At 48.7% G+C, this 139,786-nt stretch overlaps 2 long non-coding RNA genes, 1 other non-coding gene and 4 pseudogenes across 5 annotated transcripts in view, besides 17 other annotated features; 4 read left to right on the forward strand and 3 right to left on the reverse strand.

The window, feature by feature from the left end:
- The window catches only part of LOC105373178 (uncharacterized), a 5,266-nt gene extending 2,631 nt beyond the window's left edge, over positions 1 to 2,635 (forward strand). Inside the window, exons 2-3 of the long non-coding RNA XR_949026.2 lie at positions 1,926 to 2,068; positions 2,335 to 2,635. This is a non-coding gene — a long non-coding RNA (uncharacterized LOC105373178). The remainder of the gene's footprint in view (positions 1 to 1,925; positions 2,069 to 2,334) is intronic.
- Positions 9,900 to 10,532: an enhancer, noted in NCBI's record as "OCT4-NANOG-H3K27ac hESC enhancer chrX:39631621-39632253 (GRCh37/hg19 assembly coordinates)". NCBI's record gives its function as "activates a minimal SCP1, AML or CMV promoter by ChIP-STARR-seq in naive H9 embryonic stem cells {active_cell/tissue: H9 hESC(naive)}" and the evidence as "EXISTENCE:reporter gene assay evidence [ECO:0000049][PMID:30033119]".
- Positions 11,664 to 45,966, forward strand: LOC105373177 (uncharacterized). Of its 3 annotated transcripts, XR_001755829.2 has the most exons (3): positions 11,664 to 11,986; positions 45,409 to 45,638; positions 45,741 to 45,966. It is a non-coding gene; the product is annotated as an uncharacterized LOC105373177 (long non-coding RNA). The 3 variants fall into 3 exon arrangements; XR_949024.3 differs by having other exon boundaries at positions 45,409 to 45,966; XR_949025.1 differs by lacking the exon at positions 11,664 to 11,986 and adding an exon at positions 38,922 to 38,960 and having other exon boundaries at positions 45,409 to 45,966.
- Positions 15,480 to 15,981: an enhancer, noted in NCBI's record as "H3K4me1 hESC enhancer chrX:39637201-39637702 (GRCh37/hg19 assembly coordinates)". NCBI's record gives its function as "activates a minimal SCP1, AML or CMV promoter by ChIP-STARR-seq in primed H9 embryonic stem cells {active_cell/tissue: H9 hESC(primed)}" and the evidence as "EXISTENCE:reporter gene assay evidence [ECO:0000049][PMID:30033119]".
- On the reverse strand, positions 24,057 to 24,346 carry RN7SL732P (RNA, 7SL, cytoplasmic 732, pseudogene; annotated as a pseudogene).
- Positions 24,464 to 25,361, reverse strand: GAPDHP1 (glyceraldehyde-3-phosphate dehydrogenase pseudogene 1; annotated as a pseudogene).
- On the reverse strand, positions 28,887 to 29,441 carry OOEPP1 (OOEP pseudogene 1; annotated as a pseudogene).
- Positions 52,189 to 52,248: an enhancer, noted in NCBI's record as "active region_29528". NCBI's record gives its function as "activates an Ori minimal core promoter by ATAC-STARR-seq in GM12878 lymphoblastoid cells {active_cell/tissue: GM12878}" and the evidence as "EXISTENCE:reporter gene assay evidence [ECO:0000049][PMID:35858748]".
- Positions 54,214 to 55,129: an enhancer, noted in NCBI's record as "OCT4-NANOG-H3K27ac-H3K4me1 hESC enhancer chrX:39675935-39676850 (GRCh37/hg19 assembly coordinates)". NCBI's record gives its function as "activates a minimal SCP1, AML or CMV promoter by ChIP-STARR-seq in naive and primed H9 embryonic stem cells {active_cell/tissue: H9 hESC(naive and primed)}" and the evidence as "EXISTENCE:reporter gene assay evidence [ECO:0000049][PMID:30033119]".
- Positions 55,130 to 56,047: an enhancer, noted in NCBI's record as "NANOG-H3K27ac-H3K4me1 hESC enhancer chrX:39676851-39677768 (GRCh37/hg19 assembly coordinates)". NCBI's record gives its function as "activates a minimal SCP1, AML or CMV promoter by ChIP-STARR-seq in naive and primed H9 embryonic stem cells {active_cell/tissue: H9 hESC(naive and primed)}" and the evidence as "EXISTENCE:reporter gene assay evidence [ECO:0000049][PMID:30033119]".
- Positions 65,144 to 65,645: an enhancer, noted in NCBI's record as "H3K4me1 hESC enhancer chrX:39686865-39687366 (GRCh37/hg19 assembly coordinates)". NCBI's record gives its function as "activates a minimal SCP1, AML or CMV promoter by ChIP-STARR-seq in naive H9 embryonic stem cells {active_cell/tissue: H9 hESC(naive)}" and the evidence as "EXISTENCE:reporter gene assay evidence [ECO:0000049][PMID:30033119]".
- Positions 65,646 to 66,145: an enhancer, noted in NCBI's record as "H3K4me1 hESC enhancer chrX:39687367-39687866 (GRCh37/hg19 assembly coordinates)". NCBI's record gives its function as "activates a minimal SCP1, AML or CMV promoter by ChIP-STARR-seq in naive H9 embryonic stem cells {active_cell/tissue: H9 hESC(naive)}" and the evidence as "EXISTENCE:reporter gene assay evidence [ECO:0000049][PMID:30033119]".
- Positions 75,094 to 75,146, forward strand: MIR1587 (microRNA 1587). The gene has a single exon (NR_039763.1). It is a non-coding gene; the product is annotated as a microRNA 1587 (primary transcript).
- Positions 77,343 to 77,531: a silencer, noted in NCBI's record as "fragment chrX:39699064-39699252 (GRCh37/hg19 assembly coordinates)". NCBI's record gives its function as "represses an EF-1alpha promoter that drives an FKBP-Casp9 reporter gene in an ReSE screen in phorbol 12-myristate 13-acetate-treated (for megakaryocytic differentiation) K562 erythroleukemia cells {active_cell/tissue: K562(+PMA)}" and the evidence as "EXISTENCE:reporter gene assay evidence [ECO:0000049][PMID:32094911]".
- Positions 90,848 to 91,142: an enhancer, noted in NCBI's record as "tiled region #12649; HepG2 Activating non-DNase unmatched - State 24:Quies, and K562 Activating DNase matched - State 6:EnhF". NCBI's record gives its function as "activates a minimal TATA promoter and a strong SV40 promoter by Sharpr-MPRA in HepG2 and K562 cells {active_cell/tissue: HepG2 | K562}" and the evidence as "EXISTENCE:reporter gene assay evidence [ECO:0000049][PMID:27701403]".
- Positions 92,891 to 93,010: an enhancer, noted in NCBI's record as "active region_29529". NCBI's record gives its function as "activates an Ori minimal core promoter by ATAC-STARR-seq in GM12878 lymphoblastoid cells {active_cell/tissue: GM12878}" and the evidence as "EXISTENCE:reporter gene assay evidence [ECO:0000049][PMID:35858748]".
- Positions 93,281 to 93,360: an enhancer, noted in NCBI's record as "active region_29530". NCBI's record gives its function as "activates an Ori minimal core promoter by ATAC-STARR-seq in GM12878 lymphoblastoid cells {active_cell/tissue: GM12878}" and the evidence as "EXISTENCE:reporter gene assay evidence [ECO:0000049][PMID:35858748]".
- Positions 95,462 to 95,962: an enhancer, noted in NCBI's record as "H3K4me1 hESC enhancer chrX:39717183-39717683 (GRCh37/hg19 assembly coordinates)". NCBI's record gives its function as "activates a minimal SCP1, AML or CMV promoter by ChIP-STARR-seq in primed H9 embryonic stem cells {active_cell/tissue: H9 hESC(primed)}" and the evidence as "EXISTENCE:reporter gene assay evidence [ECO:0000049][PMID:30033119]".
- On the forward strand, positions 102,963 to 103,474 carry RPS11P7 (ribosomal protein S11 pseudogene 7; annotated as a pseudogene).
- Positions 112,045 to 112,344: an enhancer, noted in NCBI's record as "active region_29531". NCBI's record gives its function as "activates an Ori minimal core promoter by ATAC-STARR-seq in GM12878 lymphoblastoid cells {active_cell/tissue: GM12878}" and the evidence as "EXISTENCE:reporter gene assay evidence [ECO:0000049][PMID:35858748]".
- Positions 112,816 to 113,317: an enhancer, noted in NCBI's record as "H3K4me1 hESC enhancer chrX:39734537-39735038 (GRCh37/hg19 assembly coordinates)". NCBI's record gives its function as "activates a minimal SCP1, AML or CMV promoter by ChIP-STARR-seq in naive H9 embryonic stem cells {active_cell/tissue: H9 hESC(naive)}" and the evidence as "EXISTENCE:reporter gene assay evidence [ECO:0000049][PMID:30033119]".
- Positions 113,318 to 113,817: an enhancer, noted in NCBI's record as "H3K4me1 hESC enhancer chrX:39735039-39735538 (GRCh37/hg19 assembly coordinates)". NCBI's record gives its function as "activates a minimal SCP1, AML or CMV promoter by ChIP-STARR-seq in primed H9 embryonic stem cells {active_cell/tissue: H9 hESC(primed)}" and the evidence as "EXISTENCE:reporter gene assay evidence [ECO:0000049][PMID:30033119]".
- Positions 129,398 to 129,677: an enhancer, noted in NCBI's record as "active region_29532". NCBI's record gives its function as "activates an Ori minimal core promoter by ATAC-STARR-seq in GM12878 lymphoblastoid cells {active_cell/tissue: GM12878}" and the evidence as "EXISTENCE:reporter gene assay evidence [ECO:0000049][PMID:35858748]".
- Positions 134,974 to 135,955: an enhancer, noted in NCBI's record as "H3K27ac-H3K4me1 hESC enhancer chrX:39756695-39757676 (GRCh37/hg19 assembly coordinates)". NCBI's record gives its function as "activates a minimal SCP1, AML or CMV promoter by ChIP-STARR-seq in naive and primed H9 embryonic stem cells {active_cell/tissue: H9 hESC(naive and primed)}" and the evidence as "EXISTENCE:reporter gene assay evidence [ECO:0000049][PMID:30033119]".

Consider the following 139,786-nt stretch of genomic DNA (forward strand, 5'->3'; position numbering starts at 1 on the left):
GCCTGGCTTCTTTCACTCAGCATGATGTTTTCCAGTTCATCTGCGTGGTAGCATGTGTCAGTACCTCATTCCCTCTTATGGCTGAATCATATTCCATTGTATGGATAGGCCACATTTTGCTTAGCATTGATGGACATTAGTTTCCACGTTTTGGCTATTATGAATAGTGCTGCTATGTGTGTTTGTATAAAGTTTTGTTTGGACATATGTTTTCTTTTCTTTTCTTTTCTTTTTTTTTTTTTTTGAGACAGGGCCTCACTCTGTCGCCCAGGCAGGAGTGCAGTGGCATGGTCATGGCTCACTGCAGCCTCGACATCCTGGGCTCAAGTGATCCTCTCACCTCAGCCTCCCAAGTAGCTGTGACTACAGGTGTGTGCCACCACGCCTGGCTATATATATATATATAGCATATATAAAATATATACATAATATATATTAATATCTAATATAATATGTAATATATAACATACATAAATAAATATATAATATATAAATCTATAATATACATAGATATATAAATATATAACATAATATGCGATATATAACATACATACATAAATATAACATATAAACACATAATACACATAAATAAAACATACATAAATATTGTATATAATATACATAAATATATATATACACATATATATTTTTTTTTTAGACGGAGTTTTGCTCTTGTTGCCCAGGTTGGAGTGCTATGGCACAATCTCAGTTCACTGCAACCTCCACCTCCCGGGTTCAAGCGATACTCTTGCCTCAGCCTCCCGAGTAGCTGGGATTACAGGCATGTGCCACCACACCCGGCTAATTTTTTATATTTAGTAGAGACGGATTTCACCATGTTGATCAAGCTGGTCTTGAACTCCTGACCTCAGGTGATCCGCCCACCTCAGCCTCCCAAAGTGCTGGGATTACAGGTGTGAGCCACTGCACCCAGACCAATGTACATAAATATGTATTTTATAATATATATACATACATATATATACATATACATATATATACATATACATATATACATATATATATATATACACATACATATATACATATATATATATACCCATATTCATATATATACACATATACATATATATATATATATACATATACATATACATATATATATTTTAGACAGGGTCTCACTCTGTTGCCCAGGCTGGAGTGCAGTGGCATGATCTCGGCTCACTGCAGCCTCAGCCTCCTGGGCTCAAGCGATGCTCCCTCATCAGCCTCCTGAGTAGCTGGAACTACAGGCGTGCACCACCATGCCTGACTAATTTTTGTATTTTTAGCAGAGACGGGGTTTCCCATGTTGTCCAGGCTGGTCTCGATCTCCAGGCCTCAGGCAACCTGCCTGCCTCAGCCTCCCAAAATGCTGGGATTACAGTTGTGAGCCACCGCGCCTGGCCCCCAACCACATTGTTGTCCTCAGTCTGGTTCTCTTTATAATTTGGTTGGCGTGTGGTTCGATTTTTTTTCCTTTGTATTAGGCATTTTTTATTATCTGTACGGTTAACCTTTATTTTCTATTTTCTGATTCCTTTCATCACGACCAAACTTTACAAGTCCTTCCCTGGGGGCAGAACATGGATTTAAGATGCAATTCTTCAGAGGAAAATATTCCAGCTCCTAAGAAATCACAGAATCCCTCTGATGGGTTAGGAGAGAGGTCGTTTAGTGTCACTGTTAAGAACACGGGCTCTGGAGCCAGACTCTTAGGTTTCTATCCCAGCTCTGTCACATGGGCAAGTCATTTAATTCTCTGTCTCAACTTCCTCACCTGTAAAATGGAGATAATAATAGTCCCCACTTGGTCGGGTTGTTGAGAAGGTTAAATGGTCGCCTAAGTATATCTGAGTTTATCTAAGCTCTTATAGTGAAGCAGGAAGATGAGATGGGTATCTCTCTGCTCTTGCCCAAAGCAGGCTACAGACGGGTTGGTTACTGGTTCTGCTCTAAGGACTGGCCTGCTGGACTCGCTGCGCTTCTCTGCCAGCTGTTCCCTCTTCCGCCTTCTGTTTGCTTTGATCTGAGGTTGACAGACCACCTGGCCTGCTAAACTGGGAAGGTAAGCTCATCCCATCTGCCCGTTCACCTGCCAAGAGTCCATCATTGTGGTCTTTGTGTTTATACGCCGAAGGGGGCAGCTGGGGGTGAAAACAGCCCAGCTTGTTTTGTCACTTGGTCTCCCCTGCCATGACTGTTGCCCTGTAATCCCCCTCCCCCAGGGCGGCTCAGACCCAGGAATTTTAATCAACCTGGAATTAGAAACTTTGTTAACACCAGTGGCTGGAGAAAGGCCTGAGGGGGGATTCAAATGCCTGTGACTTTCAGGTGGGGGAGTCGAGCCCTCAGGAAGCCAGTCTGTGGGGGGTGATGACATCATCTCAGCCACGCAAGCCCTGCAGAGAGAAGAGGGAGTCTCCCAGCTGTGGAGACGAGAAAACAATGATCTCCACGCGCCCCGCAGCCAGAGTGGAGTTCAAGTCCCTCAGCTTAAAATCAAATCTCCCCTTTGTTCCTAACTCTCCCCCACCACCCACAAATGTCCTGCAACTGTCATGGAGCGGCTACTACTAATAATAATCACTGGCCTTGTGTTGGGCTTTGCAAACTGTTCTCACATTCACTGCACCAGTGAATCAAGCAATCCTCTGTGAGGCCAGGGAGACAGGCATTATCGCTCCCATTTTACAGAGGAAGTGACTGAGGCTGCAAAAGATGAACAGATGGGTACAAGCGTGGTCAAGTTGAGTCTCAAGCCAAGGGTTCTATGTCTTAGCCTAAAGTGGTGGTTCTCGAGCTTTAGCACACTGGAATCCCCTGGAGGGCTTGGTTAAAAGAATTTGCTTTTCTAACAAATGTCCAAGTGATGCTGATGCTGTGGGGTGGGGGTCCACGCTCTCAGAATCTGTGGCCTAAAACTTTTGCCACTACATCGTACCTCCTCATTGTGTTAATAAAGAAGCGTTTCCAGCAGCTATGGATGGACAGATTTGGGTCTTTTCCAAAGAATCTGTTAATAGCAGCATATATCTGAAACATAAGGCAGGAGCAGCAGCCTCCAGCTGCTGGGTATTTCCCACAGAAGGGAAGGAGCCTGGACGAGAGAGGCTGGGGTAACCCAGGGTTTTGGCTTGAGCGCATGGGGTTAATTCTGAATCCCTTCCGGGCAGCCCACGTGACTGGGAAGGAGGAAGGTGGAATGATTGCTTATATACAGAACCATCAAGGTCTTGACTGTGTTAAAACCCAATCATTACTTCCAGGTAGTGATGCATTTTAGGCAATGTCTTCTGCTTATGCTCAGCAATGCATGAGTCTCAGAGCGGTGGCCAGAGAAATGGCGAATCGTCGTATATTGAGCGAGTGATAATGGAATCCAGGAGGTGGAAATTACAAGTTGAAAAGTAAAATCAATGCCCTGACTGTGAAATGACTGAATGCCTGGTGAGGAACTGTGTCGAGGTGCACCCCCACTCCCCTTACTCCACACCGACCTTTAAGACGCTCACCAGTTCAGAAGTTCCTTGAGGGCAGGAAGCATATTTTAATCACGGGTAATCATAGCATATCAGGGCAGAAATGGGCCTTAGAGAGCTTCCAGCCCTGGAGTGGCAAATCGGTTTCATTTTGGTGCCAGCTACAATCATTTAGTGGTGGCTGCCTGAAGCGCTGGGCCGAGAAGTGTTCTGCGGGTCTCTGGGCTCCTTGAGGAGTCGGCCATGATCAATTAGCGATGTTTACCATGGCCAGGGGAGTGGCAAGGAGGCAGCACTTTGCTCAGATTACCCAACCCCTATCTAGTCCAACCTGTCCCGCTGACAGATGAGGAAAGAACTGCTAAGCAGCTCTGTGTCCCCACCCACACCCCAGCACATTCTTGTCCCCTAGCAGCCATCCACTTCCAGGGGTCTGTGCATAGTATTCAAGGGTCTATGAACTTGAGTGGGAGAGACATTTACATCTTTGTTTCACTAAACTCTGAGATCAAGCACTTCCTTCCATGATGAATGTAGGCAACAAACTGTGGTAGCAACAGCAGCACCTGTGACTGTCACCAATAGAAACCACAGCTATCTTCCTAGCACATCAGAGCTGCTGCTGCTGTCTCTAAAGATCACTTACACCCCTCGCTAGTCACTGTGGTCTTTGTATGAAAGGATCGTAGTTATTAGACCCAACACTAAATCTTGTTACTTAATGCATTAATAAAGAAACACACATATTACTGATCCCGAAGTTGCTTCTTAATATTTGCATAACTGCATTTCAATAGAGAATTGGTTTCCTCTGTCATACTATTTTATGCAATTAAATTCATCATCCTGAGAAGGGGTCCATAGGCTTCACCAGATGCCAGAGGGGTGCACAGCCCAGAAATGGTTAAAAACCCCTGCCAAGGTTTGCTGATAGCAGTGCAGTGTGCCAGGGCCCCTCCTGGCCTTGGCTTCAGTCAGAGAAGCGGCAGTGGGCAATATGGGCGGTCTTTGGTACCTTGTATTCTTTGCTGTGATTTGGCAGCAGCTGGCAGCTGAGGCAGTAAGAATTGGCTGCTCTCCACTCTGGGGAGACAGCTGACCTCGGGGGCTCCCTGGGCTCAGATGCCCAGACGGTGACAGCTCTGGCCCTGCACCAGGCCTCCCCGGTTTGGCCTTCCACAGCGATGGTCAGTCCAGGTCACAGACACAGCAGCTCCATGCTTGGCTCTCGCCTTCTTCCCTCTCTTATGGCAACCCTTCCCTTCCAGTGTGCTGGGCGTCCCCCAGGAACCTGCAAGACAGACTTGACGGATACTTACTGCTGTGTCTGGGTGGCTGCTTTCAGCTCTGGGGTGGGGGTGGGGGCGGGATGGGGAGGAGAAGAGAGACAACCCAGAGATTTCAGTCCCGGAGCACAGGCCACATGAGCTCCGTTTCCACTTCATTTTAAAAATGCATCTACCCTCCTTCTTTCAGGCATGCAGATACTGAATTATAGGCTATTAGCCCTGGAAGGCACCTTAAAAATTATCTGTTCCACACATTTCCCCTTGCCCCCTGCACACACACACACACCCACCACACCACGCTGTTCACTTTATAAACCAAGGAACAGGCTGAGAGAGAGAACAGGACCTGCCCGTGTGGCACAGACCTGGAACTAGAATTCACGGCTCCAAACCACGAGGCCAGTCCTTTCTCCGACATTGCACAGCCTCATAAATGACGTAAGATTTTGGCATCGTAACCATCTGTCTCAGGGTAAGGACCGGTGAAAAATAAAATTGCAAATTCTTTTCTATTCCAAACCATCACTTGATTAAGTGAGGGGATTGAGGCCACCGCAGCTGCCCACTTCCAGGGGGCTTGGTTCACACTGGTTTCCCTGGAACTGGCACAACCCGACGATCTGTGGCAGAATTCTTGTTTGTTTTTGTTTTCAAAGACTCCTTGAGAAATCCTAGAAGTAGTGTGGGGTAAAGAGTGGAAGCCTCCCATTTTCCATCAGCATCACAGACAATTCCTCAAAGATGCTCCCTGGATTGAGGCTGCTCCTTTGCCCAAGGAATCTCTCCCGCTGCTTTTCACGACAACAAACTGCTTGGGATACAAGGTCCTTCAGTTACTTGGGACAGACAAGGAGCTGGAACAAACATCCCCTACATCTCCATGGCTTAATGGAATGTGCAAAAGGCTTATTTCTTGCCCACTTCACATCCCAACCAGGCATTCCAGCAACAACCTTCCATGGGGTGATTCAGGGACCCAGGCTTCAGGCTTCTTCCATCCCGTGGCAAAGAGCACTACCAACTTCAATATGTGTCTTCCAAAGTCAAAGTAGAACAGAAACAGAAAATGGAGGATCCTGAGTGGAAGATTTTTGGTTCAGGCACATCACTTCTACCTACTTTCCATAAGCTAGAACTCAGTCACATGGCCCTCACCTAACTTCAAGGAAGGTTGGGAAATGCAGTCTAGCAGGGAACCTAGGAAGCTGGAAAAATGGGTGTGGCAGGAACAGAGTAACCCTACCAGTCTTCAGTGTCTTACTATTGTCTTATTAAAAGTTCTTTTGGGCCGGGCACGGTGGCTCACACCTGTAATCCCAGCACTTTGGGAGGCCGAGGCAGGTGGATCACAAGGTCAGTAGTTCGAGACCAGCCTGGCCAACATGGTGAAACCCCATCTCTGCTAAAAATACAAAGAAAAAAAAATTAGCCAGGCATAATGGTGGATGCCTGTAATCCCAGCTACTCGGGAGGCTGAGGCAGGAGAATTGCTTGAACCCGGGAGGCAGAGGTTACAGTGAGCCAAGATCACGCCACTGCACTCCAGCCTGGGCGACAGAGCAAGACTCTGTCTCAAAAAAAGTAAATAAATAAATAAATAAAAATAAGTTCTTTTGGTTGCATGAGACAAACTAGCTTATGTGGGGCAGGAAAATATTGGATGGAGATGACCAAAAAGATGCTGGATACCTCACAGAATCCAAAGGAAAGCTGACCAAGCAGATTCAGGAGGGCCACATGAGGGAGTGGAGACCATCAATCACTTCTCATTCTATAGGACCCCATGGTTTTTGACTGTTTTCCTTTGCCTTCTTCATTCATTCAACAAATATTATTGAGCACCTACCATATGCTAGGCCTGGCTTCACAGCAGTGAACCAAACAGACCAACTCCCAGTGCTCCTGGAGCTGACATTACGCTCAATTCTCTCCCTGCAAACTGTTTTATTTCTTCTTTGTGCCCATGGTCCTGAGGATCGCTTTGTCATTGTGCTGGATATAATGGTGCTGGCACTTCCAGTCCTCCTCTTGCAGGGCTGTGGAGGGGCCATGTTGTCCTGTGGCTTCTCCAATTGCTATTTCTGCCCCTCTCCCCAGCTGGTGACCCCATCTTCTACCTACAGGATGCCTGGACAACTGGTTTATGCAGTCACTTGTGAGAGAGGGGATTCCTGTCCATCATTCAGACCAAGTGCCTTACTTTGGGTTCCCCTAAAAGCAGACCCAGAGACAGGATTTGGGTGTCAGTGGTTTATTTGGAAGTGAGCCCAGGAAGCACCAGTAAGGAAATGAGAAAGTGAGATGGGGAGAGGAGAAAGGCCAATAAAGGGTGAGTGTTTGAGCTGGTTACTACTGTGGGCAACTGGAGCACAATGCTACCGCACACTTCTGAGAGACAGCATGGAACATATTTCTGAATTGACCCACCAAGGGCAAAGAAGCTCACTATTTCTCCATCAACTCTTTGATGGTCATTGCTTGAGGGAGGTTAACTCCCCTACAGCTCCAGGCCTGCCCCACAGGCAGCCAATCACAGAATGCCCTCAAGCAGAAAGACTTAGGAAGCTAAGAGTGGGGCAACTAACAGTTACCGATACCCAGAGACCAAAGCTCAGTTCCTCCAAGTGTGGTCCAGGACCCTCCACTCAGAAATCACTAGTGCATAATGCATGCATAAAGTGCATAATGCAACTCATTATGTACTTCCCCAGCTCCACAGACCTTCGGGTTCAGAGTATCTGAGGAGGGACTGTAGCAGACACTTATTACACACTCTCTACGTGAGTGATGCCCATCAAAGATTGTGACTCAAGAAAAACATCCAGGCTGGGCGCGGTGTCTCATGCCTGTAATCACAGCACTTTAGGAAGCCGAAGCAAGTGGATTGCTTGAGCCTAGGAGTTCGAGACCAACCTGGGCAACATGGTGAAACCCGACCTCTACAAAAAATACAAAAATTCTCTGGGCATGGTGGTGTGTGCCTGTAGTCCCAGCTACTTGGGAGTCAGAGGCAAGAGAATCACGTGAGCCCGGGAAGCGGAGGTTGCAGTGAGCCGAGATCACGCCATTGAGCTCCAGTCAGGGGGACAGGAGTGAAACCCTGTTTCAAACAAAAACAAAAACAAAAACATCCAAATTCCCCACCATGGCCCACAAGACCTTCCTGACCTGGCCCTGCCTATCAATTAGACCCTGTATCCACCTCTTCCTCTCTCCATATTTGGCACCCTCTGATCCAGCCACATTGGCCTTTTTGCTGAGCCCTCCAAGCATGGTCCAGCCTCAAGGCCCTGGCATTGGCTTTTCCCACCATCCTATGCGCCTCTCTCTTCCCCATCTGCCTCACCTTGTCTGGTTCTCTACTCAAAAGCCCTTCCCTGACTACCTTGTCTTAAATGGCCTCCCACACACTCTCCTTGTTCAATTTGACATCTCTCTATGCAAGCTATAGGAGACATTCATTCACTTATTTGTTTGTTGCCTGGCTTCCCCACTAGAGTGGAAGCATCCTGAGGACAGGGACCTTTGCTGCTTTGCTCACCACTCAATCATCTTGCCCAGAACTGAGCTTGGTACATTGTAAGATGCCCAGGAAATATCGGGGGAACAAACAGATTTCTATTAATTCTATGTGGGTGGAATATCTGAGTACCTCCACCAGCTTCACGATTTAACTTTAGGAGTAGTCACCTCCTCATACATGAGGAGGAAATTGGACACAAGGGGCAAGGGTGGTTTTTCCAAGGCAGCAGCCTCAGACTCTAAAAAAGAAAGCCTTTAAAACTACTTCCAACCTCACCTCACACACCCCATCAGCCCCCCAAGAACCCACACCTAACTATCCACTGACCTCTGGGACTCTCAGGTCAGGCCTACGAAGAGAGACAACGTGAAAACCAGGAACCTAGGATCTTGAGCTGGGAAATTGGGCGTGGCGGGGGAGAAGGGGTGGAAGAAGCACACTGATTTAACTCTGTATCCCCAGTCCAAAGCACCCGCAATCAGGAGTCCATAAATTAGAATGAACCCATTCTAAGCCCAGCTCAGCCTCTGTTTCCTCATCTGTAAAATGGGTACAGTACTTACCTGTGAACATTGTTGCAAGAAGTAAGGGAGTTCATTAAATTCACATGGAAATACTTAGCATAGTACTTGGTGCATGGTAAGTGCTCAATAAATGCTATCTTAGGATATCTTAGGATTCTTTTTCCTCTTACTATAGTGCACATGGCACAGGGCCTGGCACAGAGGAAGCCCCGGAAAAGGAAAGGTGGTTTTGACCTGGTCCCTGGGGTCTCTCAGGTTTGGAAGAACCCAACAGTGAAGTGGTAGTTACCACCTAAGATGAGCACAGCGAGAGGGGTGGGGAGACCCTGCCCCAGAACCCCAAGGAAAGAATCGGTGCTAACTTTACTGCTCGGGCCTTTGGGAGGATGAATGCAAGTTGGCCGAGCCACTATTCTGGTATGCTCGCACTGCAGTTCCCAAGGAGAAGGCTTGGAAAGGCTCTTACACAATTGCCATCACCCAGCAGGGCGATTTCTTATATGTACTTCACCAAGTCCCCACTTAGAAACTCTATGGAAAAGGAAGACAATTCTCACAACCTCCATCATTTCCATCTGCAACCTTAGAACTTCATACTCACTCATTTTTATGAACATTGCTCTTTGATCCAGACCCCTCAACAGGAAATTTGGGGCCAAGACATGGCCCAACTTTGTCTTTTATTTGCCCCTTTTCTGGGACCTGCCACTTTGTCGTGGTGGTCAGCTAAAAGTGGGATTTGGCAAGATCTCACAGGGGAAAGATTATGAGATTTCAGTTGCTTCTTGTGTTTCAACCTCCTTTCTGATCTGGGAGGGGGAGAAAAAACCAGCCCACGTGGGCGACTCAGAAAACAAGCCGAGATAAGAGCTTATTGACAGGCTGGGCTAGCAGGCCCTTCATTCACACCGCTTCAAAGACAAACACTTTCCGTTTGTCGATTTGTTTTAGGCCTTGCAGAATCTGCAACTCTGTGGCCTTGACTCTAAAAATAAATCTCCTGCTATAATGACGAGGCTGTTGCAAAGAGGAAGGCATGCAGAGAAGGGAAGACGGAGGGAGGCAAAGCTGAGAGCAGGCGGGAGAGAAACCGAATACCCAAACAGGAAGAAGGGACATAGGGAAATGGCCCTGGCTGCTTCCTCCCAACCAACAGCCGGCCCCGTTGCAAAAGCCAGCAGCACCGGGAGGATGCAGCCACCAGGGCCTGGGGTTTATTAGAACCCAACCCTGCAGGAGGACTGCAGGCCTATCTAGCCATTTTGCCCTCTGTGACCCTGCTACTAACTGTGGTCTACAGACTGGGCTGATCAGCTGCCTCAGTGTCACCTGGGGGCTTGTTAGAAATGCAAATTCTCCAGCCCCACCCTCGACCTGCGGAACCCGAATCTGCATCTTAACAAAATCCCTGGGTGATTCATATGCGCATTAGTTCGAGAAGCCGGGGCCGGGTCCCTGGTGTTTCACCGAATGCAGCATAGATGAGTCAAACAGCCTCTTAATACTTCTCTCTGCAAACAAGAGGTGAGCTCCTCCCCCACTGAGGGCCTTACTTCGAGAACTTTGGATAGAGGAAGATAGAGGCATCAGTTAGGTCTCTTGTGGAGCGCAGTTCATTTTGTGAGAATATTGCATTCCCCACCCACCCCCAGGATCATTAGGAATTTCTGACCCATTTTATGATCATCCAACATTCACACGGATGCAGGGTGCAAACTCATTAAAGGACTCGTTACTCCAAGGGGTCTCTCTTGGAATTGTCCTTTGGGTTCTTCCCTCCCACCCTCATTGCTTTGTTTCTCCTTTTCTGTCTGAAATGTTTCCCATCTCCTCATCTTTTTGAAACTCCATTTCATGGCCCTGATGCTGAGATTTTGATACATGCTGACACCCCCTCCCTCTTCATTCTCCCCTCCCCTTATGTCTCACTGACATATTTCAACTCCCTCCTACTGTTCTCATCAGTTCTCTGAAGAGACCATCTTTTCCTCCTCTCTGCCTTGGTGGTCATAAACTCGGTTATTTAGTGTGGATTCTGGTTCCCCTCGCTCCTGCCGAGGCCAGGCAGGTGAACAATCAGGCCATTGTTTAGATGTGGAGCAGGTGACAAATAGTTATGGTTGCTCTTTGTTGTAATTCTAAATAGTGGCTGTCACTCATCATTGACTATAAAATGTACAAATGTGAATGATAAGAAAGAACATAACTGTGCCCCATCTTATCAAATTTATTTTAGCTGTGCTTTAAAATCAATTTAATTTGTAAATTATTCATGGCATGTAGCAACTATTACAGACTTGCACTACCAAAACCTATGCTTTAAAGATTGTACTAACTTTTTCAAGGCATTCTGTAAATGCTTTTTATTATTTTTTATTATGGAAGTAATGCGTATCTATTTTAGAAAATGTGGATACTACAGATGAGCAAAAATAATTATTTTATTATTGTCACCTTTAATCCTATGACCAAGAAAATCACTGTTAACATTTTAGTATATATCATTTCAGTCTTTTTTCATTCTATACATATACACACTTACATGGACAGCTCTCTCTCTTTTTTAGTGTCGTTGTATGTGCCAGGTTGTCACCCAAAGTGGCCGCCATCAATTCCTTCCCCCCTTGTACTGGAGGCCTTCCCACCCACCGCGTTCTGGAGCAGCATCAGGTCTGCCCTCCAGAGCCAACTGTATGCATTCTTTCCGACTCTGCATTTGGTGACATCCTGTTGATAGCTTGAGATCAGCCATGCTAGAAAATGCTACCAATCAGGGTTTTGTTTTTGCTTCGTTTTTTTTCCAAGTCATGCGGTTGTTAAACATTTACCAGCATACTGCTTTGTCGTTAGATGCCCAAGGCCACCTTCGTGGGCACACGACCCGAGCAGTCACACAGGACCCTGTGATCAGAATGGCCTCACTTGGGTTTAATACTCTGCTGTCTTCATCTTAAAATTCTTAATAATTTAATGTTTGAGCCCGTGCTTTGTAAGTGAAGTCTGATGGAACAACGGAGCATGCGCGTGAGTAGAGGAGATACAGACGATACGTGTGTCTGAGTTTTTTGTGGCTCCATTAGCATATGGTGTTGATGATGCCCCCTGAGCACAGAATTCTGGTGAGCCCACAATGCATGGGAGTTCAGCGAGATTCAATGCCAGTACAAGGTAAGCATTTTATATCTATGGAGGAAGTGGGGAGCTGACAGCCCTGAGAGGCCACACTTTCCATTTGAAACAGTACTTGATTGAGACGCAAAAAAAACAGAAGGCGATGATGGCATTTGAAAAAAACACAAATGACCAAGGCACCCTCTCATATTTTTTCTTGTGTTACTTCCATGTCTTAGCCAACCACTTACACTAAAAAGAGTGACATGGAAGGAAAGGGAAAGATAAAGCAGCCCATAATCTCTTTTCCTTCCAGTCCTTTCTGACTCATCGGTAAGCTGAAGGCACAGTCTTGGTAGAATGCAAGCATAGCAAGAAGTCAAATAAAACAGTTTCCACTGTTCGGGTAAGAACAAAATACATATGCATGTATGAGCTCCGAAACACAAATTGTGTAATTTCAGTGATTCTGCATACTAGTTAAATGCTCTTATATTTGCATTTAAAACTGACATTGCACAATATATAGATAAATGGTACATTCATGTTAATAATTTACAATTTTAATTTTTCTTTACTTAGAAGCACATTAAATAGTAAATAAACACCATAAGTCAAGAGAGAGCACATGGGAGAAAGAAAAAAGCTTTATATTCCAGTGCCTGCTGTGGTTCAAATGTTTTTGTCTCCTCCAAAATTCATGTTGAAACTTAACCCCCAATGCAACAGTATTGGGGGGTGGGGCCTTTGGGAGGTGATTGAGTCATGAGGGCTCTGCCCTCATGAATGGGATCAAGTGCCCTTATAAAAGGGCTTGCGGATCACATGAGGCCAGGAGTTTGAGACCAGCCTGGCCAACCTGGTGAAATCCTGTTTCTACTAAAAATACAAAAAATAGCCGGGTGTGTGCCTGTAATCCCAGCTACTCGGGAGGCTGAGGCATGAGAATCCCCTGTACCCAGGAGGCGGGGGTTGCAGTGAGCGGAGATCCCGCCATTGCACTCCAGCCTGGGTGACAGAGCAAGACTCCATCTCAAAAAAAAGCCAGGGGGGTTGGGGGTGGGCCTTGATGGAGGGAGTTTGTCCCTTTTCACCCCTTCTGTCCCTTCTACCATGTGAGGACACAGCGTGAGGATGCAGCAATAAGGCATCATTTTGGAAGAAGAGACAGGGCTGTCACCAAACATCAAACTTGCCAGCACCTTGATCTTTAACTTCTCAGCCTCCAGAATTGTGAGAAATAAATTTCTGTTCTTTTTTTTTTTTTTTTTTTTTTTCTGAGGCGGAGTCTTGCTCTGTCACCCAGGCTGGAGTGCAGTGGCATGATCTCGGATCTCAGCTCACTGCAACCTCCGTCTCCCGGGTTCAAGTGACCCTCATGCCTCAGCCTCCCTAGTAGCTGGGACTACAGGCGTACACCACCACATCTGGCTAATTTTTGTATTTTTAATAGAGTTGTTGGCCAGGCCGGTCTCGAACTCCAGACTTAAGGTGATCCACCAACCTCAGCCTCCCAAAGTGCTGGGATTACAGGCATAAGCCACCGCGCCTGGCCAAATTTCTGTTCTTTAAAAATGACCCAATCTCAGATATTTTGTTACAGCAGCAAAAACAAAGATGGAAACTTGAATGGCATTTATTCTTGTTTAGTTTTGGTTTTGTTTTTATCATGGGACCCTTCATTTTTATTTTGCAGTGGGCCTCTCAAGTTGTGAAGCCAGCTGTGACCATGCCACTTCCCCCACTGAGGGATGGAGTCTATTCCTCTGCCTCTTGAATCTAGTCTGGCCTATGACTACTTTAACCAGTAGAATTCCATAGAAAAGGACTATGTCAGTTGCACACTTCACCTTGAAGAGGACTGGAGGTTTTCACTTCCTGCCTCTTGGAGCCCTGAGCCAGCATGAATAAAGTCTAGGCTACTCTGCTGGAGAGAGGGACATAAGGGTGTCAGACGTGTAAGGGAAGAAGCCACCTCACACACCTCAGCCCTAGCTGCCTTCTAACTGCAACCACCTGAGAGACCCCAGGCAAAAACCACCCAGCCAAGCTCTGTTGACCAACAGAATCATGAGAGATAATAAGAAATAACAATTATGTAATGCCACTAAGCTTCAAGATGACTTGTTCAGCAGTAAGAGATAACTAGAACAGTGTCCCTCCCCTTTTATAACCTGTGTTTTTAGATTTCAAAAAGAAAATTCTAGATTTATTTCTTCCAGGAAATCATAATGCTAAGTAGCAAATACTATGACGTAGTAAGAGATAACTAGAACAGTGTCCCTCCCCTTTTATAACCTGTGTTTTTAGATTTCAAAAAGAAAATTCTAGATTTATTTCTTCCAGGAAATCATAATGCTAAGTAGCAAATACTATGACGTAGTAAGAGATAAGTAGAACAGTGTCCCTCCCCTTTTATAACCTGTGTTTTTAGATTTCAAAAAGAAAATTCTAGATTTATTTCTTCCAGGAAATCATAATGCTAAGTAGCAAATACTATGACGTAGTAAGAGTAGATCTCAAAGTGTTGTGTGCCTGAGATTTATTGGGCTGGGGCGGGGGGATGGGGGGATGCATTAAAAGTGCAGCTCCAGCCGGGCTAAGTGGTTCATGCCTATAATCCCAGCATTTTGGGAGGCCTAGGCGGGCAGATCATTTGAGGTTAGGAGTTCAAGACCAGCCTGGCCAACATGGTGAAACCCCATCTCTACTCATAATACAAAAATTAGCCGGGCTTGGTGGTGGGCACCTGTAGTCCCAGCTACTCAGGAGGCTGAGGCAAGAGAATTGCTTGAACCCAGGAGGCGGAGGTTGCAGTGAGCCGAGATCACACCACAGCACTCCAGCCTGGATGACAGAGAGAGACCCCGTCTCAAAAAAAAAAAAAAGTGCACCTCCTCTGACTTCAGACCCCCAGATTCAGAGTCAGTAAATCTGGGGTTATGGCCAAGGAATCTGTATGTTTACAAGCCCCCACATGATCCTAAGGCAGGCCTTTGGTGAACCATAGTTTTCAGAACACTGTTTCAGGGAGTACCAGTCCATGGTGGCAATGGGATATTGTTTTCAGTGTCAGAAGATTCCTATAGCTGCCCCACATCGAATTTTAGTATTTGATGATGGCCTGGGTGGGTTAACTGAAATAAAGATGGCCTGCCCATCACAGAACTTTCCTCATCAGACATTTGAAAAACAACAGAGAAAGCAAAAGACAGACTACTGTTCTTACATGTTGAACAGAAACTTATTCGGTCAGAGTAAGTGTACTACTCATAGAAGCATACATGGGAGTTGAGAGAGAGACTACCAGTTTTCCGCCTGCACCAGTCTCTTCCTTTCTGTCATCATTGCCAAAAGAGACATGGGTGGCCCCAAAATGTCACTGGGTTTCAGTTCTTCAGAGGGAAATGCTTCTCCTGGCAATGACAGAAGTGCAAAAGGGCAAGCCCAACCACGCAACCACATTTCAAGCTAGAAGGACAAAAGGAGGAGATGGTAGAAATACAACCCAGAAGCTGAGGCCACCTGGCAAAAGCTGGCACCACAGAGGAGCCCCAGCTGCTGCACGGATGCCACTCAGTGCAGAGAATGGGGAAGAGTTACCCTGGCGTCCTCCTGCATCTGGCCCCACTGACTTCCATCAGTGTCTCCCATTGGCCAGGCATACCAGGAAAGCAGAGGACATGGGTGCTGGGGAAATGGAGTTCTCTGTTGAGACAAAGCAGGGTGCGAAAGGGCAGGCATGGATCTGGGAGCAAACAGGTGACTGCAACAGCATTCACTTGGCCCACATCTGTCTGCACATCCAGGCAAGGCACTGCCCAAGCACTTTAGCGGTCACTGTCATTGCCCCACCCCTATCCCCTTGGCACTGACTGAGCCCAGGAAGAAGCATCTTACTGGAGACGCTTGCAGCTCTGCCTGAGGTCGTTTCCTGGCCACAGGAGCCTGCTCGGGCTGCCCACTGGGCAGGCTGAAGGCTTGGGGAGTTGGCGTTCTGGGAGTAACCCTTCATCAACAGTGTACAGGAGTTGGTGGCTACTTACTGCAGCTTTCTCACCCCTCCAGGTCCTCAGTGGGACTGGGTCCCAGCTGCTCACAGTTCTATCTGCTCATTAGTCAACATTCTGCGTTGACTTCCTCTCCTTCCTTTTCATACCCACTCCCATTCCAAACGAACTCCTTGCATGGGTTTGTCCAGGACCTAACCCTAGGAGAAGCCAGTCTAAGACAAACACCCCAACTCAACTCACAGCCAGCATTCGTGCCTTGTTGCCAGCATGCCCCGCAGCAGCCCAGAACCAGAGTGGTGGCAGTAAACCAGCCCCCAAGGCCAGAGAAGGCAGGCCAGGGCTGGGCCTCCCTGTATCCCTCCCTGGGATTTACAACCCTCCAGCCCTATTTGGCTCCTCCCACCCACGACAGAACATCTTCCCTTTCTTTCCTTCCAAGACAGGAAGAGCAGGATGAGAGAGGCTCAGGGACCCCCAACAGTAGAAGTCAAGGGCAGACTTGGGCGTGGAACATTCTCCCACAATCTCTATCCCATTCCCACTGCCACGCCCCATGATCTGCCCCCAGCACCCCACGAGAGGCCGCTCCTCCTCAGAGGGGAGTGAGTTAAGTGTCGCATTACCAAGGAACTGCCACAGTAGCCACCAAAGTGACTGCTCGTTATTTGAACACTTTCTTCTATTTGACTGAATACAGGAAAAATGTCACAAATAGAATATTCATCATCCCCCTCGCGCGCCTTTTCTTCCCGGCTTATCTCCCTGCTGTCATGTATGAATCCCGGCTTCAGGTTCATTTGGTATGTTGAGTGCATGCCCGGGGAGAGGATGCGCTGAAAGGCTTGCGCACATGCTCCGTGCCGCGCGACAGCCCTCCCTCCCCACTGGTGACACCCCACCAGACAAACGCCACTCACAGTGACCCTCAAGGGTAGGACACCGTCTGCCTAAGTGGAGGGGCCTTCTGCTCCATGCAGAGGGAACATAAAGGACCTGAGGAGCCTTCACAGCCATTTAGTGATTCTCGGCATGTCACTTTTACAGACACCTCAGCTTCCAGAGCTTTTATCCTCAGGTGCTTCTTAGAAGACGCAGGATGGCATCCCCACCCCACTTCAAACACCGTCTGTTTCAAGATCCTCAGAGGGGCTAACGCCGCCTGCCAATTTCTCAGCTAGAGTCATCAGCGTGCAGCGTCTCTCTCTGCCTCCTTTCCATCAGTGCCAGAGACTCCCCCAGCCCGCTCCTCCTCCAGCCAGGCCCCATCCTGCAGATTGCCATGTCAGGCTGCAGGGAACACGTTTCTAGGACTGGAAAATCAAAGTACTTATTGCCCTGACAATTAGATATTATGTTCAACTGCAGTAACACAAACCTGAAAACCAATGGCTTAAACAAGGGAGGGTTTTTTTTTCTTCTTTTTCTCCAGTAATATCATTCCAGAAGTGGGCCAGCAAGGGCTGATATGGCCAATCTACGAGGCCACCAAAGACCCAGCCTTTTTCTCCTTCATTCTTAGGATATGACCATCACCCCATGCTCTTATTAATAAGACGGCCACTGAAACTCCAGCCATCACATCCAAATTCCTCACAGGATAAAAAAAGAAGGGCAGAATGGAAGTCCCAAGCTGAATGAGCCTCTCTTATAAAGAGCTTTCCCAGAAATCCCACCCAAGAACTCCAGCCATACCTTGTTGGCAGGTCTGTGTCACATGACCATCCCTAGCTGCAAGGGAGGCTGGGAAATCTAAGCTTTTAGCTGAGCACGCTGCCATCATGCATGCAATTTCAGTTCTGTTAGTGTTATGGGCTAAGTTGCTTTCCCTCCAAATTCATACGCTAAACTCTTAACCACCCACACCTCAAAATGTGACTGTATTTGGAGATAGGGCCTTTACAGAGGTGATTAAGGTAAAATGAGGTCATTAGGTTGGGCTCGAATTCACTATGAGTGGTGTCGTTATGAAAAGAGGAAATTAGGACACAGACATGTGCATACAGGAAATACCATGTGAAGACACAGCGAGAAGACGGCCATGTGCAAGCCAAGGAGAGAGGCCTCAGAAGGAATCAACCCTGCCGAGACCTTGATCTCAGATTTCCAGCCTCCAGACTGTGCGAAAATCCATCTCTGTTGTTTAAGCCCCCCGGTGTGTGGTCCTTTGTTATGGCAGCCAGAGCAGACTAATCCAGATAGTAAGGAAGGAGAGAAGACCGGCTGTGGGTGGGCAATTAGCAAGACCTGGTGCATTTGGGGAGGCCAGGTCTTTATTACCTGGCCTTTTAAAGATATCTTTAAAGAACCTCGGCATACTTTTTCAAAGATCTCTTTTAAGATATTGTTTATCAGGTGGTGTCCTGAGGGCCTGCACCATCCCCACCCTTCCCGGCTCTCCCCAGCATTTCTCTTCCCTAGAAATGCTTGTGTAAAAACTGCGGCCTCTCTGGAATGATTTGAGAAGTACTGAAATAGCCATCCCTCCCTTCCATTGGCCATAAATAGCCTGAAAGTCTAAAGTTAGTGCTTCATTCCTTTGGTTAATCCATTATCCGTATGAAAGTGCAAATTAACTGGCAAATGATCCAGGTCTCATGAGCCCAGAGCAGGTTTGGATGGAGGGAGAGAGCACAGGACAGGGTCAGGGGTGGGAAGGGAGAACCAAAAAGCCAGAGGCCAGGAGGGCACAGAAGTCCCAGGTGGGGCTGCTACCAGCAGAGGAGTCTCTCAAACACTCTGGGCCTGTCCTACTTTGCTAAAAGGGAACATAGGAAGGTGCTGGGGTCAGGATCCAAATTTTCCCAGGGAAGACCCTGTACCTCTGCCCCATCCTAATGAAACTACATTTAGACACCACCTTTCTATACCTTCACTCCCCTGCGTTCCCTCACTTGCCCTCCAAGCTTCTCTATGGGAAAGCCCTAGAGAGTTGGATTGGGATGTCCTGCCTCCCCTTAGGTGCCCATGACACTGGTTCCCTCATGTGGGATGTCACAGACATGAGCCTCTGCCTTTGCTGAGTATGACAGAATATCTTGAAGAATTCTTTCAGAAAATGTTAAATTTCCCAAGTCTTTTTTTTTTTAATATAGAGATGGGGTCTCACTATGTTGCCCAGTTTGGTCTCTAACTCCTGGGCTCAAGCGATCCTCTGGGATTGCAGGCATGAGCCACCACACCCGGCCCCAAGTCTTTTATTTACTCATTTATTTATTTTCTCTTTTGAAACAGGCTCTATCACCCAGGCTGAAGTGCAGTGGCACTATCACTTCTCACTTGCAACATCAACCTCCCATGCTCAGGTGATCCTTCCACCTCAGCTCCCACCTCACCTCCCACCTCAGCTCCCACCTCACTTTCTACCTCCCACATGAGTAGCTGGGACTACAAACACACACAACCACGCCCGGCTAATTTTTGTATTTTTTTGTAGAGACAGGGTCTCTCTATGTTGCCCAGGCTGCTCTTGAACTCCTGGCCTCAAGGGATCCATCTGCCTCAGCCTCCCAAAGTGCTGGGATTATAGGTGTGAGCCACTGTGCCTGGCTCCAAGTCTTGTCTTTTCTTTTTTTTTTTTTTTTTTTTAGATGGAGTCTTGCTCTGTCGCCCAGGCTGGAGTGCAATGGCATGATCTCGGCTCACCACAACCCCTGCCTCCCGGGTGCAAGCGATTCTCCTGCCTCAGCCTCCCATGTAGCTGGGATTACAGGTGTGCACCACCAAGCCCAGCTAATGTTTTTTGGGGTTTTTTTGTTTTTTTGTTTTTTTTTTTTGTATTTTTAGTAGAGACAGGGTTTTGCCATGTTGTCCAGGCTGGTCTCATACTCCCGACCTTCTTGGCCTCCCAAAGTGCTGAGATTACAGGCATGTGCCACCATGCCTGGCCCCAAGTCTTTTCATGTCCAAAAATATATTTAATTTGCCCTCCCACTTGAATATTAATTGGCCAGTGTGCTGGCATTTACTTGTTATCACTCCACACTATACCTGCCCTTTTAAACTCAGCTCCATAGCGCTGGGGCTAGGAGCCTGCAAACTACATTTCCCAGCTGCCTTCCTGTTAGAGTCAGCCAAGAGGGGGCACTGGGAGGAGATGGAAAAGCAGGAGGAATGGAAAAGCTTCCAGCTTCTGGTTCCAACAGGGTGTCGTTGCTCAAATCTCAAGACGATTGTCCTCAGAAGTTTGAAGACCTCACGCCATTGTCTTCTAGCATTCCCACTGAGGTCTTTAACACCCAGTTACTACATTTCCACCCAGTTACTACATTTCATCTTTCTGGAGGATTTAGACTTTTTTTTTTTTCATTACCCTTGGAGTTCAGAAATCTTGATGCCTTTAGGGATGGGCCTTTTATAATTCTTCTTGTTTGGCATTTGGTCTGTTCTTTAAATCTCAAGATGGAAGTTTTTCCCCAGCTCAGGGAAATTGTTTGTTCTGTCACTACTTAGATTATCTCCTCTCTTACAGACTCTCTGTTCTTGGCTTCTGAGAATTCCTATTAGATAGAGAGTTAAATTTCAGGTCCTGCCCCATGTCTCTTAATTTTTCTCTTACACTTAAAAAAAAATCTTTTTATCTGTTTTGCATTCTTTGAGAGAATCTCTCAACCCTGTCATCTGTTCAGTCTTCAGCCATGGTCACTTGGCTACTCAGTCTTTCCAATGAGCTTATTATGTTAGCAATTGCACTTTTTGTAATTTCAAGAACTCTGACATATTCTTTTGACAGCAGTCAGCTCTCTATTTATGGATAGTACTTCTATTTCATTTAAATATCTCTCTAGATCCTGGGAGAATTCTGTAGGGATTAGTTCTTTTGTTTGTTTAGTTTGGTGCCTCTCTTTCACGATGTTGGTTTTCCTCAAATATGTTTGATAACTCTTTACTCTCTGTTCCTGTTATAGATGAAGGTCCAGGCTTATCTATAGTGGAGGCTGCTGTGTATTTTCTACACTCCAGTGAAAAATGCCTGTTCTCATGACAGCAAAAGCAAGCGATGGTTATGAAAGCCCAAACTCATTGCTGTTTTGGTGAAGAAGGGCTTGGATCAAGCCACTTTTCCTTTTAAAATGTTTAGGTACTATCTTATTTTGAGCTGCTATGACAAAATACTATAGACTAGGTGGCTTATTAAATAATAGCAACTTTCTTAAATAATTGATTAAATAATAAAAAATAAATTATAAATAAAAAATAAGGCCAGGCACGGTGGCTCATGCCTGTAATCCCAGTGCTTTAGGAAGCTAAGAGGAGAGGATCACTTAAGATTAAGAGTTCCAGACCAGCCTGGACAACACAGCGAGACCCTGTCTCTACAAAAAATTTAAAAATTAGCTGGGTGTGGGGGTAGACACCTATGGTCTCAGCTACTCAGGAGGCTGAGGTGGGAGGATCACCTGAGCCCAGGAGGTCGAGGCTGTAGTGAGCTGTGACTATGCCATTGTACTCCAGCCTGGGCAAAAGAGCGAGACCCTGTCTCTAAAAAGAAAAGAAAAGAAAGTGGATAAACTGTGGTACATTCACACAACAGAATACTACTTAGCAAATAAACTAAATGAACTACTGGCTGCACACACAACCTAAATGAATCTCACCAATGCAGTGTTGCACACGAGAAGCCAGATTTGAGAGTCCGTACTGTATGATTCCATTTAGAGAAAGGTCAAAAACAGGCAAAATTCATCTGTGATGTTAGAAGTCTGTGTAGTGGTCACCCTTGGGGGAGGGGGAGAATAGTAACTGGGAAGGGGCATGAGGTGGGGTTCTGGGGACTTGATTATATTCAATTCCTTGTCCTGAGTGCTGGTTACACAGGTGTGCCCAATGTGTAAAAATATACTCACTGTCTGCTTATATGTATGCATTTATGTATGTATATTTTGCTTTGATTTAAAAATTAAGCTGGGTGCAGTGGCTCACACCTGTAATCCCAGCACTTTGGGAGCCCGGGAGTTTAAGACCAATCTGGGCAATAGAGTGAGACCTTGTCTCTACAATTTTCTTTTTTTTTTAAGTTAGCCAGGTGTGGTGGTGCCTGCCTGTAGTCACAGCTACTCGAGAGGGTGAAGTAGGACCATCACTTGAGCCCAGGAGGCAGAGGTTGCAGTGAGCCCTGATCATGCCACTGCACTCCAGCCTGGGCGACAGAGCGATACATTGTCACAAAAAAAAAAAAAATGACAATATATAGACAAGATTGGCTGTGGGTTCACGGTTACTAGGGCTGGATGAAGGGTACATGGGGGCTTATTACAGTGTTTAGTCTACTTTCAGGTGTTTTAAAAACTCTCCATAATAAAAGAAATTTTCTTAGGTGACCTTATTTTAAAAATACATATTTTCCCCATGGGGGTGGGGGAGGATTGTGATTATTGTTTTTAGTTGGATGATGGGGGGATAATATCCAAATGCATTGCCCTATACTTTTTTCTATACTAGCAAGGGTAGATTCCCTAGCTAGGCCCACTTCTCCATTTAAAGACCCTTCAATCTTTCTGTCACCTCTCTCCTCAGTTGCCCTCCACATCCCCAGGAAACTGGCCTATACATTCAGGGACAATTGTTTTCACAAGAAGAAAGCTGTCCAGAGCTTCCATTAGCTCCTATGTGTTTTTATTGATTTATACCTGCCTTGTTCCAAAGATGTATTTAAGGTTTACAAAGATGCATACAATAAAACAGCATAAAATAAATTAGCAGTAAATTAGAGCAAATGACGTAAAGGGAAAACAAGGAGAGGAAAATAAGATGGAGCCAAGAGTGAGGTGATTACACAAAACACCTGCCATGAAACCTACTGCACTCACTGGAGACAGAACACAAGTTTGAGGCTGAGTTCCCCAGCAGCCCAGGGGAAAAAGGAAGCCGGGTTGCACTGTGACTTATATCACTGAGCCGAGTCAGTGATATAAAAACAAAGCACAGTTGGGAGAAGCACAGTTATTCCTAACATGGAGATCAGGGAGGCAAGTTTTTGCCATAGATTATCATAAATATAGTATCACAAACAACATTCTCACATTACACAGGGCAAAAGAACACACAAGACTGTCTTAACCTCACACCACCGTATTAGTATACTGCAACAAAAGCAATGATGCTGTTCAGGGAAAACTATGCCGCAGTGACTAACAGGGGTCTTACACTAAGGTGGCTTCACAAGGGACAGACTCTGGAATATCTCATGCAAAATTTCTTAGCCTGGAAACCATGCACCAGGATTCAGGGGTTCAGGAATCCTTGGCACAGTAAGCAAAAGTGTGTGCATCTGTGCACTTTTTCCAGGACTGGGTCCATAGGTTTCATTGCATTCTCAAAGGTGTCAGTGAGTCCAAGAAAAGTGAAGAATTACCCACATGGAGGAAAAGCAGCAGCACACACTTCCAAACTTCTCCATAAACTGCTTCTCCCTCACTGATGGCACATGACTTCTTAGAGTTACCAGTGAGGTGTGGAAACGAAGGTTTGACATTCAATGAAGCTGGGGTAGGAGTCTCCTCCTATGAGGATGAGCTGATTCAGAGCCAGTCTCCAACTAGAAGGCCCCCTACCCCTGCTCAGAGAGTTGCCGGGGAGCCCCCAGGGGCTGGGTAACTTTGTGGCAATGGAGTGATGGAGGTGCCCCCGTGGTTCCAAGCCATCAAGCAGGGTTACAATAATCTCTACTGGGGAATTTTTCTTCTAATTTGAGACAATGATAACTAAACACCCACCTAAATCATTTTTTAAAAGTCATTAATCTCTGATCGTGTGACTTCCTAATGAATTCTCCAAGCTCAACTAGTATAAAATGTGTTCCAAGGTGACCCAGGTGATTAGCTGCTGGGGTTATAAGCCAAGCACCAGGTATAAATGGGGAATCTCTACCACCAACAATGGCTTCCAATCCAAAACAACTAAACGGTAGTTCTCCTTTCTGCCAATAATTAGATGGAAGTTGTTTATTAAAGCCATTGCTGGATGTCATTACTGATAATAACAATGGCTAGTATTTATTAAGCATGTATTACATGCCAGGCACTATATTTTCTTATGTGATCTTCAGAACAGTGCTCTGACTGGGCAGCTGACTAGCCCATCATTCCCATTTTTTTTTATCTTTTTTTTTCTTTTTAAGAGATCAGGGTCTCACTGTGTTGCCCAGGCTGGAGCACAGTGAGTATTCACAGGCAAGATCCCACTACTGATCAGCACGGGAGTTTTGACCTGCTCCGTTTCCAACCTGGGCCAGTTCACCCTTTCTTAGGCAACCTCGTGGTCCCCCGCCCCTGGGAGGTCACCATATAGATGCTGAACTTAGTGTGGACACTTGATCAGCATAGCGTGCTACAGCCCAGAAGTCCTTGGCTCAAGTGATCCTCCCACCTCAGCCTCCGGAGTAGCCAGGACCACAGGCATGCACCACTATGCCTGACCCATCATTGCCATTTTACAGATGGGCAATTCTAGGTTTAGAGAGGTAAAGTAATTTTCACAAAGTCAAAATGTAAGCCAAGATTTTTCTCTCTCTTTTTTTTTTTTTTGGCTGAGCACAGGGTACTTTATTGATGGTATATGACAAGGTGGGGCTCCCTAGGCCCCTCCCCTCTTCAAGGGGTCTACATGGAAACTGTGAGGAGGGGAGATTCAGTGTGGTGGGGGACTGAGTGTGGCAGGGACTCCCCAGCAGTGAGGGTCTCTCTCTTCCTCTTGTGCTCTTACTGGGGCTGGTGGTCCAGGGGTCTTACTCCTTGGAGGCCATGTGGGCCATGAGGTCCACCATCCTGTTGCTGTAGCCAAATTCATTGTCATACCAGGAAATGAGCTTGAAAAAGTGGTTGTTGAGGGCAATGACAGCCCCAGCATTGAAGGTGGAAGAGTGGGTGTTGCTGTTGAAGTCGGAGGAGACCACCTGGTGCTCAGTGTAGCCCAGGATGCCCTTGAGGGGGCCCTCCGATGCCTGCTTCACCACCTTCTTGGTGTCATCATATTTGGCAGGTTTTTCCAGACGGCAGGTCAGGTCCACCACTGACACGGCAGTGGGGACACAGAAGGCCATGCCAGTGAGCTTCCCGTTCAGCTCAGGGATGACCTTGCCCATAGCCTTCGCAGTGCCAGTAGAGGCAGGGATGATGTTCTGGAGAGCCCCGTGGCCATCACGCCACAGTTTCCCGGAGGGGCCATCCACAGTCTTCTGGGTGGCAGTGATGGCGTGGACTATGGTCATGAGTCCTTCCACGATACCAAAGTTGTCATGGATGACCTTGGCCAGGGGTGCTAAGCAGTTGGTGGTGCAGAAGGCACTGCCGACAATCTTGAGGTTGTTGTCATACTTCTCATGGTTCACACCCATGACAAACATTGGGGCATCAGCAGAGGGGGCAGAGATGATGACCCTTTTGGCTCCCCCCTGCAAATGAGGCCCAGCCTTCTACATGGTGGTGAAGACGCCAGTGGACTCCATGACGTACTCAGCGCCAGCATCGCCCCACTTGATTTTGGAGGGATCTCGCTCCTGGAAGATGGTGATGGGATTTCCATTGATGACAAGCTTCCCATTCTCAGCCTTGACGGTGCCATGGAATTTGCTATGGGTGGAGTCATATTGGAACATGTAAACCATGTAGTTCAGGTCAATGAAGGGGTCATTGATGGCAACAATATCCACTTTACCAGAGTTAAAAGCAGCCCTGGTGACCAGGCGCCCAGTACGACCAAATCTGTTGACTCCGACCTTCACCTTCCCCATGGTGTCTCAGGGATGTGGTTTGGCTGACGATGCAAAAGAAGATGCGGCTGACTGTAGAACAGGAGGAGCAGAGAGCCGAGCCAAGATTTTTCTGACTTACCTGTCTTTGGCCTTAACCACTACACTGTGACATTTATGAATATGAAACTTTCAGCTCACCAGCAGTGGTATCAAAAGGTTAAGAAATGAGTTTAAAAGGTGGGGAGAGGCAGTGGTAAGGGAGAAGAAAGTATTGCTTTATGCCCCTGAAAATACTTCTCATATCCATTAGAAGGCCGTTCTCCCTGTTTCAATGGTCTATTGCTGTATAGCAAACCACCCTAAAACGTGGAGGCATATGTAGGGGAGAAAAGATTTCTTTTCTCATTCATCACTGGGTTCATGGATGAGGCACCTAAAACAAGATCGATTAACAAGAGAAAAGCATACAAATGTATTTCATATACGTTTTACGTGACATGAGAGTACTCAGAAATGAAAACCCAAAGAAATGGGTAAACTTGCAAATTTTTATGCTTAGGTTTGATGACGAGGTGGCTGGTCATGGAGAAGTATGATTGCACAAAGAATGTATGATCCAATGGTAGTAAACTGGGGTGGGGAGAGGAACTTCGCAAGCCTGTTTATTCAGGTTCCTCTCTGCGTCCCTGTGTCTTCAGACATAAAGAAGTTCCTTTCTGTTGGCTATTGAAAGGGTACCACCTCTCACATGAGGGTCTTATGACCTGCTTCATGGAAAAGTCAAAAAAGTATTTTCCAGGTTTTATGGCCTGCTTCAGGGGAAAAGGTTGGGAGAAGATCAGAAAGTCCTACCTGCTTCTGTAGTTTTCTCAAATGCCAAGGTGCCATATTTTGGAGTAGTGGGTCCTGAACCCCATCCCATAAAACAACAATTTATGATAGCCTCTCATAGTTCTGTGGATTGACTGGGCTCAGGTGGGTGGCTCTTGCTTGGGGTCTCTCATGCAGTTGCAGTCAGGAACTGGCCAGGGCTGGATTCCTCTGGAGATTCAACTGGGCTGGACATCCAAGATGGTGCCTGCACAGGCGCTGGCAGTTGACAACAGCTGTCATCTGGGAAGTCAGCTGTCTACCAGAGTGCCAACACCTGGACTTTCCATGTGACTTGGGCTGTGAAATTTGAATTTCAGATAAACAATTAATAATTTTTTTAGTATAAGTTTGTCCCGGCCATGCACAGTGGCTCACACCTGCAATCACAGCACTGTAGGAGGCTGAGATGGGCGGATTTCTTGAGCTCAGGAGTTTGAGACCAGCCTGGGCAACACAAGGAAACCTCATTTCTACAAAAAATACAAAAATTAGCTGGGTGTGGTGACACATGCCTGGAGTCCCAGTCACTGGGGAGGCTGCGGTGGGAGGATTGCTTGAGCCCACAAGGTTGAAGCTGCAGTGAGCCGGGGCCGCATCACCGCACTCCATCCTGGGTGACAAAATGAGACCCTCTCTCAAAAAGAAAAAAAAAAAAAGAAAAAAAGAAAAAAAAGTTTGTCCCAAATATTACACAGGACATACTCATACTTAAAAAAAAAATCATTGTTTATCTGCAATTCAAACTGGGGAACTGGGGACATATTTATACTTAAAAATTCTATAATGTATCTGAAATTCAAATTTAACTAAGAGTCTTGTATTTTTCTTTATCTGGTAACCCTACCTAGGAAACCATTTTTCTACCATTCTCAACTATTCGTGGTTTGCGTGGAGTCAGCCTTAACATCTGTATTCATCTTCTCTTGCTATGTAACAAATTTTCAGAAACAGTGGCCAGCTCACAGTTTCATGGGTCAGAAGTGGCTCAGCCGGATTCTCTGCTTAGAGCACTTAGCACATTAGGCTAAAATCCAGGTGTCAACAGGGCTGTGTTCCTTTCTGGAAAATCTGGGAAAGAATGCACTTCCAAACTCACTCAGGTTGTTGAGAGAATGCAGTTTCTCCTCACATTTTCCACGTGGTCCCCTCCATCTTAAAGTCAACAAGGGCACTTGGAGTTATTCTTGTGCTTTTATTTTTTTATGATTTTTTCTTCTCTTTTCTCTTCTGCCACCAGCCAGAGAAAGTTCTCTGCTTTTAAGGGTTCGTGTGATTAGATTAGGCCCACTCAGATAATCTCCCTTTTTAAAGATCAGCTGTGCTATATAACATAACACAACCATGGGAGTGAAATCTCATCACATTTACAGTTTCCAAGGCGTAAGGGGTATCTTCGTTCTTTTGCATCGCCGTAAAGGGATTCCTGAAGCTGGGTAGTTTATAAAGAAAAGAGGTTTGTTTGGCTCACAGTTCTGCAGGCTGTACAAGAAGCATGGCTCCAGCAGCTGCTTCTGATGAGGCCTCAGGCTGCTTCCACTCATGGCTGAAGATGAAGGGGAGCCAAGGTATGCCAAGACCATGTGACAAAAGAGGAAGCAAGGGGGGTGGGGTAGAGGTGCCCGGCTTTATTTAACAATCAGCTTTCGTGGGAACTCAGACAGCAAGAACTCACTCATTACAGTGAGGACAACACCAACACCAAGCCATTCATGAGGGATCCAGCCCCATGACCCAGACACCCCCCACCAGGTCCCACCTCCAGCACTGGGGGTCACATTTCCACATGAGATTTAGAGGGGCCAAATAAACTATATCTATATCCAAAATATATCCATATCCAAACTATAACATGGGACATGGGGTCTTGGGGGCCATTCTTAGAAATTCTGCCTGTCACACCCCCAGACCTAGGGGTAGGCCCTGAGAGTCTTAAGCCGATGGATGCTTCTGATGTCCACCTGAAGCCAATGGTGACTGGTGTAGGGATTGGCATGTAATCCAATCAGAGCCAATGAGATGGAAGAACATGTTTGCCCAGGATTGAGGGAAAGAATGTTTTCTCTTCCACAGGATTGGGCGCTACCTGGATATAGGTCTGGAGGCACCACCATCTGAAGACCATGATGGGTGGGCTGGAAGCTAGCAGGGACAACCACAGAGAGCTTGACAGGGAGCCTGCCCAAGGGAGCAAAGCCGAAAACTGGGTTGGTAATGTCATCACAGGGCTAACTCAGGCCACTCCAGGACCCTACTCTACCTGTTTACTTGTAATTCACGGGGGACAGAATGAGGGTGGAAAGGGTGTTGTACAATCCCCTTCATGCCTAAGAAGCTTTAGTAGGTTTTTCCTATCATCTGCACATCTGCAACTGAAACATTCATATATATATTTGTTTTATTATAAGTGTGCAAAGATCTTTACGCATTGGGCAAAATAGCCATTTCTTTATGAGAATAGTTCCTCAAACTCACTCTTGCAACCACCATCCATCAAGACACAGGAAAAAGGAATGCAGGGATTTAGGAATGCTATACTTGCTTCTCTTCAACTTCAGCAGCAAAAGTAGGAACGTTCTCAAGATGCTCCTGACAATAATTATGTTGTCCTAAGCAATAGGATGTTGGAGAGTATGGAGGCCTGATGCACAGGCCTTCAAGTTCTCAAAGTGTTTCATCTTCTCAGTTCAGGCACAATGTTCTCGGTGAAACCATGCCAGGCACAGGAGCATCCTCTTCACCCGATTGGGTACACAGGGCCGACCAAAAATGGTGATTTCCACTAGGTTCCCAGAGTCCACTATGCCCACTGTCAGCAGGGCCTGGATCATCCACTCCATTTCTAGAGTTATGGCTCCATCTGGGCCAAAGATCTCATCCGCCAGCCATGCCTCCAGGTAGAACACCAAAGGGTCTCTCAGTTCCTGCACCGGAAACCACCCGAAACATTCTTAACTGATACAAGAGTGATGTCACTAACCTGTGTGCAGCATTTCTGGCTCTTGGTAGACAATTTCAAACTTGGTAGACGATATCAAACAAGTGCCAGATGAGTCTCTCAGTTACAAAAATGCAGGTGTGAACCTGTGCTAGGTTACTGGTAATCCAACAGCAGGAAAATTTCTCCCAAATAACTCCCAGAGAGCATCAGGTCTCCAATAGTTTTGTGAAGACTGACCCCCTAATTTTTCTAACCTCTTCAGGTGAGCAGCCAGGCTGACTCAAAGGTTAACAAGAGAAAAAGCAATGTGCTTGGCCTAACTCATTGTCACCTGCCCTTTCTGGAACTTTCTCATGTCTTTCAATTACCTGCCCATTCACTTTTCCAGGACTTTGTCAGGAAAAAAGTTCCTGTGGAACTTTAGCCTGGTGTTACAGCTCTGCCAGTACCTATGGGCATTGACAGCTCTGGGGGAGAGGGGTGTCTTTAAACAACATAAAACAGCAGGGACTCTTGGAGTCCTGAAACCTCATCTCTAAATAACTAGGTTCTCTATCTCCCCAAGATAGGAAGGACTTTGGTCAGTGGAATTCACTTTCATTGAGCAGCTAGTAGGTGTCAGAGACTACATGATAGTGATAACACAAACACACAAAATACTATATACACATAAGGCCGGGTGTGGTGGCTCTCACCTATAATCCTAGCACTTTGGGAGGCCAAGGCAGGAGGATCACTTGAGCCCAGGAGATAGAGACCAGCCTGGGCAACACAGCAAGACTCCCTCTTTACCAAGAGTAAAAATTAAAAAATACTATATACACATGCACATTTTGAATCCTACAGCATCTGAGTGAGGAAGGGGTATGTTTTCACTCCTTTTAAAGATGAGAAAATTGAGATTCAGATAGGTAACTTAACTTGCCTCAGGACCCAAAGCAAGTGGGGAAAAGAGGCAGGATTCACACAGGTGGCCACCTAACTTCAGGCAGTACGCTCCAGTACCTGGCCCTGAGCTGGGCGAATGAAAACTGACTGGGGCAAGAACCTCAAATTGTGTTTTGTTTTGTTTTGTTTTGTTTTGTTTTGTTTTGTTTTGTTTTTTTGTGGGGGGGAGTCTCGTTCTGTTGTCCAGGCTGGAGTGCAGTGGCACAATCTAGGCTCACTGCAACCTCCGTCTCCTGGGTTCAAGAGATTCTCCTGCCTCAACCTCCTGAGTAGCTGGGATTACAGACATGTGCCACCACATCCAGCTCATTTTTGCATTTTTAGTGGAGACGGGGTTTCACCATGTTGGCCAGGCTAGTCTTGAACCCCTGACCTCAGGTGATCTGCCTGCCTCAGCCTCCCAAAGTGGTGGGATCACAGGTGTGAGCCACCATGCCTGGCCAATTGTGTGGTTTTAATCCTTCCAATAATCCTGAAAAACTAGGTATCATTAACATTGGCCCCATTTTACAGATGAGGAAACTGCTTACAGAGTAGCTTTTTCAATGTCACAAAATGAGTACAGAGTTAGAGTTTGAGCCTAGGGCTTGTAGATGCGAGGAGAGAGGCTCAGAGCAGAACTGGGCAGAAACTTGGAGTCAGAAATCTGATAATACTCTGGTGTCATTCACTCACCCATTTATCAATTCACTCATTTGTGCATCTAGTTATTTATTGAGCACCCCTTGTGTGTTATGCTGTGAGAAAGGCTCATACCACTGAACTTTGCTCTCAAGAGATTTATAATCTATCGAGACAGATGATTTTTTTTGTGCGTGCCCAAAAAGAACATTCTAGCAGGGGGTGTGGCAGGAGCAGAATCCAGAAACAGAGCAATGGCAGAGTTCATTGCGGGGAACCGAACCGACCCCACTTTCAGTATTTCAACAGAAAGCAATTTAATACAGAGAATTGAATGTTAACCACATCATTGAAAGAGCTGTGGAGAAGACACTTAGGCTGGCCCTCCAGAAATGACCCCCAGGACTGACCCTCCAGGGGAGCCACTCCCTCAGCCACAATCAGAAAACTGGGAATCAGAAGTTGCCAGTGGGACTAAGGAGTTCGAGAACATAGCCAGAGCCATAATCTAAGGATCAAAAAGCTGCTGGTACCCAGTTCAGGAAACTGGAGTGCAAAGCCTGGCTGCTGCCACTGCGTCTCACCACCTACAAACTGGACATTGGACTACTACCACAGAAAATTCCACATCTCTACAACCTTGCTTGCATTCAAAAGGCCAGCCAAAGGTACAGAAATATGACCTCCACCTCACTTCCATCTCCCAAATCTCTGTCAGTCACAGCACACACCTCTGCTTGGTAGAAACTATTCTGCATCCTGAACCCTAGTTGCGAGGGAGTCTGGGGAAAGTGGTGTTTTAGCTTCTGCTCTTCAGGAAGGCACACAGATGGAGGTGGGAGCCAAGCCCTGACAGTCGATAGTGAGCTGGTGAACCGCCCCCACCCCTCGAAAAGAAAAAAAACCCGATGTGTAGCAGTTGCCAATTTCAATGGTGTAAATACTCTCATGATGGCTAATTTTAAGCTACCAATGTGATGTCACTGAACTGAGAGTTGGAAAGAGGTATGTAAAATTGGCTTTCACAATTCAGTACAAACCGGCTCCAGCACACCACCGCTAACAGATCATATCCAGTTTATGTCTGAGGCAATGGGGAGAGGAGATGGAATGAGAGAAGGATTTAGGATGCTTTGTTTGTTCCAAATTAAGTAAAGTCGAATTTCCCACTCTTGTTCCACATTGCCCCGTTGACGGCTGCCTTACCACCTTACTCTGTGGGTTATGCTGGCTTCTTTCTCAGTGCTAAGAAACTGATCTGTGTGAGACCTGGCGCAGTGGCTCACGCCTGTAATCCCAGCACTTTGGGAGGCCAAGGCGGGTGGATCGCAATGTCGGGAGATTGAGACCATCCTGGCTAACACGGTGAAATCCCGTCTTTACCAAAAATACAAAAAATTAGCCTGGGCGTGGTGGCACGCACCTGTAGTCCCAGCTATTCGGGAGGCTGGGGCAGGAGAATTGCTTGAACCTGGGAGGCAGAGGCTGCAGTGAGCCAAGATCGCGCCACTGCACTCCAGCCTGGGTGACAGAGCGAGACTCTGTCTCCAAAAAAAAAAAAAAAAAACAAAGAAAAGAAAAAGAAACTGATCTGTGTAGGTTGCAGCCCTGACTGATGGGAGGAACACAGCCAGTGAAATTAGAGCTTCCCCACAGATGGGAGACTGACTCCAACGCTGCACTCCCAAGGTGCTGGCAGATTAAGTTTCGTCATTCTCCATTTTCCCCCAAATGTTTGCAAGATGGCAACACCAGGGAAGTGGAGGACACTAAGTGACAAGAGCCAATAAGGAGGCCACTTGCTGATCAGTGTGAAGGAGAGAATCTTTCGGGCCCTTCCTTTTTTTGCAGCGGAGGGGAGCTTTTGTTTATATTTAGTTAGAGAAAAATCCTCAAGCTCAACCACTGTGAATTATTGAACCAAAGATAAACTTCAAAAGGAGCCAGCCCCCTTCAAAAAGGAGCGTGAAAGACACTGGGAAAGAGAAAAAAAATGATAACAAAAAAAATAAGGATCTCAATTTAAATTGGTTCTGTGCATACAGGGAAAGAAGGAGGTGGCTTTATTTTTTAACTAAAAAAAAAAAACAAACACTTGGTGGCTGGAGCAAGAGTTAACTCAGGACCAGATGGGACATGGCTGGGGCCTCCCAGCGGAGCTCGAGCTAAGAGATATGGCCTGGCCTCCTTAGAAAGTTCTAATTGGCTTAGGCCAACAGTAGTGTGGGAACACGAAGGGGTGGGGGGTGGGGGTGCCATATATAAAAGTTACAGGACAGTTCATCTACCTCAAGTGTCTTACAAGAGCACACCTCTTGAATTTTAACGACTGGAGTTACGACTGGGCAATTAACCCCATGCACAGTCGCCCTCCACCCAAGACAGCCAGAGACAAAAGGCAGAGATGCTAACAGGCTCTCTGGGGTCAATAGAGTCAGGCTTTCACCCTCTTCCTGGGCAGAAGGAAACGGCTTTTCTTTTCATACCAGGGTCTCCAAAAAAGAAAGCACACACTCAAAAGAACTGCTGTATAACTTATTGTTTTATAAAAACCCATTCTCTTTCTTTCAAATGTACTGTAATTTTAAATGTTTAGAGAACAAGTGGTAAAAATCCTTTTAAAAATCTGAAAGACCTGAAGCAAGCTTTAAGCTGCTAGGAGCATTGGCTATTTACCCAATAATAATTAGCCATTCAAGGCAAAAATCACTTTTCTACCCAGGCCAGGAAACAGTGGGGGAATGAGTTACTGAATGAAGTTTAGAGCATAGTTTCCGAGGAACTGCTGTCTCGAGTTTATGCAACACCTTGGAAATGAGTAGTATTTTGCTATTTGGCCCCCACTCCAATCCAGCCCCGTTCCTTTCTGACCAAGGCAGAAAAAAATACAGTGGGGACAGCCTGTACCTGAGAAAGCCCATAGGCGCTGGGGGCAGCTATTGCTCTTTGTAAAAAAAAAAGGGTGACAAAGGTGTGAGTGGATCACTAGGATGGAATTAAGATGCCCTAATTTCAAATAGAGTGGCTTCCGATGTCCAAGCTGCCAGGAAAGCAGTTGCAGAGACAGAAGGGATAAGAGCATGTATAATCCCAAAGCTCTAGGGAGAGAGAGAGAGAGAAAAAAAAAGAAAAAATTTATTAAGTTAAGTTGTGACCCTAAAGCTCTCAAGTCATGTGGCACAAGGTATGGGCTCTCTAGTCCCTTTTCAAAGGCTTACTTGAGCTTGTCTCTCTTGGTTATATACAACCATAGATGGCTATGTGGGGTTTAGTTAAATAATTTATGTGATTGTTTTTAATAGAAAGTTCACTCCTTATAGGAAAATCAATAATGGCTACATCGTGTCCTACTTTTGTGCAGGCGTGAGTTGAATCTATTCCCTTGGACCCCCGCTGCCCATGATGGGTGTTCAGCTAGGAGGGTTGGCACTCCAAGCTGGAGGACAAATACTGAGGAGAAATAGGCAGAGGAGAGAGACTTGTTCCCAGCCAGGAGCAAGTCTTGCAAAACTAAACCTTTTGAGCATTAGCCATATGACCATGCAGGACCAGCTCTGTGGGCAAGCCAATAGTGCAGTCACAGGGCTCCCACGCTCAGAAAGGTCTGGTACTTGGGGTTTCATGCCCTGTGGTGAATCATTCTCTCTTTTGTAAGTGAAGTCCAATGGGGCAGTGGAACATGATCTGGGAGCTTGGAGCCTCAGCTCATACAGGGTCCCACCTCTCGCACTTCCCAGCCTCCTTAGGATAGGTTTTTGGCAGCCTGCTCCCCATCCTCTGGTGTCCCGACCCTGCCCATCCTCTGGTGTCCCGACCCTGCCCAGCCTCTCCCTCCCTGCCTACCCACCTAGCAACCACTGGGGCTCTCTTCCCCTGGGGGAGGGTCAGGGTGGCACCCCCAGAATTGGCATCCAGCAGGCCACTTGGCCTGGAGCAAGCCCTTCACCTGCTCCTATCCTAGCCATGAGGTTGCCATCCCTTAGGGGTCACCCCTCCCTTATGGGTGGGGGCAGCTTTCCTCTGGGAAGGGAAAATTGACTTTCCTGCCCTGAGCCATGACATCAAGGCCTGCAGGTCTGGCTGGAGAAAGGAGGGACCCAGCAGGTGGCAGGGTGAGTGCAGAATCTTGAGGCAGGACCCCCAGGCAGTTTTGAGGGTCCTCGCTTGCACCAAGAGTATCCCATACCCAAAGGAATATGACATTAGGTAGCAAGTACTGGTTGAGAGAAAGAGACCACAGAAGAAAGGAAAATGTTTTATATTTTAGTACCTTTAATGGCACGTTTTTCCCCCTACATTTTGAGCAGGGGTCCCTGAATTTTCATTTTGTACTGGGTCCCCCAAATTATATAGCTAGCCCTGTCACCATATTTTACTCATATTTTGCTTCTGAGGACTCACCTGAACTCATCATTTGCATCACTTACACATCTCTCATTTGTATTAGGCCCCCTGGCCTGGGGAGTAAGTGTTGCCCAGCCTAAGCCCTGACTTAGGCTGAGCAACCCAAGCAGGTTACCTGCCCTGTGGTGAGCTGGTGAACAACTGACAAAACGTTCTCCAGGGTCTAATAGCTCTGACTGGTAGCATTTGCCCATTTCTGTGGTGTAAAGATTCCCACCATAGCTGACTTCAAGCCACTAATACCACAGTGCTGAGATGCACACCATCTGCTCTGGTGTGCAGGTAGGAGCTGGTTCCAACATGAAACATGGGCTCCAAATCTTCAAAGCATTAAACCAGGACCATAGGAACAGAGGGGGAACCTCAGAGGTTAGGAGACTTTGGCAGAGAGATAATAAAGCAAAAAGATCTTCTCCTAGATGGAAGGCTTTCCATCTTGGCAAACCTTGATTCCACATTGGTATCACCTTGGGAGCTTTAAAAACCCACATACCAGCCAGGTGCAGTGGCTCATACCTGTAATTCTAGCACTTTGGGAGGCCAAGGCAGGAGGATTGCCTGAACTCACGAGTTCGAGACCAGCCTGGCCAACATGGTGAAACCCCGTCTCTGAAAAAAATACACAAATTAGCCAGGCATGGTGGTGCCCGCCTGTAGTCCCAGCTACTCAGGAGGCTGAGGTGGGAGGATCACTTGAGCCCGGGAGGTCAAGACTGCAGTAAGCTATATGATCATACCACTGCACTCCAGCCTGGATAACAGAGTGAGATTCTGTCTCAAAAAATAAATAAATAAATAAATAAATAAATAAGTAAATAAATAAATAAAAAAAATAAAAATCTACATACCCAGACCAATTACATCAGCACCTCTAGGGTAGACCAGGCAGAAGTTGTTTTTTTCTTTTTTTAATCCCCAAATGATTCCAATGCAAAGGCAGGTTGTAAACCAGGGTGGCTTGGTGGTTGTCTAACTTTGATGTGCATCAGAATACTCCAGGAGTGGGGGGAGGCTTGTTAAAACACCCATTGCTAGGCCCCACCCCACAACTTCTGATTCTGAGGCCTGGGGTGGGGCCCAGGAATGGGCATTTCTGACCAGTTCCCAGGTGATGCTGATGCTGCTCTTCCAGGCACTGCACTTGGAGAGCCACAGCTCCAGAAAAACCTGCCTGGCACCAACTGTCCTGATTAAGAAGGTGCCAGGTATAAAGCTTTTACTTAATTGGAGGCCCTAGGGTTGGGGTTTACATTAAAAGGCAAGTGAGCTGTGAGTGCTACTGCTTAATTAAAAATGCATACAGGGAGAGGGAGGCCAGGTTGATCAGCCCTAGGTGGTCACCTTCAGGGACTTGCTGCTGGGCAGGGCAGTCTGAGAAGGGAGCAGAGAAAGGGGAGCCAGTCTGTCTCCCTCTCCAAGGACTGCCAGCTTCTTGGGCTTGGTCTAATCCTGTCCTAAAGCATCTCAGCAGCCCATGCCTGGCCTCTGAACCCTCTTAGGAGGGTCTTTCCTGTGTTCATTTTTCTTCTAATTCACCCTCATCCACTTCTGCATTGAAGCCTCTTTCTCTGACCAAAATAGAAGCCATGATTGGCAAACAAAATCTAGTTAATAATAATAATATTTAAAAAAAAACCAACCACCTTGGTGTTTAGTTGGGTGCAGTGGCATGCACCTGTAATACCAGCTACTTGGGAGGCTAAGGCAGGAAAATCGCTTGAGCCCAGGAGTTTGAGGCCAGCCTGGGCAATATAGTGAGACACCCTTCTCAAAAAAAAAAATTATTCAGTGTTGGGATTCCTGCTGCCTTGGAAGGCAAGTTTGGGGGAACTCTTGTTCATGGAGCAACTGTTTCACATACCGCTCTATCTAAGGCCTCATTCTTTACAGAATAAATCTTTTTTTTTTTTTTTTTTTTTTTTGGTACAGAGTCTCTCTCTGCCACCCAGGCTGGAGTACAGTGGCAATGACCTCAGCTCATGCAGCCTCTGCCTCCGAGGCTCAAAAGATTCTCATGCCTCAGCCTCCCAAGTAGCTGGGATTACAGGTGAGCACCACCTTACCCAGCCAATTTTTATATTTTTAGTAGAGACGGGGTTTCACCACTTTGGCCAGGCTGGTCTCAAACTCCTGATCTCAAGTGATCTGCCCGCCGTGGCCTCCCAAAGTGCTGGGATTACAGGTGTGAACCACTGGGCCCAGCCCTGAATAAATCTTTTTCAATGTAATTGAAACTAAAATTAATCATATACAGATGTTCTAACCCAGGAATTCCTCTCCCAGGAATACCCAAGAGAAATGAGTTCATATGGCCACATGGAGACATGTACATAAACATTTGCAGCAACTTTATTCATAAGAGACAAAAAAAAAAAAAAGGAAACAACACAAATTTCCATCAAAGGTAGAATGGATAAGTAAATTGTGGTGTATTTATACAATGGAATACTACCTAGCAATGAGAAAAAAAAAAAAAGAACTACTGATACACGCAACAATGTAGAGGTACTTCACAGATATACTGACTGAAAAAAAGGCCAGGCACATATGAGTACGTATGTTCTGATTGAATTTACATGAACTTCTAGAGCAGACAGAACCAATCAATGACGACAGAACTCAGGATCGTGGTTAAGGAGGCAGGGGGTAGTATTGACTGAGAAGGGGCAAGAGGGAACCTTCTAGATGGCTGGAAATGTTCTATGTTTTGATCTGGGGCTGATTGCATGAATCTAGACATATGTAAAATTTTATTGAGTTGTACACTTAAGACTAGTGCACTTTATGATATATAAGCTACACTTCAATTTTAAAAAAATATTTTAATATAATTGAAAACATCATTTTAGGCCATCTGGTCTCAGACAATCGTTTTTGATACCTGGGAACTGAGGTTTGAAAACGTTTGACAAGTTAGCAAAGATTTTTTTTTCTTCTTTTTGAATTGGACAAATAAATGGTTCTTGCCAACTAGTACCCCAAGAAATTGGCATGTGACCGCTACCATTGGTATGGATTGAACTTGTACCCTTGGCCAAGCCCTGGAACAAACCTTGTATGTGCATTCTCATCCTCGCAACTCTGAAATGTAGGGACTATTATTATCCCTATTTTATGAACAAGGAAGCTGAGTTCGGAGAGATTGAGTAACAATTGAGAAGGGAACTCAGCCCTGGTGTCACCCAGGCTGAGCTCTAACCATCCATCATGCTGAGACTGTAGCAGAAGATGTCCTGCGTGTTTTATGGAAACCAGTCCTTAAGAAGGGGTTGTAGGGGCGGAATGTGTGATACCTTTTCTCAGTCATCATAAGTGTCACAGCCAACACTCCTATGACAAAAGACAGGTTAGCAAGAGAAAAGCATAACAAATCTATTTAATCGAAGTTTGTTTGTTTGTTTGTTCGTTTGTTTGTTTGTTTCAGATGGAGTCTCGCTCTGTCGCCCAGGCTGGAATGCAGTGGTGTGATCTCGGCTCACTGCAACCTCCGCCTTCCGGGTACAAGTGATTCTCCTGCCTCAGCCTCCCAAGTAGCTGGAATTACAGGTGTGTACCACCACGCTTGGCTAATTTTTGTATTTTTAGTAAAGATGGGTTTTCACCATGTTAGCCAGGCTGGTCTCAAACTCCTGACCTCAGGTGATCCTCCTGCCTCAGCCACCCAAAGTGCTGGGATTACAGGCCTGAGCCACCCCGCCCAGCCAAAACTGTCTATTTTTATGCTTACATTCCATGAAGAATGGGCAGCCTTGTAGAAATGTGACTGGACAAAAGGGTATGATCTCATGGTAATAGACTGAGGAGGAATCCCAGCAAGCCCTGTCCAGATTCTTGGCCCGTCTGTATAGCATTCCTTCCTTTCAGGTATGAGGCAGGACCCCTCTGAAATGAGGGTCTTCAAGACAGAAGGGAAAAGGGAGAGAGTGACCTTTCTAGATTGTATGGCTTGCTTTGGGAGAGAAGGCTTCTAGTTTCCATGATTCGCCTTTGGGAAGAGGAATTTTGGTTTCTATGACTTCCTTTGTAGGGGAAAAAGAAGTCAGAGACAGGAGAGTAGGAGAGGTTCAGAGAGACTTTGCGTCTGAGGCCCTCCAATCTCCTTTGGTTTAAAGCACTCAGCATGCCAAAGTGCCATACTTTGGGGTATTGTGTTCCGAGCCCAATAGGGTCGTAATTGTTTTTGCCCTGTGGCCCCTTTGGAGCCTTCTCAGAATAATACTTTAAGTGCATACAATAAAATACCATGGAATTGCAAAGCAAACCAATTATATTGAAATAAGCATGAAAATATTTGGTGATGTAGTCATATACGTACTTATTTAATGAATTAAATAACTAGGTAAAATAACTGCTGTAATTTCAAAACAATGATGAGTGTAATTGGTATTTGAGATACCTGCAGTAACTGTAACATAATATGGAAATATCTGTGATTTCTGTTGGCGACAAAGTCACAGCTCCTGCCAATATCACTGTGGTTTGTTTCCTACGTCTATTAAAGGATTTCAGTGAGAGGTTAGCGAAAATGAAGATGTAATTTTTCTTCCCATCCAAGTTCACGGACCTCCTGCCGTCTATCAATTTAGTAATCCTGCCTTCCAGGAAGCAGCCAGAGGTCGTGGAAGGAGACGGGGCAGCTGGGCTGAGTTCGGCTGCTTTTTGGGGCTGGCTCTAGCAGGAGCTCACTGGGTGGCCTTCCAGAGCTCACTTCCTCTCTCTGGCTTTGGTCTCCTCCTCTGTAAAAGGAGGTCCGAATTAAGCACTCTTCACAGTACCCGGCTGTGCACTTGTCCCCAGAAGTTTCTCTACCGGCTCCAGGGCTGTCTTCAGCCAATCAACAAATGTTTCATGTGGTTCACCCTGTGCGGGGAACCTGGAACCCCCTGACGGGAATCCCTGTGCTTCCCAAATGCAGAGGGGCCTCCCTTCCCGAATGTGAAGGCCAGCAAAAACCCCAAGAGAAACTACTAGGAATATCTTCTATCTCTCAACTCCCTTCATTCTGGAGCCAGGGCATTTGCACTTTGAAATTCTTTTTCATTGATTCTGTACCCAATGGAACCCGGGTTAAGTAAGAGGAGGGAGTATATAATCCAAGTTGAGTCAAGGCAGTAAACACTGGAGAAGATAAATAACAATGCAAGGGGCAGAGAATGGGCCCTGGAAGGAGTGATTAATTACCAAACAGCCGGTTCCAAAAACAAGCGGGCTGCGGCAAGAGGGAGAGATCCGAGGAGTCAGGCCCCGTGTCCAGAAGACTTTTTGCAAATGAAAGCGCTGGTGACAAGCTCTGAAAGCCGGCAAGGCATGAACTGGCCAAGGGGAGGGTACCAGATGGCAAAGGTCAGTAGATCAGGTTCCAGGGCACATCTCTCAACCAGCACCACCGCAGGCCTCAGACCTGGCTGCACAACGGAATCACCAGGTGGTTGTTGTTGTTGCTGTTGTTGTTGTTGTTTTCAAACAGAGTTTCACTCTGTCGCCCAGGCTGGAGTGCAGTGGCTCGATCTGGGCTCACTGCAACCTCCACCTCCCGGGTTCAAGTGATTCTCTCGCCTCAGCCTCCTGAGTAGCTGGGATTACAGGCGCCCGCCACCAAACCTAGCTAATTTTTGTATTTTTAGTAGAGACGGGTTTCACCATATTGGCCAGGATGGTCTCGAACTCCTGACCTCAAGTCATCCACCCGCCTCAGCCTCCCAAAGTGCTGGGATTTAAGGCGTGAGCCACCATGCCTGTCCTGTTGTTGTGGTTTTTGAAGCTAGCAATGCCTGGGTTCCATCCTCAGAGATTTGGATTCAATTTAAGTGAGTGGGAGCCCAGGTATGAAGGATTTTTTAAAAGCTCCCAGAGGATTCTAAAGCTGAGCTAGGACTACAGACCACTGCAGGCGGTAAAGTCCCCAAAGCAGCCAGCCGGGAAAACAACTTTTCTTTTCCACCCTGCAGGCTGTGGGCAGGGCACTCCCTGGGCAAGGTGGCTCTCAAAGGCAGAAACCTGCAGGGGAGCCCTGGGGTCAAAAGGGGGAGGGCTATGGGAGATGAGAAGCTGGATCTGTGGACTCTCTGAAGTAAGAATGCCCTTCCCCGCCCTCGCTGGCGTTGGCCAGTGTAGACACCTGCTGCTGCGTCTTTTTCCCTTTCACTCCACAAAAACATATATAAAACATCTGCGAGGGCCAGAGCGTCTGGTCCCAGGGCTGTGGCAGATATAAAAGGGTCTGCATAGTCTAGCCTCACCTGCCAGTATGCAGGAGCAAAATGCCACAAAGGCATTACTCCACCCCTCGGTTGCGCCGCTGGTCAAAGGTTCCCATACTTGAAATCCCAGAGAGGCCCCCCAGGTGCCCAACCTTGAGCCCTCCAGCCACGCACTGGTGATTGGGGGAGGCCTCCTGAGACCTCTGTTTATGGAGTACCCAGAGCCTTCAGGGTGGCAAGGCCTTGGTCAGAGACAGCGTGAGTTTCAGGGCTGGGGCATGTGAGGAGAATCATTGCTTTTCCTGCTCTGTCTCCACTTTATTATCAAGTTGCGATTCCAGCATTTGCCCCAAGCCCCACGCATTCACGTTTTCAACAAATATTGAGGTTCCACTGAGTGCCGGGCACTGAACTAAAAGCATGACAAGAAACAAAATGACTTTTGGCAGGGCACAGTGGTTCATGCCTGTAATACCAGCACTTTGGGAGGCTGAGGCAGGCGGATCACTTGAGGTCAGGAGTTCTAGACCAGCCTGGCCAACATGGTGAGACCCAGTCTCTACTAAAAATACAAAAATTAGCTGGGCGTGGTGGCATGCGCCTGTAGTCCCAGCTACTCAGGAGGCTGAGGCAGGAGAATCACTTGAACCCAGGAGATGGGAGGTTGCAGTGAGCCGAGATCACGCCACGGCACTCCAGCCTGGGTGAAAGGGCAAATCAAAAAAAAAAAAAAAGAAGAAGAAAAGAAAGAAACAAACAAACAAAATAGATTTAAAAATCCCTGCCCTCATGGCAGCTGCCATTCTGGTGGGAGACAAAAAGCCAGAAGCAAGATAACCAAGTAAACTATATAGCATGTCAGATGTTAACGAGTGCCAAGGTGTACAAGTAAACAGGAGTGGAGGATAGGGAGTATATAGTTGGGGAAAGGCAGAGTAAAGGAAGTCCTCCCCAGAAGCTGACATCTGCATAAAGACCTGAAGGGAGGAACTGAAGGCATTACCTGGGGGGAGGAGCTTTCCAGGCAGAGGGAGGAGCATTCCAGGCAGAGGAGGAACAAGTGCAAAGGCCCTGAGGCAGGAGCAGGCAGAGGCAGGCCTGCCATGTTCCAGGCAGTGTGGCTGGAGGGGAGGGAGCAAGGAGGAGGGAATAGAGGGTGAAGTCAGACAGGCGATGGGAACTAGGTCGTGTAGGCCTTACAGGACACTGTGTTTCAGTCAGTGCTGCTTTTACTCTGAATGAGCTGGGAAATTTCAAGGGTTTTGAGCTGAGGAATGATGACATGACAGGGGCACAGTGGCTTCACTGAAACTCAAATTCAGGGGGCAGAAGTGAAGCAGAGAGGCCAGAGAGAAGTCATTAGCAGAGAAAGCTGGTGGCAGGTACCCATGAAAAAAGCCTGGGAGTGGGATTTTTGGTTTTGCTTTGTTTCGTTTTGTACAAAAATAGTGACAGGGTCTCACTATGTTGCCGAGTCTGGTCTGAAACTCCTGGGCTCGAGGGATCCTCTTGTCTCAGCCTCCCAAAGTGCTAGGATTACAGGCGTGAGCCAACAACCCCGGCCTAGGAGTGTTTTGACGGTAAGACCAACAGGCATTACTAACAACTAGATGTCGATTATGAAAGAGGGGAGAGGCCAGGCGCAGTGGTTCATGCCTGTAATCCCAGCATTTTGGGAGGCCGAGGTGGGCAGATCGCTTGATCTCAGGAGTTCAATACCAGCCTGGGCAACATGGTGAAACCTCAGGATATGGTTTGGCTGTGTCCCCACCTAAATCTCATCTTGAGCTGTAGTTCCTATAATCCCCACATGTTGTGGGAGGGACCAGGTAGAGATCACTGAATCGTGGGGGCAGTTACCTCCATGCTGTTCTCCTGATAGAGAGTTAGTTCTCACAAGATCTGATGGTTTTATAAAGGGCTTCCCCCTTCGCTGGGCACTTATTCTCTCCCCTGCGACTCTGTGAAGAGGTGCTTTCCGCCATGATTGTAAGTTTCCTGAGGCCTCCCCAGCCACACAGAACTGTGAGTCAATTAAACCTCTTTCCTTTGTCAATTACCCAGTCTCAGGTATTTCTTCAGAGCAGTGTGAGAACGGACTAATACACTCTGTCTCCACCAAAAAATACAAAATTTAGCTGGGCGTGGTGGCGCACTCCTGTAGTCCCAGCTACTTGGGGGGCTGAGGAGGGAGGATCACTTGAGCCCAGGAGGTTGAGACTGCAGTGATCCATGAAAGTGCCACTGCACTCCAGCCTGGGTGACAGTGCAAGACCCTGTCTCAAAAAAAAGAAGAAGAAAAGAAAAAGAAAGAGGAGAGAGTGATGGGGGATTTTGAGGGCAAGGGTTTGGGCCTTCAAATCAGGAGGAAGAAGTAGCTGCATGCTGAGATGGAGAGGGGGCTATGGATTGGAGAGGTGCTACAAGGAGGGAGACGGTGGGAAACATTTGAGGAACTTCTCCAGCATTTGGTATGGGAGATGTGAAGGAAGTTGAACAGGTAGTTGGGCAGTTTTACATGTACTGTTTCTGAGCCTCCAACCCTAAATGCTACCCCCCTATCCTGCGTGGGGCAACAGCCGGCCCATGCCACTCCATCCTCTGGAGCCTTTATCCTCTCCCTCCACCAAAGAGAAACAAAGTCACCAAGCTTGCCAGCTCCTGGAAATGCTGGAGACCTTTGTCACCTGAGGTCAACCCACATGGGGAAAGCCCACTTACAGTGAACCAATTGAAATAGAGACCAAGGTTTCCAAGTAAATACAGGGGAAAAAATTGAACTGGGACTTAATCTCAAAAATGACACTTGAATCATAAAAATAAGTTATTTTTGGTTTCATTTATATATGGAATCTAAAAAAGTCGAACTCATAGAAACAGAGTGGGCCAGACACAATGGCTCACGCCTATAATCCCAGCACTCTGGGTGGCCAGGATGGGCAGATCACCTGAGGTCAAAAGTTCGAGACCTGCCTGGGCAACATGGTGAAACCCCATCTCTCCCATCTCTACTAAAAAAAAGAAAAAAAAAAAAAAAAAAAAAATTAGCTGGGCCTGGTGGTGGGTGCCTGTAATCCTAGCTACTTGGGAGGCTGAGGCAAGAGAATTGCTTGAACCCAGGAGGCAGAGGTTGCAGTGAGCCAAGATGGCACCACTGCACTCCAGCCTCAGCAACAGAGCAAGACTCCATCTCAAAAAGAAACAGAGTAGAATGGTGGCTGCCAAGGGCTGGGACACGGAGTAAATGGGATGTTGGTCAAAGGGTACAGTTTCAGTTATGAAGGATGAATAAGTTCTGGAGATCTAATATACAGAATGATGACTGTAGTTAATAATACTGTATTGTATACATTTGCTAAGAGAATAAATATCAAGTGTTCTTACCACACACAAAATGGTAACTATGTGAGGTGATGGATATGTCAATTAGCTTGATTGTCCTAATTATTTCACAATGTATACATACATCAAACATTGTATAGCTCAAATATATACAATTTTTCTGTTGAACCATACTTCAATGAAGCTGGGGAAAAAATAAGTCATTTCATATTTAAGAAAATGGAGTTTCTAAGTGCAACTGTGCACCACTCTTAGCAGTAACAAAGTGCTGACAAGTTTGGTTGGGAGTTCAAAGCTTTTCTTTTCCCCGACCAAATCATCTAGAGACACAACAGCCTCCAATTCACCCTTGACTTTCACACACCATCATAAACAGGGTCATTTTGGCAAAAAGGTTCAAGGCCTTCATCAGCTATCCCAAGGGTCTCTCTTGATTCTTTGTTCTTCAAAAGGTCCACTTTTGGAAACTCCCATCATGCCTCCTGCCTATGGATCATCTCTTTGGCTGAGAACCGAGCTAACTCACTCAAGATCCCAATTAGTGACTCCTCATGAGATGGAAGTAATTCTCCGGCATCGTCCTCATTTGATTTCAGAAAATCCAGCAGTTCTGGACTTCACAGTTGCACCACACGGTATTGGGCTGTGGTCTGCTTCCTGGCAACCAAAGGGCAGGACATAGGTAGCTGATAAGGAAGGAGTGAAGGATGTCTGCGTGGGGGCAAATTTCATGCAAAATTCATTACTGAATATTTCTGTAATATGACAATTTCTGCTTTCCTAGCCAACCATACAACTGCAGAGATCCACAGAGCTACCGTTTGAGGAATAAGGAACCCTGTACATAGCCAGGGGCATTCTAAAATCCCCAAACTTGAATCCTACTTCCGACTTTGCTAGGACACCGCAGGAATTACCATCAAAGAAGGAAAAAGATGCACAGAAGTTTCCCATTCGACAGCTACGATTCTACAACCCCATAGTCTTTCTAAACCACAGGCTGCATTTTCCATTTTGTTTTGCTGTGTTTTCCTTCATGCGCCTAACTCCGGAGGCAGAGTTCTGCCCCTACAAAGCCACATTCATGTCATCATTCCAAAACTCACAACTCCTGAAAACTTTGAGGAATGTTATTAGGCCCTGTAGGCCAGAAGGGCCGTTTCCAGGGTAACAGCAACTCCACACTAAGGAAGAAAGGCATTTCCCTTCCTATGCTCCTCTCAGAGTTCAGGCCACTACAGAGAAACCCATGCCCTGAGCCTGAGGGACACTTCCTGTGGCCCTTATGCAACCAGCCCAGCACCCACCCCAAGGACACACAGCCAGCCCCTGCGCACTGGAAGGCCACACTTCCTGCCCCCGATATCTCATGTTGATCTCCTGCCATAAATCTACCCATGCCTGTCCGTCAGCACGTCCCAATCTGTGGTCTGGAAAAGTCAGCATAGATGTGAGAAGAACTCCTGCACAGGCATTTGTTTTTCCAGCCGCCTGGCTTTTGTTTTGAGCAAGGTGGAAATGAAAACTGTCTCTAAGGGAGAGAACGCTCCCTCCAGGTGCTTGAGTGACTCCAGGCCCAGAGAGCTTAACCGTGCCCCTTTCACCTTGGCCTGGGTCCTTCTTGACTGAATAAGACACATTTCCGCCATCTAATAAGGAAACTTGGAAATGAGGAAGGAGGCCCGCAGGGGATATCTGGGATGCCCTGTCCATGTAAGTCTTTCTCCCCAGTGTTCGTCGGCTTTCCTGATTGCCTAATCCAGACAGGCTCTGGCAGGGACCCCTGAAGGCGAACCACATTGAGCTGGGTGAGAGATTCCCCCTGTGAAACTCAAGACATATCGAGTTCAAGAACAGGGCTCAAAAGCTTGTGGGGCTAAGGCAGGTCATGGCCACAGGGTCTCTCTACCAGATCCCCCTCCCCCATCTCTGTGCGCCCCACCACTCCTGCACCCATCCACATACAACTAAGCCTTGCATTTACTTGCAAGTTTCTTGAGACATGGCTGAAAAAAAAAAAAAAAAAAGCTGTTTTTGCCAATGACACTGATCTTCCCTGATTCATAATGGAGTCAGACCTTCGAATTCCTCCTGGGGACAGAAGGAGAAGTGACTAACAGGAAGCCCTTGGGATTGTGAGACTTACCCTTGAGAATGGAAGAGCACAGTGGAGAAAAAAATGAACACATGTAACAAAATCAGCGGCAAGTGCAAGGCTGGGCAGTGCTATTGAAGCTCAGTAGCAATTCAGGGAAGGGAACTACCAGGGCAGGCTGACTTGCGGCAGACAGGGTGTTCTTGGGGGTGGTGCAAGGTGGGGAAGTGCTGAGGCTAAAGGTAAGTCTTTTTTTTTTTTAAGAGTCAGGGTCTCATTCTATTAATATCACCCAGGCTGGACTGCAGTGGCACGATCATAGCTCACTGCAGCCTCAAACTCCTGGGCTCAAGAAATCCTTCTGCCACAGCCTCCCTAGTAGCTGGGACTACAGGCACATAGTACCATGCCCAGCTAATTTTTAAAATTTCTTGTAGAGACTGGGTCTCACCATGTTATCTACCCAGGCTGGTCTCCTGGCCTCAAGCAATCTTCCCGCCTTAGCCTCCCAAGTCCCTGGGATTACAGCCATGAGCCACCGTGCCTGGCTAAAGCTAAGTCTTACAGATTTCCATAGGAAAGGACCAGGCAGGGGGTGGCAGGGCTAAAGCACAGAAGTGGGAATGGCCCTGGCATATGCAGGCAGAGAGAACAATCCACAGAAAAACAGGTTTTGCTTATATTTCATTTAGAGGATTTTCTAATACAGATTCAAGTCATTCAACATTTACTGGTACCTACTATGAGGTACCTGCTATGGGCCAGGCACCATTTTGGGACCTACAGGGGATCTGGGGCTAGTCCAGCAGGACGAAGGACCAGAACAAACAAAGTGACATGTCTGCGTTTGGGTTCCTCAGTAGCCGACCCTGAGATAAGGGTCTAAGTACAAGTAGTATATCTGGAAGGAGGCAGGGAAGGGAAGGTAGCCAATGAGCAGGTTACTGCTGTGGGCAACTGGGGCACAGTCCCACTGGGGATCTGAGAGCTGGCACAGAACAATTACTTGGGAATATTCCATCCATGGAGTGAGGGAGCTGGGGTATTTATCCACCAGCTCCCATCAGTCATTGGTTGAGGGCTGCTCCCAGGGAGCATTAACCCCCTGGCACCTTCTGCTTGACAGAGAAGGCTCAAGTGGTCAGAAACAGGCTCCAGGCACAGGGATACAGGTGCTGGCAGCTGTGTGCACAGAAATGGTAAGCACAAGGTGACATGGGTGAGGCATCAATAGTGTCTACTGCACATGTGACTGAAAGGGGACAAAGAGGATATGGACCTGTGGCCTCCATAAAGACACCAGGACAAAGTTTCCAAAACACTCATCGGAAGATCCTTGGGGTTCAAAATGCTGAGAGCCGGGGCTGGGGAAGTAGTACATCATTTCAAATAAAAGGAACATTGTGAACAAAGACAGCTGAGCAAGGATCATGTCTGGGAGCTGAAAAGTGTGATTTGGCTAAAGTATAGTGACAAGGAAGGTCAGAGGTAGGGACCTGAGCCACACTGTGGAGAACTCGAATGCCAGGCAACAGCTTTAATCTTCATTCCACAGGCAATGAGGAGCCATTGAAGGTGGTTGAGCAGGAGTGGCATGGAGAAGTGTTGTAGGAACACTAATCTAGCCAAAAAGCAAGAGGATAACTTGGAGGTAGGGAGACTAGGTTAAAAAAAAAAATTCCCCAAATGAATGTTAGCCACAGTGGAGATTATTTCGGAAGGGAGAGAAATGAAGGGGGCTCCCTGCAGCTCTGGCCCCAAGAGAAAGGCCCCTGAAAAGAATTGCGTGGGAGCTGCTAAAAGGGGGACCAGCTCCTCGCCTGCATGGCCTGATTGTTCCTTCTGGCAAAGATGTGGGCCCACTCATTTCTCTCCTATTTTCTTTCCTCCAAAAATGCTTTTGGCCTCTGGTTTCCGAAAGCTTTGCTCAGTGAGTTTAAACAGCATCTCACAGCATGGCCGAGCAATAACAAATGGCGCCTGGTGGCTCGCCTGCTGGTGGCTTAAAAAACAATTGATGACTTTTAATCAGCTGAATGAGCATGGGACAAATGACAGCATGGCCTGAATGCAGCCCAGACGTCATCGGCTGACATCAGTGGGGAGGAGGGAGGTGCCCTTCTGGTGAGCTTGGGAACAAACAGGAGCAGAGGCTGGCGCTTGAGGCTCCAGGAGGCAGCTCTGCTCTCACCCCAAAGCGGTTGCCTTCTTCTCTCCCTTCTGGGGAGACCAGGTGAGCCAAGGGCTGGGGCACTGGAAGACCGGGGTTCAGGGTCTCCAGATGTCACTTGGTAACTGTAGGCATCAGTTCCCCTCCAGACCTCAGTTTCCCCCTCTGATAAATGGAGGAGATGAAGGCAAGTTTGTGTCTTCTGTTAAGCCGCCCCATATGTGGGATAGCTTTAGACTGAATCTCTAAAGGACTCAAGTGAAGGTCTGTTTATATATCCTGCTCCTATCAAAACTATCAAAACCATCAACACTCCCCACTGCACGGCCACTTTCCCCCACCTCCCCCTACCCACACACCAAATGGATACTCACCAAGCATTCCTTTTTTTTTTTTTTTTTTTTTTTGAGACGGACTCTTGCTCTGTTGCCCAGGCTGGAGTGCAGCAGCGTGATCTCACTGCAACCTCCGCCTCCCGGGTTCAAGCTATTCTCCTGCCTTGTAATCCTAGCTGGGATTACAGGTGCGTGCCACCACACCCAGCTAATTTTTGTATTTTTCATAGAGATGGGGTTTTGCCATGTTGGCCAGGTTGGTCTCCAACTCCTAAGCTCAAGTGATCCACCTGCCTCAGCCCCCCAAAGTCCTGGGATTACAGGTGTGAGCCACTGCACCCGGCCTCACCAAGCATCTCTGATAAAGGAGTGCAAATTTGAGCAAAGGAAGCAAAAATGGCAGGAATGAAAATAAAGGTATTTGTTGAGTGCTTACTACATGCCTGGCCCCGTGCTATGTGTTTATAGGCATTATCTCATTATCCCCATCTCACATGAGGTGAGGTGGGGAGGAAACAGGCTCGGAAGGGTAAAGGAATCTGCCCATAGTTCTACCACCAGTAAGTGAGGGACACGAACACATGCCTACCTGCTTCCAAAGCGCTTGCCCTTCCTCACTTTTCCAGCCCAAACTGGGACACAGGAGCAACTTAAGAAAGTAGGCTGGGGGAAAACTTGACCTGATGCAGGAACATATAAATTATATTAAGAAATGCCACAGGTCACACCTCAGTCACAATCACAGGAACGCAAGACCTTTATGCCATGAATCTTCCCTGACCACCAAAATTTAGGAATTAAGAATCTGCTTCTTAGGATTTTTTTTTTTAATCCTGTGCTTGGTCCACAGGAATGGACACTCCCTCCTGGCCAGCTTGCCCACCCTCCAGGCCACAGTTTGCACACTGTTTGTCTCCCCGAGAAGAGCTACCCCTCCCTCCCTGGCTTATGCTGGGCTTTGTGCGAGATGGACCCTGAGATGGTGACTGGTGTATAGGATCCTGATTGGAGGCTGCTGTCAGGAACAATGCCTGTGAGGGAGAAAGGGCTGCAGGATGGGGCAGAGGGAGAAGCTGAACTACAGTGCAGTTGCAACAGAGGCCTCAGTCAACTCCAAGGCAAGTTCTGGGGCTGGGATGGCCCTTCAGAGATGTCCTAAATTGAGGCAAAGGGGTAAGTCCTTGCATAGTCTCCCCCGCCTATAAACCAGTCATTGAATGAGTTGCCCTCCCGGAAGGTGGCAGGGCGCTCCCTTGGACAAGGCAGCTCAGCCAGCTCCTATCAGCTAAGGACAATTCCAAGTGGGCAGCGGTCCCCACCCAAACCTTTGAAGGGGGTAGTTATATGGTGTGCTCCTGAATCCACCATCCCATCCAACAAAACTCCTGCTCATCCTTCAGTTGGCAGCTCAAGCTTGACCCATTCTTTCTGAACTCCTAGCCACTCCCTGAGCCCCTAGACTCGCCACTATTTCCATCCGCAATGATGGCCCTGCTTCAGAAATGTCAGATAACTCCTTACCCTCCATCTCTAGACAGTGAGAAATGGAGATCACCTTTACCACCTGTTCCTGGCACAAAGAAGCCTCCCCTAGGTGCTGAGTAGATGGATGTTGCATGGGAGGTGCCAGCAGGCCCACGGGAATGTTCCAGCTTCCACAATTTCCTCTCTATCAGTGACTCAAAGTGTCTACGTTGTTTCTGCCGATGACATACAAGCACAGAGAAAGCTTGCTCCCACAGCCAACCTGGCAACCTCTCTTGGGCTCAGGCCAAGAAAGTCCTGTCCTTGTTCCCTTCCCTGTCCAGTGTTCTGCTGTAAGTCCACTTCCTAGCTAAGAGGGCCAAGCACATTTAGAAGCCTCCGTGCCAGGGAAAGCCCAATGCCATTGCCAACTGCACTACATCGCCGTTCTTCTGAAGGAAATTACTATTGATCCCACAGCTCTCCTCCCCATGCTGTTTGCCGGGGACAGCCAAGGATTCCCGTGCCAGCTGGGCTCCCACACGGCTCGACTGTTCCTGCACCAGATGGCCAGACCAACACCCTCTGGCTGCCGCACGCTCCCTGGGAGACGAGGCTCTGACGTCTATCAGCCTGGCTTTTTGTGCACAGGGACGCCGGGGTCAGGGATTACAGGGCCAATCACATTACACTAAAAATCTCTGCACAGCGTAAAGATTTCCAAATCCCAGTGGTTATCAGTGTAACCAACAAGGCAGGGAAACTGTTTCTATAGCCTTAACTTTCACTGCTCTTTTCACAAATATCAGTTGAATGCCTCCGTGGTCTGAGGGATGCAATGGTAAACAAGACAGTCCCTACCCTCAAGCTAGTTATAGTCTACTGGGGTATAGGTTAGGTAACCATATCATTTATTGTTCAAACTAGGACACTTTTGAGAAAGTAAAAGGGGTGTTTTTATCGTTAAACCAGGGTAGTAGGCATAAATAAGGAGGTGTTCCAGGCAAACCAGGATGTTTGGGCACCCCAGATAGAGACACAGCATGACCAAAATGGGGGGGAGTTCAGGTCATGGGGGCATAGTACTGTTAGGTGGCGCCACAAGATGGCGCAATTGAAATACTCGTAGCTTTTCTTTGTTTTTGTTTTCTCTCTTGAAAACTAATTTTTCTTTCCATTGCCACAGAGCCAGTAGAACCCTTCCATGGTGTGCTGGAGCCAAAGGGTACTGGTTTGTGAGATCAGATCATCAAATTTTCAGGAATTTTTGCCAATTGGTTACTAAGCATAGCCATTAATAAAAATTAAAAGAAGTAAAATAAAAAATAGAATTATAATTAAAATAATTAAAATTTAAAATGGAGTAAGTCATATTAAAAACAAAGGTAATAAATACTGAAAACTCACACCTTCCTGACTGCTTTGCTACAGTTTACTATTATTTACTCTCATGAGGTTATTTACCCTTTCATGACTGTGTGGTAGAAATACTATGTAAAAGGCAGGGCATGGTGGCTCACACCTGTAATCACAGCACTTTGGAAAGCTGAGGCAGGTGGATCACGAGGTCAGGAGTTCGAGACCAGCCTGGCCAACATAATGAAACCCCCTCTCTACTAAAAATACAAAAATTAGCCAGGTGTGGTGGCGGGCACCTGTAGTCCCAGCTACTCTGGAGGCTGAGGCAGGCGAATCGCTTGAACCCGGGAGGCGGAGGTTGTAGTGAGCTGAGACCACACCATTGCACTCCAGCCTGGGTGAGAGGGTGAGACTCTGTGTCAAAAAAAAAAAGAAAAAAGAAAGAAATACTATGTAATGCTGTGTCCGTGTCTTTTCAACTCCATGGTCAGCACCATCACGTGGGCAGCTTGAGACTGGCTGTGGTGGGAGTATTTGCATCATGGAAATCAGCAGATACTACAAGTCAGGGCTTGGGGGGCAGGGAGCCAGTTGTTAAACATTTACTAGCACATCACCAGAATCATCATTTAAGTTCAATAATTTATGTGGCTGATTTCATGTACTCTGGGCAGTTCTATCACATTCCCCAAAATTATAATGTCCGCTCTCACCCAAAACAACACAGAAAGTTGGGGGAGGAAGGGGTTATGTTCTTCCCATAACCTAATCTGAACACTGAGGAAGGAGGAGCCCACACAGTTTAGTGCTAAGTGCCACAGTGCAGATAGGTGAATCAGGGAGTCCACCGCCAGGGTCTAGACTGCTGTGGAAAGCTTACCCCCAGGGACAGATGCCTAACATTTGCATATTCAAATTGACCAGTGGGGAACTCAGGATATCTTGTCTGTGATTGGTGGGATGACTTAGGGACTGCCCATGGGTACCACTTGTGCTGTGAGTCAGGGCCCCAGTAGCAATGGATGGCAGACTCAGCAAGAGGGTTAACTGACAAGAGTTTGTAAAGGGACTATTTACAGAGTTGTGGGCAGATTACAGAAACCACAAGGGATAGGGAAGTACCCTGGGACTAGCAACAATGGGAAGCTGCCACCACTCCCTGGACTGAGGGAGCCAGGAGTGGGGGCTGTTAGCAGAACCTGGAAAGAGCTGTAGGTGAGGGCTGCTATGGGACGAGGAACGCAGCCACCACCAAAAGGGCAGCCCAGCTGTGGAAATAAATACCCAACCTCTGACTCCTCCTACCTGCCTCCCATTGGCCAAGCCAACCAGAAGCCAGTGGTCAAGGCAGCCCAAGGGATCCAGTCCCCAAGGATCAAGGATCAGCCTCCTGGGCACAGAAAGTGGATGGGGTGAGGGGAGGGCAAATAGATCTGCCCGGCCAATATGGTGCTGCCCCTACCAGTCTGCTGGCTTGAAGAGGATGTGCCAGAGACCACTCACCTGCATGGCTGGCCCAGTAGAACAAACCACAGGCTGGCTGTGGGCCTAGAGGCAGGCAGGCCAGCCGGAGCCTGGCAGAGATATACCAGAGTCAAAGGAGGGCCATCCAAGACCGTCCAGTTGACCTAAACGTGATGTGGAGAGGGATGTGTCTTAGCTACACCTATGTCCAGAATTAAGCCTCTGCACAGGTGTGGATTTTACCTCGAGGCTAATAAAGCTTAAAGTTCAGGGCCTTGACTCGCACAGTCCCCTTCCAAGGCCCTGGTAGGGTCCTAGCAGTTATCATTTGTACCTCTGCACTGTTTTTCTTCAAGAAGGCCCCAAAATTCACGTAACTTTTAGGCCCCCAAACTTGGATCTGACCCTGCAGCTGCATTAAGAAGAGATTGGGCTGCTATTCTGGTTTCTCCTTCCAGGGGGTAAGTTTATCCGCAGGGTACAGGAGGGCAGAAGGGACTGTACCTCCCCACAAGAGGGGTTTTGCCTCCGCTCTGCTTCTCTTGGAGGAGCATTTCCCAAGCTCCTCCTCCTCACCTCGTTCTGGGAGAGGGTTAATAGACGTGGGGGTAGGAGGCCTCTTGGGGCCAAATACTTCTGGAAAGATTGGCGGCCTCTCCACTGCCCCCCACCCACCAACCTCCGGAAGATTCACAATGTACATTAGCATAGTAAAGGCTCCAGATAAAGAAAACGTTTGGCTTTGTTTACTGTGGGGGTTGCCCATACTTCCTGGAGCTTAAGCTGAAAGCGAAAGGATGAGTAGGAGTCAGATAGTTGTAGGAGTCAGATAGTTTTAGGAGTCAGAGGGTTTTAGGCTTGAGGGTACAGCCCCAGCAAAAGCCTCGCAAAGCCCGGAGAACTGGAAGAAATTGCTGCTGGAAGGCAGAGTTTGAGGTGGTGGAGCCGGGAGGGATGGACTAGAGGAGCCCCCCAAGCAGGCCTTTCATCCTGAGGACACCGGGCGACAACGCGCTCAGAGCTCTGAATCAGAGCTTCCCTGAATCACAGGCAGAGCTCCCAGCTCTCTGAAGGCTTGGCATGCTGCTGTTTGCATCCTTCCATCTGTTAGCGATGTTTCAGGCTGGGCAGGCATTGTCCTCATAGAGTTTCTCCCCCATTGTCTCTGCCTCTGCTCACCCCAAAGCTGGCAGAACCACAGCGCCCAGTGGCCTCTGGCTGCAGAGGGCATGAGGACTTCAGGCTGGTTTCCCAGAAACAGGAGGGTTTGTAGATAACCCTGATACCCTATGACCAAAGGCACCGTTCCCAAAACCCCTGCCCATGGAGCTATAGCCTAGTGCTGCCAAGTAAAGTTTGGTTCTGGAAAAAACAATTAGCCTACAGGGGTAGCACTAGCTGTTTCTGAAGTTCTACAGCCCAGGCCACCACTGGGTGCTGGCCTCAGTCCCATGAACCTTCAGCCCTGCCAATGAGAAGAATTCACAGATTTATTGTCTTCTAGAAAGGTTGGGGGACACATTCCTCCATGCCACTCTCTGCTAGTTGAGGGCCTGTCCTTTTTCCCCAGGGAATAGTATCTCCCTGGCCAGAGAGCGAGCGGACCAGGCTTTGCTTTCCAGCCTCACATAACCACCCTCCCGATGCCAAATATGACACATTCTTCAAGCTAATGACCTCTGCCCCCACCTTAAAAATAACAGCCCTCCACTTCATCCATCTTTGGGCTGATGACTGCTTTTTCTCGAGCAGGCACGGACTCTAGCAGTTCCTTTGTTTTCCAGTGATGCTTTTTATCCTCCATCTGATTTCATGTCATCTGTGTCTGTGACTGAGCAGGGCTCCCCCGTCTCCTGGCTCGCCCCGCCCATGCACCTTTGGACGTGAGTCTGGAGAGCCTCTGATTCCATGTACAGATTTGCAGGGCTGGCATTTGCCTCTCACATTGGTGCTCAGAGTGGCCGTGTGAAAAGAGGGCGGTCTGGCCGTGGGACTGACTTCCCAGAGCAACAGGGCAAGCTGGTGAGTAAGAACCAGCCTTTTTGCTGGCAAGGGACCTGGGCAGAGATGGGCCCTAATATACCCAGGAGCAACTTGAAGAATAAATACAAGTCATGAGCAGCATTACTGCCAGAGTGTGACAGCTGGCCACCTAGCCCTAGATGGGTACAGGGGAGTGTGTAGAGCCTGGAACCTTCTGGAATGGGGTAAAGGAGTAGCTGAGGGCTCCTAGCTCCACCCTTGGCTCTTTACATGCTCCTGAACACACAAGGGTCCCGCCTAAAATACCGGAGGGCATGGGAGTCTACGTGTTAGTCCCTGTGGCAATTTGAGTCCTCCAGGTAGAGGACACCAAGAGAGAGTAAGTGTGAGAGATGTATTGGGGGAGATTTTTAAGAAGGATAAAGGGGGGGGGGGGACTTCAGACCGGGAGGCAGCTCTGACCCCTGCAGAAGGAGAGGGGAAGGAAGGAGGGGTGGGTAGGGAGAGCCTCAGCCGGCAGCGCAGCTCTGAGAAAGCCTCAGCCAGGCCGATGGGGAGCCCCAGAGCACAGACTGCCCATCAGAAACTTCCTGTGTCAGGCAGTAATGACCCAGCTCTAGTCCCCCTGCTATGCTCTGTCATCGGGCGGGAACAGCCTGGGGAGGGTGGCCTCAGCAAGAATGCTGCAGCAGATCCCGAAGGTGCCACAGCCAGAGGCTAGCAAACCATGACACTTCTTCCAGAAACTTTTCCGCTGAAGGGAGGTCTGGGCAGTGCCCTTGCATGGCTGCCACTGTCCTTTTGTGTGGGGGTAAGGGGGTATCAGTGAGGGGAACTCTGAACCCTGGTCTCATGACCTCAGTCAAGCTTTTCTCTGTTGTAGCTTCTTAGTGTGTGGATGAGGGGAATGAACTATACCACATCAGTCCCCATCTCTATGGGGATGCTTGACACCCTGGATTCTGGTTATTTCAGTCTTTGAGCTCCTAGAAGGTAGACATGGAATCAAAAAAGATACCGAAGGGCCTCCACCACCAGAGACAGACACATTGCAGTTGGAAAGGGTCCAGAGTCCTTTTCCACTTGCAAGTACAGAAGGGATGTGGGCCTGGCCCAAGACCACTGAGCTATCCAGTCATTGATTCCATTATTCCACAAAGATGTGGTAGCCACCTACTCCGTGCAGATGGCTACTGTGTGCCCAAGGGGGCCATGGGTCTCCTGAGGACCAGACGGGCTTCAGCAGGAAGACCTTGCTGCCCATCTCTCCCACCCAGCCTTGGTGATTCTCAAAACCGAGGGGCAATATTCCAGATCAACCCCACTTGGTCCTGAGGAAGAGAGAAATGGTCAGGGGCGGAGGGTGGGGGAGGTCTCAGGACAAATAATATAATCCCAGTGACTCCCCCGACACTTCCCCTGCACTATCACCTCACAAATACGTGCATTCACACGTGCACACACGCACAACCACACAGCCATCTTTGGCATCATTAATAATTTATCTTTGAAGAAGCCTGTACAGTTTACAAATATTAAAGCATTATCTCACTATTTTAATCACAACGACTGCTTTGGGGTATTCTCGTTCTTTCTGATAATGAAGCTAGGCTCCGAGATCAAACTTCAACAAGGTCAAAGGGATGGCAGGTGGTTCTTAACCTTTGGGACTGTCTCAGATCCCTTTAAGAACTCTCCCCTCGGAAAAATGCATCTACCCAGAATTTTGCCCACTCTTTCAGGGGTTTGCAGTCCCTACTTCAAGCCCTTGCAGGGCTCCGCCTCCCCACCCCAGTCCCGGTGCGGCTGAGTTGGACCCGGCGGCCGCAGGATAAAATCCAGAGAGGAGTCCGTGTGACGGCGCAGCAGGATTAAGAAATCTCCCAGACCAGGATGGGCACAGAAATGGTTAAGGGGGTGGAGGGTTTTGTTTTTCACCTCTGAGGACTCTGTTATGGGTCATTAAGAACACAAGACCGAACGAGCATTCCATTTGCTGGGCCTGCCTCTAGCGCACAGCTCTGCTTCCCGACAAGATAAGTTCTGTGCAGGAAGGAAATCCTGGGCCCAGGGAGGCAGATGGGAAATCACCCCAGATAAGGCGGCTGCTCCGAGTGCTGGAGTCACACAGGGCCTTTCTGCTGCAAGAATGGCACTGCCGAGAGTCTGCGTTTCTTGCCAGCTGAGGAGGAGGAGGCTCTTCGGAGGCGTCTCCTAACACATTGCTGTTCTAGGCAGCTCTGCAAGGGGAACCCCCCAACGGGGGTGCAGCACCGTGCCTCCAAGTGAAGGAGAGGCCCTCGGGTTCCCGGAGTCTGGAGAGGTGGCCTCCAGCGGTGCCCCGGCCGCCTCCGGCTAGGCCCGCACACAGTTTACCCCCACCCAGGCCTCCTGGCACCCCCGCCCCGCATCCACCACCCAGGTGGTACCTGTGCCCGCGCAGGTGAGGAAAAAGGCCTGTGGAAAACATCATTACTGATAAATAACAGTTCCTTTCAGGTTTAATGACACGTTGCATCCATCCTAAATCTCTCAAAAAAAAAAAAAAAGAAGAAGAAAAGAAAAAAAAGAAAGAAAAAGAAAAAAGCCCTCTCGAGGGACTGCGCCTCGCGCCTGTAAATAGGAACGACAGGCCGGGGCGCGCGCCGAGGCGGGCGCACGGCTTGGAGCGGGCGTATAAATTAACCGGGGGCCGCAGAGTGAATACATTGCACGCGGTATTTATTATGCGGCCGGACCTCCGAGGGGTTCTCCGGCTCCCGGACGTGGCAAATCTTGTCCGGAGCGCCGCTGGCCGCGCTGCCAAGGGCTAGGACGAGAGGACCCGTGGCGGGGGGCGGGGGGCTTCTCCTCCAGTCCTCGGGAGCCCCGGGGCAGCCCGCTTACAGCGGCGGCAGCGGGGAGGGTTTAGGCGAGGAGAGACGCGGCCCCGGGCGCCGCTCGGGCTAGGGGCCGGGCGGGGAGGGCGGGGCGGTGGGAGCGGGCGGCGCGCCCGGCCCCTTAGCATTCCGCCGGCGCGCCCGCCATCGCCGCGTGCGCCCCCGCGCCCCGCTGTAATTACCCCGATTACCAAATGAATCTCGCGCTTTTGTGCTCGCCGGGCGGTGGGTGCGGGGAGGCAGTTCTAATAGTTGTCATTAGGGCCGGGGGAGGCGGGGCGCCGGGGGCTGAGGGTGGGAGCGCGGGGGTGGGGGAGGCCCGCCATTCCCTCGCTGGCTCGCTTGTTCGCTGGCGGTCCCAGGCGGCGCGCAGGCCGCTGCTGGCTGCTGAGTAATGATTTTTTTTCTAATTGGAGGCGAACAGCGGCCCTAATGGATGGAGCCGCTCTCGGCGCGTTCGCTGCGCCCGCCCTTCGATCAATACGGCTCGCTGAGACCGCCGGGCCGCGCTCCCCGGCCCTTTGTGGTCAGAGATGCCTCGGGGGCCCCAATCCCCGCCACCACCACCGGCCCCCCATGCTGCCTCAGCCTCGCCCGGGGAGTTCCCAGCCCCGCCACTCCGAGACACCACCCCTCCTCCGGCCTACCCCCACCCCGGACACTCCAACCCCAGGCTCCTTCCCGCACCCCCGCGCCCGAGTTCCCCTCTCGGAACACTCTTACTCCAGCTCCCCCAACACTGCCCCCGCGTGTCCCCGCCGTCCCGAGCCCTCCATCCCTTCTTGTCCTCACACTATGCCCAGTAGCCTGGTCCCCGTGGCCTCTCAGACAGGGTGGGTTAGCAGGGAGGTGTACGGGAGGGCAGACCCGGGATTGCCACCCTCACCCCTTTTCCGTGACCGCGTTTCTGCCAAGCGCCCCAGGCCGGGAGGAGAGCCGGGCACAGGCGACAGCCTCCGAGAGTTTACGCCGGCTGGTCCGGGAAGGGTTCGCTGAGTCCAATTAAATCCCCACGTTCTTTCCTTCTTGAGCCCACTCCATCTCGGACTGGCTCCAACTGGGACCCTCCGGCTTTCTGAAGGTACAGAAACTTGCGAGCACAGACACACTCCCTGGGGGCACCAGTTTCCAAGAAGCCCTCTGGAATGTTTAGCTCAGAAACCGGACAGCATGCACAAGTCCTCCTAGGTCAGGGGTCAAATGTGCCCTCTGTTTTGCAGGCCCTTCGTGCACTGCTTCTAACTAGCTGGTGACCTTGGGCAACGACTCAGTGCCTGAGGGACTCTTTTTCTTACACCTTACAGAAGTTTATCCAGCTCTACAAGCTAGGCGGCTGGGATACAACATTAAAAGGAATGGTCAAACCTTCCCACTCCTTCCTGCAGTTTAGAGACTTTCCTCCTTCCACCCTGCGGAGAGCGGCTCCTGGGAGGCCCAAGCTGCTCCACCTACCCTCCTTCCTTCATCTGCTTACTTTCTGTTGCTGGCTGTGATTCCTGCATAACATTTAGCATCACCTAACATAATAAACACTTGCTTGGTTTTTTTGTTTGTTTTTTGAGACGGAGTTTTGCTCTTGTCGCTCAGGCTGCAGTGCAATGGCGCGATTTCAGCTCACTGCAACCTCCTTCTCCCAGATTCAAGCAATTCTCCTGCCTTGGCTGGGATTACAGGAGCGCCCCCCCACCGCCCCACCACCACCACGCCAGGCTAATTTTTGTATTTGTAGTAGAGATAGGGTTTCTCCATGTTGTCCAGGCTGGTCTCAAACTCCTGACCTCAGGTGATCCACCCACCTTGGCCTCCCAAAGTGCTGAGATTACAGGCGTGAGCCACCGCACCCAGCCAACACTTGCTTGTTTGTTTATTGTGATTCTTCCCCCACTACTATGTCATCTCCACAAGGACTGGGATTTTTATCCATTTTGTATCCTCAGCACCTAAAACAGAGCTTGGAACATAATAGGTATTCAGTAAATATTAGCTGCATGAACAAATTGAAACAATTTGAACCTGGTGAAACCTCTTCCTCTCCTGTCCTGAGAAAGGATAAGACTTTGGCTTTTCACTTCTTGGACTCTGTGGCATATTGTGTTTTCCAAATAATGGCCACAGCAATGTTTCTGGTCCCACATGCTATTCCAGCACCGTGCCTCTACCCCCTTCAAGAGAAGTCTCTTTCCCCTCCACTTGAACCTGGGTGGGTCTTTGTGACTGTCTCCACGAATAGAATGTAGCCACATACATCCTAGTCTAAGTCATAAATGATTACATGGCTTCCTTCTCTCTTTTTCTCTTGGGACTGTCACCCTTGCAACCCATCCACCATGTTGTAAGGGAGCCCAGACCACATGAAGAGGTCAAGTGTAGGTGTTCCAGCCAATAGCCCTAGCTAATGTCCTAGCCACCACCTAGCACCAGCCACCAGATAGGTGAAAGAGCAAGCCTTCAAATGATTCCAATCCCGGCCTTTGAGCCACCCCACTTGATGCCAAGTTGCATCACCATTCAAGCTACCCAGCTGACACTGAGTGAAGCACAAATTATCCCTGCTGAGTACAGCCAAGTAGCAGATTCATGAACAAACTAAATGTTGATATAAGTCACTAAGTTTTGGGGTAGTTTGCTACCCAATAGATAGCTGAATCCCCCATTCCACTGACTTCTCTCCAGTCCTCTATTACCTAGGCACACCACAAACCTCCTTGTCACAGTACACAGAGTGAACTCTCTTCTGAGGCCCTAAGCTCTGTGCTCCATCCCTGCAGCCACCTGTTTGAGGATCCTCAGCTCCCCTGTCCCAGTAGCACAGCCTGGATAAACATCAGCCCACTATAAATCCAACAGGCCCTCCTGCCCTCCTCTAGGCTTGCTCCCAGGAGGCCCAGCCCAGCAGGAGGAAATCACTCAGCCTTGCTAAGCAGTAGCACCACCACCAGCCCTGTGAATCCTGCATCTTCCTGCTCAGCTCTCGACACACAGTTACTTCCCTCATTCTCCACTCAGCTGACTTCAGCCCCACACTCCACTTCACAGAGACCATGACCTCCCCCACCCCAGCATGTTGCCATCACACGTCTGTCCACAGCATCCTGTCTGCCTACCCTCTGGTTCCAGGTGTCTTTCCACCCATCTAAAGGCCAATCCCACTCTTGGGCTCTGGATGCTAGCTGCTCCAACTCTAGGGCAGCGCTGCACAACAGTTGCAGTGATGGAACTGTTCCATCTCTGTGCTGTCCAATAGAATAGCCACTAGCCACCTGTGACTACTGAGCACTTAAAATGTGGTCAGTACCACCAAGGGGATAAATTATTTTATCTTAGTTCATTTAGGTAGCTGAACGCTGCTAGTGGCTACTGTATTGTATAGTGCAACTCCAGAGATTAGTCCTGCCCTCTCCCAGGTCCTCGGCTTCACCCTCCCCATCAGCCATTTACAAGTCCTTCTCTCTCATCTCCTGCTACCTCCCACTCCACCCCCACCCACCCCCACTGCATTTTTCTCTGGTCCTTCACAGCCAAACTTCTTCATGGATTTGTCGCCACTGCCTCTTCTCCCATACCCGCACCTTGTCCACACCCTAGGTCTTTCCGAATGTCGTTTTCTTCCCCACCTTCCCAGCCCCTCCCCACGAAATGAACTCCCCACGTAATGAAATCACCTTAGAAGCTTCAAGGTAAAAAGTTACTTTTTCCAGGAAGCCCTACCGGACACCCCCATCCCAGAAGAGATTGGTTGTCTTTGCCATGTGTCCCTGTGGTGCCCTAAACAATCTCTGGGACTGTACATGTCAGTTTCTTGCCATTGCCTATTTAATTACCAGGCTTCCCTGCAGACTGGTTGTCCCGTGAGGGTAGAAGCCAAGCTCCCATGCCCATCATCACATCCCTGTGCTTGTGCCAGGCACATGATGGGTGGTCAGTAAATATTTGTTGAAGAAATGCCCTAAGGGGGAAACTGTAGCTAAACAAGTAAGTGACAGATGCTTCAGTGGAGGACCCAGTGGGTGGGTGGGAGCACACAGGGGAGTTCGAGGTTGGTAAAGGCCTCACAAAGAAGGTGACATCTGCAGGGGATCTGAAAAGACAAAATGAGTTTGCCAGGTGAGCAAGTCAGGAGATTATTCCGGGGAGAAAGATATCATGAGCAAAAACCCAGACATGCAGTGGCAATGAGCAGGAAGAAATGCAGACTGGGCGGAAGGGGTGAGAGAAGGAGGGCTGCGAGGAACCAGGCTGGGGGCAGAGTGAGGCCCAGAGGAAAGGGGCTTGCCTTGGGGGCCGTGCATTTTATCTTCAACCTGTTGAAGTTGAACCTGTTCAGCTTTGAGGCTTTTTGTTTACCCATTTGCATGAGAAGGGAACTCTGCAAGGAAGCTTGGAAGGGACCACGGTCATCTTGGAGATCCATTGCTCAGATCTCTCTTGCACACAGAACTTTCTACAAGTGCAATTAGTTGACAACCTCCAGCCGTGGGTGCCTTCAGGCTCTGCCTTTTAGGGCAAGGCCATGCACTTCCAGTGACTGAGTATGGCCAATCCAGGCTAGATCACTTCTCTAGGTGATCTTTACGCTAGAACTTCCCCATGGACCTGGCTGAGACTCTCTGAGCTGCACTGAGGGGTGAGGCTTTCCCTACCAGCCCCTCCTTCCTTCCCCTCTCCCTTCATAGGAGTCAGACCTGCTTCCTGGCCTGAAGGCCCTCCCCACCTCCTCCTGCTCCCTCCTCACTTCATCTTCCATAAGCATTTCCCCCAGTAAACCTCTTGCATGTCTAATTCCATCTTAGCATTTGCTTCCTGGAGGACCCAACTGACACAGTACAGAATTACTGACACACACACTTTCCCTTTACTGAGTCCCCTGTTAAATACTTGCCATACATTGTCTCACTAACCCTCCCAGCAGTCCCATAAGGTAGGCACCATTATTATCTTCACTTGACAGATGAGAACAGGGGCTCAGAGAGGACAAATTACTTGCACAAGGTCATACCATCAGGGCTTGATGGAATTCAAAATCAGGCCTAGGCATGCCTGACTCCAAAACTCAGCTGCTCAACTCCTGCACTGTGACCCTTTAGGGACTGGTTGGAACAAAGTTGTCCTGGAGACAGTGGCCAAGCAAATGAGGTGGACTGGAGCACGTCATCTCAAGAGTCCTCCAGGCCTTACTTTTTCCATCTCTGTGGCTTTGGGACATGTAGGCACACACAGGTGCCAGGATTTACCTGTGCCGAGGAACCTGCCTGCCACACTGTGACCAGGCAAGCATTGGATTGAGGGTAAACAGATTAGGATTCCAAAATGGGGGCTTTGGTCAGCACCTGAGTGATCTTAGGCAAATGACGTGGATTCACCAGGAAACTTCATTTCCACAGCTATGGTGATCATCTGATTCCCGTGATGATCTGGTGCCCCTGATGTTTGATGCTCTTCTTTGCCACAGCCTGACTTCCTGTCCAAGATGCCCAAGGCAAAAAGTAGACTTTTTCTCTGCTTGCAAAGTGATTTGTGGTCTCAGCTCAAAAGCCTGAAAACTAATGTTTGCAGCCAGGGGGTTGGAATACCTGAGGACTGCTTAGGTAAACAGTCCTACCAGACTGCCTCTGGAGAAGGTTTTTGGTGGTGAGCAGAGGGGCCCACTCGAGGTCTGCTTGACCTGTGCCTGTACCTGCACCTGTTCACGACGAAGGTGCAGTCTCAGCCCCCTTGGGGAGAGGATGCGGTCATTGGCAGTGCCCCCTCAGCTGCGCGCTGTGGGATCTAACCAGTGATAATGCTGGTAAATGTTTAACTGGCTCTCTGGGGGAAAGTCCTAATTTCTAGTTTTTGCCAATTTCCATAGAGCAAACCCTCCTACTCTAGCCAATTCCAAGCTTCAGACTTGTCATCACTGAACACAGAGGTAGGAAGAGCTGTGCACAGTTGGCTGGGCTCTTGTGCGCTGGAGCCGGCCCCAAAACACCCCTCACTGGGTCTAACCCTGTGGCTGACTGAGGAATGGCTCCTCATGCATGGCCAGAGACTCCTGAGTACACAGGGCCAGGCCAGGGAGCAGAGGAATCAAAAGGATGGGGCAGGGGTTAGGGGCTTCGACTGGCTGGGTTGGGGGCCTGGGAAGAACATGTCACGCCAGATGCCACATCACAGCTCAGCGTGTTGCTGCACAGTCTGGCCCAGCGTGTGTTCATGCATTTGCTCTGTCTCTTTCTAGAGACATTCTAGAACTCAGTGCTTACATCTGGCAGATGCTCACTACATTTCTAATTGAGAAGTGTGTGCGTGCTTAGATCCAGGCCTTTCCCCCAGAGACAATAGAGACAGAGATACCCAGAGAGACTGACTGTAAAGACTGGGCCACAGCCTCGGCAGCTCTGAGCTGTGGCAGGGATTGCAGCGTGGGAGCTGGAGGAGTAGAATCGCTCGGGGAAGAAAGACAAGGTTCCTATTGAGTTAGGATGAGAGGTTCACAAACCAGAAGTGGTTATAGGGGCTCCCCTTCTATAGAGACTCCTTGGAGCAGGACTGAGGCCCCTGGAAGCTAAAGGCCATTGCCTGGCTGCTTGCCCCCAGGCAACCTTCCCCACACCTGCCCCCTCCCCACCTCTGCCTGACTGACCCTAGATCCTTTTTCTTTTTTCTTCCTTTCCTTTGTACAAAAAGGGAAGAGCAAGTCCGGCTCAAACGTGCTACTCTCCAGGAATTGCCGAAACTTACACTGAATGACACCCAAATCCCTTCATGGGCACCTCCGATAACCACCTTGGTGGCCGTTTTTCATACCCATGGCTCATTAGGGTTTCTGGGGCCAGGCCAAGAAATTGCCAAAGACAAGACAAGCAACGCCTGCCTGGAAATTCCGCAGAGCCCACTCCCCTCAGAGGCCCTTCCTGCAGCGTGAGTGAGGGGGTGAGTTGCGCTGAGCTAGAGCCGCGCCTGACAAGTGACACGCCTGATGAGAGACGCGATGACGAGTCCCTGGGGAGGCTGTGGAGTCTGGTTCCTGCAGACACTGTCTCCCCTGAGGCAGTCTCCGCGCTTGAGTGCTGAGTGTGTGGTGTGTGTGTGTGTGTATGCACACACATCTTGCTTCTCCAAAGAAGATTCTCTGAGCTCCACAGCAAGCTTGACAGAGGCCCCCCGAACACTCCTGGGGTCCACGGACATCAAGAACAGGCACGGCAGGCCGGGTGCGGTGGCTCACGCCTGTAATCCCAGCACTTTGGGAGGCCGAGGCAAGCAGATCACTTGAGGTCAGGAGTTCGAGACCAGCCTGGCCAACATGGTGAAACCTGGTCTCTACTAAAAATACAAAAATTAGCTGGGCGTGGTGGTGGGTGCCTGTAATCCCAGCTACTTGGGAGGCTGAGACACAAGAATCACTTGAACCAGGGAGGCAGAGGTTGCAGTGATCCGAGATTGCGCAACTGCACTCTGGCCTGGGTGATAGAGCGAAACTCCATCTCAAAAAAAAAGAAAGAAAAGAAAAAAAAAGAAAAGAAAGAAGGAAAGAACAGGCATGACAAGCCAGCCACAGCCTGCTGAGTTCAGGAGGTCCCTCATGGAGTTGCCCTATCCTCACCTCCCTGTTCCAAGCACATACAGGGATGGATTGATCCCCTTGGGAGCTGCTGAGCCCTGCCTGGTACAGCAAGGGAGGTAAGATCCAGCCTGCAGGTGTGTGATTCGCCTGACTCAGCCCAAACCCAGATCATGCCTGGACCATCAGCCCTGTGCTGGGCACTGGGCCATACAGAAATGAATAAAATAGTCTCTCTCTTCAGAGTGCTTGCAATCTAGGTACTGCAGACTATGTAAGGGTCATATGTTCCAAAGAAGCCAAGGTCACAAGAAAAATTTTTTTTTCCTAGCCCTCCTCTGATATTCCCACCCCCAAAAGCTTTCTGAAGGATGTGGCATGTGATTTTGAAAAATGCCTAGGCTGACAAAAGCCCACAGAGATGGAACAAGAGGAGGAATGTCTTCCAGCAGGGTCTTGTGGTTAAAGTGAAGAGTTCCCTTTGGGGGAAGTGGATGTAATGAATGTGGAAGATGACAAAGAACCAAAGAAGCTCAAGGCAGGACTGTATGTCAAGTATTTGGTCCCCTGGGTTCCCCTCCAGACACCAACAAGCAGCCACCATCTTTTTCTTCATGCTCTGCAGGGAGTGTTACAAAGTCATACATGGTCCCCTTCTTAGATGGATCTGAATGTCTTAGAGTTCCTACCTGTACTGAGCCAAAAGGTGCAGCTCTCTTGCTATTCACCCTGGGGCCTGCAAAAACAAGGCTCATTTCTCTTCCACCAATGACCCTTCAAATATTTGAAATAACTGTGTTTTGCTTTTCTACTCCTGCCTAAGAAGTACCACCAAAACTTAATGGTTTAAAACAACAGTGTGATTATAGCTCACTGCAGCCTCCAATTCCTGTGCTCAAGTGGTCCTCCCACCTCAGCCTCCCAAGTAGATGGGACTACAGGCATGAGCCACCACACTCAGCTTAACAATTGATTCTTTTTCTCACAATTCTACAGGGTCAGTTTGGCTCAGCTGGATGGTTCTTCTGTTCCACGTGGCAGCTGGAGCCATGCAACTGCAGTCAGCTAGGAGTTTGACAGAGTATGGGGCATCCCAGATGGCCTCATTCACATTTTTGGCAGTTGGTGTTACCTATTGACTGAGTTGCTCGTGTTCTCTTCCCCTCGGCCTCTCTCTTCAGTAGCGTAGCCCAGGCTTTTTACATGGCAGTTCTATTCGAGAAAGCAAAGACAGATGCTGCCAGGTCTCTTAAGTCCTAGACTCAGAAGTCACATGGGAACACTTCCATTGCATTCTCTTGGCCAGACCAAGTCACAAGGCCAGCCTGGGCTCAAGGGGAGGGGAAACAGATTCTTGCTTCTTTTTGATGAGGAGAGTGGCATGCATACACAGGGATGGGAGAAATTGCTGGCAACCAGTTTTGCAGACAGTCTGCCAGGAGCTTCCAACAGGTCCAAAGTCCTTTCTTCCAAGCCATCCCTTCCCACTGAACCCATGCTGGTTTGGGTACACCTCTCTTAGGCTTGCTGTAGAGCCTCCTTCAGTATAGTGAGGGGAATCATTTGAGCAGTACGGAATATTGAGGACTTTCAGAGGAGACTTGGGGATATGGGCTGAGGCCAGAGCAAGCTCTAACCTTTAAGGCAGCCCCCAAATTGACTAGGGCCAGAGGAGCGGGGGTGAGGGAGAGAGGCCTCCTGATAGAGGATGTTTAGAGCTCCCCCTTGTCCAAAAAGCCCCTAGGAAAGAAAGCTTTCTGGCTGGTAAAGACTCCAGAAAACCTGTCACACAGCAGAACAAAGTGTTCTTTAAAAACCCTAAAGACTCTCCATGTCCCAGCTGGTCACTTGGAGCAAACACTGCTGGTTAGGGAACTTGTAGTGCTTAGTTGGCAATTAATCACTTGGAGCTCTGTGATGTCCCTCATATTGTCCCGGGTTGTTATTTAACTCTAGCTGTGTTTACGCTGCCAGGCAGAGTAGAGCCTCTAAGACAGACTGCAGACCAGCCTAGAACACCCTCTTCCTGGTGAGAGAGTCTCTCCTCTCTCTCTTTCTGATCATTTTAATGTTCTTCTTTATATTCTTCTGTATTTTTCCATTTTTTTTCTATAATGACTACCTTATACTTTCATAACAAGAGAAAAAGGTTAGGGGAATCCCTGACAAAGATGTTCATTGGAATATTATTTATATTAACAGAAATTTGAGGACAGAATCAATGTCCAGCAATAAGAACATTGCTAAATAAATTATGATGAATCTATGGGGTGCAAAATTCTGAAGCCATTTAAAGCGAGGCTCTATAAGAGCATTTAATGATACAGGAAAATGCTCATGGTAGAACATTAGTGAGAAAACAAGCCAGCTTCCAAATTTTTAAAGGGTTTGGTCTAAATTGTGATATATGGTAATATGAAAATAAGAGCTAGTATTTCTTTCTTTCTTTTTTTTTCTTTTTTCTTCTTGGGACGGAGTATCGCTCTGTTGTCCAGGCTGGAGTGCTGTGGCACTATCTCAGCTCACTGCAACCTCCGTCCCCCAGGCTCAAGCGATTCTCTTGCCTCAGCCTACTGAGTAGCTGGGACTATAGGCACATGCTACCACGCCCGGCTGATTTTTTGTGTTTTTAGTAGAGACAGGGTTTCACCATGTTGGCCAGGCTGGTCTTCAACTCCTGACCTCAAGTTATCCACCCACCTCGGCCTCCCAAAGTGCTGGGACTACAGACATGAGCCACCATGCCCAGCTACTTTTTGTATTTTTAGTAGAGATAGGGTTTCATCATGTTGGCCAGACTTGTCTCAAACTCCTGACCTCAAGTGATCTGCCCACCTTGGCCTCCCAAAGTGCTGGGATTACAGGCATGAGCCACCGTGCTTGGCCAAGAGCTAGTATTTATTGAGCACTTACTATGTGCTGTCACTAGCAGGAATCATCTCATTCAGTCAGCACAAAATCCCCATAAGCTACGTACAGTCATCCCTCGGTACCCATGGAAGGATTGGTTCCAGGACCCCCCCACCCGCCCCCACCCCTTGGATAACAAAATCTGGGATGCTCAAGTCTCTCATATAAAATAGTATAGTATTTGCATATAACCTATGCACATTCTCCTGTACACTTTAAATCATCTCTAGATTACTTATAATACCTACTACAGGCAGGGCACAATGGTTCACACCTGTAATCCTAGCACTTTGGGAGGCCAAGGAGGGTGGATCACCTGAGGTCAGGAGTTTGAGACCAGCCTGGGTAACATGGTGAAACCCCGTCTCTACTAAAAATACAAAAATTAGCTGGGCGTGATGGTGCGCTCCGGTAGTTTCAGCTACTCAGGAGGCTGAGGCAGGAGAATCGCTTGAGTCTGGGAGGTCGAGGCTGCAGTGAGCCATGATCATGCCACAACGCTCCACCTCCTGGGGGAGAGAGCAAAATCCTGTCTCAAAAAAAAGTAAATAAATAAATAAAAACAAAATCAAAACAAGAATAAAAGCAAATGGGACCCCTGGCCAGCAAAACTTCACATACTGGATTTAAGGTTTGAAGCCTTCCCTTTGATCCTCAGACCGGCCTTGTTCTCACTCCTGCTGGTCTGCTTCCTGGCTCTCCTCCTGGGAAAGCAGAGGGGTAAGTCCCCTGATTCATCCTTGGCAGCTTTTCATCAGTATTTGACCAGACTTCGAAGGTCCGAAATGACGGCTGGGAGGCGGCTGTTTCCCAAATACAGAGCCATCCTTCCCTCCCTCCCAACCATGTACCGCCCTGGTTTCACTGCTCCAGCATCTGGTGGATACGTTGTCTTATCCCTAACTAAATCATCCACTGCTCTTGGCACGGACCGTGACTTACACACATCTTGCCGTCACCCACGTCACCCATGGCACCTGGTGTCTTGACACAGATAACAGCCTCTGAAAACACACCTACCCATTGGCTGCTCGACACATGGAAGCCCAGAAACAGTGCAGGCAGCTCAGGAGCTTATGGTGGGAGGGAGCCTTGTGCCAGACCCAGACATCCTACCTGGGTGGAAAGGAATGGAGGGAATACAGTACGCCTCAGATGCTAGCCACCAGATGGGCCCGTTAGAGGCTGTTGAAGCAAAAAGTAGTGCCAGAAACTCAATTCTAGCAATAGAACCTGGAGATGGGGCCTTTACATTAGGAGATTATCCACAGACTCACAGACATTCAGTCCAAGCCCCAATGGGATTCACTTTGTCCCTGTGAATGTCAGTCTGTATTTATCAGTTGGTCAACAAATATTTATTGAGGCCAAGGCAGCAAATTATAAGGTACTTGAGTTGGGATAGAGGCTTGTGGGGGTTGGGGAGGGACAGTGGGCCCTCATTTTCCCCACTCACCCTGCCCTTCGCCCAACCACCACATACACACACTTTGGAACTTAGGGACTTAGAGATTGGTTCTTGTAGATCTTGGTGGTTTTCATGAACGGTTTACAGTCTGTTGGACAGAGTGGTATGTGGACCATTGTTCCCTGATTCCTGTCCCCTCCTGTATTTGAATTATTCACCATACTCCTTGGCATTGATCTTGCAGTTTCTTATACATTTCTCCACCCCTTAACTTTGGGCCTGGACCTGTAACTTGCTTTGATCAATGAGGTGTTAGTAGATGGGTGGCAAGCAGAGGTTTGCAACGTGCTTGTGAGGTTGGCCTAGCCCAACCTCTTATGCTTCTGCTGTGTCATGAGAACAGGGCTCAGCTCGACAGCAGGTCCAAGGGGCCGACTCAGGCTTCTCCCCATGGACTTGCCCCCACCTCTGCCTGGCTCTCTGGCTGCTACAGCAAAGGCACCAGGCTAAGTATTCAAACATCAATGGTTTCATTCAATTCACTCAACAGCTCTAGGAGGCAGGGCCCACTTGACAGATGAGAAAACTAGAACACAGTAAAATCACTTGACCAAGGTCACACAGCCAGGAAAAGCCAAGTGAGGATTTGAACTCAGCGGTCGGCTCCAGAACCTTCAAGGTGAGCCTCCTTTGATTTCTCCTGATCCCTGGGAACCTCATCTACCAGTAGGGTCTGGGCTCCCGAGCCAAGTCCAGGCCAAGGGGAACATTCCTTACTTGTGGCAACCTGGTAGTCGTGTCTTATCTTAATCCCTAGCCGGCAAAGACTCTGGAACATTCCTGTTCACTACCACAGCTGCCACCACACTAACCTGCCTCAGAGGCCCCCATGACACCTTCGGCAGGTACCTAGGATTGACCACCTGGGGGGCCCCACTCTCTCTCACACTGGAATTTGAGCCCTCAGGCAAATAATAAGCTGAACATTTTTTCAATCTCCTGCCAGTGCCATGAGCTCCCTCAATTACAGCCACCATTGGCAAGCCCTGGGCCCTTATCTGCAAACCCCTAGGTTCATCACAAGAGTCTCAGAGCAAAGCTTTCTCAGCCAAGAGCTGCAAACATGATGTCCTGAGCTTAAATTAGAAGGCAAGGTCCTCTGGCCAGGTGCAGTGGCTCACACCTGTAATCCCAGCACTTTGGGAGGCAGAAGCAGGCAGATCGCTTGAGCCCAGTAGTTCAAGACTAGCCTGGGCAACATGGCGAAACCCCATCTCTACAAAAAAATACAAAAATTAACTAGGTGAGGTGGTACATGCCTGTAGTCCCAGCTACTTAGGAGGCTGAGGTGGGAGGATCAATTCAGCCCAGGAAGTCGAGGTTGCAGAGAGCCATGATCGTGCCAGCCTAGGTGACAGAGCAAGACCCTGTCTCAAAAAAAGAAAAAAGGAAAGTGAGGTCCCTCTTGTCTATCACCCCTGAAATGTCCCTATAGTTTTCTGACACACATACATTGATACAGATAATGTATACACAGGTGTCATCTTAATTTTGGCCTCAAGGTCTTGAAGGGCTCGGCAGGGCCGTGGGTGTGGGGACTTATTAGTACTGTCCATTATCATTAGAATAGGAGAGTTATTTTAGGCAAACACTAACTCACACTAAGTCCAGAGGCTGGTGAAATAGTCCTTCACCTTTCTCATCAAGTCCTTTAAAGTCTATACAAAGCAGATCTCTGTGAGTTAGCACAGGGTTTAACTCTGAGTAACAAAGACCAGAAATGAAAGTGGCTTAAATGAGTCAAAAGTGTATTTCTCACCCAAATACCCAAGCTAGGTGGTCTGGGGCTGGTGTGGCAGCTGTGGCTGTGCTCCATGAACCCTCAGGGACTATGGCAGGTAGAATTTTCCAGAACTGGCTACAACAGTATCTCCTGTCCCTCACGCTCTTCTGTATCATGAGCTTGATAGCCCACCAGTGGAGAAGGGGCGTCTGATTCCCCTCCTAGGTTGAATCTAAGCCAGCTTGTGACTGTTTCGGCCAATAGAATTTGGTAGAGTGATACTGCAAGATTTTTGGGTGGATCATAAAAGGTCATATGTTCTCCACCTTGTTCACTGGAATATTCTTGCTTGGGGCTCAGAGCCACCATGTAAGAGATCCAACTACCCTGAGGTTACTATGCTGTGATGACATCAAGCCACATGGAGAGGCCATGTATAGGTGCCCTGGTTGACAGTCCTAATCTTTGAGCCATCCTTATTCCAGGCTCCAGATGTGTAAGTGAAGCTGTGTTGGATCTTCCAGACCAGCCATTCAGTCAGCTGAGTACCACTGAGTGACGCCAGTCAACACCACTAGGAACAAAAGCATTGCCCAGCCAAGCCCTGCCCAGAGTCCTTTCCCACAGAATCTATGAGCACAATAAAATGGTTGTTTGGGATTTTTGAGACAGAGGCTCACTCTGTTCCCCCAGGCTGGATTGCAGTAGCATGATCTCGGCTCACTGCAACCTCCGCCTCCCATGTTGAAGTGATTCTTGTGCCTCAGCCTCCCGAGTAGCTGAGACTACAGGTGTGCGCCACCATGCCTGGCTAATTTTTGTATTTTTGGTACAGATGGGGTTTCACCATGTTAACCAAGCTGGTCTCAAACTGGCCTTAAGTGATCTGCCCACCTTAGCTTCCCAAAGTGCTGGGATTACAGGCGTGAGCTATCACGCCCAGCCCTAAAATGGTTGTTTTAAGCCACCAACTCTGCAGTAGTTTGTTACACACCGAAAGTAACTGGGACAGAAATTCTGGTTCCATCCAGCTCATTGTTCTGCCACAGCTAGGAGTGACCTTGTCCTCATTATCCAAAATGGTGTCTGGAGCTTCAGCCATTACATCTGCATTCCAGATGGTAGGATATTGGGAGGGATGAAGGAAAAGGGCAAAGTGTGTGACACAGCTCTCTCTTAAGGAAGTTCCTGGAGGATGCCTCAGGACATGAAATAAAATTGGCTAGTATTTAGTCATGTAGCCATACCTAGCAATAAGAGAAGCTGGGAAACATTGTCTTTATTCCAGATGAGTGTATGCCCAACTAAAAATCAGGGGTTCTATTACATAAGAAGATGAAGAAAATAAACACAACAGTCTGCCACAGCATCCCCAAATGCCCTTGCTCTCTCCCTCCTCTCCCAGAGCCCCCGTATTTATTTATATACACTGTCAGCCTAGCCCAGGGTCCTAACATGAATATCAAGAAGTGAGTATCTAAAAGACAAATGAGTGTTTCTCCAGCTAATACTGAAGATCCCTCTCAAAGCATAATTTCTGATGCTAACAAAGTCTTTCTCTTTTCTTTTCTTTTTTTTTTTTTTTTTTTTTTACAGAGTCTTGCTCTGTCCCCTAGGCTGGAATGCAGTGGCACAATCTTGGCTCACTGCAACCTCCACCTCCTGGGTTCAAGCAATTCTCCTGCCTCAGCCTCCCCAGTAGCTGGGATTACAGGCGAGTGCCACCATGACCAGCTAATTTTTGTATTTTTAGTAGAGACAGGGTTTCACCATGTTGGCCAGGTTGGTCTCCAACTGCTGACCTCAGGTGATCTCCCAAAGTGCTGGGATTACAGGCATGAGCCACCGTGCCCGACCTTGTCTCTTTTCTTTCTAAAGGCCCCTTCCCAGTAAGGATGAGGAAAGATGGTAGGGGTCTGGGGCCAGGGGGAATAGGGATCCTGGCCAGCCCCATATATTAATTAATGAAGCAACTGTTAGTGTGTCCAACACTGGCTCCTCTAATCCTTGCCCTAAAACATGGCACTACGATTACATTCAGTTAGCAGATGGGGGAAAAAAACAGACTCAGAAAGCTTAAGTGACTCACCCCAAGTCACACAGCTAGAAGTGGCAAGGACAGCAGGGCTGGTGTGGCAGCTGTCACAGCTCACCCCTGAGCACAAGGTCAGGTGCCAAGTTCCTGGTGGTGGCTCTTTAAACAGCAAGTCCCAGCATGTCCCCTGTCACCGGGTCTGCCTGTGGTCTGCAGCCTCCCTTGTGGAGACCCTGCTTGTCTGTCTTCCCTGCACCCACAGGAACAGGATCGTTTGTGAGCATGCCTGAGGGAAGCCAGGGTTGTGTTAAACTGTGGCTACAGCCGAGACCCGTGGACATTGTTCTCTTTCAGTTTGGAACTGGGCCTCACTCCAGAGCTCGGTGCCTGAGCCTGAGCCTCCACTCAGAGACAAGCTCATCAGCTGCAAGACAGTCAGGGAGGTGCAGGCAGCCCCCGCAGCTTGTGAATCAGTGAGTGAGCTTAGATATATAAAGAACCCCGGCAAATGATGAAAAACTTCTGCAGATGGCTGGTGGTGATGGTAGCACAATGTGAATGTACTGAATGCCACTCAACTGTACGTTTAAAAATGGTTAAAATGGTAAATGCTATGTTATGCATATTTTATCACAATAAAAAAACACCCCAAAACTTAGTGGCTTAAAAGAGCAATCATTTATCAGCCCATGATTCTGCAGATCTGCAATTTGGGCTGGGCTGGGTTGGGCAGTTCTTCTGCTGGACTCACCTGTGACCAGCTGGCAGGTCACCTGGGAACCGAATGGTCTAGGATGGCCTCATGCAGTGTGTCTGGTGGTTGGTGCTGGTTGTCAGCTGGGTGGCAGTGGTGACTGGGCCACATACCTCCACCTGCCTAACCCAGGCACATTCACATGTTGGCAGTTGTAAGGGTCCCAAGAACAGCGTGAGAGGGCAAATCTCAATGCACAAGCACTTTTCAAACCTCTGCTAATCATGGTTGATGGTGTCCCATTGGCCAAAGCAAGTCACCTGGCCAAACCCACAGTCAGTGTGGGAGGGAACTACACCAGGGACTGAATCCAAGGAGGTGTGAGCAAATGGAGTCACTACCACCAGTCACACAACTTGTCCATGAGTTATTGTTGCAACTATCAAGCCTGGGTGACTACACAGGTGCATTAATTTTCAAAACAGAAAAGAAAGCTGGTTGCCCAAATCAGCATCTACTTTAGCCATTGAAGACACGAGATGGCCCCAGGCAGGAGTGCAGTTTTCAAAAATGAAGGGAACATTCTAGCATGACGTCGTCTCTTGGAGATCCAGAACAGAACCCACATCCCCAGCTCTTGGGGCTTTCTGTGAAGTTTCGGAGAGCAAGCAGGGTGCCCCCAGCTCTTCCTGGTTGGTGGAAGCGCCAGCCTCTCCAAGTGCATCCACTTCTTAAAGGCAAATCGTGATTCCCAGGCCCTGCCCCATCAACACAGATATGCTAAAAGCAGGGTTTGAACTAGAGATGGGTGGTGAGAACCAGGCCAAAAAATGACTCCTTCCGCAGTGTACTGGATTTCCTTTCTGCCCTGTCCCCGGATAGAGCCCCAGAGGAGAACGGCTGTTTGCTTTCTTTCCAAAATGAGCTCAACTTTCCTTTGGGAAGAAGGAGGTGGAGTTGTCCTGCCCCCATTACTGAGCAAATCAAGAATGGAGGGCCAGCCTCTATACCCCGCCGGCTGACAAGGAGGGCAGCCATACCCACACAAGAGTCAGACAGTCTGGGTGACCCCATCAATCACCCCTGTGTGACCTTGAGCAAGTTACTTAGCCTCACATGGTCTGTTTCCTCATAGAAGTGCAACAACGACAAGATTAACCCCTCTTGAAGGGCCATCATGAGGATCCTATGCCCTAGCTCTTGCATGAGACAGTCCAGAGCACATAGAAGATGCTTACTAGCCACAGCTTGTCTTTTACGGTGGCTCTCTCCCAAGCCACAGGAGAAGAAAGCTTCTATGAGCTAGGCCAGGGTAACAGACCAACAAGGTCATTTGCAAACCCACATCTGGGCAGCAAATCTCACAGCCCTCCTTTCATCCAAAGGGCTTGATCATGGCAGCGGTGCTTCCACCCCCCTGACGCAAGAGAGACTCCCTCTGCCTTCCCCCGAAGCCATCACTAAGTCTCCACCTAACATTGTGTAAGGATGTCCCAACCATCCCTCCAAACCCTACTTCCACTGGCTGTGACAGGTGGCCAGACAGGAAGGAGGTATTACCTTGGTGTGAGAGTGGAGGGTTACAAGCTACCTTCAGGGTGCTACCTTGCAGGTTTCAGAAAACAGGCCAAGCCGCAACCCCATACACCACCTCTCCAGCATGCGGAAGCCGTGCTGCTGAAAGCATTTTGATTTTCCTCTTCCCTTGGCTTATCCTCTCCCCCTCAAATGCCATCTGCGGGGGAAATAGAAACAAGAGAGCATTTTAAAGACTTCTTGTGGTCTAAAAGCAGCAGTCCTCCAGGATGAAGCATCCTTAGGAAACCAATGACTGATTCTTTCAACCCTATTCCATGAAGCAGAACCCCCAAATCGTCCCCCTCTGATTTTACATCCCCTTGAGTTTGCCAGATTTTACCACCCAGCATCCTCCAGTGTCCCAAGCAGACCCGCAGCACACACCTGATTAAGCAGGTGCCAGACCCCCCCACCCTCACCCCGGGGCAGGTTTTGCGTGTTGACTCTCTCGGAACACTGCCCCTACCTGGTTCAGCTGGTTTATTGCAAGTTAATTGGTCTCATCCCTTCCCACTCCCCAACTCCATCACCCTTGGTTATTTATTGCTATGTACCAGTTACATAATGTTTTCTCTTTCGTTCATGAGGTAACAAAAATGTCTCTGCCTTTTTATTTTTTCTTAGACAGGGCTGGAGGGAGGAAAACAAGGGGTGACCCAGAAGTCTGCATGTCACCCTGGCCCTGAGGAACACTTAGAGATTCCCTCGCTTGGGTTCTGCCCCAGAGGATGGAAGAGATGAACTGCCACCTTTACCAGTCAAGCTGAGAAGGCTGCAGGCCCTCTGAGGTTCTGGGTGGGCTCCCGGCCTCCCCCTGGCTAGGGAAATATGGCCATTGGTAAACTGGGGAGAGAGGTACATGGACACAGGGCTGGGGTGAGGGGGCAGTAAAGGACCCTGATAAATCTGTCCTGGCTTTAAAGCTCCAAATAGGAGCTTGCCTTCATGGGCTCCTTCCTCCAGGTTCAGAAACCTGGACAAATAGCTCCCCACTTCCCAGGGTCAATGACCAAATCTGGATGGAGGGGGAGGGGAGAGCAGGCTGGGGGTGTGGGGGGTGGCGGTGCTGCTACCGCTGCTGCTGCAGCCCCCTGTGTATAAAACTCCCTTTGTATGCAGGTCGCCGGCTGCTCCCCATGCCAGGTGCAGCTGCCAGGATTCTCAATGCGGTTTGAACACAATTTGCCAGTGTTGGTTCAGCTCCGCTGGCTTCCAGTTGGGGGGCCATATGCTGTCTTTAATCTGCCTGTGCAATTCTCACCGATGTCAATAGGCGCGGGCGGGTGGGTGGTTCAAATGGCCCGAGAGCTGGGACTGGGGTGGTGCTCTCCCTGCTGCCAGGCGGCCTAGCTCTCCACCCCACCAAGGACCACCAGCGGGTCCTTGCAGGAGGCCATGGCAGCAGGCGGCAGGGACAGGCAGGGCCCAGTCACTGGCAGCTGCCCCTGTGTTTGGCTATGGCGCGTGGGAGCCTCTCTGTTCGGCCATCCCCAGAGCCATCATTGAGCCTTCCCCTCGACAGAGATCCCTGCCAAGGAAGTCGGCCAGGGAGGTGCCAGCGCTCAGTCCAGACTTCACATTTCCCTCATTCTTTCTTTAATTGGATTTTTGGTCCTGCTGGGCAAAATAAGCTTTCCACTGGCAAAACACTCTTGCCTCTTCGGAACGCGCGGTGGTGCCCGGCGGCTCTAGGCAGATCGTCGCCTGCCTCCCCCACCAACGCATTCATTCCCTCTCCCCAGGGACACAAGAGAGCTTGGCGTGCACACACATGCACTCACACACACACACATCCCCTCTGCCAGGTCCAGGCAAAGTCAGCCTCCCTCCAAGAACTTGATGTAGAGATCTTTGCAAACAGTTACTCTTGCTTACCAGGTCACGATCCCACATGGAATGGCCCGGAGTCGGGTGCTGTGGTTGGAGCTGGGGCTGTTGGGCGGGCATCAGGCCCTGGCCCAGCTGTTGGCTGCCCTCTCCGTGGCTGGGCTGCCCCCTCCCCTTGTAGTTAGTCCCTCCTTCCCTGAAGCCCTGAAAGTCCCAATTCTGTTACTCAGACACAGATTAAGGTGCCAAGAAGCAATCTTCTGTCTTTCCTTGACAATCGGACAGGCAAGCTAGGCCTTCGTGTGTGTTTGGGGTGGAAGTGTGTGGTGGTGGTGGGTTGGGGAAAGGCTGACGGAGGAGCAGGCAAGCAAGCTGGAGTCGGACTGAGAATGTCATTCAGAGAAGTGGCATTTTACTAGCAGCACTCAACATGAGATATTTAGATACTCTTACATCTTGGACTGAGCATTAGGGAAGAAAGGGAGAGGGGGAGGAGAGAGAGGGAGAGTGGAAGAAGGAGGACCAGGAAGGGAGGAGGGGAGAAGAAAAAGAAAGGAAGGAGAAGTGGGGGAGAACAGAGTGGGGAGGATGAAGAGGAAAAGGGGAGGAAGGAGAGGAAGAAGAGGGGAGGAAGGGCAAGAAAGAGCCACCCCCAACTCTCACCCGCCTTTACAAGAGGTGTGTTTTAAATCCTCACAGGCAGCTGTGAGGACCAGCAGAGCTAGCCCCTAGCCTCTCCCAGGTTTAGCCAGGCACGTTAAGGAAACCCTGCATCCCCAGACACTCTCAGAGCTTTCAGTGGCCAAGGGAACCCAGCAGTCCTCTCTCCATCTCTGGGATCCCGCATTCCACACCCCGCCCCCCACCCGCCACTGGCTGGGCCTTCCCATCCAGTGCCTGAGAGTATTACAGACCTCATCCCCGGGTAGTTAAGGTGCCTATTAAAATACACCAAGCTCAGCCCCAACAGCAGGCCAGAAAGCTGCTGATGGTCAAATACATCACAATATTTCAAAGTCCCTGTTAACAAGCACCCATTAAAATTTGACAACCAAGTAGTATCGCAGAAAGCGCTCATTCTGAAAAAAACGTGAGAGCTTTCTGCTGCTTCAGCAAGAGAAGGCTGGTTTACCTGTTCCTTGCATTTTAAGCCCGGGAGCACGAGGCCTTCCTGTCGGGGTGCTGCCTGGTTAAAGGAACACTGGGTGTTTATTCGCCAGGCCACATCTGAACCCGGCTTGTTAATGAGTCTGCTGTTGTAGGCTTGCTGTCGGTCAGCCTGCCTTTTTTTAATCAAAAGATAAAACAAGTCGGTTATCCAGGATTAATGACTCTTAGAGCATCCATATGAGGCTTGTATTTATCTTTTAAAAGAAAACAGAAGGAAGAAAAATGACCAGATTTTGTTTCAGTAAGCAGTTTAAATCTGCTCTGGTAAGTTGAATTCATTCATTCATTAATTCAGTCATGTGTCTGGGAGAAGCCAGCAGGAGCCCCTTCCATCATAAGAACTTCTGACTGTGAAATAAACCCCGAGTAACCAGATTAACTATGAAGTATGTCTCCGTCAGGTTTTAGGCATTAGTTCAAGTGTAATTTCTGTGCATTTCGGCTTATTGCAGCGAGTTGCCCATTCTGGTATTCCAGGCAGCTCTTCAGGAGGAGAAAGGGTCTCTGTTTCCCCTCTCCAGCTTCAAAACAGCTCGTGTATGCAATGACAATATTGCCCAGTGTTGTTTTAACTGGGAATATCAATATTTTAAATAAATTCCCATATGACTCATATAGCTTTGCATAGCACAGAGTGTATGAATGTCTCTTCACCTCTGAACATGCAGAGGTATATATGCACATACCGGCACGTGTGTGCGCACACACACCCATATCACATATACATATATGTGACCATGCAGAGCATATGGCTACCGAAATACTCATTTTAAACAGTTTGAGGGCTTCGTTTACAACATATATTATAAAATTGGTATCTTTTATTTAGCATCCCTAGATACAGTTTGGCCATAAAACACACACACACACACACACACACACACACACACAATATTGGCCTTGCTCTCACTCGAACTGGGCCCTGCTGTTTTCTAAGTTGGCTGTCTTCATACGGGCCTCCTTCTTTTTATTCTCCATCCTTTTCTGAAAGTCTATATGCTCTGGTGTAGGAGAGCTAGTACTCTTGCATGAGGACACTTGAAATCACAGCCAAAAATGTCAAGGCGCTCCTTCTCACATCAGCAACAATGGCACACACTCAGGTTACAATGCGGCCCATTTTGGAAAGTAAATGATGTTTCCGGTGCTGCAGCACATCATTCTCTGGCTTCAAAGAAAGGCAAATACTCATTCTGGAGTAGGCTGGGGATCAAAAACAAATTCAGAAAACCCTGGTGAGGATCTGTCTACTGTAGTTTCACCTCTTTGGGTCTCCTGGCTCTTCCTCACCGGCAACATGGTAGTATTAACATCTGATCTACCGCCCCACTGGGGAGAAAAGGAAATTGGATTTAAAGGAAATGCTTCAAGGGGATTATTTCTGGGTGGGGTAACTAACAGTTCAGTTCCCATGGGAAGGATGTCACGTGGAGGACCTGAAACCTGTGCTGTTGTGCCGAGATTCATGTTCTGACTCCTGTGTTAGGCAGAGAGGCTGTTGGGAGTGGGAATGTGGAGAAGAAATCCTGGTGAGAGGTTCTAGAAGCCTTGTTCTCACTAATAAAATGGTGAAGCCCCAGAAAAGCTTCTAGTCAATTTCACCAGGAGGGAGTTGGAATGCAGATGAGGGGCCATTCAGCAGGCACCGTGCCAACCATTCCTTCTAGTGAGCAAAACTTTCAAAATAGTACAGGGCTTTGCCCACCTGATAGCAATTAATTACAGAGGGAAAACTCATCACTTTACATTGGAGAAAGCTGGCAGACATCATCTTAACCCAATGATGAAGGTAACAAACTGGCATCCTTTTATGGTATTCTTGCCAAACATTCATAATCTGAGTTGAATCATAAGGAAAAATCAGGCAAACTCAAATTGAGAGACATTTTGCAAAATAACTAGCCTGTATGCTTTGAAAACGTCAAGGTCAAGACTCAAGTAAAGACTGAAGAACTAGTCGGGCGCGGTGGCTCAGGCCTGTAATACCAACACTTTGGGAGGCCAAGGTGGACGGATCACCTGAGGTCGGGAGTTTGAGATCGATCTGACCAACATGGAGAAACCCCGTCTCTACCAAAAATACAAAAAAATTAGCCAGGCGTGATGGTGCATGCCTGTAATCCCAGCTACTCGGGAGGCTGTGGCAGGAGAATGGCTTGAACCCGGGAGGTAGAGGTTGTGGTGAGCCGAGATCAGGCTATTGCACTCCAGCCTGGGCAACAAGAGCGAAACTCTGTCTCAAAAACAACAACAACAACAACAACTGAAGAACTGTTCCAGATAAAAGGAAACTAAAAAGACATGACAACGAATTGGATCTTGGGCAGAAATCTTTTTTTTTCTTTGATATAAAAGGATAGTAGTGAGACAACTGAAGAAATGCGAATGTCTGTGCATTAGATAATAGCATTATCGCAATGTTAATTTCCTGATCTTGATAATTGCACCATGGTTATGTAAGAGAATGTCCTTGTTTCTTAAGAAATTTATATTAAAGTATCAGAGGTAAAGGGTCACCGTGTCTGCAACATACTCTCAAATAATTCAGAAATAGACATTTCAGGGTTGGGGGAGAGAGGAATAAAGGCGATTGGTAAAATACTAACCTTTGGAGAATCTGGGTGAAGAGTATATCAGAATTCTTTATACTGTTTTTGCAACTTTTTTGTGAGTCTGAATTTTTTTTTAAGCCAGGGGTTAATAAGTATATAAAGGACTTTGGATTTCTCTTTGGAGCAGCAAGGTAAAAAGGAGCTGGGGAATGGGCTAGAGTCAGACTTGGTGAGTGTGATGACCCACAAGGGTCAGTAGACAGAATGGCCATGACCCAGCGGAGAGGAGACAGGACAGGGCCCTGCCCTGATGCCGATCTCAGCCAAAAGTTGCCCTGGAGTTTTCCGCAATATGCACACTGATGTAGGCTGAGTAAGTGTTCTTTATGGCTCGGTGCCTATCATGGGGCTCAACACTTAGTAGCTGGTGGGTCTGTTTTGTAGCTGAGTGAATGAATGAATAAATGAATGTGATCCTCCCTCCGCATCACACGCCATGGGGCAGTATGCTCCACTGGTCCGACCAGAGCTTTAAAGGGAGGTTTGTGCCTCCATTTACTGGCCCTAGTTGGGTGAGAAGGCTTGAGTGGCAGTGGGAGTCAGGACTCCCTGCATTCATCTGAATGCTTATGTGAGATTCATTATTTAAGCGACAGTGCATCCTCCAAATAAACACGTGTGTCTTTGCAGCTTGCAGCCTGGGAGCTCTATTAAACACACAGCAGCAAAAGGCCCAGGCCCGCGCTGCTGCGTGCAATTTCCAGCCAGCTCGCTATTCTTTTGTCACCGCCTTTTTATTGGTTTTCTCAAAGTGGTTACAATGCTGTTATTGTAAAACCTTCACACCAGAAGAGCGAGACGCAGCAGAGATGGGGGAATGGAGCAATTTCTGCCAGGAGAGCCTGCAGACCCAGGTGGGGGAGGCTCCCTGGCAAAAGTGGGAGGAAGTAGAGTCTTTTCTTTGCTCAGGTCCACTTGACCGGCTAAGAAATCTACCGGGAGCCAGGGCAACCCTTGAATTCCCTGTAGGGTATATGGCCTTGGCGTTTTCTGCTCCTGGGGAGGCCCCTCTGCGAATCTCAGCAGCCCTTCCCCTTCCCAGTCCAGCCAGTTTCTGGGTGCACAACCAGGCCTGGCCCATGGCAGGGGACAGAAGTCACGCTCTTGGGGGCTATGACTTTGCCAGTGTCCCCATTTCTCACCTGCAGGAAGGACTCTTTTTCTCATCCCACTGGGGTATAGGTATTGAAGTATATAATTTGCATGCAATAAAATGTGCAAATTTCAAGTGTATGCCTCGATGACTTTTTACACAACGCAGCTCAAGAAATGGAGCAGCGCTGTCCAATAGAACTTTCTGCAAAGTAGGAAATATTCTCTATCTGTCACATGTGGCTTTTGAGCATTTGAAATGTGGCTAATGCGTCTAAGCAACTGAATTTTTAATTGTACTTCATTTTAATTTCATAATCACGTGTGCCTAGCGGCTACCATATTAAACATAAATATAGAAGATTTCATCATTCCAGAAAGTCATCATTCCAGAAAGTTCCCTTCTGCCCCCTCCAGTCACTCCCCAAGAAGTAACCACTTTTCTGACTTCTATCACCATAGGCCAGAGGTTCTCCACTTGGGCACTGTTGACCTTTGGGGTGGGATGAGTCTTTGTCGTAGAGGACTGTCCTGTGCATTGTAGGATGTTTAACAGCATCCCTGGCCTCTACCCACCAGATGCCAGTAGCACGCGTGCACACACACACACCCCAGTTATAATAACCAAAACTGTCTCCAGACATTGCCAAATGTCCCGCAATGGGGGATGGGAGTTGTGGATTCACCCTTGATCGAGAACCCCTACCCTAAATTAGTTTTTCCTGTTCTTAAACGTCCTATTAATGGAATCATACATTATGTAATTTGTGTCCAGCTCCTTTTGCCCAACATAATGTCTGAGCTTCCTCCATGTTGTTTCGAGTATCTGAAGCTGATTCCTTTTCATTGCTGAGTACTATTCCATTGCCTAGATATACTGCAGTTTGTTTATTCATTGGTCTGTTGATAAACATTTGGGTTGTTTCCAATTTGGGGCTGTTATGCATAAAGTCACTGTGAACATTCATGTACAGATCTTTGTGTGGGTGTAGGTTTTTATTTCAATGCCCAAGAGTGGAATTGCTTGGTCACAGGTACATAGGTATTTAGGTTTATCAGAAACTCTTCTCCAGAGTGGCCATTTTCCACTCCTACTGGCAATGCATGAGAGTTCCTGTTCCCGAGCACCCTTGCCTCTGTCTTTTTAATTTTAGCCATTCTAATGGATTCTAGGGCAACCTAACAAAGCCCACAAAGCCATCCACAGGAGCCAGAGTAAAAGTGCAGCTGTAATAACAAAAGTGTGGCCAGGTGCGATAGTTTACACCTATAATCCCAGTACTTTGAGAGGCCAAGGTGAGAGGATCAATTGAGACCAGGAGTTTGTGACCAACCTGAGCAACGTAGTGAGACCCTGTCTCTACAAAAAATATAAAAAGTAGCCAGGTGTGGGGGCATGTAACTGTAATCTCGGGAGGCTGAGACAGGAGGATTGCCTGAGCCCAGGAGTTTGAGGTTACAGTGAGCTGTGATCATGCCACTGCACTCTAGCTTAGGCGACAGAGCAAGATCAAGGAAAGGAAAGGAATGGAAAGGAGAAAGGAAAGGAGAGGAGAGGAGAGGGGAGGGGAGGGGAGGGGAGGGAAGAAAGGAAAAAGTGTAAGCAGTGGAAGGGAACTTGGAGACCCCCAGCCTTTGGCCTTCATGAGCTCTGAAACCAGGGAGCCAAGTATGCCTTGGAGCCACTCACAGTGGGCAGTAGGGGAGGTAGGTTGCTTCCCAGCAATGTTCTTTCTGCTCCACAGCTTGTTGGAGGGAAGAGGCCTCAACATGACCATCCCACAGGGAAAAAGAAAACACAGACAGGGAGACAGAGTTTGCATCATGAATGAGAATGACAGGAAAAAATGTATTTTATAGGAGACCCTCAACCCCTTCCCACACACACAGACATGCATGCATATGCACACACAGACACACACACACACACACACTCCCCTCCATGAGAGACATGGGACAGCAATTCCTTTGCAAAAGGTGGGGTGATGATGAAGAAGGAGAGAGGGATAAGAAGGGTTACTCAGCTGTCACATGGGGAGTTCAAAATGGTTTGGCTAAGGACTTACCAAGTTTTGGAGGGCATGCCCTGCACATGTTGTAAATTAGACACTAGAAGATGGGAAATCTGTCAAGGAAATAAATCCCGACCCCTACCTCGGTGAAGCTCCTGGTCTAATTTTCGATGGAAAATAAATAGTGCAACTCCGAAGTTGGAGATAATATAATGCCACCAGGACCTGGACACAGAGAGCTGCCTGTGTCAGGACTGACAGAGTGTGACAGGTTAATCCAGAGGGGCTTACCAGAGGAAGTCAGGAATCTGAAGGAGAGAAGCGCCCGGAATTAACCACGAGACAGAGGAAGCGCCCCACCATCCTAATAAGGATAGTGTCTTAACATGTTCTTCTGTTTGGTGCCGTTTCAGAGGGCCTTGTTAGCTGCAGTGTTCCCCTAAATCTCGGGGAAATGTTATTTCCTCCTCCAAAACACTAACTTATTTTTAAAATAATAAGGAAACTCCCAGTGATAAAGCAATCTATCTCTGTTACTAAAGTAAGTGTAGGAAGGTCCCTGCCAATGTTATCCCGTAGAGGTCAGGGTTAGTGGTAACGAACAGGGTGTGCTCTGAGGATGACGTCACCTGTTCCATCAATCACTTGGGAAGAAAACGTCTGGAAGTGGAAAGTGGCCCTACTGGTGTTCAGAAAGTGGACCTTAGCCAACTGAGAGAGAACATGGATCTAGATCTCTTGTGCCAGGACATCTTGAAGCTGGAATATATATATATATATATATATATTTTTAGACAGAGTCTTGCTCTGTTGCCCAGGCTGGAGTGCAGTGGCGTGATCTTGGCTCACTGCAACTTCCTCCTCCCAGGTTCAAGCGATTCTCCTGCCTCAGCCTCCCCAGTAGCTGGGATTACAGGCATGAGCCACTACTCCCAACTAATTTTTGTGTCTTTTTTTTTTTTTTTTACTAGAGATGGGGTTTTACCATGTTGGCCAGGCTGGTCTCGAACTCCTGACCTCAAGTGATCTGCCCACCTCGGCCTCCCAAAGTGCTGGGATCACAGGTGTGAGCCTTTAGGGGCACTCACCAGTGGTAGGGCTCAAAGTTAGCATCTGCTTGAGGAGAAGAGATGTCAGTTAGCCAGGAACTCGTAGCAGGAGGGACGTCAAACTGAAGATGAGTCAACTCTAAGTTGTGAGCCAAATGCTCCAGGTTCGTGTTTCTCTGTTTATTTTCTCTTTGTCCGCCTCCAAACTATTTATTAAAATGTGAGCTCCACGAAGGGCAAGGGCTTCATCTGTCTTGTTCACAGCTGTATCAGCAGCTAGAAATGTGCCTGGCACATGGCTCACTAAATATTTGGTGAACGGATGAATAACAAGACCTAATTGAATGCTCAGACCTTGGTTCAGCTGAGCTACTCAATAAATCTGGGAAGGCGACTACTACAAAACACAGAAGGCCTGATCAGGGGGTGGCAAAGAAACTCGAAGCACCTATGAAGCCGCTGTGACAGTCTCAGGGAGACCAGAGCGAGGAGCCCAGGGAAAAGGTGACTTCTCTAAAGTTTCAAGTGCCAGCCGTGTTTTCAGCCTGATATCGTTTGGATGTTTGTCCTCTCCAAATCTCATGTTGAAATGTGATCCCCACTGTTGGAGGTGGGGCCTGGTGGGAGGTGATTGGATCATGGGAATAGCCCCTCGTGAATGGTGTAGCGCCATCCCTTCAGTGATAAGTGAGTTCTCGCTCAGTTAGTTCATGCAAGATGTGGTTGCTTAGGCCAGGCAGGGTGGCTCACGCCTGTAATCCCAGCACTTTAGGAGGCCGAGGCGGGTGGATCACGATGTCAGGAGTTCGAGACTAGCCTGACCAACATGGTGAAACCCTGCCTCTACTAAAAATACAAAAATTAGCCGGGCATGGTGGCACGCGCCTGTAATCGCAGCTACTCAGGAGCCTGAGGCAGGAGAATCGCTTGAACCTGGGAGGTGGAGGTTGCAGTGAGCCGAGATCACGCTGCTGCACTCCAGCCTGGGCAACAGAGCAGGACTCCATCTAAAAAAAAAAAAAAATCTGGTTGTTTAAAAGTGTGTGGCTGCCTCCCCTCCCTCTCTCTTGCTCTCACTCTCAACATGTGAAACATTGGCTCCCCTTCGTCTTCCACCATGATTGTAAGCTCCCTGAGGCCCTCATCGGAAGCAGATGCCAGCACCATGCTTCCTGTACAACCTGCAGAATCAAGAGCCAATGAAACCTCTTTTCTTTATAAATTCCCCAATCTCAGGTATTTCTTTATACTGACACAAAAACAGCCCAATTCACAGCCTGTCTGCATTGACTCCACTTCTATCACCAGCCGCTGGGAGAGGTGGGTCCTGTTTTACTGAACAGTGTCCCTAACATGGCCGCCCTTCCTTGTATAGGCCCCAGAACCTTCCAGGGTTAAACAAAAGCAGGTTTCCAGGATGGAAAAGCTCCAGGCAGACATGAGACGCTAAACACCCAAACTTTCCTCCTGGAATTCCCCTTCCTCTTGCAGTTTGTACCTTGATACCAAAGGTCACCCCTAGGAGAAAACACCCTTCATGACTAGTCCTTCAAAGGACAGAGTCCTTTTCTTTGTTTCACCTTAGCAGAGTCGAGACAGGCAGATAAAAATGTCTTGCTTTGTTAAAGAATGAAGGAGGAGCAGAAACATAAGGGGCATAAAATCATGTTCATGAGTGAGGCACGTCTGGACACACAGGGGCAACTTTGATTCCAGACCTGCCTCCCGGAGTCAGATAAGGGAGCTGAAGTGCCAGCCAGTGGCCTCAGCTTTCTTAAGTCCTCCTACTCCAGCTTTGGACAAGCCAATGCCATCTTCCTCCAAGAGGCAGGCACCATCTCTTTTCCAGGGCCTGCGGGGAGCAGTTCCCCTCTCCTTCTGCCTCAAGGATGGCACCTCCCAGCTTCCCTAATCTCTCCCCCTTAGTGTGGGGGTGCAGCTAGTCTGTGGATGATTTGCAGGACAGTGGTGGTTGACAGCCAGCAAATAATAGAGCTCCCTGGGTCTGTGTTATCTAATCCACCTACCCCTGGAGCTTCCCTTAGCAACTCACTCCGGAAGCACCCCTCCCCCCACACCATCTGGAAGTGGTTTCAGAAAAACCTACTCATTATTGTTAAAAAGCAACATGTAGGCTTTTGCAAGATACAGTTACAACAGCAGCCCCTAGATTGTAAGTTCCCGGAAGGTAGGGATCTTTCCCTTGTTTGCTACTGTGTAACCATCACCTGGCACATAGTAGGAACTTGATAAATGACTTTCAAATAAATGCAGAATTAATAAACTCACAATCAAGGTCTTCCAATTATTTCTGCATAACAAATTACTCCAAAATTTAGCAGCTTAACAACGGTTTTATTATGCTCGAAGTTTCCATAAGTCAGGAATTTGGACGGGCCAAAGCATTGTGGATCTCTCTGCTCCACAATGTCTGGGGTCTCAGTTGAGAAGACTTGAAAAGAGCTGGGGGCTGGAATCATCCAGAAGCTTCTTCATTCACACATCTGGTACTTAGGCTGAAATGACTTGGAGACTGGGCTCAGTTGGGACTATGGATCTCTGCACCTATGTGTTGTCCCTTCATATTAATTGGGCCTCCTCTCAGCATGGCCGGCTGAGGGTAGTCAGAGTTCTTACATGACAGCTATTCAGGGCTTCAGGGCAGAAGCTGTGTGGCCTTTTATGACCTAGCCCTTTCATTCTCTTAGTTGAAGCTGTCACCAGCGTATCCAGATTCAAGGAGAGAAGGACCCCGCTTCTCATTGGAAGGAGTGTCAGGAAACTTTGGGGTCATGTTTTTGAACCACCCCAAAGGGTGAAAGATTAGAAAGCTCTAATGATGTTACATTCATTCCTTCAACAGAATTTACGTTGAGCATCTACCACATGTTAAGCTCTGGGTTGAGTGATGTGCAGGGATTTAGTGGTGAACAAAATAGACATTGTCTCTGCCCTCATTAAACAAATAGATACACAAACAAATGCATAATTACATATCATGATGAGTGCTATTAAGCTGGGGGTGGGGAGTGCCCTGAGAAAGAACAGGGAGACTTAATTTAGATTGCAAATGTCTTGCATACAAGGTTTTGTGTGCAAGCAGTTTCTTTGGGAGGTGATTCCAGGAAGCATCAGTAGGGCAATGAGGACATGGAGAGAGAGCCAGGGGGGCAGTCAGAGGCCGTATTGATAAGTAGGCTCCCACCCATTTGTCCGCATTTGTTGGGGCAAATGGGGCTGGGTCCTGCAGGATACCCCTGGTTGACAGTGTGGAACACACCTCAGATCATCCCTCCTGAAGGATGAGGAGGCTGGAGCATTTACTTACGGAATCCTAACAGTCAGAGTTGAGGGTGTTAGGGAGGGCTGCCCACTCACGCAGCCAAAGAGAGCCTCAGGCAAAGGACACCAAGTGCTGGCAGAAGCAGCCAAGAGAATGGGGAAGGAGCCTGCCCAGGGGTCAGGGAAGCCCTCCATGAACAAGTGATCTTCTTAAAGAAGGAGTTCAAGGGTCAAGAAGTTAGGATTTCTAGATGGTTCATAGATTTTTCTGTGTTATATGTGGATTTTCACCAAATGCAACCCTAATGCCAGCACTTAGCACAGTGCCTTAGATAGTAATATGGTTTTGGTTTTCTTCCTGTGTAATGATTGTCCCCACTGACCACCCTGCCCCCACCTGCCCCTCTCCTTTGTGACTAATGGAAAACATTGGCAAAATTGCCCACAGGCAGGGAGGCAGGTAGGCAAGGTGGGGAGAGAGTTTTCCCTTTGTGTGAGTTAACTGCCCGGAGTTGCGGGCGTCACACCCCACCACTCTGACCTCAGCTGAGCTTAGTGAGGCAGAGAGGCTAGCCTAGCTTAAGCTGTCACTAAACAATTCTTGGGGGAGATCTTTCATGCCTAGTCAGTTCCTCAGGAGGGGAGTCTGTGTAGAGAAATCCAGTGAGCAGTACCCTTGTTGAGGGATGGTCACATTAGCCAGACACATGGCTCTCTGGTCCCGGCAACCTGAGAGAGATTCCCAGAGACCCCTCGCAGTTCCTCAGCACAAGCTTTGCAACAAGCTTTGCAACACCAGACTCCACGGAACAGCAGGTCTGCGGTGAACTGGAAGAGACGCTACGAAAACACTAATCAGCCACCGCAACTGGGGGGAAAAAAATCAGTGAGCAACTGGAAAAAAAGCATTTTTACAAAGACAGTATAATACTCTTTCATTTTCAAATAGCTAAATAGAATTTCTGTATAATTTTCAAACAGTGTTTGTCTTAATGACTCTTTGAAAGCCTCCTTTTTCCAATTTGACTGCTACTGAATACCAAGTAGATGCCATGCCCTGGGTGAAGCATTTTTTGTAAGGTAAAAATCATAATAATGACTGCCTGTGTAGTGACTTTCAGCGCTTGACACAGTGCGTAGCTAAAGCAGGAACATGGTCCCTAGCCACTTGTCGACATATCTCTTTTTTGTGCACTCTCCTGCCTTTGGATTCTCAGCTGCTCTCCCACCCATCCCCAGGGCTGGCCTAAGTCACCGTCACCCTGAGGACAGCAAAACAGTATGTGGGGGAGGGGCGGGAGAGGGAGAGGAGGGGGAAGAGAGAAAAAGGGAAGGGGAGAAAGGAGAGGAGACAGAAAAGGGCAGGGGAGAGGGGGGAAGAAAAAAGGGAGAGAATGGAGAAGGGGAACAAAATGGAAAGGGGGGAAGAGGAGGGTGGGGAAGGAGAGGAGAAGGGGAGAGGGATGGAAAAGCAGGCAGAGGAGAAGGGAAAAGAGGAAAGGAGAGAAGGGGGAAAGAGAGAAGAGGAAGGGAGGGGAGGGGAGAGAATTCTTCTGGGATGGAAAAGGCAGGAAGTGAAATTCCTAACCCAGTGATAAATAGAATCCCAGCTGCACCAAGAACAGAGCAGTGGTAAAATCATTCAAACTCTGAATTCCTGACAGTGGAAAATAAACTCATCTTTGCTGGTGAATGGAAATTTAGGGAAGGCAACCGGGTGTGCTCTGGATTCCACAGCCCCATCCCTGGTAGAGGGCACAGAAGCATTGGAGGGTTGAGAAAGGGCAACTGGCAGCCTTTGGGCCAAGTTGCTTTAAGTCCAGAGAGGCTGAGAAAAGCAGCTCAATGCTGCAGAAGAGAAGGTGGAAGTTGGAAGTAAGAAAATGAAAGAGCCAGGTGGCCCATGGTGGAGAGGTGCCCAGAGCTGGCGACAGAACCCAAGGAACCCTGGTTCCTGGGGTGACCTTGAGAAAAGACCCGGCCAGTCTTAGACAAGGTGATGAAAGGAAGGAAGAAGGCTACTGAGCTGAAGAGAACAAAAATATTTCCCCAACCCCATCCCGCTGGACAGTGAAGCATCTTCAGGGCCCCTAGCCTGGGTGCCGGACAAAAGACTTGGAGGTACTGGAATATTGGGTCTGTGCCCCAGCCCTATCCGTGCCCAGTGTTGGGCACCCCCAGAGGCTAAGCTTGGCCAAAAGCTCCTCAGGCTTCCTCATCCCACTTGTTCATGGGATGGTTCCACCCATATGAAGAGTAAGGCCTGGGTGGTGCCTCTCCTCCTGACTCCAGCCTCCTTCCCCGGCCCCAGTCCCATCCATACAGGGGTGCTGGCCTGGCCCCCTCTGGTGGGAGGACAGATAAGCAAAGGGGTGGTGGGGACACTCTAGATGCTTCACCCACATCCCCTCGGGCTCCTTCCCCCACCCCATATAGCTTCCCCTCTCCTAATTCCCACAGCCTGTGCCTGGGACTCTTTGCAGGCCCGCCCGGGGCACATCCCCCTCAGAGCCAGAAGTACCCAGGAGTTTCAATCCCCACACTCACGGTAGCTCCTAGCTGGTGCAAGGGAGCATGCAGGTACAGTGCTCTTGCCTGGAGTCAGGACAGGCTCTGAGTTGACACTTGCCCTCCAGAGCTCCTCCTTTGGGAGGTCATGAGGTCATGAGGATGGAGCCCTCATGAAGGGGGTCAGTGCCCTTATAAAAAGCGACCCCAGAGAGCTCTCTCTCCCTGTCTCTGCCATGTGAGGGCACAAGGAAAAGTTGGCAATCTACAGCCCAGAAGAGGGCCCTCCCCCAAACCCGACCGTGCTGGTACCCTGATCTCGGCCTCTCAGCCTCCAGAACCATGAGAAGTACGTGTCTGTGGTTTATCAGCCCCCCCGCGTGTGGTACCGTGTTACAGCAGCCTGGATGGACTAAGACCCTTCTGCAGAGGGACTTTGTCTGAAACTGGCTTCCTCCCCTTCTTGGTCCTGCCCTTCCATACCCTTCCGTGTTTCTTGGGAGCACTTCCTTAATAAATTGCTTCCACACGAATCCGCGTCTCAGAAGCTGCTTCTGAGAAAACCGAAGTGATGGGGCCCCTGGGCTGCACAGTAATAACAGTTGTTACAGACGGCACCTCCTCCAACCCTCAGAACCAGACGGCCACAATGGTATTGACTGCATTGCACAGAGGAGGAAACGGAAACCCAGAGAGCAGAAGGGACTTGCCCAGGATGGTGGAGTTGGTGAGCAGAGCAGCCTACATTAAACCCAGCTCCAAAGCCAGCCCTGGGTCTTTGATGCCCCACAGAAAATACATGGGAGGAGCCCTGCAGCTCCTGAAAGGAGCTAACATCTCCCAAGCCCCACTTCCAGGGGCAATCTGGGGCCAGCCAGGTACTTAGATGGACAGATGACCAAGGAGAGACCACTCAAGCCCTCAGTTTGAGAATGCATTCCTCTGCGTTCACAGGCTTACCTGGAGCCAGTTCCCCAAAGCCCCACTGGACTTTTTAAGCCCCCAGAGGCCTTCAGACAGGAACCCACTGAGTCTTCAAACCCCCAATCTCCATGGGGTTAAAACAATCCCCAAAAGGCAGGACTTACTAGGAGTCGTTCAGAAACTGGCAAAAGCACCCTCTGAATAAATGTTCAGGGTTCCATCCGGAGACGCCCACGGTGACTGATGAGTCATCAGATAGCCAGCTGTCGCCACAGAGTGCTATATATAGAAGCTGGAGGGGTGCCTGGTACCTAAAGAAAGGGGAGGAGCACACACCTAGTAGGTGGGGTCTCAGCTGGGAGGCAGGCCTAGAGCACCTGGAAACTGCACCCTCAGCTCCCTCTGCCCCCCCAGCAAAACAGAATCTGGGTCAGCAATTCCCCGGCACAGAATGCCGCGTGAACTGGAAGCAAGCAGCAACAGGGCCGGACGTGGGCCATGCCAGTGCATTCATGATGATTACTGCTAATGATGGTAATGGGAGAATAATGGCTCAGTGAACTTCCCGCACATCACCTCGTCGTCTTCCCATCAGACATACACACTGAGGACGCGCTTGTATTGCTGCCATTTAGACAGCCGAAACAGAACTTCCAGACCTCAGGCTTGGTAGGCTGGGCCTGTGCTGTCCAGGACAGGGGCCACTAGCCACATGTTTCTACTGAACACTTGAAATGTGGCCCGGCCAAATTGAGATCCTCTGTCAGCATAGAATGCACACCAGACTTTGAAGATTTAGTTTCAAGAAAAGAATGTCAAATACCTTGTCAATAATTTTTTCCTGGTTTCATATTGAAATGATAATATTTTAGATACATCGGGTTGATCAAAATATATGATTAAGTCAATTTCACCTGTTCCTTTTTACCTTTTTAATGTGGCTTCTCGAACATTAAAATTATTAATACATATGTGGCTCACATTTGTGGCTTGCATTATATTTCTATTGGACAGTGCCGGGTTGCAGGCTGGAGGCCAGAACCTTCAGGAAATCCTGGCTATGCCCTCTCCTGACAAATAAAGCCTGCTTCCTGGTTCAAGGCTGAGAGAGGCCAGGGCTGCTCTCCAGACAATGCCAGTGGCCAGCTGCAGCTCCATGTACCGATCACAGAAGGTCCAGGTGACGCACAAAAGCCCCTGAGGGTCTGTGAACCCCAAACTTGTCCCTTATATCTTCTGAAAATGCACAGCTTTCCGGGGGAAAGATGATGAATTCTCCCTGGCCCTGTCTTCTGCCTTCCCCACTTAACCCCCAAGAGAGCTCCATGCTGTGTGATTGCATAATGAGGCCATGGAATAAGGCCACTTCACAAATGAAGCAGCTCTTTCCCTCACATATGCAAACAGCAGAGAGAGGCAAAGGAAAGTAGGGAGATGAGAAACAGAATGAGAAATGCAGACGAGACAGGCAATTCACACCAAGAGAGAGAAACTGTATCCCAGAGACAGACACACAATGTCACACACACTCTGCTCACTGACACCTGGGGGGAGGGGGAGAAGGGTGTGTGTGTGCACGTGTGTGGCGTGTTCATGTGCATGCATGCATGTGTGTGGAGCTAGAGAGCACTAGAGGCCGGGCACGGTGGCTCATGCCTGTAATCCCAGCACTTTGGGAGGCCGAGGTGGGCGGATCACCTGAGGTCAGGAGTTTGAGACCAGCCTGCCCAGCATGGTGAAACCCTGTCTCTACTAAAAATATGAAAATTAGCCAGGTATAGTGGCGTGTGCCTGTAATCCCAGCTACTCGGGAGGCTAAGGCAGGAGAATCGCTTGAACCCGTGAGGCAGAGGTTGCGGTGAACCGAGGTCACGCCACTGCACTCCAGCCTGGGCGACACAGTGAGACTCTTTCTCAAAAAAAAAAAAAAAAAAAACAAAAAAACAAGAGAGCACTAGAGAAAGGTTCTAGAACGAGGCAAATCGAACAGAACAGGGAAGAGATGAGCACAGGAGGCGAAAAGAAATGGAGGTTCGGGGAGTTGACAGCCTCCATTTTGTAGCAAGGCCTGCCCTTTCTTTCTATGTCAGTTTAAATTATTTACATCAGGACAATGGAAAGAATATAGATAGCAAAATAAAAAATGCGTCGGGGCCAGGCAGGCCCAGGATTCATGTGTGGTGGAAACAGAGTCCAGGGAGGAGGAAGGGCTGCCCGCCCTGCACCCAGGAGTGGGCTGGGCTTTGGGTGGCTGCAGTCAGGGCTGCTTTTCCAGTCACTCAGTACCTACATCAAGTCCAGAGTGTTGACAGAGCTGGAGCCAAACTGCACACCCCCAGGGGCAGACCTGGGACATTTAGGGAGCTGTGTGAGTCAGACAAGGCCTGGGGACACCCACAGACCACAACCCCTCTGGGGCCAGGCTGAGGGCTGCCTGGTGTTCGCCTGCTCCCAGAGAGGCTGACACTTTGTGCCAGCCTCCTGCCTATCCTGAGCTGACCCTTCACTGGCAAGTCCAGGGTCCCGTGGGTGACCATCAGTTAATCAAATCAAAGCAGCCTTCTGTGCTGCCAGGACAGGATGGGGAGAGGTTCTCCCTCCCCTTCCTAGGTAATTAGGAAGTGACTTCTGGAGGCCTGGGCCCACCTTGGTCACCTCACCTAAAGGAAGATTCTGTCACAGGGATGCAGGACGAATGTATCAGTCTCCTCAGGCTGCTGCAACAGAAGACCACAAGCTGAGTGGCTTAAACAACGGATATTTATGTTCTCACAGTTCTGATGGCTGGAAGTCCAAGATCAAGGTTTGGTTTCCCCTGAGGCCTCTCTCCTTGGCTTGCACACGGCCACCTTATTGCTGTGTCTTCACACGGTCTTTCCTCTATGCGTATACCCTGCCAGTGTCTCTCGTGGGTCCACATTTTCTTCTAGGGACACCAGTTGTATTGGATTAAGCCCACCCTAATGGCCTCATTTTAACTTAATCACCTCTTTAAAGGCCCTAACTCTAAATATAGCCACATTCTGAGGTCCTGGGAGTTAGGGCTTCCATAGATGAATGGGGTGTGGGGCACAGTTCAACCCATAGCAATGAAGTACCAAGAAAGACAAGGCCAGGTTCACACCAGGATGGGGAGAACAGTTCAGGGCCATGACCCTCTCAACGTCTGATAATCCCACTGTCTCCCTGCCTGTGCTTAGGGCCTCCTCCCAGTAAAGCTTATAGAAACCAGAGGCAACATTTCTGCAGGACAGGGGTTTGGGAGAATGTTGTTCCCATGGCTGGTAGTTGCTGTCTTGCCCAGGAGCAGGAGTTGTGTAGCCCCAAGTCCCAGTTCAATGCCTGGCCCAGCAGGGAAACTCTGATGGGGGCAGAACAGAGGCCATTAGGCAAGGCTCTGTGTCCTTACTCATTTAGAGTCTTATTGTCAATGGAAGTGACTCCAGAATAAATTTGGACTTCATTCACAGAGAGTTGAGGCCCTCGCAGATTTAAAAATAATAAAAGAAAAAGGCCGGGTGCAGTGGTTCATGCCTGTAATTCTAGCACTTTGGGAGGCAGAGGCGGGCGGATCACTTGAGGTCAGGAGTTTGAGACGACCAGCCTGGCCAACATGGTGAAACCCCGTCTCTACTAAAAATACAAAAATTAGCTGGGCATGGTGGCAGGTGCCTGTAGTCCCAGCTACTCGAGAGGCTGAGGCAGGAGAATCGCTTGAACCCAGGAGGTGGGAGCTGCAATGAGCCAAGATCACGCCACTGCACTCTAGCCTGGGCGACAGAGGGAGACTCTGTCTCAAAAAAAAAAAAAGAAAATAAAATAAAAAAGAAGGAAGGAAGGAAGGAAAGAGAGAGAGAGAAAAAGAAAGAAAGAAAGAAAGAAAGAAAGAAAGAAAGAAAGAAAGAAAGAAAGAAAGAAAGAAAGAAAGAAGCCAGGTGCAGTTGCTTACACCTGTAATCCCAGCACTTAAGGAGGCCAAGGCAGGTGGATCACTTGAGGCCAGGAGTTCAAGACCAGCCTGGCCAGCACGGCGAAACTCCATCTCTACTAAAAATACAAAAATTGGCTGGGTGTGGTGGTGGGTGCCTGTAATCCCAGCTACTAGAGAGGCTGAGGCAGGTGAATCGCTTGAACCCAGGAGGTGGAGGTTGCAGTGAGCCGGGATCACACCATTGCACTCCAACCTGGGTGACAGAGCGAGACTCTTTCTCAAAAAAAAATTAAAAAATAAAAATAAAAGTTTAAAAAATATATGACTTCAGCCCCAGGTATAGTCTGGAGGCAACTGCATGAGACAGAGAAAGAGAGAGAGAGAGAGAGACAAAGATACAGACAGACAAAAACAGAGACAGAGAGAAAAAAAAACTAGCTAAGAGCAGTCAACCCCCAGAAGAGTGAGAGATAATAATAACATGGTAGTCGTGTTTTTTGTCACTACGTTTTGGAGTGATTCATTATGCAGCAATAGATAACTGGAACACAGGCCAAAACACAATTGCGTGGGCACACGCACACACACAAGGTACACAAAAATCCTCCTTCACAGGACCTGTTTTGAGGCTCCTGGCAGCCAGCCTAGGTGCTGGTGCTCACGCCACAGACTCTGGGGCCAGCCTGCCAGGATTCACACCCCTTTCCCACCACTTCTTAGCTGTCCAGCCTTGGATGGGGAAACCAACACCTCTGCCTCAGTTTCCTCATCTCTGAACTGGAAACCATACTGGAGCCCTCCATCTGGGATGGCTGGGAGGATTAAATATGCTAACCCACATCAAATGCATGGGGCCATGCCAGGCATGCAGTCGGCACTTGATAACTGTTTGCTGGAATGATATGACTCAACATCTGCCTTTCTGCTTCCTAACAGGTGGGCTGAGAAACACGCCATTTCCGGCAGACACGCCGCTGACCATCTTTTTCCATCACACTGAGGTCACCAGCACAGCCTCACACTTATTTGTTTTGTAAAAATGTCAGCAGCTGGGCCAGGTCCCCTCCCCCAGCCCCTGTGGAAAGTCAGCTCCCTCTCCCTCTGCAGGCGCTTCAGATCTGTCCCTGCCACTGTCATCTCCCGCCTTTGCCTTGCAAACCACAGATTAGCAGAAGACAAAACGCTGGCTAAGGGCTGACCTCAATACCTGCTTTTAAAGTCCCTTGGCCTGGCCCAGCCACAGAGCTGTGGGACACAGGATGAGCAGGAAGCAGACAATAACAGTTGGCTGGGCTTGCAACATCCTCTTGCCTCTCCTTTTGTGGGATGGCTAAATGGTGCAGCTTTTGGGATGCCCTGGTGCCTCCTACGCATGGAGGACCCACTTTCCAGAGGCAACTCCCACAGCCAGGAGGGGACAGGATCATGACAAGGTGCTTGCGGCTTTGCCAAGTCCTCCTCACTGCCCTGGGCTCCCCCAGGGTACCAGCGGAGCCAGAGGCCAGGTTCTTCCCATGAGGAAGCAGGGGGTGGAAGAGAATAAAGTCAGCAGAAGACCCCTTTTCTGTCTAGTCAAGGCCCGCCTGGCCTCCAGAAAGGTCTCCTCTGCCTTTTCCTCTGGGGCAACCCCTTGATTGTGCCCCATACTAAATCCCCTGTCATGGGCATTCACGCTCCTCTGACTTTCCAGCTGTGTCACTTTTGGGGGGGCTATTGCCACCCGTGGGCCCTGTTTCTCACTCTCCATTTGTGGTAACTGGCTGCCTTACCCAGCAACACAACCCTCCCCTCCCCTTTGACCCTCACATCTCCCTCCAGGTGGCCTCTGCCAGACCTAAAGCAGGTGCCCGGGCATCTCCTCTCCAGCCTTGTTGGGCTGCAGGATGCACAGGATTTCGATAAGTTCTCCAGCTCTCTTACGCTAAGTAATCCCTGCCCCAATCCCTTGGGTCACCTTGAAAAACCATTCTTAGTCTCTAATGAACCAATTGGTTCTTTAGAAAAGACACCTGGAACTTTCTTTGCAGCGATGAGCCATGTTTGTCAATGGGAGCACTATTCATATTTGGGCCTGGACAAATCCCCATTGTGTGGGACAGTCCCTCCCCCATTGTTGGATGTTAATTGTCCTTGGCCCCCTGCCTGCTAAACTCCAGTAGCACCCTCTAGTCATTGTGACAGCCAAAAATGCACCCCTATTTCCAAATGCCCCCACCCCCAGGTGGAACAGTCCCTGAATAGGGAAGCACCATTCATCTCAGGATAAAATTCTTTCTCCGCCACAACAATCACCAAGCAGCATCTCCCTGCAGGATCAGTTATGCGCGCTTGATCAGCCCAATCTCCCTCATGTTATGCAACCCAGAGTCAACGCCGCTGCACAAGTCTATTCTGTTTCTGCATTCACAGGCTCATACTGTGAGCAGGGACTCCAAAGTACGCTGAGGAACTCGGTCCCTAAATCTATCCTCTTTATTATAGATTGTGTGTGGGTTGCCCCTGACAGATAATTCTCAGCAAAGCGTTTACTGAGAAATCATTTGTTTAATTTCACACGCCCCCTTCCATCACTGGCATTACTTTAAAAAATAAAAATAAAAGTAAAAGAGCAGCCATTGTTGGAAGAGTTCCATTGGAGCTGTTTGTTTGTCAAGGTCCATTGAGTCAAAATTCCCAGTTTAACTTTGAATGCTCAACGCTTCTGCCCCTAATGTGAGGTTGGTGTTTGTACCTTAAAAAGGGAGGGGAAATTGAGTCTTTGAAAGAAAGAAAAAAGGGAATAAAATAATCCTCCCTCTGTAGTGTCTATACTTTTTAACATAACATGGGAGTGCAACTACCTTTTTACCAAAACACGTCTCCAGCTTGGCGTGAAGTCCCCACATCTGGATCCGCCAGGAGGGAGGAACATCCATTCTGACAGGGACATAGCCTTGCACACACCTGCTGACACTTCTGCATCGCTGTGAGTCTAGCTGTAGTAGCTACATTGGGTCGTTTTCCTTTTTAAAACAATAGTTCTTAACACCAAGAGCTTCTTGCTGGTGTCATAAAATCCCCGTCTCACATTGAAGACCTAATCCTGAAGGTTTTTAAATCTCCCAGAGTCCACTTGTGATGATCTGATGGACCCTAAGGCCTCTCTTCACAGAACAAGACAGACACATGTGTGGACACATAGGGTATGTCCACATGCGTGCACTCACTTCCACAGAACTTTACACATAATCACAAAGCCTCCTAAAGCCTGCCCTCAGGCAGTCAATTAAGAACCCACCGCTGGTTCCACACATGAGGAAATTGAATGTAAAAGCAGCTTTGGTGGTACATACAAATATGATTCAGTTTCATGTGGGAAGGCGACCAACTCTCAAACTGTTCTTCCTGAAACAAGCCACTAGCCTCGTGTAAAGACAATAGCCCCTGTAGATGGAGATGGTGAGAAAAAGCTTCCAGAGACCACTGTCACTCCTGAACACTCCAAATTTATGTGGACTGCTAAGGAGAGAGACCAGAAAGCAAAGCAACCTGGAAAAACTCAAAACCCGTTACCCCAAAGTAAAACAATTCCTGTCGATGGCAGTTCCTGTAGATAACAGCACCACATTGCCTTGCACTTGCACAATGCTTTACCCGGCTCAAACAGCTTTCACCAGCATTATTCAGCAGTCTCACAACTGCTCTGTGAAGTCAGGACCACTATAATTGCCCCCATGTATGGGTTGCAACAAAGGAAGAGGGCTCAAAGAGTGGAAGTGATGCCTGAAAGGACACGTTGGTTGGTAACGGTAGTACTGACTTAGTCTGTTCTGGTTTCTATAACAAAATCCCTTAGACTGGGTAATTTACAAACAACAGAAATTTAGTGGTCACAGTTCTAGAGGCTGGGAAGTCCAAGATCAAGGCATCAGCAGATTCCATGTCTGGTGAGGGTTCTCTGCTTCAGAGATAGTGCCTTTACCCTGAGTCCTCACGTGGCAGAAGGGACAAACAGGCTCCCTCAAGCCTCTTTTATAAAAGCACTCATCCCATTTATGGGAGTGGAACCTTTGTGACCTAATCACCTCCCAAATACCCCACCTCTTAATACCATCACACTGGGGATTCAGTTTCAACATATGAATTTTGGAGGGGCACCAATGTTCAGACTATAGCAGTAGGCAAGCCTCAACACTCAAGTGCTTGTCAAATCATGCTGCATCGCGCTTTTGTGATGTTCTTCTTTTACATGCCATTGCTGATGTTCCATTGGCCAAAGAAAGTCATGAGGCTAAACTCAACATGAGAAGGGACTACCCATGGATGTGGATATCAGGACGTATAACTCATTTGGGGGCCATATTTGTAACCACCTACCACACACACGAGTTAAAGCATCTCCCCTCCCACATAATGACCGAAATATCATCATTTATCTTTCAGACCATTGCCCTCTTTTTGCTTGCGCTTTGAGAAATCAGGCATGGCTTTATTGAATATCCTATGACCCAGCAATTGTATTTCAAGATATACAGCCGAGAGAAACAAGTGCTTGTGCGCACCAAAAGCCCTGCATGCAAATGCACGTAGCAGCTTTATTCACAACAGCCTGAAACTGGAAACAACCTAAATGCCTGTCAACGGGAGAGCAGATAAACTAATCATGGTATACTCATACAATAACACACTATACAGCATTGAAAAAGAACAAATTACTGCTACATATAACAACATGGATGAATATCCCAGATGATATTGAGCAAAAGAAACCAAATTCACGAGAATATGTGTTGTATGATTCTATTTATTTGAGGTTCAAAAACAGATAAATCAGCTGGGCGTGATGGTTCACACCTATAATCCCAGCACTTTGGGAGGCCAAGATGGAAGGATCACTTGAGCCCAGGAGTTTGAGACCAGCTTGGGCAACATAGTGAGACTGTGTCTCTATTAAAAAAAAAAAAAAAAAAAAATTAGCCAGGCATGGTGGCACGAGTCTGTAGTCCCAGCTACTCAGGAGAGTCAGGCAGGAGGATGGCTTGAGCCCAGAAAGTCGAGGCTGCAGTGAGCTGCGATTGCACCACCACACCACTGCACTCCAGCCCAGGTGACCCTGTCTCCAAAAAAACAGACAAATCAAGTCTATGTTGTTACAAGTCAAAATAATGGTTACCTTTGGGGGGATAGAAAGTGGGAGGGGACACAAGGGAGCTTCTGGGACAGGTGCTAGAAATAGTCTCTATGTCAACCTGGGTGACTGTGGGTCTGCACATATGTAAAGAGTCATAGACTTGTACACTTAAGATTGGTGGACTTTACTGTGCTTATAGCTTAACTGTTTTTCAAGTACAACATTAAAAGTAAGAATGGAATTCAGGTGCAGGCTTGGGGCTGGAGCCCAGGCTGCGGGGTCCACCTCGGGCCTCAGGGGCACGTCTGGGAGGGCAGGGCCCAGCGCCCAATTTCGGGAGTTAATTCCAGGCGTTGGTGATTTCCTAGGGATTAACTGGGGCGGAGGGTGCATGCTTTTGGGTGTATCTAGATGAGTGCTTCCTAAATCCTGGGGGCTCCGCACTTTAGTGGAGGCTCCAGCATTTTAGGAGTTACCATCTTAAAATCCACATTTAAGAAGGTATTTTTGGAGTTCTCCAGTCTTAAGGGTTAATCCTGTGGAAACTGACTCCTAAGGGCAAATCCAAGGAGCCTGCGGTTTTGGTATTTAATTCTGAATCCTTATGAGTTACATAAGGAGTGAATCCTGGGTGGGTGACCTTGGGTCTTGGAGAATGATCCTCGCTGAAAGGTGTCTGGGGTGTGAGAGGGGTGATTCTGGTTTAGAGGATGAATTCTGCAGGCCCTGGGAGGCCTTCTAGAGCATATAAATTGAAATAACCCCCGGCTTAGATCTGAGTATGAATTACAGACGGAGTGAGCCTACCAAAAGCAGCCGACCATCTTTCAAAACAAGAAGAAGCTCCTGCTGGGAGAAACTGGCAAGAAGCTCCTGCAGTACTACAGAACATCAATCTGGGCTTCAAGACACCTGAAGAGGCGATTGAGGGCACCTACATTGACAAGAAATGCCCCTTCACTGGTAATGCCTCCATTCGAGGGCGGATCCTCTTTGGCATGGTGACCAAGATGAAGATGCAGAGGACTGTCATCTGCCGAGACTATCTCCACTACACCTGCAAGTACAACCACCTTGAGAAGCACCACAAGAACATGTCCGTAAACCTGTCCCCCTGCTTCAGGGACATCCAGATCAGCGACATCATCACAGTGGGCGAGTGCTGGCCCCTGAGCAAGATGGTACGCTTCAACGTGCTCAAGGTCACCAAGACCACCGGGCACCAAGAAGCAGTTCCAGAAGTTCTGAGGCTGGATGTCTGCCCGCTCCCCACAATGAAATAAAGTTATTTTCTCAGCCCCTCCCCCACCTAAAAAAAAACAGTAAGAATGGGTTTCCTAGTGTGGCTTCTCTAGACAGGGTGGCAGCCTTGGGAGGGTGTCAAGGTGGAGAGTGGGAGGCCCTCAGCCTGGCATCATCTGGCCTGCCCTGTGCCTTCTCCCAAGCCAGCAAGGAAAAGACCTTGCTCCTTGCTTGGGCCCTGAAGAGCTCCACGTGGCACGGTAGTCAGTGCGGGTTACTTTAGACTGGGGCACAGTGGTGATGGCCACACAGGTTCCCCTGTGGGAAATGCTTTGAAGAGCCTTTGTTCCCAAGAGTTGATCAAGGAAACAAGCTGGTAATGAACAGCAGAAATAACAATACTTAATAATGGGCAGAATCAAAATGGATTTCAATCCTGGCAGCTAATTTACCAGGAAACTTATTCCTGAGGCAGGCAGCTCTCTCCCCTCATCAGACTGTAGGATAAACAAGGAAGTGGCAGGACCAGGAGAGGCAGGAGGTGGGAGGAGAGGAGGTGGAGGGAGAGAGGAAGGGGGAAGAAAGAAGGGAGGGAGGAGCAGCGGGGTCTGAATGAGGTCTTTGGAAATGTGCAGAGACGCTGGGGAGTGAGAGTGGGCAGGGGTTAGGAAGGGTAGGAGCCCCCAAATCTCAAAGATGCCTCTCAGAGGCCCTGCAGCTTCCCCGGCCCCCGTGATGGCTGTGAAGCCCAGGGCTCCTCCTCCAGATCTCCAGCTCAGCCCCTCCAACTCTTCAACCCTTGGTACATATCCTCCACTGTTACTGCCTGCCCCCAAGAGCTAAGGAAGGGGGCCTCAAGACCACACAACAATGGAAGGAAACCCCTTGTCAGGGAAGGAAGATTCTAACTGGAGCCCTCAATGCTCCAGAAAGATTATCTTTCCGGTTCCCATTGTAAAGAGAGCAACTCACAATCACCCCACTACCCATAAGCTCTCACTGCCCTTTTCCTCCCCCACCCCCACCCCCCAAACAGGCTGATTTGTTTACCTTTTATCACTCTGTTAAAAAATTAGTTCTTACAGGTCCTTCTCCCAGGATGAGGGCAAAAGACAGCCTGGGCCTCCTCTGTTATTTTAAGGCAAGATATGTCGGCTTGAAGTCTGCTCTGAGATCTTGTGGGGAGGGCGGCAGGGCTTGTTATATGAGGGTCAAGTCAATAATAAGACCTGCTGGCCAGGCGCGGTGGCTCTCGCCTGTAATCCCAGCACTTTAGGAGACCAAGGCAGGTGGATCACCTGAGGTCAGGAGTTCGAGACCAGCCTGGCCAACGTGGTGAAACCGTCTCTACTAAAAATACAAAAACTAGCCGGATGTGGTTGCACGTGTCTGTAGTCCCAGCTACTCGGGAGGCTGAGGCAGGAGAATTGCTTGAACCCGGGAGGTGGAGGTTGCAGTGAGCCGTGATCATGCCCACTGCACTCCAGCCTGGGCGACAGAGCAAAACTCCATCTCAAAAAAAAAAAAAACCTGCTCACATCCAGGGTCTTCGGATCACCTTGTCCGTGGCCAATGAGAAAAATGCTTCCCTTCCCTCCAGGCCTTTTCCTGCCTGTCCCCAGTCCCTTCAACTGTCCCTGGCTTCCCAGGGCTCCTCCCCTCCCCCTCCAAACTTGCTACTTGCCAACACCATCTACCTTCCGCACCCCCATATCCCACTTTTTTATTCAACGTCCCCATCAGGTGTAGGAGAAGCTAAAGCCCACGTGTACATCTCTGTCTCTGACCATGAATCCATCGAGGTGATATGCCTGAACCCCAAGGCCGGTGGACGGGCACTGGGGGAACTCTTCAATTTCCACTACTTGAGTGCTTGCTTGCCTACATTGACAAATGGATCTCTCACTTTTCAACTTGAGCAGAGTGGATTCTTCTTGCTAAAGGCTGAAGTACTTGCTGAGTTGCAAGTTTTAGAAAATGAGGCCATTGTGGGGCTATTTCTGAGGGAAAGGAAGACCTGCAGTGCCAGCGCCAGCCCCGTCCACCTCCCACAAGAATCGGGCACCATTCTTTTTACATTGGGGAAAATTCCATCTCCTATTTCAAGAAAAATAACTGAATCTGGCTTCATCTTCTGCCAAAGTATACACTGTGAGGAGATGGCAAGGGTTTAATTCTTAGAGACAGTGAGAAGCAAGTGACCAAAAGGAACTTCAGGATGAAGATGACTTTTCAGTATCTAAGAGGGCTTTGCTGGTGAAGCCCCTGCAGTTAAGGTGTCAGCTATGGGATAACCGGGGGTGGGGGTAGGAGAGACCCCCTCACCATGGCATCCTGCTGGGAGCATAGCCGGTCTGTGTGAGGAGCAGAGTCAGCCTCCCAGGAAAGGGCAAAGAAAGGTGGGGTTCATGGTCACTTTTGAAAACCAGCTTCCCAGGGCTTTGCCTGTAACAAAGTATCATGCACTGGGGGGCTTAAACAATGGAATTTTATCTTCTCACAGTTCTGGAGGCTGGAAGTCTGAGATCAAGGTGCCAGCAGGGTTGGTTCCTTCTGAGGCCTCTCTCTTTGGCTTGTAGATGGCTGTCTTCTGGCTGTATATCTTCACAGTCTTCCCTCTGTATGTGTCTGTGTCCTAATTTCCTCTTCTTATAAAGACACCAGCCATATTGGATTAGGGCTTACCCATATGACCTCATTTTAACTTAATTACCGCTTTAAAGACCCCATTTCCAAATACTGTCACATTCTGGGGCACTGAGGGGTTAGGACTTCAACATATGTTCTGAATTGCATACCCTGAAAATTCCTTTGTTGAAGTTTTTGCTTCCACAATTACAACCTATTCAAACTGCAATCGATATAGTGCTGGGACTGGGAGAAGCTGCAGGGTTGCAGATCACACATAAAAAGGTCCTCGTCTACCCCAACCCCAGGCTTCTTTCTGCCTAAATTCTCCTCAGCATCCAAGTCTTGCCTCTGCAAGAAGCCCTCCCTGTCCCCTGAACTCACATGGAGTTTTCCCTTTGTCAAATTTCACAAGGAAGGATCGTTCAAGTCATGCTTTCTGCATCCTGAGTGTAAATCATAAATTCGCTTTTTTTTTTTTTTTTCGAGACAGTGTCTTTCTCTGTTGACCAGGCTGGAGTATAATGACACATTCACACCTCATGGCAGCCTTGACCTCCTGGGCTCAAGTGATCCTCCTGCCTCAGCCTCCTTTCTGAGTAAGATCTTTAAGAATAAGCCACCCCCATCCTAACACACACACACGCACACACACACACACACACACACACAAGTGGCCAGTATCTATTTCCTCCCTCTCCCAGCCAGGCAGTTTAGGGAGTTGGAGTTGGCTGCACATCCAGCTCTAGGGATCAACCAGATTGGCTTAATTCAAAAGGGAAGATACACATGACCAAATTGGTCCAATCAGAGTGAATATCAGGATTCTTGATGGGAATGCTGGAACACAGGGTCTCTCTTCTGGGCTGGGTTTGGTTGTACAGCATGTGAGTTCTAGAGTAGAGCAGCTACAATTGGGTGGGCAGGTGGCAGGAATGGGGGCTGGAAGTTCCAGGAATCTGGATGGGGTTGGGGGGTGGGGGCAGGGAACCACTACTGTGTGTAACCATGAAACCCATCCAGAGGAAACAGAGCAGATAATGGGTGCTGGTGGCATCATTTAAGCCCTAGATGAAGCCATACCTGAAGTAGGTTACCTCTGGACCATTCAGTAACATAAACCAATCAATTTCCCCTTTTGCTAATATTGAATTGGGTTGGGTTCACAATGGAAAAATCACTAAATGATATAATTTCTTTGGGATCCTCCAAAGAGCCTAACCCCAGGATAGTGTGGACACTCAATAAATACAAGTATGCACCACATAATGACGTACCAGTCAACAACATATTGTATATACGACAGTGGTCCCGTAATATTATAATACTGTATTTTTACTGTAACTTTTCTATGTGTAGAGATGTTTAGATACACAAATACCACTGTATAACAATTACCTGCAGTATTCAGTACAGTACATGCTGTACAGGTTTGTAGCCTAGGAACAACAGGCTATACCATGTAGCCTAAGTGTGTAGTAAGCTATACCACATAGGCTCGTAGAAATATATGCTATGATGTTCATACAATGACGAAATCCCCTAACCAAACATTTTTCAGAACATATCCCCTTCATTAAGTGACACATGACTGTACTAGAGCATTACAAAGCCTCAATCTATGAAGGCTTTGTAGATAAGAAAACTGTGACCAGGGGTAAAGGGATTTACCAAGTCTCAGGAGCCAGTTAGTGGCAGAGCCTGGATGACAGCCTAGATCTCCAATCTAGTGCCATTCCCACTGCACTGGAAGGGATGAGGGCCACTGTTCCTCCTCCCTTGATCCGCCAACCTAGTCCCTGCAGGAGAGGGAGGAGCTGAGAAAGCCAGTGTGAAGCCACAGCACCCTCAACCCCCCAGATAGGAAGACTTGGTTGCAAGCCAGGAGGCCAGAGGAGAGGCGAGGCAGGAAATTGAGTGGCTCCACGTCAACCACACGTTCTGAGTCACCTGGGGGCTGTCAGTAAGAAGATAGTGCAAAGATGGTGAGCAGCTGCCAACCCAGGCAGCAGGCATGTCGGTGTCCTCAGGACCCCAGAGGGCCCCATTGCAGGCTCTAGGGAGACCTCTACCCTCAAGAAGGCTATCTCCGAAGGGGCGCGGTGGCTCATGCCTGTAATCCCAGCACTTTGGGAGGCCAAGGTGGGCGGATCACGAGGTCAGGAGATCGAGACTATCCTGGCTAACATGGTGATACCCCGTCCCTACTAAAAATACAAAAAATTAGCCGGGCATGGTGGCGGGCGCCTGTAGTCCCAGCTAGTCGGGAGGCTGAGGCAGGAGAATGGTGTGAACCTGGGAGGCGGAGCTTGCAGTGAGCTGAGATCGTGCCACTGCACTCCAGCCTGGGCAACAGAGCGAGAATGAAACTCCGTCTCAAAAAAAAAAAAAAAAAAAAAAAAGAAGGCTGTCTCCAAGTGGGGTGGTGGGCTTAGCAGGCTCCAGAAGGGGCAGAAATGTGTGTCGGGGCAGAGTCACGTGTCTGGCAGCTGGGCTGTGAAGACTGGCAGGGGTGGGGAGTGGATTGTGCAGAATAGAATATCTGGGATACCTTGGGCATCTCTCTCCAACATGGCAGCTTCAGGGTAGCCAAATTCTTAAATGGCAGCTCAGTGCTTCAAAGACATGTGGGAGGGAGGGAGAGAGGGAGAGAGGGAGAGAGGGCGAGGGGGAGAAGGAGTGAGAGAGAGAGAGAGGTGAAAGCCATATCACCTTTTCCAACCTGGCCTCACAGCATCACCTCTGGTTCATTCAATTCATTGGAAATGTCTGGTCCATATTCAGAGGAGAATTAGGCTCCACCTGGTTGGGAGGACTGTCAAAGAAAGTCTAGATATGGTATTTTATTTGTTGTTGTTTGAGACAGGATCCTGCTCTGTCATCCAGGCCGGAATGCAGTGGTGTGACCATGGTTCACTGTATCCTCGACCTCCTGGGCTCAAAAGATCCTCCTACCTCAGCCTCCCTAGTAGCTTGGACCACAGGCATGTGCCATCGCACCTGGCTTATTTTTTTTTAGAGATGGAGTCTCTCGCTAATGTTGCCCAGGCTGGTCTTGAACCCCTGGGCTCAAAGGATCCTCCCACCTTGGCCTCCCAAACTGCTGGGATTACAGGTATGAGCCACTGCACGTAGCTGAGACATGGTTTTCAACCATGTTAGAAGCCATACCTGGCAGACAACAAGGAGCCGGTGTCCCTAACCCTGTACAATGCCAGCGCTTCCTGGCACTGCCTAAATCTGGACCTTCTGAACACGAGGGATAAAGTGAATGCTATCTTGGACATACCAATGTCATGTGGGGTTTTTTGGTTACTCTCAGCCAAAGCTAATCCTAGCTGATACTGAGCACATGAACTGCCACGTCCTATTCCCGGCACGGAGCAAGCTCTCAAGCCAAAACTTGCTAAGTGAGAGTGGGTGGGCTGATGGAAGGAGGGAGGGAAGGAAAATGCAGCAGTGAACACACTGGACTACAGATCTCAAATACGCTGTTCCATTGGCCAGTAGATTCACTTGTATTTGTTACGCTGTATCCCAATATCTATTTGTTAAAGTGAAAAAACATGCAAAGAAAACCTTAAGTTAACATATAAGGAAGTAGAGGCCAAACAGTAAGTACCTGTGGATGGAATGGATGAATAAATGAGCAATTACAGGACATAAACAGGCAAGGGAAGGTCCCCAAAGCAAAGGCTTTCAGATTAGTCAAGGTGCCCAGGCTGGCTCAAGGCCACATTATGAAAAAGTCCTTTGTCCTAGAAGCCTCTTCTTTTACCTCTCTCTTCCTACTCCACTTTCTCATTCTTCTCTTGCTTTTCCCCCTCCTCTTTCCCTCTTTCTCCTTCTGTTCTTTTTTTTTTTTTTTTTTTTTTTTTTTGAGACAGGATCTCACTCTGTTGCCCAGGCTGGAGTGCTGTGGCACGATCTTGGCTCACTGCAGCCTCTGCCTCCCGGGTCCAAGTGATTCTCCCACCTCAGCCTCCCAAGTAGCTGGGATTACAGGCACACCCCACTACACCTGGCTAATTTTCTATATTTTTAGTAGAGACGAGGTTTCACCGTGTCAGCCAGGCTGGTCTCAAACTCCTGACCTCAGGTGATCCACCTGCCTCGGCCTTCCAAAGTGCTGGGATTACAGGTATGAGCCACCGCGCCCGGCCTTCCTCTTTTTCGTCTTCCCCCTTCTTCTTCTCTTTCTCCTCCTTTCTCTTCCCCCCTTCCTCTCTCCCTCCTCTTTTCCCTTCTTTGTCCTCCTTCTCCCTCTTCTCCTTCCCCCACCCACCTCTCTCTTTCCACAGCCACCTGGTATATATTCTTAGCCCCGTACCCGCCCACCGCCACACACCAAAATCTAGGCATTTCCTGATGTCCTGGACAAAGGGAAGGGAAAACCAATCAAACCATCAATCCCAGTTCCCTGACAGGCCTGGCAAATGTGGTCCCAGCACTCCGTCCATCCTTCTCTCCCTTCCCCTCACCACTTCCCTCATGCTCCAGCCTCTTCACCACCCCCTCCTATTCTGGTCAACTCCTACTCGTCATTCACCATCCTGCTCAGATGTCACCTCCTCTAGAAAAGGCGTCAACCCAAGCCGACACAGCAGGCCCTATTGGGGTAGGTGCCTCTCCCGTGTGCTTCCAGAAGCCCCTGCTCACCTGTGTCAGAACACGCAGCCCACTGGAGTGGAACAGTCTGCCTTGGTCTCCACCAAGAGCCGTGGAGTTGCAGGGAAGGTGCATTCCCATTGCAGAACCTCCAAGAGCCTGCCCTCCAGAAAACCTGCGAGAGTGACTCTACCAGCTTAGTCATCCCTGAATTATGGCAAAGACTAACCCTAAAGTAGCATTTCCTGGGTTGCAGGACATGGGGTAAGTGTCCTCTTGGTGTCTCTTATATCAAGGTGGCTGGGCAGCCCCTATATTGTGTCTGGACCCAAAGAAGCACTGGATGTTCCTTGGGCTGGTTCCCTGGAATTCGAGGGCTTTTCTTTTCTTTTTTCTTTTTTTGAGAAAGGGTCTCAGTCTGTCACCTGGGCTGGAGTGCAGCGGCATGATCATGGCTCACTGCAGCCTTCACTTCCTTGACTCAAGCTATCCTCCCATCTCAGCCTCCTGAGTAGCTGGGACTACAGGTGTGCACAACCACGCCTGACTAATTTTTTAATTTTTTGTAGAGATGGAGACTCACTTTGTTGCCCAGGCTGGTCTCAAAATCCTGAGCTCAAGTGATCCTCCCGCCTCGGCCCCCCAAAGTGCTGGGATTACAGACATGAGCCACTGCACCCAGCCGAATTCAAGTTTTATTTATTTATTTCAATTATTTTTTTTCTTCTTGAGATAGGGTCTCACTCTTTCACCCAGGCTGGAGTGCAGTGGCATGATCACAGCTCACTGCAGCTTCGACCTCCACGGCCCAAGTGATCCTCCCACCTCAGCCTCCTGAGTACCTGAGACCACAGGTACTTGACACCATGCCCAGCTAATTTTTTGTATTTTTCATAGAGATGGGGTTTTGCCACATTGCCCGGACTGGTCTCAAACTCCTGGTCTCAAGCCATCTACCCTCCTAGGCCTTCTGAAATGCTGGGATTACAAGCATAAGCCACCACACCTGGCCTCAAATTCAAGTATTTAACATGTTTAAGCCACATCTTTTCCACTCTGTCTCCAGACACCTCTGTTGTGATACACTGTATTTCTCAATTATGGCCACAGTGATATTTCTGGTCCCATATGTTCTTCCAGGATCTCCTTACTCCCTCAAGAGGTGGTGTCTTTTTCCTCTCCCCTTGAACCTGGGTGGGTGACTCTTCCAACCCATAGAATATGGTGGAACTGATGCCATGTGGTTTGTGATGCTAAGTCACAACATGCAAACAGCTTCTGCTTGGTGCCCAGGAGCTCTCTTTTGGGACACTGACCTTTGGAACCTAGTCGCCATGCTGTGAGAAAGCCCAAACTACACAGAGAGGTCGTGTGTAAATATGTGACCAACAGCCCCAGCTGAGGGCTTTAAGGACAGCCAGCATCAACTGGCAGACCTATGAGTGAACAAGCCTCCTTTCCAGGATGTGAGTGTTGCCTGACAAGGAAACCCCCCTTCCCGTGTCTGCAGTAGCAGAGAAGCCCTGGGGCAGAAAATGAAAGGCAGAGATGACTGGTACTCACTTTGGGTGAGACGCTGTCAGTGTGAGTTGAGTCAAAGCCCTCACGGAATGGTCCACCAAGGCCACAGCTGGAAGCAGCAGAGGTGAGGCCTCAAGGAAGTGAGCCAAGGCACCAGAGGCAAATGATCCAGCAATTTCTTTAACCCCCTTTGCCTCAGTTTCATCATATGAAAAATGGAAATCCTAACAGGGCACTTGTGAGGATTGAACATGATAACCCATGCAAAGTGCCAGACACATTGGAAGTGCTCAATACATATTAGTCTACTAAGAGAAAGGGGCCAGTTTCAGTGGCTCACACCTGTGATCCCAGCACTTTGGGAGGCCAAGGCAGGCAGATCACCTGAAGTCAGGAGTTCGAGACCAGCCTGGCCAACATGGTGAAACCCCATCTCTACTAAAAATACAAAAATTAGCCGGGTGTGGCGGCAGGTGCCTGTAATCCCAGCTACTTGGGAGGCTGAGGCAGGAGAATTGCTTGAACATGGGAGGCAGAGGTTGCAGTGAGCCGAGATCGCGCCACTGCACTCCAGCCTGGGTGACAGAATGAGACTCCGTCTCAAAAAAAAAGAAGAAAGAAATAAAAGAAAGGAAAAAAGAAAGGTTGTTAAGGTCCCAGGAAGACTTCTGTATGTATCACAGACTGGCTGCTCTCGGGAGCCATAGACTTCCAAATGTGAACAAAGAAGGTGCTTTGGAATTCTGAACTTAATTTTTTAGATGCCTTGGACTTGGAACGTTGATTTTACACCATAATATAAAGAATGGGGGTGGGATAATGAGAGCAGTTTTTCTGCCACAGGGAGAGGGAATCACGGTTCCACCAGTTCAAGAGGATGGCTGGCTGGTAGAAGGGTCTACGTGCCCATGGGAGCCCTGTAACCGGCCTGGGACTCTTCCCGCACAGGGACGGGAGACGCATGAAAACCCCAGAGAGGTTCACAGGAACAGGGAGGAGAGGGGATGGAGCCTCACGCCATGGCAGCCAGCAGCAAGGGAAGCCTGCACATCGCACAGAGGAGGTCCACTTTTCATCTGGCACTGCGGCGGTAAAGTGGCTGTGGCTAAATGCAGTGTCTCAGCAGCGATTGCAAGGGTGGCCCAGGTCCTCACACCCCAGCACAGTAGAGAGAGCAGCCAAGGGCACCCAAGCCACCATGGCACCAAAGGGCGCCCGCCTGGGGCATGTAGCGGAGTACCATGCAAGGCCTCTGGACTAGAGGCTGTAGCCAGCCACAACATCAGGTTTCATGTTCAAGTCCAAGAGGGACAGGCACACTTTGTCCAAGTCCACTCGGCCCAGTGGGTAGGGCCAGGATGCAGATAGCAGCATGCGGACACATGTCCCTTGCGCAATACCAGGACAGTGTAGGACCAGCCTCTCCTCCACGCCCCACACCGCCCCCTACCCCCACCCCCAGCCTCCCACTCCCAGGGCTGCAGCTCATGCCTGGGAAGAATGAGTGAGGGAGAATCCTGAAGAGACAGCATTTGCCTAAAAGTGACCATGATTTAAACCAGAAGTGACTGTTACCTTGACTTGGCAAGTTTAAGTTGTCGACCATCAGCAGAAACGGGGGCTCAAGATCCCAGTTAATGCTGCAGTTGGGGAGAAATAAAGAAAAGCTACATCTTAGCACACCTGAGTGTCAGGAGAGTGGAACTTAAACCTGCTACGCAAGGCTTTACTCAAGGCTTGGGAATAACAGGAGGAAATTAAGCCAGAGCGGAGCTGACACATAAATAATCCAGTTGACAAGCTGCGACTTGCTCTCCAGGGGCCAGTGTCCCTGCAGAAGGCACACGCATGGGAGGGGGCAAGGAGAGGGAGAAGGGGAGGAGGTCAGGAGTCTGTCCAAAGGAAGACAAAACGTGTGACTCTCCTTTTTGGATCCTGCTGCCTCTCTCAACAACTCTTAATTACTAGCAATCAGCTCTTAATTACCTACAACAAGAGAGACCAGGGAAAACAGATAAATGAAATCCACAGATAATCCCCAAACCCCAATTTGGTCGATAACATCATCAAGCTTCCCCAAGTAACCTCTTGCCAGGACTCCTGATCTCCTGACAAGTTGCGGATCAGAATGATCCCCAATTCTCCCTCTTTCCTTGCCCTTGCCCTTGCCCGTGCCCGCCTTCTGTTGATGCAGAGAGAAGCAGGTGGACCCTAAATAATTCCCAACTGGATATTCTTTCCTCCTGTCCCTGGGATGTGGCTGCCAGGGTCCCTGGCCAGGTGCCAGGCTCCAAGCCTCCTGGCACTGGACTGTTTTCACTGTCTGTTTGCCCAACAAACAGGAATGCTGGCTGAGAATTCAAGCCACCTTGGAGGACAGGAAGAAAGGACAATAGGTTCCAGGGCAAGGGATGCTGAAGGCACACTGTGCAGGGGGCTGCTGTGGGCCACCACATGTCCCACAGACCCAAGGGTCTCTCTGTCCACACCTAAGTCAGGATGGCTGCCTAGAGGCAGAGGACAGAACCAAGACAAGTTAGAACCGAGAGTGAGCGCTAAGATGGACGAAAGATGGCCAAGTCTGGGGGCTCCCCATTCCTGTTTCCTGACTTTTACATACTCAGGCAGTCAGGAATTATTTTTCTTTTTTTTTAGAGACAGGATCTCGCTCTATTGCCTAGGCTGGAGTACAGTGGCACAATCATGGCTTACCGCAGCCTCGAACTCCTGGGCTCAAGCGATCCTCCCGCCTCAGCCTCCTGGTAGCTGGGACTACAGGTGTACACAATCACACTTGGCTAATTTTTTTATTTTTTGTACAGACAGGGTCTCACTTTGTTGCCCAGGCTGGTCTCGAACTCCCGGGCTTAAGCGATCCTCCCACCTTGGCCTCCTTCCCAAAGTACTGGGATTACAGACATGCAGTCGGGAATTCTTAAATGTTCCCTGTCTGAGCAGGCAGGCAGGGCATATACCTTAGGTCTCATGCATGAGCTAGCAGAATCCTGGGCAAACTGCCTGTCCTGCTTAAAAAGAATGTCCTGGGTTCATCGCCTGGGGAAAAATGTTCAAGACTGACCCAGCAGCACAGCAAATGGGCCAGTATCAGTTAAAGAGGAAAAAAAAAAAAGGAGCAAAGGGAATCCATAGAATCAACAGTACCCCCACCCCTCCCTTTCCCACTCTTTCACCCCACTCACCCCACCCCAGCAATGGCCAAGGCAGCTAGGGGCTGGTGGCCTCTTGGGTTCAGAGAAGTAGCCACAGTTGAGCATGAACTTGAACATCGCTCTCCCTTTTCTGACTTTTCTTTTTTCCTACCGTCCAGTGAACACGGTGGACAAGCCAATCCTCATTCCCGCAGGCCTCGTTAATGAACCTGCAGCAGCAAATGTGCCTTGTTATTGCTGGAAACGTGGAAGCAGCACGTTCCCCAGCAACGTGCAAATACCACACAGGAAGAGCCCTCTCCCCTCCCCCTCCCCCTCTCCCGTCCCCCCCACCTCTCCCAGCGTCGCACAGCCGAAGCTTCAAGTGCCTGAGTCCTGCTAAGCAGCCTATCCAGGGCGTGCCCCGACCCTTACCCATCGCCCCCCTAGATTTCTGTGGAGTTGAGTCGGCCAGGAGGCGGCACACGTGGAGGTCCCAGAGGGAAGGTTGCCTACTGCAAATCGGAGGCTAGACAGTGCATTGAATGGAAGAACACCGGGCCCAGGCTGAGGCTAAGAAATACTACAGGCTAGGGGCCGCAGTGGCGGGTGGGGGGGGGGGGCGCAGGGATGCTGCTATGGCCTCACCTCTTCACGACGCCCCTCTCAACCTTGACTGGGTCACAGTCTCTTCCACATTCTAAATGGGCATTAATGCAGCCAACGCTAATTCAATTTCATCACAGGGAGACAGGAAAGATTTTTCTCCAGTCCTTTGCTTCTGCTATGTCTGTCTCCTCCTATGGGGACTGTTGGTTCTTCTTCATGAGGTTGGATTTTCAGGCTTTTTGGCCTTTCCTTACTCCATTTGATGACCATTTGAATAAGGGAGAGACCAGGAGGGAGAGACAGGGAAACAGCCAGGCCCCAGGGACAAAGCAGTTTCCTACAATCCAAAGCCACCATGATTCCGGGGCATCATTATGCATCTCTCCTGTGACCTGGTGACCTGGGACTCCAGATAGCCCATGACACAGAAGATGAGATGTACCAACAGCCCTTCTCACCAAATTGATGTGAAATCAAATGATGCAGGGAAGTTTTTAGAAGGGAAAAGAAAAAAGAGAGTGAGAAAGACAACATTCGATTTCCCCTGCTGAGGAGGCTGACAGCACTCTCTGCCAAACAAAAATTGCCTGCCTTTCTCAAAGCCAGCATTCTGGAGCTGTTTTCTGATTATTTCAATCAGTCTAATAACGTGGAGGTTTGAGACAGCTGCTTTTGCGGTTTGGAGGGTCTGGCTTTTCTGCTGGCTCCTGCAGAAGCATAATTGTTGCTCCCTGAAGCTCACGTGCAACTAGGGAAAAAGAGTTTGAATGGATTTTTCGACCCCAGAATATAACCATCCTGGAATGTGTTGCAAGGTCAAGCAGTCTTTTCGAGCTGACTGGCTGGATCGGAGGCCCGGTTGCCATCTCTAGTTCACTGTTCTGCATTCTCAGCTGGTTTCCTCGCTGATAATAAGAACTGGCTAAATGTGGGTTCTGTTCATTCCTGTGTGTAGTCCCCAGGTCTCGGAGCCCAGTGGGGTGTGCTGTCTGGCTGCCTGGATTCTGGGAATGATGGCTCCCTTCGTGGCTTGTTTCTTCATGGCAGGCTTGTGCAGAAGGGTCGCCAGCCATGCCCTAAACCTCTATAAGAGCACAGAGAGAACAGAGTGCACGCTGCCCACCGTGTGCCACAGAGCCCAGAGAAAAGGGCACAGTTCATTTTAAAGGGCAATGTTGAACTCAAGGTGGCTTTGAAGGTAGCCAAGGTTGGAATAAAATTTCTATTAGGCCAAAAAAAAATCAAAATATCAGCGGAGCGCTGTGGCTCATGCCTGTAATCCCAGCATTTTGGGAGGCCAAGGCAGGTGGATCACTGAAGGTCAGGAGTTAGAGACCAACCTGACCAACATGGTAAAACCCCTGTCTCTACTAAAAATACAAAAATTAGCTGGATGTGGTGGCACATGCCTGTAATCCCAGCTACTTGGGAGGCTGAAGCAGGAGAATTGCAATTGCTTGAGCCCGGGGAGGCGGAGGTTGCAGTGAGCTGAGATCGTGCCATTGAACTCTAGCCTGGGCGACAAAGTGGGGGAGACTCTGTCTCAAGAAAAAAAAATCAGAATATCATCATAGAAAGTTAGCCAGTGTATTATACAGGACTACATTTATTAGAGTGCTGTCAAATTTTGAGTACCTGCTGTGAACAAGAGCCGTGCTAGGTGTTTTTGTATGCATCACCTCATTTAATCCTCACAAGTGATGCAGATATTACAATCGCCATTTGACATTCCAGAAATCTGGAAAACTCTCCTGTGTGTTCATATTTTTTTTCTGCAATTGCAAATCTTCCCTTCTCTGGGCCTCTGTTTTTAAAACACTTGCAATCCTAAGTAAATCTTAAAACAGCACTGTCTTCCTGAATGCCATTATCTGATGGGAAGGGTGGGTGAACTCAGGCAAAGAGCAGACTTCCAAGGCCTCCTCACAGCTATCTGCACCCACCTCCTCACTGTTCGGGGAATCCATTTTTGATTTTCCTTTTTTGGCTAATCTGTCCCTGATTGGAAATTTCTTTCTGACACTAATGCACACATGCACGAGTTGATTAATATCTTCCTTCTTGGTTGCAAAGAATTAGCAGCAGCCTAACTATCCTCAGTATAATCTCGTGTTCATTGTCCTGTAGGTTTTCACAAAATGGGGAGGAGACTGTTGCTGACTCTTTTTTTTTTTTTTTTTGAGATGGTGTCTTGCTCTGTTGCCCAGGCTGGAGTGCAGTGGCAGGATCTCAGCTCACTACAACCTCTGCCTCCTGGGTTCAAGCGATTCTCCTGCCTCAACCTCCTGAGTAGTTGGGATTATAGGCGTCCACTACCATGCCTGGCTAATGTTTTAATGTTTTATATTTTTAACAGAGACGGAGTTTCACCATGTTGGCCAGGCTGGCCTCAAACTCCTGACCTCAAGTGATCTGCCCGCCTTGGCCTCCCAAAATGCTGGGATTACAGGCGTGAGCCACTGCGCCCAGTCAACTGTTGCTGACTCTTGAGGAGCCCATGTCCACTGCCCACTACAGGGGGTGTAACGGCAATCAAACAAAGTGTTTGCTGAACATCCCAGTGCTGGGCTACCCAGAGCTCACAAAACCCACCACCAAACCAGGGGACGGTGTTCTGTCCACACTGAGCTTCTCAGAGCCTTCACAAGAGAACCCCCTAACAAGGCAAAGCTATAGGGTGAGGAGGCTGGCCAGCCCCCTAAATGATACCCAGAACACATACATCCAAAGATGTCTCCCTCACTGCTGACACCTTAAGAGGCCAGAAACTTATTTCAATAATGCAGTCATGGCTCAAAACCGCATGCAATTCCACTTTTAGAACCACTGCCAGAGGCAGCTGACAGACGACATTGAAAAAAGGAGTTTCACTGGATAAAGCTTAGTCTCATGTTTGCCCTCGTTGCCTAAAGTATTATTCTCTGGGTATGGATAATCTGTTTGGAGGGCGATCCTGGGAAATAGGGTTCAGAGAGTGGAGAAAGTGAGACAAGAAAGGGGAAAAAGACAAAAAGAGTGTGTTAGTGAACAGGTTACCTCCATAGACAATGGAGGCCCAGTTCCATTTGGGCCCCTCCGGGAGATGGTGTGGTCACTCCAGGACACACCTCAGACTTCTCCCGCTGAGTCGTAATGAAAAGGAGATATTGATCCATCATCTCCACTGCCTCACTGGTTGAGAGTCAGACCTGAGGGCATTTATTCCCCAGCTGTTTCAATGCCATCATCTCGCCTGCAAGCCACACCTGGCAGAGATGCTCAGAAAACCATCTGCAGGTACAAGAACTGTCTGCAGGGGACCTCTGGGGCGGGCAGAGGGCACATGGGCACCAACAGCACCTGCTATAGATCTGAATGACTTTTGAATTGTCAGCGAGAAATTAAATCCATGTTTGGATGATAAAGATTGCTATCAGCAGAGATCTTTAGAGAAATAATAATAATAGCTGAAGTTTATTGAGCGTTTATTGTGTGCCAGCTGCTGTTCTAATCACTTTATATGCACTAACCCATTTAGTTCTCACACATATGTATAAAATAGGCACCATTATTATATTCTTTTGACAGATAAGGAAATGGATGTGCTACAAACTCCAAGACAATTCCACAAACATTTTGGAGCAGTGAACCCATCATTGGAATAAACAAACAGCCATCCAGGTGATAGTTTTAAGAAGATAAATTAGATTGGTGTATATATAAATATATGTATATGCAAATGCATTTGAGTATGTTTGGTAAAAGCAAAACTAGTCTCATGATTTATACATGAACCAATGAATAACCAATTGAATTTTGGCCACCCTAAAGGCCCTTGGAGTTCAGAAGCAGGAAGAGAATGTGCTAGAAATATCAAGGGAAGCTTTATGGAAAGGACGGGCCTAGAGCTGTAATTAAAAGGTGAAGAAATAGCATGAAATAAGTCCTAAAGGCAGGATGAAGCAGAGTGGGGAGGGGACCAACTCATCTGGCATATGAGTCAAGATGGCAATGGCAATGTTCACCAAATATCTCCAGCCCTCTTCTTTCCCAGCATATGGTAGAATTATATTTTCTTGCCCCTCTTTGAAGTCAGGTGTGGCCATGTGACTTGATTTGGTCAAGGAAATGTCACCAGAAGTTACTTGTGTCCTGTCGAATTGGAAGCACTGAATCAAGATGTGATTCACTATGTTCTCTCCCCACTTTGGAGGGAACTCACAGACCACAAAAATGGACTCTCCATCCACCTGGATACCTGAGTAACTACCATGAGAAAAGCCTCCCCCTGCTGACCTATGAAAACGTGTAGCACGAGCAAGGAAGAAATTTTTTTTGTTGTGTTGTAAGTCACTGAGATTTTGGAATTGTTCTGACAACATAACCTAGCCTGTCCTGATATGCTAGGCTTATGCTGCCGTAACACAACTGCAAGATCTCAGTGGCTTAAGAAATTTCATGTCCATACAAAGTTCACTGCAAGTCAATGGATGAAGAGGGAAAAGTGTTCTGCTCCATATAGTCACTCAGGAACTCAGGCAATGGAGGCTTTACCATCTGGAACACTGCAACTGATCACCCCAGCAAGGGTTAAGAGAAGTCGGAGGGTCCTGCAGAGCCTTTTCATTGTCTCAATGTAAAATTCTCACACGTCACTTCCACATATATTTCATTGACCAGAGCTAGTCACATGGCGCTGCCTAATTGCAAAGGGGCTGTGAAGTAGGATCTCCCCACTGTCCAGGAAGGAGAGAACTGGCTATTTGTGAGCACTAATAATGTCCACCACAGCTGGCTTCAGAATACTGGCAAGTGATGCTCAGCCAGGGATATGGAGAGCATGGGCACAGGTGAGGAAGGCTTTTGAGAACCAGAATATGACCCATGCAATGTCAGGGAGCCACTGTAAGTATATGAGCAGGGCAGGGACTTGAGGAAGGTTGAGTTAAAGTATCACTGGACTAGCAGTCTAGTGTTGGGCAAACAGGCATGGTGGGGGTAAATGGAAGTGAAGTGGTGACCCTATGCTTATAGGCAAGGAGATTTGTTGTGAGGCTGTTATATTAACCCAGGCCTGTGCTGATAGTTAGGATGTCACCTGGTGTTATCAGAGGAAGAGCAATAAGGAGTAAATCCTGTAGCATTTAAAAGAGTGGGGAGGGGTATGGTGTATCGAGAGCCCAGTCTTTGACATCAGATAGACTGAGATTCAAATTCCACCTCTGACACCTACCGGCTTCTTGCTCTTAGGCAAAATATATCATCTCTCTAAGCCTCAGTGTTCTTATCTACAAACTGAGGATAATAATAATATTTACCTTGTACAGCTATTATGAGTATTGAAAGACTAGAGATTATGTTTGTAAATTGACAGTGGAAGTGGTGATGATGGTGGAGGTGGTGGTGGTGGTGGTGGTGGTGGTGGTGGTGGTGGTGGTAGTGGTAGTAGTAGTGCTGGTAGTAGAGATGGTGGCGGAGATGATGTGGGTGGTAGTAGTGATGGTGAATCATAAAAGGACTGAGGTTAAGGCTTTGGGCAGGGAAAGTACCTACAATGAGGAGGCAAAATGAAGAGGCTCCCCGTATACAAAATGTAGAAGTAGTAGTCAGAAGACAGAAAGTCAGCTATACAATCCAAGGTCCTAGAAACCAAAGGGAAAACGAGTTTCAGTAAAAAACTCTAAACTCAAAGTGGACAAGGAAGATATGAACAACAGCCATTGGGTTTTAAAAAAATAAAGTGACTATGACCTGGTGAAGGAGTAGGTTGGTGGCAAGGGATTAAGAGGGACTAGACATCTGAAAAGCAGGGCCCAGCTTGTGTGGCCCTCTCTCAGAAGGAGTTTGGTAGTGGAAGGATGGAAGATCAAAGAACCTGTATCAGTGAGAAATGCCTTTGGCTGCAAGTAACAGAGTATATATATATATATATTCAATCAAAGATGTAACAAAAGAAGGCAATGGAGAGAAAGAGAGGGGAAATATGTACAAATGCTTTGCATTCAGAGTTGAAAGAATCAGCCATAGGCAAAAAAAAAAAAATCAATAGCTAAAATTAAAAATAAGGCTCTTTAATTTTTAGTTCTTTTCTTTGCCTAAGAGCTCTTTACAGAGCATTTACATTGAAGAACCCCCATAGTTGGGTAAGACTGAGCTATTTGTCTTTGCTACCTGTCCCTGAATATCTTCCCTAGTGGCCACCAGGAAAAAGACTAATTTCCCAGCTACCTGTTGTCATGTGACTAAGTTCTGGCCAATGGGACATATGGAAGCATGGCGTGTCAGTTTCCAAAAATCTTCCTTAAAAGACAGCCTGTCTCTATAAAGTACTAAGAGGAGTCAAAATCATAGAGGCAGAAAGTAGACTGGCAGTTGCCAGGGAATGGGGGCAGGGGATGGGGGAATCGGGAGTTAGTGTTTAACAGGCACACAGTTTCAGTTTTACAAGATGAAAAGAGTTCTGGAGATGAATGGTGGTGATGGCTGTGTTACTGGTGGAGGGTGTCCACGTTCTTGGTGTTTTGAACAAAGAATTGGACAAAACACACAAACAAAGCAAGGATAGAATGAAGCAACAAAAGCAGAGATTTATTGAAAACGAAAGAACACCCCACAAAGTGGGAGCAGGCCGACCACAGGGGCTCAAGAGCCCCTTTACAGAATTTTCTGGGATTTAAATACCCTCTAGAGGTTTCTCATTGGTTACTTGTTGTGCACCCTATGTAAATGAAGTAGTGGCCTGTAATCACAAGCTGAAGTGAAGTTATACAGGTTACACCCTATGCAAGCATCTGATTGGTTGTGGAAAGCAACCAATCAGAGGCTAAAGTGAAGTTACAAAGTTACACTTCTATGCAAAAGAAGACTTCACTTGGAGTCCATCTGATTGGTTGTGGAAAGCAACTGATCAGAGGCTAAAGTGAAGTTACAAAGTTACACTCCTATTGGTTGCAGAAAGCAACCAATCAGAGATACTTTCAACTTTCCATCTGCAACACAGAAAAAGGGGATGGGGGTTGCAAAGGGAGTAGCCTCCCGTCCTTTTGTGTTTGTTGTTGTTGTTGTTGTTGTTGTTGTTATTGTTGTTATGGAGTTTCACTCTTGTTGCCCAAGCTGGAGTGCAATGGTGCGATCTCAGCTCAGTGCAACCTCCGCCTCCCAGATTCAAGCAATTCTCCTGCCTCAGCCTCCCGAGTAGCTGGGATTACAGGCACGTGCCACCATGCCTGGCTTATTTTTTGTATTTTTAGTAGAAATGGGGTTTCACCATTTTAGCCAGGCTGGTCTCGAACTCCTGAACTCAGGTGATCTGCCCACCTCGGTCTCCCAAAGTGCTGGGATTACAGGCATGAGCCACCACGCCTGGCCACCTCCCGTCCTTTTGTTACTCAGGTGTGGAAATTTGGGGTTTTCCTTTTGATTTAGTTCTAGGAAGTCAGTGCGAATTGGCCTTAAGTTCCCTGCCTCCAGACCCTATTCTCCCACCTCAGCTGCACGCCATTATGAGTACATTTAAAAATGTCTCAGATGGTAAATTTTACATCATATGTATTTTACCACAATAAAAAAATATTGAGGAAGGGGTAAAGACAGCTAGTCTGTGCCTCATCATCCCTTTCTTTTTAGTTGCTTTCTCTATCCTGCTGCCTGCTGCCTTAAACATGGGTATCATGGCTGCCATCTTGGACCAGGGGGCTAAAGTTTCCATCCTTTGAAAGGTGGAGCAGTGAACTTGGAGGATCCTGGATCCCTGAGGATTTCATGGAGCAGAGCAGTCATTCCAGCTCTGGACTGCAGCCAAAGCTTGTCTTCCCAGATACAGTCCCCAGGGAGGGGACGACCGGCCTGGATACCCACCAAGGGCAGTCTCTGAGATTGAGATTCACCCACAGATACCAGCCCTTTCTCTAGGGGCAGGACTTTGACATAGGGCCGTCCCCAGTCTTCCTAAGCACCACTTTGTGGAAGGGAGGAAGGAGGCCCACATTGCCCTCAGTCTCCTCAGTCTGGAGAAATCTTAGAAGAAAGGTGCCCAGAGTGGCCCTTCAGGGCTGCTTGTGAGACACCCAGCCTCTGTGTTGGCTGGCTGGCTGGCAGGAGGACAGGTTCTGATCTCAGCTGTGCATAGCTAATAAGCAGTGACCTCACATTGGCCAGCCAAGCCGATTTGAGTGCTTTCAAGGACAAAATGTGTCCTGATATCTGGAGGCGAAAATCAGAACCAAGTAGCACTGCCTTGCTATTTCTAGAGGCAAAGGAAAAGCTTTTAGAGGTCAGTTCCATCCCTGTTCTGCCAGGGTGGCCTCCCCTCAGCAACACGAGTCCCCCACTCCCACCCCAAAAGAGTTTCTGCATCATTTCTCCTTGTGAACTCATTCAGCACATCCCACCCACTGCCTGGTTCTGTGGTCGTCTTTGGGGTAGGTGTGCTATCTCCCCCTGCCCCTCGCCTGGCCCATCGTGAGCTCCAGGAGAGCGGGGACCCAGCCTTTTTCACCTTTGTAGCCTCATTACCCAGCAACACATCTGGCACACAGCAAAGGATCAAAAAATGTTTCTGATTAACTACTACTGAATATCATTTGGGGATCTTTGCTCCAGAGAAAGGGAATCCAAAGAAGTCATTTGTGTCAATCCCCAGATGCCAGGCCAGCCTAAGAAAGCTGCGGCTAGTCCATTTTGGAGACCTGTTTCTCAGAACCCCCCAAGTTTCAGGGAGAATTTCCACCAGCTCTCCTTGGTAAAAGGTGGTGATATAGGTTTCCCAATGACAAGCCTAAATTTCTCCTGTCGCACTTTATAACCACTCCATATGCTCTTAACGTCACTGTGACAGCCCAGCTGCTCACTGCCACCTACAACCTGGGCTGACATTCAGTCGAAATGCACTGCTACGACAGCTGTACTGGTTGTTAAAATATTGAAATGCTTCTATCACCATAGAGTAAATAGCTACTGCCCCAGGCCCCCTGAGTGTCCCCACCTGCCACACTGGCCACCCTTGGCCATTCCCCTGGTACCTCCAGACCCCCCTCCAATCCAGATCACAAGGGACCTCTGGAGCCCAGATCTCAGAGACTGCTCTGAATGATCAGTGCCTGCATGTAAATCTCACCTAGCTAAGGCAACTCACCCTTCTCTTCCCCCAGCTGCAGAACAGTGACTCCATCAGCTTGTCCCTCCCCCAGGCATCAATGTCCCATGATGGCTGCCCCCGGGAGATGTGCAGGTCCTGTGCCAGCCACAGATTGGGGGTGGGTGCTGGGAGCTGTCCACACTGAGAGGGGAGGTAAAGCCACTCACCTGGGATGGATGGGGATCAGATGCCCAGGGAGGGAATAGGAGGCCAAAGCCTGGACTAGGAGCCAGGATGGGGAGAGGCTGGATCCAGCTGGAGCCAGACCTGAGCAGGATGCCTGGGATAGACCAGGTTCTAGGGCAAGTGTGAGGTCAAAGCTGGCCAGGCAAGAGGCAAGCTCATCTGTGCTACTAGTTCCCTCTCCCAACCCTGAAAACACCAAAGAGGTGAGAGGGTAACATATATCCATAAGCCAACCAAAGACTTGTGAGAAGACCCAGGCGAGACTGAAGGCTGCCTTTGAAGTGGCATCTGTAGGGATGGTGGGTGGCTGGAAGCAGAAATGAAAGGATAGGTAAGAGAGAAGCTTTTAAAATTGGCTCTTGCATCCCCCATCTGCCTGAGGCCCTGGGCTGTCATTTTCCCGGCCCTTTCATGGCAGAAATCGGTGGCAACAGCCCACGTTGTCAGTGCCCAGGAAACTAAGGACTCTCCTTTTTTTTTTGAGACAGGGTCTCACTTTGTTGCCCAGGTTGGAGTGCAGTTGTGCAGTCACGGCTCACTGCAGCCTCAACCTCCCTGGGCTCAGGTGATTCTCCCACCTCAGCCTCCTGAAGAGCTGGAACCACAGGCACGCATCACCATGCCTGGCTAATTTTTTTATTTTATGTAGAGACCGGGTTTTGCCATGTCGCCCAGGCTAGTCTTAAACTCCTGGACTCAAGCGATCCTCCTGCCTTGGCCTCCCAAAGTGCCGGGATTACTCACATGAGCCACTGTGGTTGGCCAGCCTCTCCTTAAACTCCCTGGGACTGAGAACTACTGAGACCTGGACTTGAGCCCTTCCCCAATTTACAGGACCAGGCAGGTGGCTGCCAGCCCTGTTCCATTACATGTGATCCTCTTAAGGCCAAACAATGAGGCCCCTGAGGTTGTCTATCACAAGAAAAAGACCATAAACTGGACATCAGAATCAGTGGAAGCAGATGGAAATGATGGGAACAAGAGGACCCAGCATTTGCAATGAGCAAGAGAAATATAGTCAAAGAGAAAATAGAAGATAGCAGCAACAAGAAACAAGAGCACGGAATGACAGGAAAAAATATCAAGTGGAAATATGAGAAGGGAAAGAAGAAGAGATGAAATAGAGAGCACACTTGTTGGGATAAGTACTAGGATGGGTACAGTTGGAGAACAAATTGATAAGCTAGGGAAACAGATGAAGTTACAGCCCCAGAGTACAGCAGAAAAAGAGAAAAACTCAGCCACAGGTGGATGGAAGAAGAGGTGACTCACTGAATTTTCCATCTGCAGCTCTTCCCTCTGCCTATGACAGTCATGTCCCCCTGCCACTGCATCCAGCCCTGAGCTCACCATCCTTTGGCTCTCTGCTCAAATGCCCCTGGACCTGGGAAACTGGGAACATTTCCTGATCTCTCTCTCTCTCTCTCTCTCTCTCTCTCTCTCTCTCCAAATCAGGCTATGGCCCTGTCACATGCCCTCCACTGCCACTCTGCAATGAATGCTTTGGGTGTTATCTGCCCCTTTTCCACAAGCAGCCCCTCCCCGAGCCACATGATTTCCATGGGCAGCCCCCTATTAGTAATGCATAACGCCACCCTTTCACTGAAGTTGTTTGGTCCAAAACTGGACACCGGACTATACAGAGTCCAGTGAGACCCCTTCCCCAGAATTTTTGTTTTTTTCTTTTGAGATGGAGTCTCACTCTGTTGCCCAGGTTGGAGTGCAGTGGCGCAATCTCAGCTCACTGCAACCTCCACCTCCTGGCTTCAAGCTACTCTCCTGCCTCAGCCTCCTGAGTAGCTAGGATTACAGGCACCTGCCACCATACCCAGCTAATTTTTGTATTTTTAGTAGAGAGAGGGTTCCACCATGTTGGCCAGGCTCATCTCGAACTCCTGACCTCAGGTGATCTGCCCACCTCAGCCTCCCAAAGTGCTGAGATTATAGGCGTGAGCCACTGCTCTGGGCCTTCTCCTGGAATTTTTGGACCTGAAATAGAGAAAGGTGACTGAATCTCTGATTGGGTGGCTGCAGCTGTGAGGTATAATGCTTGGGAGCATCAGCCATTATATTCTCTGTTACATGGAGAAAACTAGTCTGTATGAGAGAGAAGAGAGGCACTAACAAGCAGAGAGGAGACATGAGAAGAGATTCCTGGGTTCCCAGTGTCTGATGCCTAACCACATTGCTGCCTTGAGTTTTATGAGATGTGTATTTGCCTTGAGTTTTATGAGTTGTGTATTTCTCTATAAACAATGGAGAAACTCTAACCCCATTTTCCTTTAAGCTAGTCTGAGTTGAGTGTTGTGCCTTGCCACAAGAGAGGATTACTGGCCAGGGGTGGTGGCTCACGCCTGTAATCCCAGCAGTTTGGGAGGCTGAGGTAGGAGAATCCCTTGAGCTCAGGAGTTCAGGACCAGCCTGGACAACATAGTGAGACTTTGTCTCTACAAAAGTTTTTTTAAAAAAAAATTAGGCAGGAATGGTGGTGCATGTCTGTATCCCAGCTACTGGGGAGGCTGAGGTGGGAGGATTGCTTGAGCTCAAGACAGGGAGGCTGCTGTGAGCTATGATCATACCACTGCAGTCCAGCTTCAATGAGAGTGAGACCCTGTCTCAAAGAAAAAGAGAATTACCAGTAAGCAAGCGTTATATCAGACTTTACCATAAGCGCTTGTTTAGTTGGCCATCTTCTCTGCCAGTGATGTCTTCTTCGCTGTGGAATCAAGGCTCTGGAGAGTTTGGCATGTGGTAAGTGCTCAGTGCACACATACATAATGGCAGTGGTGGCAGCAGCGGGTGTGGTGGCTGCTCATTGCTGCAGAACAGGCACAGGCAAAGACTGGTCATTTACTGTCTCCAGAGGCTGCCAGATCCGACAGCTCCTGTGTCCCTTCTTGTGTCCCAGGAGCCAGCAGAGGGGAGGATGGGACACTGACTCTGGGACTCTGTTCTGTTGGATGCTTTAGGAGCCCAAAGCAGTCATCATATGGCTTTAGTGACATGCCTAAGTAGGTGTGGGCCTGGTGCTGGGTCACTGTTGAGTTATGCTTCTGCAGGGTCTTGCTGACCCCCACCACAGGCCCAGGAGTGGGTCGGTTGTTATTCAGGGGCTCCTTCGTGTCTAGAGCCTGATGAGGATGAACGTCATGGAAACCCATTCTCACATGGCTCCGGGCATTTCCAGAGAAAGGGGATTCTATTCGGGCAGACCAGCATACTGACATTTGAAGAGCCAAGGACTACATCCCAGCTCATGTCAACCCACAAATGTGTCTGGAAAATGCACGTGGCAGCCTTTAGAAATGTCAGCCCATGGTCATGAGCAGAGGGCGGGGGAGTGTTCTGTCACTCCACAGGGACAGCACAGCCCAGGAGTGGAAACACCAGCTCTTTTTCCACTGGAGAATGGGTGTTTCCCAAAACGGATCCACAAAGGGCAAAGCAGGTTGCGTAGCAAGGTTTAAACTAAGCATAATTTACTCAGTGTCATAGTCACAGGCCCTACTTTTTTTTTTTTTTTTTTTTTTTGTATCTACAGAGACCTCTGGAAGCCACGCAGTCCTTTTACTCTCCCTTTATTTTCCTCTCCTTTTTAAAATTGTATTATTGCACGTTTGAGGATATTTGATGTTAATGTTTTGAATGTGTGTTATTATATCAGCATAGGATTTATTTTTATTTATACAGTGAAAAGTACCCCCTCCATCTCTGTTCCCCGGTCTACCCAGTGCTCCCCCACCCCCATACATCTACCACTAGCAGTTCCTTGTTTCTCTTTCCAAAGTTAATTCATGCAAATACAAGGAAATACAAATGCACATATTCTTATTGCTCTCCCCTTTTTTACATAAAAGGTAGCATAATATATGCACAGTGTCCTGCACCTGGCTTTTTCCTCTTAACAATCTACCTTCAGGATTTCTCCAGTCATACACAGAGGAATTACTCATCTTTTTTCAGTTGCAGATTATTCCAGAGTAGACATCATAGTTGATTTCAGCTAGTCTCCTACTGATGGCTGTTTTGATTGTTTCTATCAACGTCAATGCTGCAGTAAGTAACCATGTATAAATGTGGAGGATTTGACACATGTGGAGGACTGATGGTATAGATGGCCCCAAGTCTTTACCTCTCCCTGTATCATTGCCCTTTGACCCTTGACTTTGCTACTTCTTTCACTACAGGAGCAGAGTGCATTTCCGTTCCCCTTTGCCATGTTACTTGCTTAGCAGACTCAAAGAAAGCAAAAGCTTAAGAAAGCACTTGAAGTTTCCGTTTCCTCTTTTGTTTGCCTGTAATTGGCATGAAACATGCCCGGGCCAGCCTGAGAACAAGTTAGCCTGCTGGAAGATGAGAGCAGGTATGGACAGAGTCATACTGCCCAGCTGAGGCTGTCCTAGATAAGCCAGTTCTTAGCCAATCCACCAGCAGACCACAGACACACTAGTGAATTTAGCCAAGATTAACCTAGTCTAACTCAAATCAGCAGAACCGCCCAACCAAACAAATAGTGAGAAATAATAAATGGTTGTGGTTTTAAGGCACTAAAATTTGGAATGCTTGGTTATGTGGCAATAGCCAATTGATTGATACAACATACAATACATACACAGGTAGGGTAAATTCCTGGAAATGGAATTGCTGGATCAAAGGGTATGTGCAGCAGGGCATGGTGGCTCAAGCCTGTAATCCCAGCACTTAGGGAGGCCAAGGCAGGCAGATCATCTGAGGTCAGGAGTTCAAGACCAGCCTTGTCAACATGTTGAAACCCTGTCTCTACTAAAAACACAAAAATTAGCTGGGTGTGGTGGTGCACACCTGTAGTCTCAGCTACTCGGGAGGCTGAGGAAGGAGAATCACTTGAGCCTGGGAGGCAGAGGTTGCAGTGAGCCAAGATGGCACCACTGCACTCCAGCTTGGGTGACAGAGTGAGACTCCATCTCAAAAAAAAAAAAAAAAGGCATGTGCATTTGAAATTTTGATAGATATTGCTAATTTCCCTGCATAAGAGTTGGACTAATTTATACTCCTACAAGCAATGTAAGAGAGCACATCTGTAGACAGCCTCACCATCATAGCGTGTTATCAGTTTTTCTTTTGCCAACCTTCTAGGTAAAAAAATAATATCTCAGTATAGTTTTATTTTGTGTTTTCTTATTATAAGTGAGAGCAAGCAACACTTCACATGTTTAAAAGCCATTTGTAGGTCCTTTTCAATAAACTATGTGTCCATATCTTTTGCATATTTTTCCTATCAGATCACTGATTTTTTTAATTTCTAGGAACTTTTTATATATTGGAGAAGTTAGCTTTTTGGCTATAATTACCCTTCCTTGAAACCTTCCACTCCCAGATGAGAAGCAAGCAGTGGGGAGGAAACACAGACAACAGAGTTTGGACAGAAAGTTACTTTTCCTCAAACAATTAGCAACCATATATTGAGCTGTTTCTTAGTTCAGGGCTCTGGGTTGTATTCCAGCATATTCAGAAAAAATATGACACAGTACTCAAGAAATGTTCTGGAGATGACTGTTGCTAAATTCCCCCATATATCTATCCATAGTCCCTGCTTAAGGGGTAGGCTAGGGAACTCCAATATTCCTCATGACCAAACCTCCCTGACCACTGCTGACTGGCCAGGCCAATATACCTGATCTAGGGCGGAACCAATCCCTAACCCCGACTGAATCAATGAGATTCTCTTCTGAGATTTTTTAACTCAGAGACAGAAAATCAGTCAGAGAGGATTTATGGGCCCTGGAGCTTGTCAGGCCATTTCACAGAGTTAGAGCCGCCATTTGGGGCAGCCAAACTGAGTTAGACATAATCAGGCAAAGGAGTCAAGGAAGAGTCAGCGAGTAGAGACAGAACACATCAGTCACCCAGAGAACCACGGGGAGGAGTGACTGTGGGCCCCAGGCTGAGGGAGAGGGACAGAGCCCAGCCTCATTTCTAGATCTCTAAGTCTCAGTCCCTGGCCCCGTGATCCGTGGTAGTTTTGGGTTATACAAGGGACCCTTGTCTCCTGTTACTAAACCTCCCGTGTCTTTGAGCTAATTTAAATAGTATTCTGATCCTCGGTATCAAGAGTGTCCTAGGACAAGGTATTTTCATATCAACTGAAAAAGATAATAAAACATTTTCATCTTGTATGATATATTTTTGCCTTCAAGAGTTTTGTGGGTACCATCACCCCTCATTTTATAGCTAGAGGAAGTGAAACTGGAAAACCTGGGGGCTTGGCCAAGATCACCCTGACCACAAAAGGCAGACCTCAGCCACCAGCTGGAGGCATCTGCTGCCAAGTGGGCTTTCCCTCCATCCCACCTTGCTGTATGCAACCCAAAGCATTATATAAGCACGTGCTAAATCATGGGGCTATGGCTGTAAGTGCTGACCGGTTCCTGAGAGAGAGGGTGATCAATACTGGCAAGTGTAGCCAGGGAGGCTGGCCCGGGAAGCCGGCCGGGCCCTGAATGACCTCTCTGGCTTCCACCCATTCCCCCATACACTCAGAGATGCTTCCCATGGTCACTCTTGCTTATTTATTTGTATGGCACTCTTCCTCAGAGGAATAGGGCTGGTGCACTGAAGGAAAATCAGAGTACTGGTCCCTCAAAGTGTCAGGCTTGGCCTGCAGAGCTGCTCATGTGGCCCCTACAGCGGCCTGGCCACCTCTTCAAGGACTCACGGGGCCATGAAGTTCACACATGGATTGCTCTCCCCACCTACGCATCATCCTCCACCATATTTCACACAAGAAGTAGGGAAATGGGCCCCTGAGCAAAGTGGCCAGGCACCGGCCCCTCCCATCGGTACCCTCTGCAATCCGCAGAAGAGCCCAGAGGTCTCAAGTGGCCTCCAATTTCCCTACAAAGTAAGATCCTGAGAGTTCTCCAGCATGTAGAATTCCACAATGGGGGCGGGGTTGAGGGGGCAGCGGAGACAGCTCAGATCTCCCCTGCAGGGACAAACGCGTCCCCTCGAAGGAATCCACTTTGGCCCTTCTGTCCACAGCCACATCTAAGAAAATAATTAGTTCACCTAATCTTTCCTAAGCACCCACTATGTACAAAACATCCTGGAGGGCACTGGCAGGGATTCAGGAGGCTTCCGGGTACATTCTCCACCAGGGGAGGGGACAGGGCTGGAGCCTGGGGGGAGGGGAAGCAGGAACTAAATCTCCTGCCAAGTAGGACGGAAATTACATTTCTTCCCCTCCTCCTTCTTCTGCCTCCCTCAAAGCCCCTCCCTGACGACTCACTTTTTATATCTCTCCAATTACAGTTTTAAGCATTTAGGGTGTTGGTGTTTGAGTTTTAAAACTTGTTAGGCTCAATTTATGCCACTTAGTAAAACCTCTATTCCAAATGAAGCCAAATTAGAACTAAAACACTGCAAGCAATAAAATGTGAGCGTTACATCTGGGCTGGGTTGGCTTTTTGATTGTTTGTGTAAATGAAGCCTTCGGGAGCCTGTCTCAGGCCTGGGCAAGGGGAGCAATTCCCTCAGGTCCCCCTGGAGGTCTGTTAGCTGGTTGGGGCCAGCCTTCTCCCTCGCTGAGGCTCAGGTCTGGAAGAGCAGGTTCATGTGCAGCCAGGCGAAGAGCGAGCCTTTAAAACAGGTCACTGTAACCCTTGGCAATGCCCTCCCCATCGCTGACCCCTCAGCGGATGGTAGAAGCCACATGGTCTCCCCACAGCAACACGGCCAGCGCTTCCTGCTGGACGGCCAACAGCACCCTGGCAGGCCCTACGTCAGCAGGTGACAGCCACCCACTGCCACTGCACAGCGTACAATAAATAGACATTGAATAGAATTGAACCAGCTGTAACCACGGACACAGTCGGGAATATCTCCTCCCCGCCCTTGCCATGCAATGCCTGAAATATGCCCCTGCCTCCAATGGCCATTCCTCTCTGCTCTGACTCTGGGGCCACCCATCAAGGTGAAGGTGGAGCCCAAAGAGAAGGAGGAAAAGGACATTCTGAGCTACTAATTAGGCATCTGGTGTGAGGGGAGGTGGCTGCCAAGCAGGTCAGAGAAGTTCCTAACTGATGAGCCAAGGATCTAAGCTATGAGCTAGGCCTCCCTGGGGCCCTCAGGAGGTGACATCTGGGGTTCCTAGGCTGGCCCTGTCTGTGCCAGGGGAAGAAGGCAGAGAATACGGTGAGGACTGAGAGCTGGAGAGGGAAGATCAAGGCAGCGGCGATGGCCACAGTGATGAGACAGTGACTAAGGGCCAGTGTGCGGTTTGCCAAGCAATTTGGCTTGTCCCCATGCCAACAATAAAGGCCCAGTGTCTGGCAGGAGATGGGGATTTTGTGTGCAGAGGGACACCTTACGACTGACCCTGGCAGAGAGCCACAGTCATCAGGAACAAGAGAGGAGAACAGATATAAGGGGGGAAAGGTCTCCTTTAGAGGGGCAGGACTGGCCTCAGGCTGCAGGAAGGGTGTCTGGGGAGGATGCAATGGAGTTGAAGAAATTTCATGTGTGGTTGGGGGCAGGGGTTGCCCTACTGAAGGAGTCTATTATGTTTGGAATAATCTCTCAAAGCAAGGGGAAATAAAGTACAATCAGTGGAGGAAACCTCTGGAACAATTTAAGGGAAACTGGACAAAACCCCCCAGACTGTAATAAAATGGCATCTGGAGTCCTGCTGGTTCCCAAGGACTCTCTACCACAGGCTGGGGTCTCTGGAAGCAGACGCTGAGATGGATATTGGGGGTTAAGAGGAATTTGTGAGGGATCAGATCCTGTGAAAGGAAGTGGGGGGCAAGCAGGACTTGGCAGAGCGGGTAGTCAAGCTGGGATACAGGTCCAACAGAGTCTTGACTAACCTGGAGGAGAGAGTTCTGGAGTTCTGGAGAGTTCCCGGCCAAAATGGCAAGCCCTTTATTTATTTATTTATTTATTTATTTATTTATTTATTTATTTACTTTGAGATGGAGTCTCACTCTGTCGCCCAGGCTGGAGTGCAGTGGCGTGATCTCGGCTCACTGCAAGCTCCGCCTCCCGGGTTCATGCCATTCTCCTGCCTCAGCCTCCAGAGTAGCTGGGACTACAGGCGCCCGGCACCACATCCAGCTAATTTTTTGTATTTTCAGTAGAGACGGGGTTTCACAGTGTTAGCCAGGATGGTCTCCATCTCCTGACTTTGTGATCCGCCCGCCTCGGCCCCCCAAAGCGCTGGGATTACAGCGTGAGCCACCGTGCCCAGCAAAGGCAAGCCCTTTATAACAGGCCCCCCACCCCACTTCAGCACCAGATATGGGCCACCCCAGGAGAGTGTGGCCTTGGCCGAGGCATTCTTAAACGCCCAAGGCTTGACAGCTGGAGGCTGTCTGGAGACTACACAGCCTGCAGCTGGGCAGCCAGGCCTTCCACAAAGAGAGATCTGGGCGGTGCCCCTCCATGTCAGCCACTCCCTCTCCCCTCCCTCAATGTCTAGGCTTCTAGCACATCTGGACAGATCAATCTCTTTCTTTACCTCGGGGCCTGGTCGCCCCCTCACTGTTCCTCCGGAGGCTGATGCCTGTCTGGAACCTGGTCTGACCCTAGCCCAGCCTTGCGTTTTAGTTGGCCCAGGCCCACGGAGGAGAACGCTAGTCTGATTTCTCCATTGTGCTTTCCTCCTACACTCAGGCACTGAGTCCCGGGAACCAACGGCCATCACAGCTTGCGACTGCAGGGGGCCTCATGCTTCCGGCTTGTTTAAGGGTTGCTTCTGCAGGGCTGATCATTAGGCTTCATTGTGCCACCCACCAGGGCACTAGGCAGCCCAGGACGACCCTCGGACAAGCCCAACCACAGTTAAATAAGACAACCCAATCAGCACCACAAAATATCCATAGCTTGGCCCATCGGCTGTGGCGAACGTGTTCCTCTCCAGCCGCCAGCTCAGCCCCCCTTCCTCCCAAGAGTTGCCAGTGACCAGCTGTTACTTGTTCCCCAGCCATGTAGCTTCACCAGCAAAGAATCCAGGGCTCCGGCTCCACTCTCCAGCCTGGTGGTTGAAATAACCAGCACATTCTTCACATACCTGCCAGCTTCCCAACTTGCCTAGGCTGTTCAGCAGCCCGACTTCTCTCTCTGGATTAATATTAAGGGTCTTGAAGAGGAGCAGGACAGGTCTGGGGAAACGTGGGGACTGAGTAAACATTCGGGGCTAACCCCAGCCCTCACTTCCCCTCCTGACAGCTGGCCTAAACTCCCTGCTGCAAACCCCTTGAAGCTACTTCCCCTGGCACAAGTTATGGCCCAGAACGAAGTGTTGGGTGCTGAGCAGGGAAGCCAGGAGTGGCTTCCGGCTTACCTGGTAGTAGAAAAGGAATGCCTAGAGCACTTCTCTAAAACGATCTGGGGAGAAGTTGGGGGACAGTGTGGTACTCACTGTGGCTGTGCACATAAACGACACCAGCCAATGCGAGCCACATCAGGAGGGTGGTCTTGGTTGGAACCGCCCAGCCCACTCTTGCTTATAACTTGGGTCAGCAAGAAGCTGTGGGCTTCCAGGGGTGGAATCCTAGAGGAGACCTCCTACAGGCCTACTTAACCCCCATTACATTCATTCCCTAATATACTTTTCACCTTCAGCAAATAGTGCAAATTTGAATTTTTACTCACTGATCAAATATTTACCCTGTGAGCTGCCAGTCTGGCTGAGCTTGACTTCCACAATTCTCCACATTTGTATTAGATGAATTAGCATTTTATTGTTGGCAGATTCGACAGTGAGATAAGGAAGACCAGAGGTAGCAGCCCAAGAGATTCTCCATGAAGAGTATGTTCAGTTTAGTCTTTTGTCTTAGTGTAAGTGACAGGTCTCCCAAACAATCCATCAGATATTTTAAAACATTGTTTTGGAAGGTATGAAAGATAATTGCTCACAAAGAACAACAACTTTCTGTACTTCTCATCTTCGTGACACACACCTTCAAAATCTGTTACCTGGGAACGTGGGTTTAAGGAGTGTTTCATTGTTTCGTTCTGTTTTGTTGCCACAGAAGCTTGAGCAAATCAAGTCACCTCTCTGAGCCTCAGCTTCCTTATTGGCATAATGGGCACAGTAACATTACCCCTTTCAGAAGGCTGTTGTGAGGGTCAAAATAAATATTAGAGATGACCAACACTGTAAAATATAAAGCACTACATGAAGAATTGTATAAGACTAGAAACTGAGGCCATTTTAAAACATGGTCCCCAAAGTCTTTAACACTCCTCCCATCAAGAACTGGGGTCTATGTCCCCTCTCCTTGAATCTGAGTGGGCTCATGACTGCTTCAACCCATACAGTATAGCATGAATGACACTGTGTGGCTTCCAAAGCTGTGTCAGAAAGGTGCATGCAACTTTCACCTAGTTCTCGTAGCACAGTTGCTATGGGGGAAGCCAGTCGCCACATAAGAAATCCAGCCTTCCTGAGACTGCTGTACTGAGGAGGCCGCGCACAGAGGCTCCGGGTGACAACTCCTCCCCACCAAGGCACCGGACATGAGTGGAGCCATGTTGGAAACCTCCAGACCCAGCTCACCTGCCACTGGGTAGTCTCAGTAGATACCATGAGGAGTGAAAGAAGGGCCCAGCTGAACCCCGCCCAAATTGTGCACAATGAAATGGGTGTGGTTTTGTGCCTCTAAATTTGGGTGGTTTGTTACACAGCAGTAATAACTGGAACAAAAACTATTCACTTATTAAGTTCCTGTATCTGGCTGGGCGCGGTGGCTCACGCCTATAATCCTAGCATTTTGGGAGGCCGAGGCAGATGGATCACTTGAGGTCAGGAGTTCAAGACAAGCCTGGCCAACATGGTGAAACCCCGTCTCTACTAAAAATACAAAAATTAGCCAGGCGTGATGGCGGGTGCCTGTAATCCGAGCTACTCGGGAGGCTGAGGCACGAGAATTGCTTGAACCCGGGTGGCGGAGGTTGCAGTGAGCTGAGGTCATGCCACTGCACTCCAGCCTGGGTGGCAAAGTGAGACTCTGTCCCCCCATCCCCCACAAAAAAAAAAAGTTCCTGTATCTGTCTGTCAGAGATCAAACGCCCTTATCTCTTGTTTTGTTTCCTTGTTCCAATTGGACTCTAAGAGACAGAGTGAGGTGGGATATCTCCTGACCCAACTTTGTAGATATGGGGCCACAACGTGTTCAAGTGTCCCTGGAACAAGGGAAGACTTGAACCCAGAAGTCCTGCTGCCCAGTCCCCTGCTTTCCCCACAGGACAGGGCTGCCAAGTCCATAAAGGGAGAGGTTGTCTCCATGGGTTCTGATCCCATGTAAAAGAGTTAATAGAAAACTCCTAATTATCCAAGCAATAAAGTGGAAGGGTGCCACAGAAAACCACAAACAGCCCAGCATCCCCAATTAACTTCTTGACTGTGGAATGCTGGGGTTTTGTTGTTGAAGCACGCTGTCCTTCCCACTTATGTCTGGGCTTCTGCTAAAATGCAAAAGAAAAAGAAAAAAAAAATAGATGGGCTTTTCCAGAACCTACACTGCCGGGAAGGAGCTTGGTGTGGCCCAGAAGGGCGTGATAAGGGTGCTGGCGGTGGCCTGTCAGGGATCTTCAAAATACCCAGCTTCAGAGACTCCGGAAAGTGAGCAATCTACACCTGGAAAACAGGTTGCTGGCTGCACAGAGCTTTCCAAGTCTGGATGCCGTTTACACTTGCCGAAGCGCAGCCTTCTAATTCCAGCCGCTCATGAAAAGGCACGTAGATCCTCCGTGACGTCAAATCGCTCTTTCAACTGAGCATAATTTCTTTCAATGATGGGCTTGGAGGGGTTTCAGCGACGGTGGGTTTTTTTTTTAATGAATCATAAACATGCAGATCAGATTTAGTGTTATGACTGTGGTGCGCAGAGCGTCACTGTTAATTCTTGCTAAGCGCTGACAGCAGGATCAACCCCCAAACAGCACAGGCAAATACACCATCCCAGCCCCGGGGGCTTAGAGACTGCATAATTACAGACATCGCACAGTAGTCATTATCACCGGAACATCTCAGCCCAGGCATGGCACCCCCGATCCGGAGAGCCCCCTGGTGTGCCTGCCAGCTCCAGTTCCCTCAACCAGGGCAGAGTTTGTTCCCATCTTTAGACCAGAAGGTGGGTAAAGGTCACCAAAAGCTGGGCACAGCAGGTCAGAGCCGGAGTGCCCACTCCCCTGTTCTGAAGGTTGCAGTTCGAGGCAGTTGATGCTTCCTCTGAAATGCTAAAGAGAAGCTGGGAGGACAGGGGTGGAGCGCGGTGCAGAGTACACGCCAGATTTTGCTAAATGCCGAACAGCTGAACAAGTCCCCAGGGCTGAGGATCACTCGGTGTCTCTCATCAAAGGCAGAGAGTGGGGGCTGGAGTCAGAGCGCTAGCTCTGGGCATGCTGGGGTGCCGGGTCACTGTGTATGCCCCAAGATTGCCCAGGGGGGCCGCAGGAGCCACCGCCAGGCTGTTTTCACAGCAATCAATAAGGGCATCATAAAACCTCCCGTCTAGGGTTCTAACACCACCTTTCCTCCCGAAGATTTAAAGGGAAAACCAAACTCCTGGGGTCTGCTGAACTCTGCTGGGCTCTCCTTCCCCTTCTGGGTCAGCCTGCGAATATTTAATAAGCCTCAGCCACTTGCAAGTCTTTGAGTTGGAGCTAAGAGGCAAAAGAGGATAGAAAATAGGCAGCCTCAAGACCTGGAGGATGGGAAGGTGATTTTAGATATTTCAGTTCAATGTTTTCTGGTGTGGGAATGCCAGTAACCATGCATTACCATGCGTTACCATCCAGCATTCCAGAGTATTTGCTTCATGCTCCCTGCTTCGTATTTACGGTCTCACTTTGCTCTCCCAAGGACACCATGAGGTGGGTATTATCACCGCCTGCAAAACAGATGAGGAAACTGAGGCTCAACTTCAGCAACCTACTCAAAGCCACTCTATTCTTTCTGACTCTGAAGCCATACTCTTTATGTCGGTGGTCCCTGACCTGGGCTGCACATGGAAACCTATAGGGAGCTTTTAAAACACCCCACGCCCAGGCCACACCTGAGACCCAAGAAGTCTGAATTTTGGGGCTGGGACAGAGGCATCGGTACATCTTACAGCCCCCCAGCTGACTCCAACATGAAGTTAAGATTGAGAACCAGTGCTCTGTACCACTGGAGTCATCTTTCTTTCTCTCCTTCCAGCTTTCCTCCCTTCCTTCCAACAAATATGCATTCAGTGCCTATTAAATGCCAGGCTCATAAATGTTCCATAAAGTAGCTTCCTTCTCTCCAGAGCAGTAGATCTCAGGGGTGTGTGGGAGGGGAAGGACCCTCACAGACTGTCACTCAGAGTGACAAGAAGTGATCCTGACAGAAATGGACTCGCGACACTGGCCAGAAGGCAGAAATAGTGGTGTGGTCTAGGGAGCTGAAGGTTCCCTGAGAAGCAATCCTCCAGCTCTGCTACAAACTCCAGCAGAAAGGGCCTGTGGTCCCAGCTACTCAGGAGGCTGAGGTGGGAGGATGGCTTGAGCCCAGGAGTTCAAGACTGCAGTGAGCCTTGATGGCACCACTG

This window comes from Homo sapiens, chromosome X (genome assembly GCF_000001405.40).
Source record: "Homo sapiens chromosome X, GRCh38.p14 Primary Assembly".
NCBI classification, from domain to species: domain Eukaryota; kingdom Metazoa; phylum Chordata; class Mammalia; order Primates; family Hominidae; genus Homo; species Homo sapiens.